This window comes from Acanthochromis polyacanthus, chromosome 17 (genome assembly GCF_021347895.1).
Source record: "Acanthochromis polyacanthus isolate Apoly-LR-REF ecotype Palm Island chromosome 17, KAUST_Apoly_ChrSc, whole genome shotgun sequence".
Classification (NCBI taxonomy): Eukaryota; Metazoa; Chordata; class Actinopteri; family Pomacentridae; genus Acanthochromis; species Acanthochromis polyacanthus.
The window spans coordinates 10,972,896-11,094,345 of record NC_067129.1 but is presented as its reverse complement, the minus strand read 5'-3'; the positions used below and the strand labels follow the sequence as shown (position 1 = coordinate 11,094,345).

General features: G+C 41.9%; 1 protein-coding gene across 1 annotated transcript; it reads left to right on the top strand.

Annotated features, from left to right (window-relative positions):
- Positions 1-27,039: 27,039 nt before the first annotated feature.
- On the top strand, positions 27,040-115,934 carry LOC110962029 (protocadherin-16-like). Its single transcript, XM_022209879.2, has 29 exons — positions 27,040-27,612; positions 41,262-42,107; positions 42,211-42,408; positions 43,356-44,129; positions 93,619-93,807; positions 95,476-95,707; positions 96,533-96,769; positions 97,520-98,575; positions 98,814-99,001; positions 99,467-99,563; positions 99,682-99,839; positions 101,840-102,280; positions 102,808-103,103; positions 103,277-103,392; positions 105,347-105,586; positions 106,170-106,295; positions 106,409-106,618; positions 107,122-107,378; positions 107,474-107,680; positions 107,807-108,203; positions 108,326-108,439; positions 108,577-108,788; positions 108,924-109,075; positions 109,558-109,688; positions 109,861-110,147; positions 110,793-110,934; positions 111,077-111,248; positions 111,332-111,741; positions 111,854-115,934. Exons 2-29 carry the CDS (start codon positions 41,280-41,282, stop codon positions 113,899-113,901), a joined length of 9,915 nt encoding a protein of 3,304 aa, XP_022065571.2. The 5' UTR covers positions 27,040-27,612; positions 41,262-41,279; the 3' UTR covers positions 113,902-115,934.
- The last annotated feature ends 5,516 nt before the right edge of the window (positions 115,935-121,450 follow it).

The following is a 121,450-nucleotide window of genomic DNA, read 5'->3' as shown; positions in this document are numbered from 1 at the left end:
CATAGTGCCATGGTTTGCATTGCAAAACAAATCTTTTTTTTAGCTGGATGTAAATCAGAAAAAGTGCAATCTACATGCCAGAATTGATGCTGCCAACAAATTTCTTTTGATTAGAATGAATCAGAAAATCATTATTATTATAATTATTTTCCACCAATGCCTGATCCAAACACTTAAAATGTTAACAACATCCCTCATTTTCCCCAAAACCCCAAACTCATTTTATTAGACTTCTCTGTGCAGAATTTTCCAAAGTTCACATCTTTCATCTTTGTCCTTTACGCAGAAAGCTCATGAATTGGTACAAATGCATGTGTATGAATCAGTTTTCTTCCCTTGGCCTCTCTGTCAGATTCAAGGAAACTTCATGCAAATTGTGTGTGTCATATGGATGATAAATGGACATCAGAAATCCTGGCGGGGACCTCATCAGATTGCATGGTTGCTTAGTCACCGAACCAGTTGGTTGGTGTGGAAACAGAGAAGTGTGGAACCAATCTCAACTACCACAAAAGATGAATGAGATGTTGGATCTTTAATGCGCTTATTCTGCTTTAATCTGCGACGAATTATACCACGTAAAATCACATTACACCTTCACATGATGCATTGCAAGGAAGTGTGTGTTGAGGATGGTGAATGAGAACACAGAGAAGCTAGCTGTGAAGAAGGTTAGAAAAACACAACTTGGATATGTTTATGGGTGTATGAGGAGCAGGCTGTTTGAGTCTGAAACATGTAGCAGGCAGCCTTGCACTTAAGGAATAAAATCTTGTTGCTTTTGAAAATTGTAGAGGTAAAATGTGCCAGTGAAAGTGTGTGCAATTTCCCTTCCAACCCCCTTTATTAAAAAAAAAACTTTGGCTATGGCACATCAGTTTGAATTGGCTTCATTTGTGGAAACCCAAATGACGGCTGATCTTAATGTGCAGTTATTTGATTTCCATCCTCAAGTCTCGAGATCCGTGACTCGCAGCTTGATTGTAAGGTAATGTCGACACCGAGTTTAGTTTCAACATCGGAGGTTACGTCGGGGGATCATCTGAGGCAGGGCCTTGCTTGGCACCAAACATGAGGTTTCTGGTTAAATTAGAGACGGAGGTGTGGTGAGCAGTGATGAGAGTTTGCACGGTTTTTCCCAGGGGTAAGGAGGTCAGAGGAGGGGGAGACGGTCGTAGTGGTGGTGGCTTGTGTGTGTCTTGCATGCATGGGGTTGATGTGGATTAAAGGGAAGTTTGACAGAGTATGGTTGAGAGTGGAGGCAGGGGATCGAGGGTCTTTGGTTTCTGGTTTCCAAACTAGCTGAATCAGCGGCTCGATCATCTGCGCCACACCACATCACATCACCAATGGCCCAGCCGTCTGATGTCGATCCAGAAAGTTGCAAACAGAACTCTCTTTATCTCGACCTTCTGAGGAGATAATTCACTATAATATAAAAAAAAAGTCATTTGAGGTGGTTTGTGTGACTGAAGCTGAGGGTTGGGGGCAACAGGGAGGCTTAAATGTCTGGAGTGATTTGATCATCTGAGGACAATTTGATCACAAAAGAATCCATTTCATCATCATTTTAATGATCAATTCTTTTAGTAAAGATGCTCTGTAGCATTGTGAGTTAAAAAGACTGTGAATGAAGACATGTAAACCTCCTAATACAGAAACATTGATACAGTTTTCACTTTCTCCAGAGCAGATGCAGCTTAAATACTTGTGTGAAAGGCACCTTGACAGCAGCTGAGGTAGAGCAGAACACCACACTTAACTTTTCCCAGGCAGGTTATGAACCTTTTAGTTTCATGACTCTTTCTACGTGGTCTTAGTAAAGCCAGGGGATTACATTTTCAACCCCACAACAAGAACTGTACTAGTACTTGCATGGTCTTTTTCTTTGTATGTTTGTGCATCAAACAGTGAAAGCCAACAATCCCAGATAGACACAATATTTACTTGCTGTGTCTGTGCTTTTGATGCAGACCCATTGTTTGAGTGGATGTACAGAAAGGCTGTAGAAATGAAGCCAGCACGTCTTTACCGCCAACTAAACCATCAGTTGGAGGTCATTCATCTTTTCAGTTCTCTTCCACCCCTTTTTCCTTCCACAAAGGTCATCCTGCTGGGTTGATTTTCTCCTGCTGGCAGGCCTGCCATTAGCTGAGGAAGATTCCTGTGTGTTTTTTCTTCTTCTGATTGCTCTGATCATCCATTGCTTCCCACATGCTATCTCTCTCTCTTTCTGTGTGTGTGTGTGTGTGTGTGTGTCTGTGTTTGTGTTGTTGCATGTGCGCTTAGCTGGATGTTTGTTTGAGTTCTTTCCCACACCTGTAATTACTGCAACTCCCAGCTGTGATGTGTTTTCTCTGAAGGGTTATAATTGTTTATAGGTAAAACAATCTTCACGTCACTCTTTGGATTTTCAACTTTCTCCTCTGTCTCATCGCATCGTTGTTTATCTCCTTCGACTTATCTGCTCGCGTCACTGAGATAATCCCATTCGCCTACCTTTTTTTTAACTTCCATCTGGATTCCATGTCTTCGTGTGGTTAGCACTCCTTCCGCAGATGTCTTTCCTGTGTCTTAACTGCCAATAATGTCTATTTCCTGTATTCCCCTGCTGGTCCTATTACCTCCCTCCTTGTCATCCTCTTTATTTTTTCTGCACTGCTTCGCTTAAGGGAATTGACAGACTTTTTATATTTTTCAAATGTAGATCCCGAACCACCGTTATTGGCACACTCCCCGACCACAAACCCCTTAACTCTCCTTTTTCTTTACCATCTCCGTTCATCCTACCAACCGTGCTTCAGACTCCAGAAGTGGGTTTACAGTCAAATCCACCCTGCATATCCCCTGTTCATGTTTCCTGGCCCTTAGACAGACGCACAAACTGTACAAACACAGTCTCAGCCAAATGGTAGTATCTTCACTCAGCTGTCTCCTTGCATTTCGGTATAGTACTACACACAAATATACAATCAGGTTTGGTAAAATGTCTGAATTCTTTAATCTCCAAGTGTAATTATGAGTTTATTATTATTTTTTTGTTCGCTGCTTTTCATTCTTAAAAAGTGCAGTTTACACAATATTCAGGCAGTAATTTTAATTGTTGAAAAGCTGCAACTAAACTGATATAAAGGACCTGAAAGGATGCAGATTGATATATAGATTTTATGCTACTGTTTTATTAAGTAAAATACAGCCACTCCCACTCACAAACAGTATGAACACATTAATTTTGTATTTGATTGTGAGGTACAAGTAAAATAACCGTATATTGGTGATTGGTCTTAATGATGACAATCAATATCACCTCCTTGATGCCACACAGCTAAATAGCATAGCTCGCCTGCTTTCAAACCTTGAGATATTGCATTAAGCCATGCTCCCTTGGACATTGTGAGTGTTATTGATTATCATCCCAGGAGGATCAGGTGGAAGATTGCTGTCTGGAGGTGGGTGGTGCCACCCTGCAGGGATCACCATGATTACAATTTAGTATCTGAAACCTATGAATGTCATTTGTGCAGAGCAGTGTTTCTGCCTTTAGTCGCGTTGGCTGCTGATGAGATGGAGTCTTAAAGAATGGCAACCCCCCACATCTGTGGAACAGTGGCGCAGGAAAGGTCACAGTGACAATCAATATACTGCCTGGTTCTGCTTCAGTGCTTCACACTAATCAGCCTGTGGGATGGAGCGGGGGAGACGTCAGGACCTGATAATCAAAGAGGGACGAAAAAAAGAAGGCTTGACTAACAGTGATACACGAGGCACATTTGGTATCTGTATTTTTCAAGGGGTTACAATAAGCGTTACCGATCCTCCTGACGTCCTCCAGTTATTGTCATGATGTTTCTGTTTTGCCGTCGTCATCATCTTGTTCTCCAGTGACGAATTCAGCCACTGATTTTCCCCCTCTGGTCTCAATTTTCCTTGTGAAGGCTTTATTGTCTCTTTGGGTATATTAACAGCAACGTGTGTCTTAAGTGGGTTCACACTAATTGCATTTGGTCGGGGCGTGCTCTTAAACACACACAGACATGACACAAACTGACTGAGAGAGGCTTCTCTGGTCAAATCAGAAGCTCTCCAGTTTCACTCTAACATTACAGAAACCACTGAGCCTGTAAACCTTCTGTTTCGCCACACTGGCAAGCAGTTAGCCTGCACGCTGTGGAGTGGTGTGAGAGCGCCCAGTCACATCTGTATTTATCAGATTTTCTCCAACCCAACCCATGCTCCCGTTCAATGCACTGAGCTCCGTTTTATAGCCTTCAGTTGGCTGCGTCGGCTTTCGCTGGTCTATTAATAGGTGTTTTTCATTTCAGGTTGCATTAGCAGGGCTTTCAGAGCACCGTGGGGATTGTGGTCTGAGAGAGCAAAAAGTTCAACATCAGTCTAAGACGCATGTAATACATCAAGATATTCTCCCACAGCTATCTGGAAATTTAGTTGTCCAATGCATTTAGTCTCAGAATACATATAAAATCAATAATAAATAAAAAGGGATGGCTTCTATCTATTTGTTTTTGTCAGTGAGTAGTCCAAAATCAGCCGTACATGTCTAAATCATTTTGACTTCCCGTGACACACACACACAAAATAAAGTGGTGCTAAATATTGTATTTAATTTATTTGTAGTCCCATTTTTTTTAAATGGCTTCTTAATACATCTGAACATTGTATTTTCAGGGAATTTCAAACAGTTTCTGGATGTTTTTGTTACGGCCACATTTTTACCACCTGTTGGCTCATTTTCCTCCTGTATTATAAAATCCTTCACCTCCAAAGAAACAGCACATGCATGGCTAGAGGTAAAGAGAACTAAAAAGCGTCTTCTGTGCAGTTTAACATTATACTACATTACATGCTATGCTCTAAATCAGAAAAAAGAAAAAAGCAAAGTTGAAGTTCTTTGATTATTGTGGTCATTTAATTAAACAATAAAAAGTCAAACCTGTAGTAAACATGCATAATATTATTCCAAATGCCAGCAGATGTTACCTACACTGGAAAAAAATTGGCGACTCCATGTGCTATTGATATTTTGTTACTTATATTTTTGATTTCTTTCTATACTTGCCTAATACACAGCCTGCAGTTCAGCCAAATTTTGCGTGACTGTTTAGTTACAGCAGAGTAACTACTGAATTTATAGTTGTGCAAAGGAGAGCAGAATTTTTTATGTTTTTTACAGAATCTGCTTGCCAGAAACTGTTGATTTTTAGGAGATTTTAATGAGACATACAGAATAAAGCAGCTCTAAATAAAATATCCCAGTTTCAGGCTTAGATTTTAATTGTCTTCCCAATGGAACAATACATGGCAGATGAGTTCTTCAAAGTCCGTCCGAAAGTTGCAAATATGAAAATTCTTTTTGTTTTCACAGTTTCTACGTCTTATAAATTTTGTCGATTTTTAAAAACAATAACACATCTTTCAAATCCGATTGCAGGTTTTGGGTTGCAGAGGATTAAGTAGTGGATTAATATACGTTTGCTGCTCTTGTGAATATGTCTTACAGCACTATGGCGTGTGGGACTGGCACAAAATAGACTAAAATAGCTGTGTTATGGTATTAAAGAAACACGTCTCTCAGTGCAATTCATGACTCACTGGTGAAGACAATAACTGAGTTTTATGGCACAGATGAACAAGCACTGTCAGGTTTTGGCTACACAGAAGATACCTGTTGTAAGGGGTCATTTCAGTGTTGATTTTGTTGTTTTATGCTTGGAAAAAAATAAGAAAAACTATCCTTGAAAGATAAACACCATAAGACATCCCTGCAATTCATAAGAAAGCATGAAACCAACAATCTTTGGCCAGAAAACCCCTGTTACTGACCCTTACTGTTTTGTTTTCATCTGTCTGAATTAGCAAGTCCCTCGGTGCTCGGCATTGGAGTCAAATGATCCATCTGGACCAAGTTTTAATGAAAGCAGTTACTCGAGACGGCTTGTATTTTGTCTATCAGGCCTTTGCCGTGAACCCAAACATGAGAGAGGAAGTCTCAGTCATGTTTGGTACAGTAGTGGATGATAGCATGCGCTGGAGTTCAGATAAAGGGGATACCAGGATATAACAGTGAATTTATCGTCCATACAACCCTGAGGGCGTCTTTCCACTCTTCCTCTCCAGCAGCAAGAGATTTCTTGGAGGGAAAACTTGCAGCCGGAGAGAAATGTCCTTGAGTCTTTCTTTGTTCTGACTGTCATCCTGAGTAGGGAATAACTGGGACAGAAACCTCCTGGAGTGCGTGAAGCCTTGTAGCAAAGGCATTTGCAAAAGCAGATACTTTTCCTACGAGTCTCAGGACACAGATACAGTCCCGAGGGCTGTTTTGCCCTTATCTGCTTTTCTAAGATCTCTTCTGCCAGCTGCTATTCCAGACTTATTTGTGTCGACTGGAACACTGCTAACATCTGTCTCGTGTCTGCTAGTGATTGATGTCAGCTGTATGAGTGATATCAGCATATCACAAACACATATGTACATGGACATATGCATCTACAGAACAGAAACACATCTTCCCATATACCAGACATGTGCATATGATAATTTCACTGGCTGCCACCCAGCAGTTCAAGGATTCTTTATTTTTTTGTACAATCTGTATTTTCACGAAGTGTGATGACTAAAATGACAAGAAAAGCCAGAGGGTTTTGTTTAATACTGTAGGAGCCTGGTGAAAGGTAATGTATTTCTTAAAAAATGTTAGTTTTAGAAAGATATTTGGCTATCATCCCAAAAAACCACAGCCAAGACTCTCAAATTTCTAATTATTTCTAATTATTTTTTATTGTTTTACTTCCCCAAACAAAGCAGTAACCTTAACCCTAACCTTAAATAAAGTTGTTCAAGTTGTCTAATCAAAATCTGCCTCAAAGTTATTTTACTTGCAGAGATGTATGTATTAGCTAACCCTTGAGTGCTCTTCACACACTGCTGTCGAGACTAATCTCGGTTTAAAGTCCAAACTGTGATCTTGCAAGAGATCATGCTGGAGGTTTAGAATTCATAATATGCTATAATGTGAGACGTGTATGTAAAGACAGGGATTTCAATACTCTTAAAAGTCTCTCTTTTTGAAGATAGAAACAAAAATATGTAAACGACGATACATGAAGTAAGTATCATCAATAAAATCTCAACTTCTTTTGGTAAAATGATCATATTGCAGCCACTGCCTAACCTTCAGACCAGTCTTTTGGAGACTGTGAATGTCAGGTAAAGGTTTCAGGGGCGTCATTCAATTACTTTTGGAAAGATAACAAAAATACACATGAAAAAATGAGATTGTACGTAACAGGGAACACAGTACTCCAGTCCTAATTGAATTAGACCGGCTCGCTATTCGTGACAGAATTTAATTTAAGAGTCTTCTTGATTACTTTTACATCTCTGCACAGTCTGGCTCTATAACTTTGAGCTTTTAAACTCTTATTCTACACCTAAACCTCTCAGATCGGACAATCAGCTGCTGTTAAAAGTTCAGTGTTCCTGGCATATTCACATAATGCTTCAGTTTGAAAAGCTTTCAAAAATCCACCTGGACAGACAGACATTTGTATAATGTTTCAAAAGGTTTTTTCCAGTGTTTTATTACTGTGCTTTTTAAAGTTTGATAATATTTGTTTATGCCCCAGTGTCTTATTTTAAGCTTTTATTGATATTTTTTTATGATTAAATGCTTTGTAAAGCATCTTGAAAGTCCAGTTTTCAAAAGGTGCTATAGAAATTAAACGTGTTATTGTTATTTTAATACAAACATTTCAGAACTAAATAGTAAAATTTCCCTGCATTGCTAGGACAAAGTTGATTTTTAGTTTACCTGCATGGAAGCTCCTACCCAGTCACAATTCTGTTTTTGAGAAAGTACTTTAACAGCTAAAAGAGTAACCTGTGATACCTCAAAACATCATTAAATTTGTGCAGCAGCCGTGACAGTTCACCATAATGTTGGTTGTTGCTTCCTCTACGATATCCACATATTGGCAGTTCATTCAAGCTGTTGTAGTGCTCCAGCTTGATGTATATATAGTGTTGAGTTTGTCTAGAACATGCCAAGCAAAACAGATGACAGCTGGAATTTCACTGAGAGGAAACCGCTGGTCAAATACCGATCTATGTCCGAGTTCCAGCTCTAAGTATGGTCAGACAACAGCTTCAAGAATACTCTCTCAGACCACAGACACACACACAGAGTCTCTCACATGAACCAAGACTCACACAAACGTGTAAAAGTGCGCATGCAAACACATTCACTTCTCCACAATCTGCCTCACTCATACTTTTATAGTCATTAATGTTGTAGTTGAGGATGATATATTTCTTTTATTTCCCTACAAGCATAAATAAAATGGAACTGTGGGTGTTTTTTTGACTACTATGCACCTGGAAATGTATAAACTGTGCCAAGATGTTTCCTGGATTACAGCTGTTATATGCTAACTGCCACACTAGGGTGCAGTTAGCATGTAAACCAGATGCCTTATGCAAGACAATTTAATCCTCTTCTTCAAGCGCTTTCACTGATAAAATGGAAATGACTCTACTGGATAAAGTCATGAGACCTTAATCATAAACTATACTTGAAAAAACCAATCCTAAACATGCATATGTTCTAAACATTTTTACATATAATGACTTTTTCGTTTTAAAAAACTGCTTTGGTTTCCTCTATGAAATATATTTCCTGACAGGACGTTGGCCATGCGTCAGCTTCAGCCTTTACATGTGTTGTCATTTTAAAGGATGAACTTATGTGAACCAAATTACTTGGCTGTAGACTCCATTGTCTTACCAGTACCAGATGGAGTTCTTGTGATACAGCTTGCATGGTGCCGACTGTTAGCAAATGAGGCAGAGTAGGAAGGTTAACCTTCTTTTGACCTGACTGATGATCTCTTTATCAGCCTGTGTTACTAATATATACCATTTAGTTTTGCTTTGCAGTGGAGAGAGGTAGTACAATGCATCCTGACATTTCAGCAGAACATAAAACACATTTAAGAGGAGAAAATCAATTCAATTAAATGCCATGTGCAACACTGACTAGCATTTTTAATCATTTGACCTCTTTATCATACCAAACTCCACCCCCTACAGAAGAATGAGAAGTCAGTCCAGCAATAGAAAAGAAAAGTGTTTTATGCCATTGGTTTTTCCATTCTTAGTGCTCCACAATGGCTGCAGTTTCCTAAAATCAGCATTCCCAATCTATACAAAGAAAAGCCCATTAAATTTTTGGAGCCAAGTACTTTCTGGTCTACTATGCTATTGTTCTCTGTGATTAATGCGCAAAAAATGTCAACAGTCCTAATAAAATATTTCCTTCCACTTGGGCCTGTGTGAGCTCTCCCACTGGAATCAACTTTCTGAAATAAATGTTAAACATGTGCAGCAATACAGCGCTTTAAGGGAACATCCCTCTGCTCATTTGCCAAAACTTAGATGAGAAGAATGATACTCTGATGACTGACCTTTAACAGTTAACTAGGCTAGAGCCAGGGCACACTTAGATAAGCATAAAGATAGCAGGACCACAGGGTGACCTATATTCCAGATTTTAAGAAAAATCGATCTGCTCACAAATCTAATTTATAAACATATTATGTTTACTTCTATTATTCAGATTGGAGAGCCAAATAGGGGCTTTCCCGATTTTGCTTGAGTATATAATCTTTTCATTGAAATGCAAAGCTTAGACTTAGTTGTACTGTGACAAATCAGTAATCTGCTCAAATTTTTCTTTAAATGTCCAGTGTGTAGGATTTATTGGCGTGTTGCGGTGATGTCACAGACCATCTGACCACCCCTAGCCTCACCCTTCCCTTCCAAATGTCTCTAGATCCAATATGTTAGGTTTGTCTGTTCTGGGCAACTGTAGAAACACGGCTACGCAATGTGACAAACTCCACTGAAGAGGATTTATTCTGTTTGGAGATTTGAAGAAAGCATGATAATTCTTATTTTCAGGTGTCTGTGCTCTAATAAAAACATCATATTCCACTTCTGGAAAATAGATCTTCCTAAATCCTGCTGGACCTTTAATTCATCCATGTGCACTGGATCGCACTGTGTGTGTGTGTGTGTGTATCTCTGTGTATGTGTGTGTTTATAGAAGAGGTTTCGTGAGTGTACGTGACCTTTGAAATACTCTGGAGAGTAAGTTTAGCAGGCAGCAAGGGTTTTAAACAGTAGAGGAGCTTTGATGAGGTCTGCTACTGCCCTCTGTATTTTAGGGAGAAAAAAAACACTGTGCCAAACAGTCAAGCAGCATATGCACTGCACCAGCTCCAAGCACACATCCTAAACACAGATTTTGCAAATTACAGCCTGTAGTAAGAGCTCTTTAAAAGGCTAACACTTTCTCTGATGCACTGTAATGGATAGCAGACACACACCCTCCAATCCACAGACACACATACATATGTAGGCTATATGTGCGGTCGACGGAGGTCTACTGAGGTCATGAGTGTTGGTGCAGGATCTCCTGTTGATGTCACTCCAAGGATGAGGATGGTGTTTAAAGAGGAAGATACAGCTGGAGCAGTTCACTGCCACTTTGATCCTTGATGTGTTTGTTGGAAACCAATGGCAATAAAAAAAATATCAAAAATCACAAATGTCTCTCAGTAAATTGCTGTAATCATTGCATTGGAAAGAAATTTCGACCTCATGACACACACGTAAAGGGAGAGTGAAATTAAATGTCAGATGTCCTCACAGGTATCTGTGCTATTTTGACCAAAATGTCTCTAATTTGTTCAGATGAAAGACCCACTAAAAACTGAAAGCAAATCACACTAAATACTGGAAGGGAAGCTATGTCCAACTGTCAAACCTCAGTTTCTAGAAGAGCAATACTAGCCATGGAAGACTGAACCATCTCTTTATCCTTGCAAAGTTGTTAAGGGGGTCATGGAAGTTTGACCAACCAATCCACATAAGCTTTGTGTACTTGGTGAACAACCATGATGTCCTCTAGGATACCCGCGGGTGATGCTGCGGGATATCGTGTACCGGAACCATTGTTTTCGAGCCATTCTGTCCTTATACAAAGAAACTGACAGCTTTCTTTGTATTCTTTGCACAAGGCCAAACACGTTTCTGATGGTGGCTGACATCCTCCAAGGTTGTCCCTTGTCTCTGATCTTGTTACTTATGGACAGGATCTTAAGGCAATTTGAGGTGAGGATGGTGTTCAGTTTAGGAACCTTAGAGTCGGGTCTCTGCTTTTTGCAGATGTGGTCATCCTGTTGGCTTCATCAGGTCATGACACAAGGTGGTCTGAGGCCATGATTTCCAGCTGAAAATCGGTAGATTGCTTCCTCTATGTTAGGGGTAAGTTGTTGGCCCAAGAAAAAGACTTTAAGTATCTTGAGACTTAATTCATGAGTGATAGGAAAATGGAGCTTAAGATGAACAGAAGGACTGGGGCAGCATCAGCAGTAATGTTTGCATTCACCATCATGTTGAAGAAGCTGATCCAGAGTCAAGTTCTCCTTACTTGTTGATATGTTTTCACCTATGATACTGAACTCTGGATGGTGACCAAGAAAATGAAGATGTGGACACATGTAGCTGAAATTAGTTTCCACTGTAGGCTGGTTGAACTTGAGGCGGTTTGGACGTCTGAGTAGAATGCCTCCTGTGTGCCTTTTTTTGGGATTTTCTGGGCTTGTCCACCTCAGAGGAGACCCAGGATAGTCCCAGAACTCATTAGAGGGATTACATTTCTCCTCTGACCTGGAATCACCTTGAGATCCTCCAAGAGGACCTGGAAAGTGTTGATGGGGAGAGTGTTGTCTGGAATGCTTTGATTTGCCTGCTGCCACTATGACCCAACACTGGATAAGCAAAATAAAATGGATGGAAGGACAAAATACCCCTTAACATCTGGCTTAAAAAAATTGACTTTCATTAGGATGAGAAGTTATTTAGTCACTGACAAATAAACCTTGTCTGGCAGCTTTACAAACACGCTCCATGCTCTAATAATTCTCCTGTAAATTGGAACGACATGCAAAACAGAAAAAACAAAACCTTGTAAATTCTAGAATCTTGATTCTGTTTTTGTGTCTGGACCTGGACCAGACTGAGGTTAAAGAGAAAGAAGACAAGAGAGGCTGAGTCTGCCAACATGCAACAGTAACTATACTATGGATCAATATATCAAAACATTATTACGCTAGATAAACAAACTTTGGGGAACAAAGCTTTTAATTGCTCAGTTGTTTGAGTTCATTTTTCAGGACATGTACTCCACAATTGTCAGAACAACAGGCATAGATTTAGCAAGCTAAACTAGGATTTAGTGTACTAGCATGCAAATGTCTCACCAGTAGGGCTGTCGACGAGAAATTATAGGAGCATTCGAAATTAATGTCAAAATGATTTGTTAATGTGAAAATGCTACATTTGGCATCAATTGGGTGACAAATTTCTTCAATGTGTTTTCATTTGAAATGACTCATGACTGGCTGCTAAGGATTTCTTTCTTCTTTTAATGCAGTGACAGAGACTTGGGGGCAGAGTGAAGAAATGGAGAGAAAACAGAAGTTTGGGAAGGGTAATTGGGGACACAGGAGTTAGGTAACATAGAAAAAGAGGGCGGGTCTGAGTGGAGAGGCCAGACAGCTGAAGAGGACAAGAATCTAAAGATGATACTGTCACTAAAATGAAAACCATCTGCAAATTAAAATCACCGAAGCAAACCCAAAATCTTAACTGCAGCCTGGAACTGATCACAGGGATCACAGGGTGGGTTATATTTGCTCAGCGGACTCGGCTCCAAATTAGACTCTCTCACACTAATAGCAGACATGAGCAAATGTACCCAACTAAGACTGCTGTTAACATTCACTCGCACATAAACAAAATACAGGCACACGGAAAACAATACTGTGTTTTTCGGTGCATATCTGATCTTATCCCTTGCGGTTTTCTGGGTTGCTCACTTGCCTCCTATCGAGTACAATCTGTACTCTTTTTTGCTTGTTTCTGCCTTCCGAATATCCCAGTGCATCACAGTTAAACTCCCCCTCAGAGAACTGACACAACAGAGGGTGACAGGCCTTTAGCTTTATTCAGAACTGAACAATAGTGGCATGTTTCAGCAGTGTGACAGATGGACAGAATGAAAGAACGAACAAGAGGAGCCACAAGCCATAAGAAGGGTCTTGTAAAAATCACAGCTCCACGCCATTTTTTATTGGATTGCAATCATGACAGCATCTGAGCAAAAGACTCTGTGCTGTTCAAACTGATCAACATAATGCAAAATGAAATAGTATTGCATTATTCTAATGCTGCGAACAAGAACTCCTGTGTTCAGTGTCTTTTATGGTCACACCTGGAGCGCTCTGTGAGGCGCCCAAATAGCCATCATCAAAGTAGTTTGAGTGTGTGCCTGTAGCAGTGGATCTAATGGTGTACAAATGAGAACGCCTGCTAGGTTTCCTCTCACACCTTCAACCCCACATGGCACCCATATTTCTCTTCGCACACACTCATGCACACGCAGAAAGACTGCTTAGCAGAGCACAATAAGCTCATAACTATCAAAGCCCACCGTTTTTCAAACTCTTTCCTGTCTTTGTTGCCAACTCCCTCTGATGTTCAGGAAATTAACCATTTGGAGCGCAGGTGAGCTTTGCAAGTGATTAGAAGCCAAGCTGGTTGGAAGCTCATAGCAGCATTCGTCACATGGTCAGGATTATTAAAATGCAACTTTTATTTCAAGACAAATCTAAGTGAGGCGTAAGAAGGTGGTTGGGGAGGTTTTGCATTCAGTTTTCAGTGAATGCTGCTTTCACTGTCAGGGTTCCGCTCCAGTTTCCAAAACGCAATTAAAGAGGAATGAGCTTTGTATTCCATGTGATAGAAAAGTTTCTTTGTGAATCCTGATATTAGATCTTATTCTGGAAGCTGATCAGTAAGTAAAACAAACTCTCTGGATGACCTCATGAGAGCAACTGAAAGTATTGACTCTTTCAGCACTGACCCACTTGCTGCTGAGATGATTCATCGCACCGTGATGTTGTCCCTCCAATAATTTACACCACCGTCACTGATAGAGCCAGGACAGATTCTTTCTCTTTGGCACAATTTACATACCATCTGCATGCAAGCTTTGTGCATTAACCAGAACTCTGGATTCTTTGTCTTAAAAACGAGCTCTGACATCTCTTTATATGAAGCTGAGGGCAAAATAGCAGACTTAATGTATCCATCATGTAGTAGAATTTCATCACAACCTAAAAAAAACATTCCACGCAAAAATAGAAAAAGATGTGTGTCCTTTTCAGTTGCTATTGTTGAAATATACTGATCTGATTTGTGAGAGGGGTTATATTTTGTTGCTGTGGCGGATTGAAAGCAATTGAGAGAAGATGTGGCAATGTCAGAGAATGCATGTTGAGGTTTCCAATCCAAGTCATCACTTAGTTTATTTCGCTAGTGTGTGTAAGAACTTCTTTACAATTTATTTTCCTGGTGTTCTGAAAGATGGCCCACATGCTGTCTGTGTCTTTCTCCGCTGTGTGTTTGCATATGTGCCTGATGCATACTGTACATGAACGCCAGTCTCTCAGCAGTCTGCCAGCTGATGGGAGTCCCGTTTATTAAATGCATGATTGAGTGTTTAAGACCGGAGGGATTCTGACAAGGTTTTCATATTTTTATTCATTAAAGGAGATAATTGTTGGGTTGAGTTGACTTTCATGACAGCTGCAACCGCAAGCTCTGTAATGGCTTCAACTTTGGGAAGACTTGGGACAAGTTTGTGGGCCTCCAACACATATGTGTGAGCTTGACGGAGGATAAACATTTACGGCTATGTCAGCTTGTCATTACACCCAGCTGATTAATAGTGTATGAAGAAGAAGTCATAAGCTAGACACGCACGAACAGACCTGATTAGGTGTGACGATGAAATAAAGAAAAATGTCTTTGCTAGTTTTCTAATATAGTCTGATGTAGAAGCTCCTTGTTCCCCTTTCAGGCTTTTAATTCAATGCGTACACTTGGACACCATAGACACACACAAAAAAAACACACTTCCCCAGCTGCCACCGCTCACAGACCGTCATGTCGAATCTGAATCTTACTCTGTTTATTATTTCTTACAAGCAACTTCCACCCTCTCCATGGAAACCTCCACTATCCCTGGCAATTTGCTGTCTAATCCATAGTCAGATTGCACGAAAATAGTCCCGTGTACTGTGATTACAGAGCTCAGAAATCTGTGGTCACTGTGATGTGGACAGCCGGTGGGTATCCTAAGCAGTGTAGCAGATTTTCTGGTCGCGGTTGCGCACACACCACCTTGCTTTTCCATTTAGGGCTATCTGTGTGTGCAGAGAATGATGGGAAACACAGTGACCACTCTGTCCCCGTGCAAGTCCTGCACACAACTGCACTCTGTAGCTGGTTGTGCATGTGCATGGTGCGTTTGAACGTATGAAAGCTGCAGCAGTTAAATAATAACGGCCTAATGCGTGGAAAATTTGGAAATAAAGCAGTGGTTGCCTGGAAAAGCGACAAGCGCACCCCCTCTTACCACAACCTCAATATCCCCAAATCCCTGCACCCAGCAGCCGACACACTTCACCAACATGAAACAGACTGCCCTTGCAAGGCACAGTGATATTTCAGAAGAAAGTATTAAGCCGTGCCTTGGAGGCAAAGTCAGAAAGAAAAGCAGCAATTAGGTTAAGAAAGGAGGGGCTGAGGATGTTGAAAGAGCAAAACAAAAAGGGATGAGTGCCAGCCGAGGCCACGTGGGTTGTATAACAAATCTCAGCACCCTTGAGCATCCAGGTTTACAGATCTCTCTCTGACTTTGAAAACCAGAGAGCAGGGAGAAATGAAGTCATGATGATGTCAACATAGCGCTCAAAGATGCCTGGCACCTCACACAGTCTGCCTGATAGGAACCATTATTGCACACACAGAGAATAAGGAAATGAAGACGGCCTCATTATGTTTCACAGAAGGGACTGAGATTGGGATGAACTTCTCCCAAAGCACTTATAATAAACTAAATGTGGTAGTTTTATGGTGAAGTCAGCATTAGAGATTGCCCTCACAAAAGAAACAACCATTCTACAGAGCCTGAGAGAAGAGCATTTTGTAAAACGAGCACTTTTGAAAACTCCCCAATAACTGTACACAGCACACTCTGTGGTGATATAAACAGATAATGGACCAAAAAAATGTGGAACGAAAATCACTCCTCTTATCCTACAACACAAATTTGATCAAAGAGCTGCCCTGTCAGCATGTCAGAGTGATCTTTCAAAGCAATATTTCATGTTTGCTGAACCATGTAACCACATGTATTATATTCCAAGCTCATATGGAAGTGGGCATGCTTGGGGAAAAAAAATGAAAAATTAGCCGCCAATGTTGGCTTCTTTGGCCATCCATTGTGATCGGACTCATTTTCTGTAATCTTAAGGAAGTGTCAAAAAATAATAGCTGTTGGAAATATTCGAATAACTACAGAACAGACAGTAATTTGTTTCTCAAAAAAAATATTTTTTGAGCATTTGTCTTTGTATTCTGTTGCATGTTGGAGAGCTCAACGCTTGTGGCCTGAACTTGTGGAGGTATGCACACTTAAAAAGGAAAACAAATGTTCAATAAAAGAGAAGTACGGCTGTAAATTGGAGAATGCCTCCCTTGTGGCAGGTAATCGCTGGTAGCTCATACTGTGCTCTTTGTAAAGTCAAAGGCTTGCTTCCAAAAAACACCTCACCTTACTGCTGGCTCCAAGTGGCGTACCTGGGCCTTGAATCGTGCAAAAGCAATGTTTATGATTTCCTCAGCAGTCAGAATGGTTTACAGAGAGCATTTAAGAAATGTCATACATGCACCCAAAGGTTCTCCCCGCCTGTTTTGAATCAAAGCCACTGGGACCATACGGTTGTTGGTGGAAAATGCTCACAAGCTGGCGGGGACTTGCAGTGCTCTTTTTGTCTCTGTGAAATGAAGCATAATTGAATAAATATGTCATGTATAGAGGGTGTTTAGATGACAGACAAGGCACTGTAAATATTTGGGCCCTACAGACTGCCAAGCTGCCACAAGAGGAGAGACTTTAAACCTCTGGAGACGGACTCACTGGTCAAAACACAACATGAGCTTTGGTGCTGTTTGGCATCTGTGTCATGATATCACAACGTAATCAGCATCATCTTTTAGTGAAACTGTGTATTTCTTAAAATATGATCTATGCAAAAGTATAACAGCATTAAATGAAAGTAGATGTGGAGCCATACTGACCACTGAGTTTGCTGAAAATGTGCAATAAAAGCAATAATTATAAAATGAGGAGAAAGGACCATTTTGCGTCAAATGAAGTTTAGCATGTCAATTTTCAGGAGAAGCGCTGCAGTCACTAGAAACTCTGACATGGATCACATCATCATTGCCTCTTGTCCGTCTCCAGCTCTTATCAGTATGGCGTCTAGACTTAACCTTGTTTACCATGTTTTCTGTGCATCGTCTGCTGTAAACATGTTTACAATGTCACATTTCACTCTCTCTCTCTCTCTCTCTCTGTGCCTTTCATAAACAGTTTGCTTGAAGGAGACTGTGGAAGATGTGGAGTACACGGTTCAGGTCACATGTCGAAGGCAGCACAAAGGTCACATCGGCGTCGGTAGAGATGGACGTGATGGCGCACATATGAATAACTCTCCTGTGTGGTAGTAGACATGCCTTGAATGTTCCAGAGTAGATCTAATAGAGATGTTCTGCAGTGCTGGGGGGGGGGGGTTCAGAAAGTAAATGAGCCTCAGCTTGTTATTTAGACTCATGGAACAATTTTTGTGAATTTTATTTTGTCCTGTCCCTTTACTTTCTCACGAAAACTGTGGTAGTTAAAAGAGCAGACTGTCTTTTCTATGATAGTGGGCAAAAAGAGACAAAATATGCTTTTGAACTAGTTTTTCTAACAGTGCTGGTATACAGAACCTAACCTACTTTGGTTTGTCTTTTTATCTCTTCACTGTAGCCTTTACTTAACTCCACTGTTTCTCTCCATCTTTCTCTGGGTTTATAGTGTATAGCTTAGTCACTTTGCCAAACTAATCTCTGCGTCCTTATGAACAAATATGAACGTTGTTTGAGCCTTTCCATCCTCAGGCCCTAATCCTTCTAAAAGCTCAGACAGCCCTCAGTAATGTAAACATAATGTGGCCTGTACTGTGTGTGTGGCACTGGTTGAGAAACCAGCATTACCTTATCTTGATTATTGTCTTTTGAAAGAGAGCTCTGTATTGGAAAAGAAATCTAAACTCTTCCAAAAAACAAATAATCAAAGAAAGTTAGAGCAGTCGAAGAAGACTGAAGTGGACATAAATCACACTCCGAGAAAGACACTAAAAATGATCCAACTCCTGCCCTGGCTCCAGCAATGGACAGCTGTGAGAGCTACAGAGTCAACTGTGGAGTTTTTATTGACCATTTTCCAGACAGAGAGTGGCCTTAAGTTCCTGCCCTTTGATTCTAAGAAGATAGGGAAAGCCATGAATATAATCTGCGTGCTTCATCTTTAAGGTGAGCCTCAAGAGACTGCACTTAAGGGAGACTTTGGTGCTGTTCATGTCTGTTGTCTTTAATATTCTGTGTGAAAAATTTGAAGATCTCTTTGAATAGAACAAGAAAAAATGCTCAAATTCAAATAAGCTGTGCTCATTACTTACCAAAATAGCATATTAACATATCAAAGTGCCTCTCCAGGCACTGATTAACCTGCTAAAAACTCATCTCTGTGTTTCAAAATAGCATATTAAGACGTTTTTTCCGACAAACGTAATCTGTTCATGCAGAAAAATGGCTTAGATGTAATACTACTGTGTTGCCTTCTTTAGAATGTTTAGATCTATGAAGTCCTCACCTCTTACTCCACCCACCACTCTGTACGTCAAGTACACCAACTCACCTATGGCTCTGCTCAAACACTGTAAAACTACTCTGCGCTACAAAGTGGCAAACTGTAATATAAGATCAATACAGTTATAGATGTTAAATCTGGGAACCAATTCTGAGCACAGAAACATGCAGAAAACTCAGTATTGCACGTCAATGGGATTGGTTTTTTTTGTGTATGAAACCCTGGCTTTCTGTGCTTTTGAGACTGACATTGGTGCAGTTTTGTGGTCAGCCATGGCACTGAAGACTTATTTCAGTTATTTCAGTTCTGACAATGTGATTAATAATTGTAGAGACAATGCCACCCATTTCAAATAGAAACCGTTCAATCAAAATGCTGCACTATGATCCACTCTGACGTACAAACTGTCCAAATGTGACTGGACAGCAGGTCACCGTGGTCGTGCTGATGAGGTGTAACGAGGCAGCGAACAATATGGCTTCCACTGCAGGATGTGCTTCTGTTCCGGTGGAGTCAGAGGTCAAAGTCTTGTTATCTTCATAGGACAACACTTCGGCGTGGCAATAAACAGGAAGCAGCTGATCTAGAAGGCCAGTGTGAGCGACGACTTATCTCCCCGACGCACTTGACCTTCTCATCTTCCTCTTCCTCTGAAGTCTCTGACACACACTTTACAGGCTGAGCCAAGGTTCAGGCGTCCCACAGCACATGCACCACACACGTACGTACATAAACAAGACTGCTGTCACATAAAGCTGCATATTTAGTTATGGGGGATGATAAAACAAAGGAAGGGAGTCTGTTATTGTATGTGTATGTGTGTCATGTTTTTTCATGGGGTTGAAATCCGGTCCAGAACATTAACCTTCGCCATGCAAAGAAAGGCCGGTTAGGCTCAAACGCGCAATCCAACAAATGAGCTTCGAGCAAAATAACACCCCGTTTTCATCTCCACCTCATGGACTTGTCTGTCATTCACACTAAATATGGAATCGTGGTGGCGCATTAACAGCGAAATGTCATTACGGTGCAATGCGCCATCACATCTGGCACACAACACCCACTAAATCTGTCCCCGTCTCTGCTGTTTTATGTGTGCGGTGAGTGAGCGAGCGTGGTGTGTGGAGGTGCGACTCGCTCTTTCCCACGATGCATCAGTAGGCTCGGGTTGGGGGGAAGGAAGCAGAGGGGATGGAATGCTGAATGGCGAGCACACACACACACCTACCAACACACGCAAGCACTCAGGATGCATTCAGGAAGCTCCTGTGCCCATAGCGCAGAAACCGGCCCGTAGATGGGCTCATACAGGAAATTCTCAGCTTTGGCTGCCTCCTGTTTGCTAGACGCTTGTATTGGAAGCACATTGTGGGGTACAAGTTTTTCAGCTGCTATTCACGAAGGGTAATGAACCAGTGCGAGGGTTTTGGGAGCAAGTATTCTAGCAGCTGTAGCTGGCTGCCATCTACTTTCTGCACACATGAGAAATTTTTAGTAACACTGACATTTCAGCTCATTGTTTTCCGGTGAAATAAGTCTTGATCAACGCTGACTAAACTGTTTTGCTATGACCACACAACACTGCAGTGCAATATTGATCATATCAACACAAAAACAGTTTTGCAATGACAAAATAGGATATATTTCTGGAAAAAAAGAGTTATTTTACTTCTTATCAATAGATTAAGTCGGGGTTTCATGGTCGCCAAGGTTTTAAAGCAGGTCTGTCAGCCAGCAGCCAGATAGTTTCCTTACAGTCTAAACAATTTCAGTTCTTAGATCGAGGTCGTACTGATTTAGCGTATCTGCCTGCTTAGTGCATTTGCTTTGTAACAATAAAACATCCTGATAGAGGGAGGAAGGGAGGTGTCATGAGAGATAAATTAGCGAGAAGGGGGAGATGAGTGTGTAGAAGAGGAGGAGGAGGATGCAGTCTCCAGGTATTGCGTTAATGTGATATCCAAGTCATGTAAAGAAAGAGATGGCGATAATGATTAGAACAGAAGATAATGAGGAGGAAGGGAAAACTTATAAGTTCCTGAGAGAGATGTGGGAGACGTGAGCACAATGATCTTCCTAACACCATGAGAGAGCCTCACCTAGATTGCGACCCATAATTTTTCTTCGTTGTACAAAACCTGGAAGCTCGTCAGAGGAACTGCTCTTGATATCAGCCTGCATGTACAGATCCAGAGAGTCAAAGGGGCACTACAACTGCAGCAGAAAACTTCAGCCACTGCCTTGCTGTTTTCACTCTTTACCTCAAGATTGCTGCTTGATAAAGAAAAGTTATGACCCCCACGCTTGAAGGTATACGATAAGCTTCTTAACAAATGTTTAGCTAGTGTTGGGAGGCCTTGTTCGGGTGCTTGCCAAGTGGAAATAGGCCAGTCTCTGAAGTTAGAGCAGTTCAGTCAGAGAAAGACAAGTTTTAACATTTCTTTCAACTCTAAGCACATTTTGGAGATGACGTAATCCAAGATAAGGCTGAAATATGAAGCTTAGAATTAGCAGAAACTTTACTGGGTGAAAAGAGGATTTAATGATGGATTTGGGAAAGTACTGTACCATATAAAGCAGGTATTTTAGGGGCAAATAGCTGCTGCGATGGTATCTACAAGTCGAAACATTTTATTTCAGACATAATTTCCTTTTGGATGTGAAACATAATATGTGATTTCATTCTGCGAAGCTCTGGGGAAGTGCTATCTCTCCAAGCTCTTAATAACAATGCCCTCTTCCTGCTCTGTCAATCATCGGGCCATTTACCCGCAAAGTCTCTCCCCAAAATAATCTCAAAGCTGCACACGTCCATACGGAAAACTCCCATAAACAATGCACTGGTAAAATCACAGAAACAGCTAAAAAGGTTTAGAGGAAACCACACATAACCAACAGGAAATGTGGTGCCAACACCCAAAAAAATGGGGGGAAAAGTCTTTTTTCTGTTGGCAGAACAAATCCCATCTCTCACAGATTTACATTCAATGCAGCCTACTTAACTGTCGGTCCGGTTTTAGTGACATCTGCAGAAATGCACAATGCAGTAACTTTGAAAGAAGAGCCAAAGTCACTGGGCCGGTGTGTGGTTGCGTGGTACGGAGACTGGCCTCAGAGCAAAGTAAGCTATAAAAATCTCTCCAAGAATACCATACCCTGCAGGCACACATGAGGACAAATACAATTTTATTTGTTTCCAGCGACAATGGAAGCTACGAGAGAGGGAAAGAGAAAAAAAAAGTTAGTAAAATTGCCCCTGGTGTTACTGTGCTAAGAGATGAACAAAGCGCACCGCTTCAGTGTGATTTTGTAATGTCCAGGATTTTAAAAGTGTTCCTAAATCTTGCTTTCTTGAAGTTGACAGTAAACTAAATATTTTGACTGGCATTGGTCATCCAGTCAACAAATACCAGAAATAAGGCACCAAAACCACACCATGTGTTAGTTCATGTCCCAATACTTCACCACTCCTTGTTCCAAATCTTTTAAAATCAATTATAAATGCATGAATTCACTTGTACATAATAAAGGCTCAGTAATTCCCTAAAATTTAGTAAATATTGCAGAAATGAGACGAGGTGTGTATTTGTTTCTTCCTGGAAGTTACTGATATTGTGGCACTGAGATCTAAATATAGCTTGAAAACACATCAAGCGACCCTGTGTCATCAGGAAACACCACCACATAAAGCTGTGTGTCATCAGCAAAGCTATAAAAAGACATGCTATGTCTCCTGACGATATCTTTGTCAATGATGTGTGTGTGGATCTGTTCTTCGCTTTTCTCAACCACAAGTTGTCTGATAAAATTCAGGCTTGATGGGTGTATTACTAAGAAGTCAAGGAAGCGTAGTGTAGAGTTTGAAGTTGTTTGGACGAGCAGTTCTTGAGAAACAGGAATTACAAAGAAGCATGGATTCCCCCAGAGAACAAGCTGCAGCTAAAAAGCCTCCATGACAATGATCTAAAGTGTTGGAGTATTTTCAACAGAGATTAGAGTTAACCTTCCCTCTCATTAGTGCTGGTTATATCTAACAAGGCATAAGCTAATTTGAGTTTTATTGTTAATGTTTTGACAGATCTAGATGATCAGTGTGAAGTAGTTTGGATGAGCGGTTGATCAATGATGTTGAGAAAGCTGCAGGCGGCAACACAGGAGGCCGGCAAGCGACTTGAAATACAAAGAATAAATCTCTGTCAGAAAAATAAAGAAACATTTCATAATAGCTGTATTTTCATCAAATGTGTTGCCAATGATTAAAAAAAAATGAAGTAACAAGTTTTCTTTGCCTGCAAAACTTTTTGACGAAGAGCATGCAGTGATATTTTGGCCATGGGAAAGGAAGGTCTGACTAAATCACTGCTTTCCTCTTTTGGCACTGAGTCACACAGAGAAGCTGTGACCTCATCTCATCCTGCTGCACAGGAAAGGTGGCTCAGATAGCTGAGGCCGACACCTGCATAGAGTGGAACTGGAAGTTAAGAGCATCGGAGAGAGTCAAGTGACAAAAATGAGAGAGTGAACATATGCACAGGACTGCAGATATGAAATTGAGTGCCAGGGAAAAGTCTGAAATGATAACAGCTGAATGAAAAAAAAATTAAGATAAGGTGGAAATAGACTTTTGTTTTCCCCTTAAGCAGCTTTAAGGTTGTTAAAGTCATTTTATTCCTCACTCAGTGACAGTATCAGCTTGTCCAAACTCTCCATTAAATCATATTAAGATCATTCCAAGAGAAACTGCTCAGGGTTTGGACGCACAGTCTAAGTTTTTAACCACCGGTGGGACATTGCTTGTTATGAGTAGTAGCTTACAGCATGTATAGAAATAAGATATTGCACTGCTTGCCAGACAAGGCGTTGCTTCGTGTACATTTTCCAGAAGATTTTGCTGCAGTGTTGGCTATTTTCTTTAAAGTGATGAAATTTAAAAATTAGTTGCAGTCCACTGAACATGCAAACATTGCCAATTTGGCAAATTTACTGCTTTGATTCACATCAGAGGCATCGCAGTGCAGCAGTCAGCTGCGTGAGAGTGTTTGTATAGGAGAGAGAGACCCGGCCAACAAGTCCAATTGTACAGCCAATATAGACAGGACCCTTCATTAGCTCCTAACGATGCATTTCCAAATGACCTCACAGCTACTAGCTGTCATGGCACACTTCTTTCTATATTGTGTTGATGGTTGTCATGAGATGGGTCAAATCCCAGGTTAGTGAAAATGCTGTTGAATAATATGTGGAGCTCTGGAGGCCAGATTAATTCATTTCTAAAGGGTTTCTGGTAATTGCTAGGTCTGCTGGTTTAATCAGTTTTGTTATGAAGGCAAGGAGTTTGAATAAATACAAGGCTTATCTAAGAGGCAACACGGCATAAATCTAGAGGATTTGAAATGTGGACCTGGGTTATCACGGCCAGACTGTCGATTTTGAGGCTAGAGGGAGGAACTGACAAACAGGATAGACACAGGAGCCAAATAAATCCTTTCATGGTCCTCCACGTTAATGATATATGTGTGTAAGTGCACACGCGAGTGTCTGTGTATATCTGCATTTGACAGGGAAGCAGAGAGAGATTTTAACATTTATGAATGCGTGTGGCACTGGTATAAATCTCATACTGGTCTCTTCCATCGTGGGGAGCCCCACCAAAAGTGTCACTCCTCAGGCATCTGCTCTCGGTTAAAGCTGTGTAATTGCAACTCTGTGGCAAGTATTCACACAACGAGATCGATGCTGAGTAAAGTCAGTCACAAACACATGCAATACATTTACACACCCGCACGTGCACAAAAACCCACTCTGCAAGGACAGGGACTTGGATGGAAATGGAGACTGGGAATCTTGCAGGGACTCTGAGGGCATGAAAACAAAGATAGTGACCAAATTCTAAAAGAGGTGTGTTGATTTTCCATTTGTAAAGCACTTACGAGGTCCAAACTAATCAGGACTGTGCACCTTTTCAACTGTAAGGTCTTTCCTGCCGAGCAATCCTCTTCTAGTAAAACAACTATTTCCAACAGCATGGAAAGAACTGTCCTCATAACTCACCACTAACACGGGCAAGTTACTGTCAACTGGTGGATCATCATCTATCTTATCTATAAACTGGAACTTTTCATGTTAACCCTTTGGTATGTTAAAAATGCACATTTGTTTGAGTCAGGATGTCATAGTTCAAAGGGCGGGAAAAGGAGGAATACTTTGAATCCAAAAGTTCAACTTAAAACCAGCAATATAATAAATTCAGCTGACTGCTGATGAGATGCTGAATGCTGAAGGAACATACTTATCCCAGAAAATGCAAAGATAACCACTGGTGTTTTCATGTCTTTAAATAGCTTAAAATGAAGGTGGAGTTCTCAAAATAAAGTGCAAAAACAAACTGAGCTCAGACTGCTAGTCTCTGCTCTGATTGTGACTGTGAATGATTCCACAGTCGCTCAGTTTATGACCAAAAGGAGCAGGTTTTGTACTCAGTGATGAAAAAGATTTAAACGTCTGAAGTAGTGAAGTATTTTACAGACTATGCAGAGCAATTTGTAGAATTACAGGGTGAATAATTCTTTATTGGATGATGTATTTTCACCCTTTAAATTTGAGGAAAAAACCGTCATTTCAAAGAGTAATAGAAGTAAAAGTTGCAACATGACAAATGTACAAACGATCACATTTTTTTTTTTAGAATGAAAACACACTGAAAGTGCCTAAAAGGTCAAAGTAAAAGTAATCATTATGTAAAATTGTGCATTGTGTGGACCATCATTAATGATACATCACTTTAATGTTGTAGCTAGGTCAGATGAGTCGAACAAAGTGCGCAACATTCATCTTAGGATTGAATTATAAAGTAGCAGAAAGTGGAGTGCAAACTTAACTAAATGTACAAAGTTGCTTTCCACTAGTGCCTTTACAATTACATCTACTTCCTTGTTGCTCCACTGGGGCATAATTTTGTACTTTAACGCTACAAAGCTCCACTAACGCTGCCATGACTGATGGTCCAACCCTCTAGTGACCACTGTCACAATATGAGGAAACAGCAACATCATGTTTGTTTGTGTTTCATACATCACTGCTGACTGCATCAGCCACTAACTAAACAGTTTTTGGCTGTAAAATGGGTCTCCTGTAGAGCTAAACGAGCCGAGTCCACGGTGTCTGGCCATCATGTCAGGCTCAATGTGGATAAATATAAACACTCGGTAGTAAAAGTGCAAATGTTCCGTTTCCTCCTCACTGGCTGCAGTGTACACGCTCATCCGATACTCCCAGAGGAAGAGGGGATGGATTGATTGCTGTCCTTGTCCACTGCCTCCGACACCCACCGCAGACCCCCTCCCCGTGTTCACACATCCCACCTCCACAGCACATCACCCTCCTCCACATCCACTCCCTCACTCGGCTTCAGTGATGCAGGTGGAGGCTTGACCTAAAATCTGGGGTGATGAATGACTCCCATCTTGCTGATGCTTGCAGACCAAAGGGTGTGTGTGTGTGTGTGTGTGTGTGTGTGTGTGTGTGTGTGTGTGTGAACCTCAGCCCTGCCTTATATGCTGCTTCCTCTCTTAGGTTATTGTCTTAAGCTTTTATATTTGGATATATAAACCATTATCCAAACCAGATACCTTGAACACAACTTTTTTCTATATTGTAAAATGTGCAAATGAAAATGTTTTTGCATAGATGCACATATCTATATCTATACATATAAATTATAATTTGCATAAATTTGCATGCAACATTTGAGTCATATGCTGTAATCTTAGAGCCAATTTAACTTAAAATTTGAATGCCAGCAGCTACAAATCTCTGCAAATAACATTTATCATTAAGAATTCCACTTATCTAAAGCATAATTTTAATTTTTAGGATTCTTCTCTCGTAAAATTAAGGCGTAGTCTGCAATATAAAACTCCTAAATATGTTAAATGACTTGCATTATGTCTCCTTTGATGGTGCATGCTCCTTTGTCTCAAAGACTACTTCCACTGAGCGGAGCTGGGGGGCACCAAAGTCTGCTCTCCACTTTCTCCCTACTGTATTCCACAGCTCTCTTCCCCCCCCCCTTTTGTGTAGCTCCCCCGAATAAATTAGCAATCCAAGTCGGCGGAGGGAGGGGAGGAAGAGGCGGAGGAGGGGATGGAGAGGAGTAGGGGGCTGGGCCTTGTGGCGGAGGAGTCGGCTTTCAGTTGGTGAGGTGCACGGTGCCCTGGAGTGTCTCTGTCTCAGCCGCACACGCCGTATCTGAGTGACTGGATGCTGAGGGAAGGAGAGGGAGAGAGAGAGAGGAGAGGAAAAACGTGTCAGATCAGCCGGACGGACCACCACAGGCGGCTCCTTTTTCCTGCTGCAGACAGCGAAGAAGCCGCGCCGCTTCCCAGCTGATCCAAACGCGCTCACCTGACTGCCACAGGGACGCCAGGAGACCCTTTACCGGTGGAGTAAAACCGGTCAACCGGACTGGAAAATCTGTGGAATCGGGCTAAACTGTCATTTTTATTTTTGTGTGGATATTATGTAAAAGCCAAAAGAGGAAAAAAAAAAAAGAGCTCAGTCCAGCTGGCCAGCACGGCTCCATTCAAGATTTCGGTCCTGGCGGCTTGTCTGTCGTTTGGGAGGGATTGGAAACCCGTTTGCATACTAATCAGGTTTTGGAGGGGATATCCAGAGCGCACATCCAGAGCAGCAGAGAGGATCCGATGAATGTAAGTGACATTAATTCTCAGCTTCATGATCACTTGTACATTTGATTAGGGGGAAAAGGGGATGAAGGTGGGAGAAATGATTGGGTGGAGGCTTCTGGGGGTGCACCCTGCATCTGCACCTTGCATGCATGAACCGGATGGCTGGTCAGGCTGCTGTGATGTGTGAGACTAGACTAGAGGGACTAAAAAAAGAAAAAAAAAAAGTAGAGCAGTGGTTCCTAGTGATGCAGCAATAGCTTTATGCTTATTATTGATCCCCATTCAGAGCAGAGCCAGGAAACAGACAGCCAGGTTGGAAGCAGATTTTTTTTTTTTTAAAATAAAGAAAAGAATGATTCCCTCATTATAATTCGAAACATCAAAAAGAGGTCATTCTAGTAGGTTACCACATGATTTTATTATGGCTTCTGGAACTGTTTAATAACAGTAAGTCAGTGGTTTCTTCCACACGGTTGGCAACTTGGAGACACTACACTTTTTGTCTTGGAGCGAGGACAGAACCGCTTAATGGGAAACACCATGAAGTGCTCAAAGTGGGTTCAAGTATTTCCTGGCGAGACCAGCTGAAGTGACAACGTATAGCTTCAGGCAAGGCATCACCAGTGGAGGGAGTATGATGTAGTGTCTTTGAGCAAGGCACTTACAGAAACTGGGCCTGCTCTGCTGGTGTTGGTCTCCAGTTTTTGGCATGATTTTGAAAACAGAACCAAAGATCGCAGAGGGAATATCACCATAAATTGCTTAACACCTCAAACATGCAAAACTAAGCAGGTTATCCAGCCAATAGATTTTGACACAATTGTATTGTTTTTCCTAACATAGAGTGTATTTATAGCAGCCACTTCTGTCTGTATATGTTGACATGGCCAATAGCTAAAAATGGTAAAGCCAGGGGCATATTTAAGCACCTAACCACAATAGATATTTTAGTCTTATCTGGTGTCTAGTGGCATCCACAGCTCCTGCTTTTCTGCTGTATAGAGGGATACAGATCTTTGCATTATTACACTATCCTCTTACACAGCCCCGTTTGCTCCAGCTCTGCAGCGTACTGCCCTCAGCCTCAGCTTCTGGTTTGCACAAAACCAGTTAGAGTTTGGTTTCTTGCGGAGTGATGAGGCGTGCAGCAAGACATTTTCTAACAGGAACCATATGGATATCTAGTTGGTGTGGCTACAACCGAGTAGAGCCTAAGTTATACAAACAACTTATAATTACTTACATCAGCTGCTAAGAGGTGGAGATTCTACTTTTATCAGGGGAGAGATCCCACCAAATATGGAGTATTTTCACATTTCACATTCCCTTCCCTGATTTGACTGAATTTGGGTACTTATGACAGATTGTGAGAAAAATGAATCATGAAAAGCAGAATATCTTTGAGCCTAGATGTCTGCTGCCGTGTCCACCTTGACCCCTGACCCCAACTTCCATCCTTGTAAAGGATGGTTTTATTCATCTTCATTTAGTCCCTGTCAGGAAAGCGACAGTGATAGCACCTGTGTTTTTAATGCTGTCTGTAACAAGCTTGTCAAGGCAGAGATGTCTATTCGTTCGGCTCCGTGTCAAGAATTTTTGCTGAGCTTATCAGCAGAGTAAACAGTGCTGTTTACTTTGCACTCCATGTAACTAAATGGCTGAGGAAAGATACAGACTCTGACTGGGTCAAGGATTCTCACCGAAGCTGTGCTCGACAATACACACACACACACACACACACACACACACACACACACACACACACACACACACACACACACACACACACACACACACACACACACACACGCATCTTAGAAAACAGCATCTGCTGAATGACTTAATAGTACAGTCTGGGGGAGGTGACTGTGTGGTACCCACTAACCTCCAACCCCCACTCCCTTTGTTGTATATCACATTATTTGGGGTGTATGTTGGCAGCAAACTGACTTAAATCTTGAAACCTTAAACCCAAATCATGCAAATATTGCTGCATTTCTCTTTTAAGCTGTCATCAATTTTGCCGCTTGCTTCAAGATGAAATCTCAAACCAGCATCCACAGTGATGCTTTCTTTGTTTATTCTAATGGTCTTACTTTAGGGAATGTCCAAGCTGAGGCTTTATTCTTTTGCAAATCTCAAGCAATCTTGAGAGTTTACTTAAAAGATACACAGTGTAATCAAATTGCGCATTTGCCACCCACATAGACACTGAAAATCCTGCTAGTACTGTATACACCGTTGTCCTGTTTGTGGCTTCCACCAAACCCACATAAGAAGAAAAATATGTCTTTTACAGTCACGTGCAAGATTCTCTCCTTTCTCACGAAGTCCGCTGACTGAACTGTTAATTAAGAATACAAAGATGCTCCATGTAGAATATTGCAGTGTGAGTGAAAGCTTTTGTGTATTATCAGTTTCAGCTCATCGTCTCATATCACAGAGTGATGCCAACTAGAGAAATTGAGCGAGGGAGAGTAAAAACACAGAGCATCTTCCCACCCAAATGTTGCAGCTCAAACAAAAGTCTGTCTAATTGTGTCCCAGAACTGTTGTTTCCTGGGTTTTGTTTTTTAAAGCATGGGAAATCAGACTCTGGGTACAAATATCGGAAAGTGACTCAGAGGCTCCCTCTCCATCTCTTTCACTCACGCACAAGTATACACGCTGCATATTCACAACATTACCTCACTCAGTTATCCTGGACTTGTTGACCCTTCCTCAAGTCACCTACAAATGCTAAATTTGCACCTTAAAACACAGTCATCTACTCTTTGCACTGTTGAATGGGAAGCAGATGACAGCCAACATAAAAAGACAAACATAAACCAAAAAAAGGATTGTTTTCCTCCGCCTTGGCTCCACAAGTAGCTAGTGGAAATATTTACCTTCCATCTTTCACTAACTACGTGCTGCTGATGCCTGAGGTCTGTGTTGGTGTTTTTATTTACCTCCCAGACCACCATCTTCTACATAACATAAACCAAATTCTCAATACCGAGCAGATTTAATGCCATTTTAATTCATTATGTAGCCTGTGTGTTGAGCTGCAGCGCTGTGTGAGGGGAAGGAGAAGCTTTGGTTTCCTGGAAAGTCACTCTTTTGTTTGCATCATCTGTTCACAGGAAGGCCAGACAGTTATAATTAGCTTTCCTATTAGTTAAAAAGTATGATTCCCATTGATAAGGAATCCCCTTTGCTGATTGCTCCACATTTTTGTAACGCTACCCTCGGGGGCCTCTGGGTTGCCATGGCAGCTACAATCACCAAGTCTGCCATCTTTGCTTTGATTATACTCGTGAAATTTAATTACACCATTGCAAAATCTGAGTCTTGTGTGTGTGTGTGCTCACATTCAGGAGAAGCGGTACCCGAAATCATACTAGAAATAAAATGCTGTTGCACCACGCGGTTCGTAGTTTATGTAGCACAACTTCAGGTATATCGGTGCATTGATGGAGTTTATTTTTAATAAATATCAAAAAAAGAAACAAAGTTAAAAGCATTAGGTTGTCATTTCATAACTGAATTTCGTCTGATCATACTACAAAAGGAATTTTTGGGTGCTACAACTTTGGAAGATGTTTAAATCAGGAGGTAGAAGATCACACCTCTGTAATTGATCACAGAAAAGTTAAATAAATGTTATCAGACCTAATCAAACCCTGATATTTTAACTTCCAAAGGCATACCTCATCATTTAGCCTCATCGAAGATTACTTTCTGAATGTGCGTTGTCGTCTTCCCCTTTGGGAAACTCTGATTTTACCTTCCTACATATGATATAAGAACCCATTTATCTGTGGCTCTGGAGAAGATATTACTGTTTGACTGACTCGACTAATCAAAGGAAATGACTGGACTAGCCTGTCGGACGCAGAGTGATTGACTAGCTGGAGCTTGGAGACGGTGCAATTCCTTCTTGGTTTGTTCTGAGTCCCATTTCTGATGTAACTGCCGTCATCATTATTTATGGTCTTTGTCCAGGTAGCAGGGATTCTTTTAGTATAATGATGCCGAATGGGATGCATTACAGATGCAGGACAGTAGGTGATGTCGACAGGGAAATAGGCAAAGTGCTTTTGGACTGGTTCCACTGTTACTCCAAAACACCACGTTTCAACTTGCTGCAGCGTCATCTGAACTGGACAACATGTACTGATCCAAAACTGGTCATTGTAGCTGCAGACCAAACCTTCAGCTGGCTCGTGATTAGGATCGAGACAAATGACTGCTGGAAATGAGTTGTTCAACTACTGGGTGAAGCTGCAGATGGAAGTTCTCTAAAGCCTGCTGCTGTCTCGAGTTTCCCCACCGTGTGTTTCTCCATTGTGGGTTGGACCTGTGACACTAGCTTCTGAGTACAAATGTGTGGCGAGATCATTGAATTTAGGGTTTTTTGTTTTTGCAGTAGATGAATGGAACAAGTATGTCCATTACTGCACAGGCATGTGTGCACGCAAGTGTGTGGCCTTAATTGATGGTGATGTCTCATTAGTGGTGAAATTAATGACTATTTCCATCAAAGTTCATCCTCCATTGACATTTTTAAGAAAAATCTGAAGGTGTTTATCTTTTCAGTGGCTTTTGGTAGTATTTAATGGTCTCAATTTTAAATATTTTCTCTCTATTTTATCTACCTAACCTGTTTTGCCTCATTTTAATATTTTATACAAACTGTTTTTTTCTTTTTCATTCACATTTTTTTGCAAGCTGATTGCCCTTATTTTTATTGCTGCCTGACAGTTAATATGTGCAGCACCTTGGTCCACTCAGGAAAAACGTGGTTAGATTTTTTTTCTTGACTAATCAGTAACCATTTAATCTACACAAAATTGCTTGTTCTTCCTTTTACTATTCTCTCACCGTCTGTTCAGACGTGTTCCAACTGTACCAGTAAATCGGTTGGCATTTTTTGCTGTCTAAATGTCTTCATTGTTGCTGAATAATTTTCCATCTATCCATTAATCGATTTACCGATTAGCTTCCTCGGCTCCCTATTCTCGTCTGCTCCTCCACATACCAGCAGAGAGATTTCTGCTTGGACCTTCTTATTGATTCTCCCCCAGTGAGGAGACGTCCACTACAGGCATGTGTGCCGTTTACGCTCACATGAATCTGAATGAAGTGATGTATTAATTTCATTACTCACATGACGAGATAAATGTGGGAATGGCTCTGAATTGAGATGAATGAAACGTAGTAACCGCTGCCCATCTGGCTGCTTGATGGATGAGAGGTGTCTAAGCTCTGAGGCGAACTAGCCGAGCGCAGGGAGAAGCCTGTCTGTGTAGTATCTCATGTGTTTTAATGAAGTAAGTGAGATGATCTGAGCCTCTGGTAACTTCAAACACTTGGGCTCCAGTTGAGAGCTGTGTAAGGCACCGCGGCTCAGGTGAGGCAACGTGTTATGCAAGTTAAGGGATTCAGAGACTGCGCATGTGTGTGGGTGGTGTGGAACAAAAAGAGGGAGGAAAAAAAAGTTGGCTGGAAGAAAAGTTTTTGGGTTCCTAACTTGGAGTTTGAAAGCAGTGACCTTTCGGAGAATCTAAAATGTTCTCCTGTACTGTTTGCTGGCGATTCTTCTTTTCTAGAATGAAGCGCTATTGCTCAGTTGGGAAATATATTTTAAATTTGAAGCTTCAAGCATGTCAAACACACGCCTGCCTTTTTATTATAGGTTAATTGTGTCATTCTGTCCAAACAACTGTGTAAAGCGATTTAAAACAAAGACAGTCAGACTTAATTCCGACACTTGCCACAAGAAATATAATGGAGTAACATGATACAAAGGCATTTTCTTTGAGAACAGCTGTTGGCGCGCCACTAACTCAAGAGTTGATGGAGAATTTAATAACTAATAAGCCAAGTCACTGTCCCGTGTTCAGAGCTAGAATTGAATAATTGCAGATTTTGATAGTTTTCCAGATATCTCAGCCAGAGAAGAACTAAAATCACCATCTTTGCCAGTGAAATAAAGCCTGCAGCATTTGTCTGAGGAAGATTCCGACCTCTTTTCACCTCCCTAAAAATTGTTCTGTTAGCTGGCAAAGTCTTCAACAAAACATCTTATCACTTTTATTAATATTTATGTGTTTTCAGGAACAATAACCGGACCTGATACAACTTTGTGCCTGGTTTGCTGTCGGGCCATGTCACTGATTATTTTACTGGATGGAATGCAGAAAGGGATTAAAGTGTGTGGTTTCTTGTGTGTGTAAATGTCACAAGATGGATCTATGGTTTGCCTACTTCTGAGTCTATTTTGGCCACCACCTGAGTGTTTTCTCTTTGAACTTTTCCTCTTTAGTTCATTTACTAATGCTGTAAATCCTCTGATATAACACTGTCTGTGTGTGTTTTAATGTATATATCACATGTGAGAACAGCAGTCTGTTCGCAGTGCCACATATGGGGACTCAACTGCCCTTTTGGAACAAAAATCCAGTCCTCACAAGGTGAAATGTTTATTTTACAGGTTTAAATTTAAAATTCTATTTGGTATGAGAGTGGGGTTAAACCTGTAAAATTAAGATAAAAGTCTAGGGAATGAAATGCACATAAATCTAACGAGTAATTTGCTAAAAACAAAACATGTAATTGCAGTGTAATGAACTCGAAGACAACTGGTGATTGCTTTTGTTAGATTTTCATCACTTTTACCTCCAAATGCAAAGACTCTAAAGTTCTACACGTGAACACATTCAAACATGAACATTGTCTTCTAATTGCTAATACCAAAACACTAAGATAATTGTGCCACGTGTTTTACAACAATATGGAACCAATGGAGTCATTAAGTAGTTGTTTGTACACTTTAATGTCTTCCACATTCACCACTAAGAATATTTCCTGATGTTTAATTGCTTCCAGTCAATGTTTTGCTTTTTACTGCAGAGGACAGAATTGGCGTTCTCCTTGCAGACAGAACTCAAAATGAAGATCACAAAAAGAGAAACCATTCGCTTGATGCACTATAAGGGTATTTATCTCCGTTTCAGCAGTGATGTAATAATGTTTGACAGAGTCATGGATATGGTTCAAGTCGACAGCTTGCCCTTGTGGGATATTAAACATGCTCTGATGGGGAGGGGCGTTGAGTGATGGTAGATGGCAGCTGCTGCTTCATCTTCATGGACGTCTCGCCATGCCATCCTTTTTCTTTTGTTTCATTTTCAACGATTTTACCTTTTGACTTTTTTTTATTACATCAGTGTGTCTTAGCCTCGATCCATTTTTCTCTCAAAAGCAAACGATCATGCACACAAACATGTGCATCAGAGGTGCAAAACTCACCGCGCATTCACTTGGCAGTCTGGCCTTGAAGGTTAAGAGGCTAGTGAAGCACCTCCGGCTGTGTTTTCACTTGCTCCATTGCCTCATGGATGGTCCACAGGGTTCATTATTTATGTCTGTGCATGTGAGTCTGCATTCATGCACTTACTCAGGCAAAGTTTAACTGTCACAGTGGCAGTATTTCTTCAAGAAACCTTATTCAGAAACAAACTTTTCCTCTGCATCTCTAGTTGCAGTTCTTCCTCTGCTCCTTCTTTCTTAACTGTATCATTCTCTTTTCCTTCTGGCCTGTCGACCAGTAAAATCTAGGACGTTTTGTCGCAGGGGACCCAATGCAGTTTGTAACTGTGTGTATCTGTGTTCCTGCTTGACAGCCTCTGTGAGAGTAAATAAACAAATCTGAGTCATCACACCAGCTTTGAGTTGTCATGCTGCTGCTGCAGTTGTTTTTTGTCCCTGGCTAATATCCCAATGGAATCAAGAAAGACTTTTGGTGGAGAGATGCAAAAATGACAGCGTCACATCACTATTGTTCAGCAGTACAGTGAACTGATTTAGTAACTTCATCCAATAAGTCCTTGTCTTGTGCAGTTTGTCAAATATAGTCCATGTAGCTCAATACTCAGATGAATTAAGACACACAATAGCTGCCAAGCAGAACTAATTTGTGGTTTTCTTGCATGCGAAGAAAAGGATGGAACATAGAATGATCTTATTGAACAGTATCTTAAATACCATTAACCCCAAACTGAGGACACATAATCTACAACCAAGGCTGATCTTTCATGGTTGAGAATAAAACAAAATTTAAACAACAAGTCAGCACTTCAACCTCATTTTCATCGCCTGATTTCACATCCAAATGAGAGTGTAGAGCCAAACCATGAAAACATATTTCACTCTCCAAGTACCTTTGGATTGGATCAAGAATTGTTCACACGCAACTTGCATTCACTTCGTAAATGAAAGGATTGAAATAGTGTCATCTGCTTCATTCTGGTCTGCAAAACAAAAACTGAAATATGAAAACACAGTTTGGACTTCAGCCTCAAACATTCAATCTCTGTAGGTTTCTGGCACAGAGGGTCCCACTGTGAACTGACTGGTCTCATGATCCCCCACCCCCAGCCTCACTGATGTCACCGACATGGACATTTATGAAGGAAATAAGTAATAAAATAAAACCCTAGGGCAACATTTCATGGACAGAATTAAAAACAAGAGCTTCCACAGAGTTGATGTAAAGTCGGAGAAATGTGACAATCACTTCCTTGGTACCAGTTTTAACAATCACTGGCATAGTTAGGAAAGATAGTAGCAGTTTGGTAGCAAGAAAATTTAAGAAGTAAGTTAGTAAACCAAATGATGATCGTATTTGAAAAACAAAGTAATATGTAATGATAGATCAACTAGAGAAGGAGAACTTCTCTTTACTTTCTCATTTACTGGATGGCTTAGTTCACACTTGATGCCATATCTACAGCTGTAGGGAGAACTGCCAAGTAATCAGTTCTCACTTCATCATAATTAATTCATACATTCCTATTTAGACTCCACTGGTCTCCACAAACCAGAGAGGTTGCATTTCATAGGTTGTGAGAGCTTTTACGGCCATGTGCTTCCCTTGGGGTGAAGCAGCCCAGTTATATACACAGTCATGAATTCTCACTATGAGTAGTAGTATTAATATTGATTGCGCTTTGGTGCAGCACATGCATGTATATTTCAGTGTAGCTGTCCAGACAGTGGCCGTCTGGCTGTCTGAGTGGCTGTAATACTTTGGAATCATTGGTTTGGGGGTTGACTCTGTCGTGGAAATAAATCAAAACTGAAATCCAGCTTTAGTGTGGATTGTTTAAATGGAGAAAAAGATAAAGGGGAACTGAGGAAATCCATGTATATGTACATAGATAGGGCCTCAAACATACACACAGACGGCACACACTTACACACATGCTCACAGTGCTGGTGACAGCTGGCATTAGAAGTGGGGACGTCTATATCCAGACATCCAGGGAAAAGTAACTCAAGGGGAGACAGGGTCATAGTTGTCGTCCCCCTAAACACACACACAACCCGAACGACATGAAAACTGAGATGCAAAGCATTAATCTGTCCTATGCCCCCCCACCAGACTCAGCCCTCCCTCTTCTTCTAACAAAGCTCTTTTACCGCCGCAGACTGCTGCAGCCTCTTTAACCACAACCTGACCTACCCTTTCATTCTTAGCCATTTAACTGTAATTGTACACTTGCTGAGAAACTGTTTTTTTTTCACTTTTAAATGGCACTAAAACTATAACAATCTCATATCTCAACACCGTACGCAGCACATCGCACGGCATGGATTGTAAGGAAGTTGTTGCAAGATGTGAAAATTCCAACATAAATCAACTTTCGACATGAGAAGCCTTTCCCTTTATTCTTTTCCCCCCGTCTGTCTTGACTGTCAATCACAAGGTCTGGCCAATGTTTGTTCTGGGTGACACAGAAGCCGTTGCAGGACTAAATGAGCGGCTGCCAAGTATCTCCAGGCAATGCCAGACCTCTCAACCACTGAGGAACGAGTTGAATGCAACTTTGTGTTGTTCCATCAAAGCACAAGAAACATGGCAGAGATAGAGGTGGAATGGCCATTTCTTTGCTCGGAACTTCGTGACTTTGGGTCCTGTTTAGCTTGGCTGTGGCTTGCGATGGCGTGCCCAACAGGATCTGCTAAATCCATTAGAGAGCAATGGACAGAGGGAAGGAGGAGGAGTGAATGTGTGAGGGATAGGGAGATGGCACTGCGTGAGGAAAAGCTAACTGAGATTCAATAGCATGAACATCCTCGTACACAGACTGTACTGCTTTCGATGGCCACGTATAGAAAACACTATGGTATTCTATTATTTGGTAACAGCACTTAAGAGTGGAGGATCGTGTATTTGAGGCTTTGAGGCTTGCATACAGCAGAGGCAGATTATGGGGGTGCAATGCCAGATATAATGTGGCTGAGACTGCATGGAGCCCTCCGGGTCTGCCCTGTCCGTCAATGTGGTCGCACAGAGATGATGTCACTGTTTGCGTGCACGTGCCATGAAAATCCATGTAACCACACAGACAGGTTGAAACTTGTTGTTTCTTGGATATGTTTTTACATACAGAACTGGTTTTAAAACACCTAAAACCACTAAAGTCATAATTTGTCACAATTAGCAGGCTGCTTTGAAGAGCCACTAGAGGGAGTGAATCAGGTGGATATCCTTTTACTCCACTGTGTTAAAGCCAGTATACTTTCAGCATGAGCTATATTTTAGCCCTTGCCCTCTTTATTCCTCATCATCTTGTGTTTTCCAGGGTAAACACAAGTGTATTACAGCACATGTCAAAGGAAAGGATGATGTCATCGGCCCACTGCTCATTGACAGTGACAGATTGCAGCCATGCGATCTGTTCATCAATATAACCTTTCACTGACACTCGACTTAAGCAATGAGGGAGAGGGGACATGAAAAAGACTTTGGAATACACCCTTTCTGACTTTCTTTCTCACTCCAAACGTTTTGTCTCCACTGCTCTGCGCTCCCTGAAGACAAAAAGGCTTTCAAGCCAAAGCAAACTGTAATCCATCCATTCATCCATCAGCTATACCAGATCCTGGAGAGGGTCGCAGGGGGCTGGAGCCTTTCCCAGCTGACGTTAGGCGAGAGGTGGGGTACACCCTGCACAGGTTGCCAGTCCATCGCAGGGCTAAAACAAAGAGACAGACCCAAGTGCAATCACTCGGCAGAAAAAAACTTTTTCTATTGTGTCCCAAATCCACTCTTTCCATTTTCCCCGCTTTGTTCTTTTTTTGTTCTCAATGGCTGCATTATAGTGCCGTGGCTTAATTTCATCAGAGTGAGTCTCCAAAGGCCCAAGCTCTGACTCTGAGTTTCCCCTCTCAGCTGTAGAAAGGCTTCTTTTCATCATCACACCCCTAATTGTCTCTCTCAGACCTCTCCTTTCAACTTCTATCTCTTCTCTCTTTTCCTCCCACTCTTTGCTCAAGACAGACAATCCAGCAGACACAAACACTGACTTGGACTACACAGCAAACACAGCAAAAGCAGGGTGTGTGTATGTTTGTGTGTGCAGACATGTGCTCAGTCTTAGCTCTGCTCTCCCTCTTTGTGTAGGAGTGCAGCAACTGTCCAGAGCAGCCGTCTGGACCAGATGTAGAGGTCAGTGACCGTATCAGAGGGGCCAATATCAGTGTCCCTCTCGCTTTCCCTGTGGAGCCATAGCCTTTATTAATCTCTCCTCCTCGGAGGCCTCATAAACTACCGCAGGAGGTCAGGGTCAGCAGAAAGACTGGCGACGTGGACGAAAGCAGGAGGATTCATGAAAAACTAAATAGTGTTTGCATAGTTTTTTGTGTGCTATGTATACTCAAATAAGACTTAAAGGGCCTGCTACATCTCCAATTAATGGCAGTGGTATCATCTCAATGAAAAAATAAAGTGTTGTATGTTTAAAAAAATGCTAAATTAGTAAATCTGAATTATATTCAGCTGAGATGACAAATTCAGTGATTATGCTTCCACTGCCTCACTCTGATGAACTATTGTCTGTTAGAAATATGCTGTTTTTCTAACTTCTCTGGAATAGTAGTCAGTCTTTCCATTGACTTGCAAGACGGTCAGTCTATGGTCTTTTGTATGTGTATGAATGCTTCAGTTGAACGTATGTGCAAATACTGCAGCCGGCAGCAGGCTGGCTTTTCCTCTAGAGGTGGAAGACATTCCTAAAGTTAACTGTCCAGATTATACATGCACTTTGGGAGTGATTGTCTGGGTGAATATGGCTGGCCAGCAAGGGCCAACACCCGCCACTGACTTGCCTCCTGTCTGCTACTGGTCTTTTGCCTGTTTTACACATTAATCGTTTTGATAATTTGCACCAAGCATTAGCTAGCAGAGGCAGGACTCATTCACCTTCCAGAAAGTTTAGATATTAATGTTCAGGTCAATGCCGAAGACTCTCGGGTCTCAAAGTGTGACGAATGTCTTGCGTCAGGGCTGGATGGCTCTCCTCATCGCAGGATGTTTTGAAGAGTTATTCGCTCGATAAATCTTTCCCCATAAATACTAGAGGAACACACATAAACAACTGGTCTCATTTTGAAAGTAATCTAAATATTTGTCAACCTCATCAAGAGGTAAAATGAGCATCTATCTCGTGAGAGTTCAGCTAAACTCGGCCGAACAGTTGTGAGTGTATTTTCAGAATTTTATGGTCGTGTGCTAAAGTATGTGAGTCACAGCCGGGTCAATTGACATTTTGAAATAATTATTGGTGTTTGTTTTAACTTGCTGGAAGTTCCAGATGGTGGCTTTACTGCAGGGTAACTCAGACAGTGTCAGGTGAGTTTTAGATAGGCTTTTAAACTATTGTGATTAACTTTCTTGCAGTCAATGTGCCATAAAATGAGGCATATCCAACCTTCTAGCGCACCAGGCAAACCATAATAAACACTTTTTGGCAAGAAGTGTCGACTCTGATGGAGGACTTTGTGGAAAGTTGCAGGATCTGTTCACAATTAGATACAGAATATGACTGATAAGATTGATTTAGCATTAGCATGAGGAGGATATTATCTTTATGGATATCTGCATGATTTAGAGTTTGGGAACATAAAGGCTTACTAAGCTTACGGTCTTAAATGACTGCTTTTCCCCATAAAGGTTCTGCTGAAGCAGCTATAGGCTTACTTTCCCATGCATTCCATGTGTTTGCGCATGTGTGCGTGTGTAGGCATTTGCTATTGGGATCTGTGTTGGATAAAAAAGAAACTTACAAAAGGTCTTAATGCCCATTCCAGTGTCTTTAATGTGCTTTTCCTCGTGATTATAGTGTGTGATGCTCTGGACACTTTAAGATGTTCTCACCCAGTGAATAAAAATTGTTATCCTTGAGATAAATATAGTTTATGAGTCTGTTCTCAACGTGGTTCAAGCCAGTGTGGATCCTGGACAGACTTAGACTTCAATTTTCATGCTTTTTCAAAGCTTCCTGATCCAGCTGAAGAGTTCTTTCCAAAATGTTAGATGTATCCATTTTATGGGATAAAAAGCTAAAATTCATCAGGCAGTGTCTTCAATATAGGTTCTGGACTTTAAAAGTGTTAACACGTTGTCATGCAAGGATTTACACATTCCACTTTGAAAAAACGTTTTGTTTTCATTTTGCGCTAAGAGAACTAAGTGAATTTTCAAGATGTTTTCAAACAGAGAATGACAAAGGCTGTTCAGTTGCTCAATTCACATATCATAAAATACATCTGTACTTCGAGGGAGTCTTTACTCTGGCTGAAATTTTTCTTTTTCTCTCTCTCTCATTTTTTCCTTCTAGGCGTAGCAGAACCCAGCCATGCCGATAACAAGTAAAGGGTCAAGACGGAGGGCCTGGGTCAGTGGACCCTGCGTGTACTCAGCTCTTTGGCAACATAAGCCACTCTTTTATTTCTATGTGATCCTTGTCCTAGTTCAGTCAACAACTGTTCTCGGTGCACTGGAGCTCCAGCTCGATGAGGAGCAGCCGGCAGGGACCATTGTTGGTGACATTAGCGCCGGGTTACCGCCTGGCGAAACTGCAAGTCTTTACTTCATCTCAGACCATGAAGGCACAGGTGTTGGTAGCGACCTCAATATTGATGAGACCACAGGCATTATTACCACCGCACGCCGTCTGGATCGGGAGGAGAGGGACCACTACAACTTCATCGCTGTGACAATGACAGGCACCACCATTGAGGTATCAATCATTGTCAATGATATTAATGACCATGCACCTGCGTTCCCCAAAAAGAAAGCTGTTCTCAAGATCCCTGAGCACACAGCAGTGGGAACAAAATTTTCCCTGGAACCTGCGACTGATGCGGACAAGGACCAGCTGACCACCCAAGGCTACGCTATTCGGGAGGGCAACGTGGGCCAGACGTTCACACTTGAGACTAAGAGAGCTGCTAACAAGGTTCTTTATCTCGACCTAGTGGTCAGTGGACTGCTGGACAGGGAGAAACGCTCTTCCTATACCCTGGTCATAGAGGCCTTTGATGGAGGCTCACCTAGAAGGATGGGATCTATGACCCTGGAAGTGACAGTGACGGACATCAATGATCACGCACCGGCCTTTAATCAGAGCAGATACCACGCTATTATCTCTGAAAGTCTCCCACAAGGAAGCAGTATCCTACAGGTTAGCTCCAGTCTTGCCATTATTTTGGTTTTTACTAAAATGATAGTTCTTTGCTCTAGATTCAGAATTTTATTTTGGTATTTGACTCGTCTTTTCTTTGCAGGTCTTTGCGACAGATGAGGATGAAGGTGATAATGGTCTGGTGCTTTATGAAATCAACCGTCGTCAGAGTGACCCTGACCGCTACTTTGTCATCGATTTAAAGTCAGGGGTCATCACCCTGAATAGACCCCTGGACTATGAGCTGAAGAGAGTCCATGAACTGGTGGTCCAGGCCAGGGACAATGCCAGCCACCCTGAGGTAATTCCATTATGGCTTTTCATTAAAGTGCATCAAGTACAAGGCACAATTCTTTTGTAATAATTCATAGCATATGGAAACATATAGTTTGGTGTTTAAACCTTTGGTTCAAAATGTAGGCACAGTGGTGTGCTATAGAATGTTTGTAGTGAATTTATGGTCAGTGTGACCCACACGCTTTGTGCGTGTGCCGATATACAGACAAAAAGAAACAGATTTTATTCTGTTGCCTGGTTGTTATTGACTCATCATGGTGAAATTACACATTAGTTGTTTCTTTCAAGCTTGCACGTTGTATTACATACAACTTTTATACATTATTCTTGGTGATGTTAGTGATATATATATATATCAGTGGGGGTGCCACTGTGGTGCAGACTTTAAAATATCTAAAACTGTGAGATAAAAATGAATTTAGCTCAAATATTCATGGTTACAGAGGATGGACTTGTTTATCCACTGACTATCTGCCACCCTTAGGTTTGCATTTTTTCCTTTAAGTCAAATGTCTTGACAGCTAATTGATGAACTGCCATGCCAACACGTGGTACATATGTTTACGTTGCCATGAGGATCAATCTTAATGACTTTGGTGATGTCTTGATATTTTCCTCTCTGGTAAGAGGAACCAGGGCATTCACAATTTTATTCATTGTGGACTAAACCATCTAAGTGGTGGATTGCTTACTGGTTTAAATGAATCTCATGGTTCCCAGATAATAGATCCTTATGATTTTAGAGAGTTTTCCTTTAGTGCCACTGTGATGTTCGCATTTGTAGTTTTGAGAGAATATTTCAGTGTTTTGCAGACCCTTTGACTCTCCGCTTTTAATTTGTCTGTTATTCGAGTACATGAACAGATCTCTGCAATAGCTGTGGTCTTGTACTCTTCTGTGACACAAATTGATTATAGCATTGGATAACATGGATCTTGAACTGTTTTCCAGGTGACCAACGCATTTGTGACTATTCATGTCCGTGACTACAATGACAATCAGCCCACCATGACCATCATCTTCCTCAGTGAGGATGGCTCTCCAAGAATCTCAGAAGGAGCCCAACCAGGCCAGTATGTGGCTCGGATATCTGTCACTGATCCGGACTATGGAGAGTATGCCAACGTTAACGTGTCCCTTGAAGGAGGTGATGGGAAGTTTGCTCTTACAACCAAGGACAGCATCATTTACCTGATATATGTCGACCAGGTCTTGGACAGAGAGGAGAGAGATTCGTATGACCTCAGAGTTATGGCTACTGACTCTGGCACGCCTCCCCTAAGGGCAGAGTCCTCGTTCACCATCCAGGTGATTGATGTCAATGACAACCCGCCTCTGTTTGACCAGCAGGCCTATAGACAGACCATACCTGAGGTTGTATATCCTGGATCCTTTGTTCTTCAAGTTACTGCCAGGGACAAAGACCAGGGCCCCAATGGGGATGTGCGATACAGCCTACTAAAGGGCAAAAACTCCCACTCTGACTGGTTTTCGATCGACCCAGTTACAGGAATCATTACCACTGCAACCGCTCTGGATTTTGAATCAGAGCCGGCACCGAGTGTGACTGTCATTGCAATAGATGGCGGCCGTCCACCTTTGTCATCCACAGCAAAGGTGGACATTGTGCTACAAGATGTTAATGATAACACGCCTGTGTTCTCCAGCAGCTTCTATAATACTTCCATCAAAGAAAACACCCCTGCTGGGACCTGCTTCTTAGAGGTAAGAGAAGCTCTGACAAAGAAAGTTTCCTCTCTTCCTCTCTTCTCTCTCTTGCTGCCCCTTTTCCGACTTAGTCGTCTTGTGTCTTTCTCTTTTTCTCTGTTTTCACTCTATCCATCTTTGTTTTGTAAGGAAACTGCCATTGTTAATTCTCATGGTGCTCAATCTTGCTGCGCATTGGCCACAACACTACTGTCCTACTTATGCAGCCAAAACCAAGTTTTCACTGTCTGCCTTGTCCTCTCATCTCTTTATTCACTCTCTCTTTTCACTCACACCCTCCCCTTAAGCCCTCTCTGATTACTCCCCTGGCAAAAACCTGATTTATACATCAATATAAAGTGGTCTGGAAATCAAAGTCATGTCTGAAATGAAAAGCGGTCTTAAAGTTGTATTTCAGAAATAGATGGCGCATTTGGAAGCACTGACACATTGTGATGTGATTCATAAAGTCTGGGCTATGAGAGCAGTTCAACCATTCAATGTGTTCATTTAGAGGGAAAATATTTCTAAAGGTAAGAAAAAAAAAAGATACAGAGGGAGAAAGGCAGGGAGTCAAACTTCACCTGAATTCCTGAAGTTACTGTGAGTAGATTTGCTCCGTTATGCTGTCCTCTCTCTCACCTCATAGGGTTGCCATGGTAACCAAGCCAGCAGCATAGGGTGAGCCCTCGGTACCGGCACACTGCCTTGCTGCAGCTCGGGTGTCTTACTTTTATCTTGATTCCAGCAGCTCTGCTAGAAAGGAGGTCCTCTCCTGAGAAATGAAAAAGCATGACTGACTGTTTGTCTTCCAGCAAGGTCTTAACTTGGCATCATGCACCGTTTAGACCAACTGTTTTTACAGGCTGGGTTTACCGCCTCTGATGTGATGTGAAAATAGTGTAAAAAATAAAAGAAGGATTTCTCTCTCAGTATTTTTATTTTTTATTTTTATTTATATGAAATCCTGCTACTAGAACTAAAACTTGTAGTGTCGCCCCCATAAAAGGATCCGGACCCCTAATTATACCAGCCAAACTGGAAGCAGATAAATAGTTGAATTTCACATTCTTCCAGGCTCACAAAACGTGTATTTGGAAGAGGTGGCTGCTTGGTATTCTGTGGAAACTGGCATATGGGTGTGCTCCTTAGGGAAGACGCAGGGAAGTGAAGGAAGGCAGTAGTAGGAGTAGTGATGAGATGCAAATGAAATAAGATCGAGAAAGAAAACGGATTGGCCCGTGGAAGGATTGAGAAAAGACACGATGCAAACCTTCAGTGTGTTTATAATCAGAAATTGTATGTGGTATTGTCTGTCTGAACCCTGTAATTTACTCCCAGTTAGCCTGCTCTGTTGAATTATTACATCCCTCAACCAACCAAATGAACCCTCTGGACCTCCATTCCAGTTGTTGCTACAGTTGTAATCAACTGTTAGTCGTTTTTCTAATCCTAGCCGGCAGTTATTCTGGCACTAGGTACAGCAGTAATCCCATGCCAGGCATCACGGGTGGTTTTCCAGTATGCCAGAGTGAGTGAATAAGGCTTGATTTGCTCATTCCGGCACGTTCCTCAAGGCCTGCTCCGACCGAGCCAAGATTCTCCAGGCGAGAGTCTCCCCACAAAGGTTGTGATTTGCAGTATAATGGTAGTTGGTGTAAAACTTTTTTATTCGTCAACGGAATATGTGGCCACTCGGATAGGACACACACATAAATGATGTTAGACCTGACATTACGGCTTAATGGATCGTGTTCCATTATTTGTTCTGTGTCCTCAATTTGACTGCCAAACAACTATGGGGATTGTGGAGCATTTGGTGTTTGTCTCTGTCAGTTAATGACAAATTTAAGAATTGGGTCATTTCTTCCAGCAGGACTCAGTTTACATTTTTGTGTGATGTTATTTGGCACCGATGAACCGGTTGTGAGATTTTGTCACGTTCCTGACAGAGTCGAGACGCCGGCAGAATGTTCTCAGAATTGTACCAATATTTACAATAGATAACAATCACTATTTGGATTTTAGAATTATTACACTGGCCTGGCTGGCTCGGGTTAGAGTTTAGACACTCGTTTAACTAAATGGAGGGAAATCAGCCAATGTTTAATATCTAAACAAGGAAATATGTTATCAGACGACATGTATGTAGGACATGTATGCATTTTCTATTCTCCAGATTTTGTGTTTTTCATTACTCTGTTCTCTTTTTACTCATTTCCCGATGTCTGTTTTCTTCTGTGCTCCGTTTTTGTTTCTTTCTCTATATCTTTCTCAATAAGTCTCTTGCTTTCTCTCACTCTTCACTTACACATACACACACTTACACATGCAGTGTGTAGGAAGCGTCTTATCAGTTTGGCCACTGTGGTAATCTGTAATGTGCTGCACTGTTTATGTAGCCACGACACAAAGGGGTTATTTATTTCTTAGTTTCCCTGCTTTCCTCTTCCCCCGCTTCCTTAAAGTATTTCCCAGGCATGAGAGGTTATAGTGCCTGTCGGTATGAATGTGTGTGCGGCCATGTAAGGCCTGCACATCCATCGGAATCGGGGTTATGACCTGAGAAGGTAAAGGTCATGAGAAAGGCATGAATTGTGGCCAGTGGCATATTTAGAGTGGCGCCTCTTCGTTGCTTAAAAGCTCTTATTTGCATGTGAAAATCACAGAAATCACCTGCCATTGTTAGAGTTAATATGGTTACCTTCAAATCTCCTGCTTCTTTTCTTGGTGATAATCTCTACTTTTCAGAGTCTAAGCATTTGTTTCTATCCTGTGTGGGTTGTGCTTTGCAGAGTCTCTGTCAAATCCAATGACATGCTGACTTTCAGCATAACCTGGATTCTGGAAAAGCACTGCTAATCTCACCAGCAGTGACACGCACGCTCTGGTCAAGCTAGAAGCTGCACGCAAGAAGAAACTCTGATTAGCGAATACAGCAGTCCAGATCTAATAAAAGTCAAAATTAATACACTATGAAAAGACCTTGACAAAAGGGGCCATTAGTTGAGGTAGTGAGAGAAATATTTGCGTGCCTATCTGTACATGTGCATGTCTGACTGCCATACATCTGTGTGTGTACTTGTGTACACTATTGAAGCCAAGACCTCACTTTCAGCAGGTGATGCATCTCCCCTGTGATGTTCAGCATGTGGTTTCCTGGTCAAGCCTGTTAAACAACACTCAATCATCTAGACAGACACGCAGATGTGCACTTCTGGGAGACGTACAAAGAGATGGGGAATAGCTTATTGACACTGCAGCAGAACGGTGCAACAGTGCTGCAATGTCTCTAGCTGGACTATAGTAATAGTGCTTTAAAAGTGAGTAATTTTCAAGAATTGACGAAAGTAAGGAAGGGAAAGAAGCTGAAGCAGGAGTGCAACCTGTAAGCTGCACATAGAAGATGCTAGTTTCTTTATCCCACACAGTAGAAAATACGGGACAGAAAGAGAAACATACTCATGATTTTGCTAAGTATCAGGGTTTCCATCAATGTATTGCAGGACCGGTGACCTGCTGGGTTTAAGTTGAGCCCCCTGCAGGATCTAAGCATCGGGGAAGATGTTTTTTTAAACTACAGTCACAATGGGGCGGCTCAGTTGGAAGCAGGTATAATAGTTGCAAAGCTCAACAGTGACATTTAGCATTCATGGCTCCACCGAGTCAATAAGATTAGGCCAGCAGACAGTGAACACCTCTTCCTTAGGATCAGCTAAGTACCTCATCTGTGGTAAGTTATCACAGAATATATATAGGACTATACCTCCGGCTGGACCTCTGTCAAAGAAGGCCACAGTGGTGTTGGCCTACTGTGGACCTTAAAAGAGTTATCACTGGCCCTATTTGTGTCTTTACTTGTCCTCTCCATATCATTTAGATGCACCCGAGAGCATGGATTGGCATGTTCTAGGACTGAGCCCCCTTAGGACACTGTCAGCTGCTGGATCTAACAACTTTGATCATGAAAATCCTGTACATCCTCACTTTGGCTAAGGATGAAATAGTTTTTGATGAGGATGGTGCTATTAAATAGGAGCTGCAGGAGGTTTATCCAACAATATCATGAATGGGCTGTAGATTATGATATAACTCCCAAATAGAGATGTCCTGACACGTGAAAGAATATTTCAAGGAAAATGCATCCAAAAAAACAAATGGTTCATCCTCTGGGGAGCACAGATGTGTTCAATTCAGGACGCTGTTTATAAAATCAGAGTTCCCCATTTGAAGGCCATATATTTTTTGAGAAAGTCTGTCATGCACCAAATTGCTGGTCATGGAAAAGTTTTTACCAGATGGTGGTGATTTAATTTCCCAGTCACATGTGCCGATATCTTGCTCTGCACCACATTTTTTGACTGACAGACTATCTCACCTACTGAGCAAGCCTTGCTGGTAGGAAAGTCACGTAAGAGCATGTGAGCATGGTGTGAAGGTGACTGAAACAGAGAACGAGCATATAGGAAGGAGCCGGGTTTTCTTTTGACAGGTGGAGTTGGTCCGTCTGAACCTCCTTCAAAACCACTTAGGCAAACACAGCACGTCTGTCTGTCAGAGCAATCAGCCCTTTGAGTTTGAAGTTCAAAATCGGGGACCCCGTGGCTGAAGTCTATACGGCCTCTATAAGGAAATACTAATCACATTTAAAACATACACACTCGTGCACTCTGAGACTAATCGTATTTGTTAAACCAATAGCAATAGAGCTGGAGACATATGGTGACGCACTGGAAGCAGGAAGGTCTTCAGCTTGAGCTTCCTGTAATACCGAACCAGCCTTCTGCTGGTGTCGTGCTGAACCTGGCCCCCGTAGAAACCAGAGCCAGAACAAACCACAGCTTCCACTTGGATCTCACACACTTCTCTCCAGCCCAGATTCACAACACACACACTCTAGTTTTTATTAAGCTTGAAACAGTGGGAGGAGAATGAAATTTATTGTCCACTTGATGTCTTCCCTCCTTCTTGTTCTCGTACCGTGGCAGCTGTGCCTTAGCGCGGCCCTCGTCTGTTGAAACTTTATTTTGTGTGTTTTAATTAATCTGTCACAGGGTTTAATTTGCTTGAATCAATAGCTGAGTGAGGGTCGGCTATAAGTTGCTGCAATCACTGTCACCACATGCCTTAGCTGCATGCAACAGGTGAAAACCGACGGGTGGGTTCACACACCGACACCAGTGTGATTGAAAATTTGGTGAATCGTTTCACGCTGTTAACAGCTGGCCTCTGTTCAGACACGCTTACTCTCTGCTGCAGTATTTCTGTCTCTTTCTCCTTCTCTCTCTCACCAACTCGTACGTCTCTCAGCTGCTGGCGATGCTGACAGGATGTGTGTGACGAGGGATCAGGATGGGGTGTCTGCTATGTGAACTATTCTCATAACATCCATCAACACTCGCTGTGAATTCATCACCTGTTAGCTACTGGAGGATTAGGTGCCATGAAGATAATCCATTTTGGTTTTGTGCTTGCGCCCATAAACTTTATACATAATAAGGTGGGCTTTGTTTGTTAACATTATGGTGGTAATGTGTTTTTAGGTCTAAAAATGGGTATATTTGTGTATTTTATACATTTTAGGGTTAATTCTTTGGATTTTCTCATAAACACAGCTGCTATCATCGCCGTGTGGATGGCAGTGTTGCTCTGTTGAATGTCTGTGTCCATCCACCAGTTTGGCGTTGACAAAATATGCACATATTGGATGGATTGCCTTGAAGTTTTCTACAGACATTCAGCATGCCTATGGGCCCAACAAGTGTCCCAAAAAGCATTTTCCCATCTGAAGACGTCACCTTCACAAGGCTGATTTTTATTCTTACTTTTATGAATTTTTAATCCATGAAGGATTTTATTAAACCTCCACAGATCCCAGAAAAGACTTTTATTTACATGATGCCATTGAAATGGAGAGTCTATGGGGTGGGAACATACGGGCGGACCCAACAGGGGAACCACTAATGCACTGGGGTTGAACTGGGATTTGTGATGAAGGGGAGCCCTTGAGGTCTGCAGACTTTACTGCAGACAGTTTCCATAGGAACTGTTTCCTCAGTAGACAGTACTTTCATTGAAAGCCATGGGCCACACATTGGGTCAGGTGGTGTTGAATTTCTAAAAAAATTTTTTTAACATTGTGATGATGCCGCAAAGTAAATTCCATTCAGCTTCATAGCAAATGTCTCAACTTAAATCCAAATATCTAGCAGACAGATGTCAACAGGGAGAAGAATTCTCATTTTTATCTTATTTTATTTGTGTACTTCATGTATGTTTTTGTTGGAGCAACCCTTTAAATGAATATTGAGAAAAAACTGTGATTATTCATTGCATTATTTGAGGTTTACTTTGGGAAACAATGACATCCCTGCTACATAAGAAAAGACACATCAGACCCAACTATCAACAGCAACTTATCGACTAAGTAAAGTAAAATATGTTTTCATTATTAGGGTTATTATCCATTACCTGTGTAAACTGCCCACAGCTGAAACTTTCTAAAGTCAGAGACCGCATCAATCCTGCTGTGTGAAGGCCACAACTGTTTTATAAAGGCAAAGAAAAGCAGCTAGCATTCTGCAGTTCTTTTCTTCAGCACAAGACAGTGACAATACTGAAAGTAAACAGTACTGTGATACTAAGAGATCACTTTTGCCTGATGCTCCAGGCAAGCAGCCTGATGGGGTAGATGATTTATTAGAAGGAACCATCTAAGAAGTGCTCTATGGAATCTGGGAAAGAACACTTTCAGTACTTGGCAGGTGACTGGATGAACTATCTGCTCCTCACCATCTATTATAAGCTAAAACAACCAGGACATGCCCCATAGCTGCCAGTTGTTCTTCAACAAGTCTGCTGATTGGTCTGACAGACTGTGGATCAGCCACAATTGCATAGCCTGGAAAGATTGATTCTCACATGATCTCGCGGTTCATGAAATCTTGTAAGAATCCAGCTGCCCTGTCAGGTAACCAAGCAGGAGCTTTTCATTCAGTTCAGTAGAAGCTATTCTTGGATCAGGTATCCAGTTCTCAGAATTTCTGTATCAGTTGGAACAAAACTTATAAAACATATTTGCCCCAGTAATCACAGGTGCTGAAAATCTACCAAGACTGGAACGATGTAACCCAATAGTTCAAACCTGGTCTTTTTTTTTTCGAGGCACCAGTTGACAGCGGGGCCTTGCTGCCAATATTTCTTTCTGTTAGAGTATTTTCAGTGATAATCAGCTTCACAATGTTTAGCCGCTGGAACATTTTTCATCTCTTTGGTGGAATTCTTTTTTTTTCTTTTCAAAAGCAGTAGTTTGGTCCAAAAGCACAAGTTGCTGGCATATGCTGTGTTTTTAACCTATCAGAGTATTCATTCATGTGTGATCTAACTGGCTGATGCCTCTGTGGAGGGGATGGCCTCATGCCTCATTAAGCCCAATACTCTGTACCATATGGCAGTGAGGGCTTTTCTTCTTGCACTCCCGTCTCTCTCTAGTCCAACTGCTTTCTCTTCCATTTCTTCATTTCATCTGGTAGTGAGTATCTCACTTTCCATTCTTTTCCTTTTTTTTTTTGTTGTTTTCTACCTCATGTCTCATGGGCTTTTACCCTCATGGCTGCTCCATCAAGTATGGAAAATAATTCCTTCTTTGTGCTGTGCTGCTTGTTGTTGTTGCTCAGCATGACACCAGAGCAAGAAGCCCCAAAACAGGCATTTTATTCTCTTTCCCTCGAGCAGTGACACCCAAGGGGTTATAAAAGCAGTCCTAAGAAAAACAAAATCAAACAAAGACAAGTCAAAATGTGATAAAATGTCCCCTCAATTCAATTTATGCACCATTGACTTTTTGAAAAATAACAACCATGTGTATATTATCTAAGTGCTCTCATGCGTCACCCCACTTTTTCTTCTTAAGGAATAACTGGGTTGAAACCGACAGTTATTTTTATTATTCATCAAGCAGTTGAAGATGACGGCTGCATTTTTTTTGTTGTTTTTCTCTGCAATTTAAAGCAGAATGAAGCAGCAAATCTTGGAAAAATCTAATGTTGGACATTTTGGATCTATGAAATCTTAATTGACTAATCACTCACCCAAACTGTGGAAGAGTTGTGGGACTAATTGCTTAATTTTCAGACCACACTATTATATTTTTGCACTTCTGAGGCAAGAATTCATCAATATTTACAGATTTATCTTGTCTGCAATGGAAACACTAGTAAAATGCAAAGTTTGAGAGTTTCTCTCACCAGTCAGAAACTCACAAGTTGGACGTCTTCAGCTTGAGGATGAAAACAGTCGAGATAGCTCCTCTAGTCTGTGGAATACACCGATATCAAACAGCTGCAGGCACAGGATCCTCCATACAGAACACAGACAGAACCACATGCATGCACACTTTTTCTGTCCCTTTCTTTTCCCGCCTATCTCACTGTTCCAGCTCTCCTGTGCTGCCTCTGCTTTGTGCTTCGTATCAAACGTATCTGCCGTCCAGACGTCCTCCCCGTATCTCCGTCTGAGCATCCATTTTGTCGCCGTCTCATCTCTTCTTGCCTCAGCCCTCCATTTCTCTCCCACGCTTTGACTTTAAAAGTGGAAGGAACAAACTCAGCCGCATGCAAAGTCGCTGTAGCACGTACGCTCTGCAGGCGGCAGGTGATCCTGAGCTTCTCCACAGTTCATTAGGTCACACTAATCTAATTTCATGACACATTGAGTTAAGTTGGTGTAAATTAACATGCTTCCTGTGTTTCTCTACCTCGTATTTGCTTTGGGAGGGGTCCTGCAGTTTGGGACAGCAGGTGGTCAATAAGTTAGGGGTGAAGGGCGGTGTGAGGGCTTGTTTCCCAGTGTATCAGTTTCTGTCATTTCGGATTTACAGAGGAATAGATTTTAGATTTGAAGTCGCAGTTGGGTGTGACTAAGATTTTCCACTCTGACCGACCGAGTTTATGTCTGAGTGTGGTGAAAGATATGAGTGATCCTAGCGGCGTACTTCAGAGTGCTTTGTTGTCTTTTCTTTTTTGCAGTCCTGTGGCTTGACTTTTAGTTGTTGTTTGTGTGTGCATGTGTGAGCGCTGTAGCAGCAGCCTCGGAGCTGTTATCTGGCTGACTCTGCTCCTCTGGTGTTGTGTCTGCGTCCCAGCTCACTCCACACTATTTATTTTCCTCTTTGGGGGTCAAAGACAGTGCGGCTACAGATATTTGTTTTCTCAAATGAATCATCCATTTAATCATCTCGCTCGTCCTCTTCCACTTCCTTCGCACCTCAGGAACTCAAACGTGAAGAGATGCTGAGGGCAGCAGAGAGGGGAACATTAGTATTCCAGATCTGGTGTCGCGTTAATGGTGCCAAAAGACACAGTATTAAACAACTGATTTCGCTTTGTCTGTGTGATATCACAGCCACGGCACCGACCAGTAAAAGGTATTTTATATTCAATATGGTCCACATCACGTCTCTCTCTTTCTTTACGTCTCCCAGATGCATTTCTGTCATGCGTGCACCTCATATTGTCTTTTCTTTGGACTTGAGCTTTTATAAGGATAGTTCTCACCATGAGATGTCTATTGAAGGTTAGAGCAACATCAGAAAGAGTGAAAGAAAGTTTCCACTCCCCTATAGTGGAATCTTTTACAAGAGATCTTTTACTACTTCTCACCTGCCCACACTAACCTCCACTACTGCTTTTTCTTTACTTTTTTTTACTTTTTTTTTGCTTTTCTGTGTGGTGTCCCTGAGCTGTGCAAGTACTGAAGTTGGGCTCTTCACTATACATTTACAGTGTTTATATGTATATGCATATTTGTAATGAGATAATAGCAGATACGGATGTTTAAATTTAAATAAAAGCATGTGGAGAGAGGAGCTGAAGCACAGGATAAAACCATGGAGCGTTGGGTTTAAGGATAGAAACCACAGTAAGTAGCAGACTTATTTCCACTGTGGGCCTCCGTACACGAGCGCATGCATGTGTGTTTGTGGTTGCTGGCTGCGGTCTGTCAGACAAGGTTGGAAGGACTACAGGAGTGGAAATAACTTTACTGTTTGCATGGGCAACTGCTACGATTTGTCTCGATGAACTGTACAAATCTTCGACTGCGAGGGCGAAGTGAACGATTGAGCGATGACAACTAATGGGGAGCTGGTCAGAGAAGGAGTCAAAAAGCTGGAACAGAAAGTCAATAAACACAAGGGATTTTGATTTATAGGGTTTGATTATTGCATTTTTCGAAGAAGTCCCATCTTTAGGCTCGGTCTTGAAGTTCCACTGCGCTGCAGCCTTTTGGACTCGGTGAACCCATCAACGCAGGACAAGCACAAAAGTAATTTAAAAAGCAGCCTTGAGATGTGGAATAAAGCTCGGTGGGTTTTTTTCCTCCTAAATTAACAGAGTGCAGTGTGGATTGGACTGTTTGAAAGCTGTGACTGTGCGTTGGCGTTTAGTATATCCTCTAAATGTATACTTATATCAATAATTTCACCACATATAGCCTTGATATTGATGATGATGAATGGACCAACACTCGCTGTATTATTTCAAAAGCTTCAGCACTCATAATAAACCTATAAATTCAGACACCTCAGTTCGCCATTCATCAATAATGGTTTTGATTATTTCTTTCCAAACCTGAATGTAAACATTCCCTACAAGGTGTAATTAAATATTTAGCCTCAAGCCATGTTTCAGCTGTTTCAGGGTGGTCGGCCCTTTACCATACCGCAACTCGTCATTAAGGTAAAAGGGATTCTTCATCTCTTCTGTCACTCTGCCTTCCTCTATTCCCATCCTGCAATTTATACAAAACCTATAGCTCTTACAACATCCATGTCAGATCACGTGAAAGGTGTTTGTGTTGGAGTTGTGTAAGGACTCCCAAGATGGATCTTTCTGACATGAAACAGTAGTCGCTATGTGATGTTTTAAATTCACTCTGAGTACATTTACAGACGCTTGGCCTGAGTGATAGGTGTTGGCTGAGGTTAGGTGAGTCCTCTGATTTGGCCTGTGTTCTCTCCTGCTGCTGTAAGTGATTTAACTTTGAGAGTAAGGATGTGTCAGATTTAATGTCAATTTAGGAGAACCAACTTTTCTGTTGCATGTGGCCCAAATTCAGTTCTGTGGTTTTGGATCTGATTCACTGCGGCCTAACACACCCTGGTGTGCACTGCGCAGTTTAGGAAGTTCTTTATACCACTTGGAATAAATCTCTCGGTTTTGAAATAACATGTCCGTTGCGCAGAATGGATGAGTGCTCAAGTGAAAAAAGGTAGCGAAGGTGTACATGACCATAAACAGAAGAACCCTCTACTCACATTAGTGACAGATATATATTTCTGAAATAAAGAAAAGCACACGAGCTGTCAGTGTTTGAATTTGTTGCTCTGCTCCTATGAAAGGGATCAAAGGAATTGACAACAGGAAGAATAGTAGGGAGCTGCAGCAGCCATCGTTAAATGTCAACATCTGGTGTCCTAGCTGCTGTCACTCAGCACAGCTTAATGTTTTCACATCACGGATCAGCAGAGCGGGACTGTTGTGGCAAGAGGGAGCAGTTGGTTGCTTGGAAGATGAAAAAGGGGATGGGTTTTTTATTAAATCTGATATCCCACTCATTCATTTTCACCCAGAAAGGAAGAAAAATGACTTTAGTTCCGAGTCATGAAAGCTCCAGATGAGCAAGATGTAGAAAAATAGTGTTCATCTGGGAGCTTCTGGAGCCCTTCTTTAACATTATCTTGAATGCTTTGGTGTTGTTTTTTTTTATTTTAAATTTATGTGTCAAAAACATTTGTAGAAGACCCAGACACAAGAAAAGGCATTTAAAACTGTACACATTTACACCAACCATTTCTTCAGGGAGGGATGTCTCTCTGTTGATGATGCAGTCTCTCTCTCTGTATCTCTAGTAGGTGCAGACATTGGTTTCTTGGCCAACAACTCGATCTCTGTAGGGGAATATCAATTTAGAAAGCTGGAAGTAATTTCTGACGCTGTCAAGTGGTGTTCAGACACACACATTCTACACACAGACACACACACATTTCTGTATACCCATGCATGCTTCCCCATCAGCACTCAGCAGACGCGTGCGTACTAGTAAACACCCACACCGCTGGCAGGCTATATAGAGTATTTTGTGCCCTGCTCCAGGGGACGATTACAGAGGAGCTGCTTGATTGCAAGAATCTTTGAGTGCCAGATCTGCCGCTCTAATACCGGATACAAGGGCTAATGTGAATCCATCGAAGGATATTTTCCTGCTCTCCAGCCTTTGTTTCTTATCTAAAGAAAGGTTCTTTCAAGTCGTGCAGATGGAGAGAGCTAAGATCACAGGAAGTGCAGAACAGATGATACTGCTTATTTTGTGAATAACATGTAATGCACAATAAACTTTACACTGTACTGAAGTGTGCAGTGCCGGCAATAAACTGCAAGACTCTGATCTTGACTGATCAAAATCGAAGCGATTTTGTATCTTTCCACTGAACATAATGATATAAATGGCATGTAATGATAAGATGAACCATGTGGAGGAAACAACATTAGATTAGTAAACCGAAAACATTTCTACAAAACATATTTAAAATTGAATGCTAAGTTACTGTTATTTCACTGCCAAGGAGCACGGCGGAGTTATGTGACGATCGGCGTACATTTGTCCTTCTGTCTGTCTGTCTGTGCGCAACATTACTCAAAAACGGAATGACGGATTTGGGTGAAATTTTCAGGGAAGGTCAGAAATGACACAAGGACCGCCTGATTAGATTTTAGCAGTGATGCGACTAATAGTGTTGATCCACGGCTTTGTTAAAAATGTCTGTATCATTGCGAGATGGCAGCATGCCGTCACTCTCAATATGATAGAAAGTGAACGTTACGTGAGCTTCCTGCTGACAATCACATGATTGTGATCCTACTACAAATCCATCGCTGCGGACTTACCAGCAGGACTTATCCGTCAGAAATCATACAATGACTGAGCAGCCTTGGTAGAATACTGTGTTCTGAGTGCTTTTCTTGTTACAAGTAAAACTGTATTCCTGACACGTTTTTTACTATATGTCTGCATTCCGAATATTTTTATAAAACCCAAATAAATCAAATCAACTTTATTTATATGGCACTTTTCATACAGTACAGTAACACAAAGTGCCTCACAGAGGATAAAAACAAGAACAACACAATATAAAACACTATGAGAAACCCGAAACCTCCCACCCCCCACAAATATACACACAGATATACATTCACACACATACGTAGACATACGAACAGACATACATACCCACACACACACAAACATACCAACATACACACACCCACATACACCATCTGTCGGTAAGAGATATAGAGGAGACATGGCTGGGCATCGAAATCCGAGGTGAGGAAGAAGCTACCTTTGGGGGCCACGCACACCGAGAGGAGTCATGGACCATGACTGAAATACTTCATAATCCGTCCACAACTTCTTAAATAGTTTTAATTAAGCAAGGCTAAAGTGCTATACATTGAAGTTCACCAGCACTGTGGCCCTGAGAGTCTTTGACTGCATGGTTTGCAATGTGATTGTCAAATTAGGGACTAGCAGGCCTATCAGGTCATATTGCAATTACAGTTCATTCATACTAAATGCTGACCGATGGTGCAGGAGAAGGAACGCTGCTTATCTAGGTTTCCTGAGGGGTTTCTTCTATCACACAGACCTAGTTACTCCAAATACATGCACTAATACTCAAACCGAGCTGTTTTACACGCAAGAGATCTATTGCTATTGTGTGAACACCTTAATATTTCATAGTGAAGAGCTGAACGGGCTGACTATATGTCAGATTCATAGCAAGGAAATGAAGACCTCTGGAAAGGCCACAGCTCAGCAGATTACAGACAGCGAGCGAGGGTACAAGAAGGACTGATGAAAAGGATGGCTGGTGTGAAAGCATGAATGCAGGATGCGGCGGAGGTGCTGATGGTTACCATGACAATGAGAGATGTAGAAGGAGGACAGAGGAGGTGGGGCCAGGCCAATTCATCACTATTACTGGTGTGTGCAAGTGCCTGACTGTTTGTGTACGTGACTTCACCTCTATCTGTCTGAGGATGCCCTTGAAATGGGCTATTTCCCTCCTGCATACCTTGCTCGCACATACGCTTGAGCACATATTTATTTAAAAAAAAATGTAGAGCAGTGCAGCGGAGGATTGGTTGTGGAGGTTGTTTAACATGGCATTTTGCAGAAAGAGAGTAAGAGAAGATAAACATTTCCTCCTTATTCTTGTTCACTTCCAAGCAGCCTGTGACTCTCTCCATTGTTTACAAGACATTATCTCCTACAATGCGCTGCCTGAGAATGGTATCACAAAATGCCACGAGGCTGCACTGGATGCTATTGATTAGATGATAATAGCTGCAATAAGGGGACTCTATCTGTCTTTGCAAATTAGAGCAAGCAGATGCGAATGAGTGCAGATTGGACTGTGTGTGTGCGTACAGGGAGGACTCTTCCACCCAAAGGTATTTTTCATGACTGTCAAGGGAAGAGTGGGGTCATGTTATTGCAACTGGGCACAGAGAGGAGCAGGCAGACAGTCTTCATATGAACACTCACCCACGTGAAGGATGATCGCCATTACTTCATACAGATAGCATGTGCATGTGTGTGGTGGGGGGAAGCGTGATGGTTTTCAAAAGGGCTGGAGCCATCGTTCAGCAGTAACCATGGTAACAGGACTCTCAGGACCACAGGGAAGAGGGAGCGGGAGGAGGATGGGGGAGACAGGGGGAGATAGAAGGAATTATGGGGAGTTGGGTTGGCGTCTGTATCTTGTGATAAGCAGTGATGGAAATTTGGGCCTCAACGAACCCAAAATGCGAAAAAAAACAATGGAAGGGAATTCAAAATCAAAATTGGAGTTCACTTCAGTTCACAGTCTATCAAAATGAGAGAAATTGCAGAATGAAAAATTATACAGAAAAGCAAACAGTTTGAATTGAAGCTGGTCGGGTCACACGTATCGCGCATAAAGATAAGACTAATCACTCCAGATTAGCTTGCACTTCTTCACACCCTTGAGTTTGCAAAAACACGTGCCTAAAGCTGCCTTTTTTTTTTTTTTACAGCTCCCTTAGTTCCTTATAAGTGGGTTACACAACTAGATGCTTTAGGCCAGAAAAGCTATAAACTCCTTTATTTACCTCTTAGGAAACAGGCTTTAATCCTGCACAGCTTCCCTCCTGCAGGAAGTATGCAGTGTTTTGTGTGCATGTGTGTGCAATTTTCTGTAGCAGAATTTCATGCACACTTGCAAAACAGATAACGTGTGTGTGTGTGTGTGTGTGTGTGTGTGTGTGTGTGTGTGTGTGTGTGTGTGTGTGTGTGTGTGTGTGTGTGTGTGTGTGTGTGTGTGTGTGTGTGTGTGTGTGTGTGTGTGTGTGTGTGTGTGTGTGTGTGTGTGTGTGTGTGTGTGTGTGTGTGTGTAAAAGTTCTCGGTTTGCTTTTCCAACACCTGAAGTGTGACAGAAAGTGAGGTTAACAATTCTCAGCCGGCTAAGAAGAAACACGGCGCGTTTATTTGCATCACCTTTAAATCCCTGCGGCCTGCTGCTGCTGCTTTGAGGTAAACTGAGGTAATGCGTACCTTTTGCTTTCCACAACTGTAAATACTCCACGCCTGAGCCAGATAGACTGGCACAGCAGTAGTTCGGGCCTAGTGGTTTGAATTAGCAGGAAAGTAAATTCACATTTAGGTTCATTCTGTTCTTGCACGCTTCTACTCAAGGCTCCTTTTCTCTCCTCGCTTATCGAAACTGGCAGCTCAGGTTTACTCCAGATTTTTAGGCTTCTGCATCCACAATACTTCCCCTTCTGTCTTTTTCAATTGAGCGAAGAATTTTGATAAGCACACACACATGCAGTATACACAGCCTCCAACTGTGGCTCTAAATGGAGTCCTTTGTTTTCTTAATTGTCAAATTAAACATGTCACTCTACTTGAATGGGACACACATATGCCAGCTGCCAGCTCATCCAATGGAAAAAGTGGGGGTTTAGCTCTCATTCATTAAAAGGCACGCGCCCCCTTCCCCCCAAAAACTACTCAAACATGCTTGAAGAATCTCTCTTTCTCACTCACACACACACAATGAGGAGAAGATGAGGAAAAGTCAGTGCAATCTTTTGTCTGTCACAGAGTGAGGCTGGATGGACGACCCCCCTCATCTGGTAACGATCACCTCACAGACTGCCTCAATATCTCGCTTGGGTGTGTGTGTGTTAGCATGTGCTTGTGAACATGTAGATGTTAGGACAAGCATGTGCGTCTGTATGTGTTTATGTGTGCGTTTCTGATCCCAGAGTGTCACTAGAAAGCCTCATCCTTCCCAGCCGTGTGTGCAAAATATGAAGGACGGAAGGGAGGGAGCGGCTTCCGAGGTGGAAAACTCCAACGTGGAATAGACTGGACTCTTTCTCTGCTTTCTTTTTGTCTTTGGCGATCGTTCTTTTATATTTATTTGCCCAGCAGACGTCCTGTTCTTGGTCCAATCACGCATTCTCCAATTTTACACATTAGTCTGGCCCTTTTCTTCCAGCTGCCTCCCTTTCATAGCCGAGTGGATGTGAACCCTGTAGCGTTGTCTGGGCTGCCCACGGCTCCATACAATGCACACCTATATTTCACTCGGCGGGAGCAGTTCTCCTGCTTGTTCCTTGATGAATGCTGCAAAATGTTTTGTGGAGGAAGGATCATTTAGCTTAATTAATGTCCCCCTGCTGCACCGGCCCTAAAGACGCATAATTAAGGCTCCGAATTCAAAGCCGTCTTTAGTGGTTTAGGAATCAAAAGAGCGAGGACTTGAACCTTGGCTTCATGTCCAATCAGTGGCTCATTTAGTATTCCTGAAACAGGTGTAGGCTCTCAAAGATTTTGCAGGGAGCTAAAGACAAGCTTGGGTTAGAATAGACAAAATAAATCATGGACTCTGGCAAAGTGACTTTGCCAGTTAACTCCATATCCTTCAGTTAGATCTGTATTTATTCTGAAAACAAAACACGTTCTACTATTTTTGGAGGAAAGTTTTCTATTTTCTTAACTTGCCCCCTTTTTTTAACGGCATCTCTTTTTGGTTTAAGCCATGGCTCCAGTGCTACTCAGCCTTTGCACTGTGTGATAAAGTGATCTGGCTTCTTCTTCCCACTGCCGTTTCACCCCTGTGATTTAGAGGACTACACTCAGGTCTTCATTTTCACGAGGTCAGGTTTGATGAATAAGACTTCTTCTGGCGCTGCTCTCAGGATGACTGAGAGTACATGTATGTGTGCGCTTTGCTTCTCTCTCTTTCGACTTACATCACTGAGGCATGATATACACCAGACAGCATTTGGCTCAAGCCCTAAATGAGATACAGTAAGTCGCCAGGGTAACAGATAAAATAATGCCTCAGTCTCTTCGGTAGGAGTATGAAAGGAAGATACCGAATAGAGGCAGGAAACTTAATCTCCCTCAAGTAGAGATTCTAACTTCAAATATGCCACCAGGATACAAATCCTGCACAAAAAATGCGAGGACTGCGAGACGAAAATGGGATGGACAGGCGTGCAGGTGGCCTTGCAACCAGGCTCATATTCAGCTATACACACAATTTCATGGCTTTTCTGTCCCAATATCTTGGTATACGAGGTTAATGCAATGCTGGTGGTCTGCGTCGAGTTAGCGTGCTGAGTGTTCCATTAATCCTGCTCGGCTCCACGTTGCCCACTCCCAACACACACACGAGCGCACACACAAACTGGACATCCAGCAGAGATCTACAGCCAAGATAGAGGAGAGCTGTGGCAATTATACACCTAATAAATCAGTCATTCACTCATTTTTGTGTGTATGCTCTCACTGTGCACCCACTTTCCTACCCGGGCGCCGTTGACCTTTGCATTCGTGCACTCACAGACGCACATAATGCGCATGCAGGCTCACAAATGTATAGGCTTGTATAATCACGTTCATTCGGAGGTCACCTTGGCAGGAGCGTGTGCACATAAAATAAACACACACGCTTATTTCATGGCTGACAGCTGGCTTATGAAGTGACTTAACTATGTCACCAAAGTTCTGACTCCTTCTTCTGTCTGGTTTGTCCCCAGCCAGAACCAGATTCCTCTGGATTCCACCGTTGGGTGGAGCGATGGAGGGCCAGGTATCTGAGGGCTGGATCAGAGGAGTAAACATAGTGCCTGGTTTTGCCATCAGTCTCTCTCCTTTTGGAAACGTACAGTAGAATAGGGGTGCGGTCCTCCCTGTGTCCTACGCTAAGCCAGTTGGGTTGGGCTCAGTCGGGCAAAACAGGATGACTGTGTCAGATGTACTCGGGTTTCTCAGGTGGGAGACAAAGGTACATTTACATCTCAACACCTGTGACAGAATTACAGCTGACAGTTCCATCCTCGGGGCTTAGCTGCACTTCCACCCGAATTCATATTCATGTCGGACAAACAGGGACTTTCTCCAGTAAATGTGAAAAGAAATATGTGAAAGAATGCAGAGCAAAGTTTTGAATGACAAGCAGGAGTTGCCAGGTCAACTCAAATGAGCACAAAACTGGCCGTGTCTTGGTTTAGGACATAAGATATCGTATGTATCAAACAGATGCAAAGTTTGCTTGAAACATTTTCAGATATTGAAGACAGTGGAGACCTTTGTTTTTGGCACCATGTCGATTCATTGCCAGTATTTTCCAATGGAGACAAATTAATTTTTATATTTCATTAGACATTTTTACATAGTAGCTTTTCATTTCACAAGTGGATCTAGTGTTAATGTTTGGTAAAACTGGTGTAGGGAGCTTTTAGTTGTGTATTTGTTTCCAGTTTTTTTTTTTTTTGTTGCAGTCCTTGGCTACATCTTATATATAGTTTTCCAAGAATTGGTTTTCCAGCACATGAAAGTGGTTTAATAAATGCACAGCCAGAAACAATTTTCCAGCCCATTGTACATGGACACTGAATGAGGAAGCTTAGGAATCATGTAAAAGGGAAACAGCAGGTAAACTGAAACCATAATTAAGATGGAAAGAAAATCCATTTTTTTAAACCTTGTTAACATGCGCATATGTTGGTTTTTGCATTATGGGAGACACGTCGTGAGTAAAATAAACAGTCAACGGCACGATTGAACATTCCCACATGGATTTAAACTTCCCACATAACCAACCTAAGGAACCAATCCGGTCTACTTGCAGGGTGGCACTTTCTATATTCTTCTTCTTCTTTTGAATCAGTTTCTGGGTTAGACTTGTATGACTCACTCTAAAATTACTGTGCAGTGTGGAGTAGTTTGAGTGTTTGAGCAGAGTTGTAGGTGAGCTGGCATACTTGCTTGACCATTGAAGCGGTGCAGAGTTACGTCTAATACTAATTCAAGGCATGAAGGGATTATTTTCATGTAATACACTTATTCAATAATTCTTTCATTATTCTGATTTCCAGCCTGTTTGACTGACAGACTGTTTTTGTTTGATTTTAGACCCCTTGGTGGCGCCTCCAGCTGGTATCTGGTCCCAAGTTTGGGAACCAGAGCTCTAGGCTTAATGGCACCTGAGAGAGACAGGAGTCAGGTTTAGAGTTAGGAGTCAGGGTTGGTTAGCCAGCAGCCCACAGAGTCAGGACAGAGGTAATGTGAGATGCAGGCTATAGAAGGCCCATGGAAACAGAGAGACGTCCGTTTATAGTCCAGCTATAGAGATTTAATCTGTGCTGTTAAGCTGGCCAGCAGTGTCCCTCTGTTGGTCCTCTCTTATGGGAATTTTCAAAGAGAACTATTACTGTGATTTATGGTGGACAGCTCTCAAAGAGTCCACCTTCTCCGTCTGCATCTCTGGATCTGTTCTTTTTCCTCTTTTTTTTTTTTTTTTTTTTTTTTTTTTGCTCTTCCTCACTTTGTCCTTTTGTACCTGTGCACCGAGCCAGACGTACACACGAGTTCAGTAGTGGAACCACCATAATACAATACAGAAAGTGGTGTGTTTATACATGCAGTAAACTTATGAGTCTGTGCGTACAGACACGAGTCTTTGAGGTTAAGGTCAGATTCTCATCTAACCCAACCCTCTTTCTTTTTAACTTCAGTCCCCTTTTCATTCTCTCTCCACTGTCACAATCACCCCCCTCTTATTCAACCCCCTCACGCTCGCTTCTCACTTCATCTACTAAAACCGTTTCGGTCATGGTAAAGTTGGCAGTAGCACAGTTGCTTGCCTCATTTCCCTGTGATGAAGGCCCTGGACAGAAGTGTAGCTGAACATTGGCTGCATATCAAATAAGGGTTCTGCATATCTGCTGCGGCACTGGTGTTGTAGTGCTGGTATTTCACTATTCTGCTCATTGTTTCCATACATGACATCCATTTTTCCACTCATCACAGGGTTAAATTATAATCTTCTTCTCTGCATCAGTGGCTTATTTTTCGGGGAGAATTGTTTTCCTTTTACATTTAAAACTAATTTGCGATTTTTTTTTTTTGCCGTCTCTTCCTCATTTTCTCTTATGCTTTTTCATTCTCGCACTTGGAAGCAATCACAGGCAGCTTTCGAACACTCCCACATGTTCCATCGGCCTGTGTTAAACTGCTCGTGTATTGAATGGTGGGAAAAAGTGAATTATCAACAATGATCTCAGCACTGTAGCACCGTATTCTCCATCTGGCGTACAGTTTAATACTGACCGCCTCCAGGGTGAGTCAGCTGTGAGGAAATTAGTCTAATCGCCGGTCTGAATTTGCAGCAACTTGCTGCCGCAGCGACCTGGAGGGAAGAAGAAGAGATAGTCGGAGGCAGAAAAGAGAAGAGGGGCTTTGATCAGGTTTACGGATGGTGAAAAACTTGAGCCAGAGAGTGCGTATAAATTAATATTCTCCTGGTTTCTTTGGTCTTTGTTACACCCCTCATGTCAGTTTGTTTGTCTGTCTGTCTCATCCTCTCAATCTTCTCTCCCTCTAAGGGATACATTTAGCAGATGAATGTAAATATCCACATGTGTGAGTCTGGTTTATCCATCTGTCTGATTGGGTTAAGGCCTGGGCCCGGGGCAGGGAGTGGGGTAGGAGCTGGGTCTGAGGCCCGCTACTCACGCAAGGTGGCGAGTTGGGACCTTAAGCCATCTGTCAGGCCTGTCTGTCTAACATAATATATGCAGAAGCAAAGCAAAGGTAACTCAAGACTTGAGACAAAGCTCCCGTTGAATAACGTTGCAAAAAAATAAAATCTTGAGGTTGTTATATTTCTTGGATTGAAACATTACACTGCAATTTATGTACTGATTAGGTTTCGTGGCCGTAATGCCTGTGTAAACTCATTTTGTGGAGAATGTCAGGCATTGAGATCAATTGTGGAGCTTTTACTCTCTCAGGTTCGTGACTTGTTGAAGCATAATGAATCCTTGGCTGGTGAGTTGTTAACAGAGTAAAGAGTGGAGTGCAGATTTGACCAAGTAGGGCTTTTGTCACTTTCAATAAAGCGTCTCACATGCTTTGAGGAGATGAACATGTGCTTGTGTTTCTGTGTCCCTGCTGGAGGTCGTCACAGGGTCGCGCAGGTTAAGAGGGTTCTTGCCAAAGTCTAAAGATCGGGAAATGTGGAATGTGGGCTTTCAGATGAGCAGCAGAAGGTGCTGTACACTCCCACTTGTCCAGTCATTCACTAATTTTTGCCAAAACTCTGCAGGTTAAAGGGGAATTCTGCAGCATGGTCATTGTGTTTGCCATTACATTGCTAGCCTTAAGCTAACTGCACGCACATTTTTACTCTTGTACTACATTTGTGTTACCATGTTCACAAGAAATGCTGTAATGGAAATGATGACTGCAAAAAAAGCACGATGCAGATTGCAATGAACAAATCAAACTTTAACCTGCTTAACTCTCTCTGCCCAAACCTCCTGCTGAGCAGAGGTCAGCTTCTTTTGCCACAAATGCAGCCTATCATGTTACTCCTGTCATAAAATTCTACATGCGTGCAGGCCCAGCTTCCACTCTCTCATGCCCCGCTGTCATTTAACACCCATAGTAACCTGAGGTCGGCTCTGCTTCTGCACAACTGGTTGCATTTCACATTACCTGATGTATACAGACGTGGCGTTCACACAGAGCGCATATGAGCGGGCATGTTTGGGTTTGACTTCATTTAGTGTATATACATTCTAGTAAATCATGTGGAGACTGAGGTGAGTGGAGTGTTTGTAAGTGTGCGGGAGACTGGAACAGGAGTGGTTTAAAGGTAATCTCTCATGTCAGCAGTAGTCGAATGAGAATCCAAGAGTTTGAGCTGTGTAATGGGTTATATGTAAACAAATTATATCAAATCTCCTTCAGTCTGTTTATGTGTGTTTCTCCTGTGAGGACAGAAAGCTTAACCAATGATTGCCTGTGACAGAGAGGAGTGTTATTGATGAGCTGGTAGAAAATGAAACACAGTTAATCCTCTTATCAGATAATCAATCGCTTGCCGAATTACAGATCAGGGTAACCGCTGAGAAACAGTTTCAGGTTGTCTCTTCTGTCTGTCTTTCTGTCATCACACGAACGCTGGTGTAGAGTGACTGGCAGTACATAACGCTGACTGGCTCTCCGGCGTTTCACCCCCTCCCCTTCCTCCTCCAACACACACTCATACAACAATCCCTCCTTTATCCCATAAGGTTGTGTTTCGCTGTGTCGCTTCAATATTTTATGCCCCTTGTAGCGCCACTGCTAAAACATTTATAGGTCTATTGATCATGTGGCAGTATGAAGGCGCTGTTTAGAAGACCACCCTCCCAAAACCAAACAGGAGGCATCAAAGCGCCGGCCCTGGATGTTTATACTACATCTCCACTTGCTGTAGGATCCGTCTGTGCCATTCAGAGTTCACGTACATCACAGGGTGCATAAGTGGAGCCCTAACCTTGGCAAGTCAACTACCAGGATTATTCACCATCTGTCTGAACTGAACCACTCTGGAAATCATTACCTGGAATTGCCCTTCCTTCAAAAGACTTTCCTCTCTCCTAAACTCTGACGACAAGTAAACCCGTTCACTTCTTGTGTTGCCAGAGCTGACAGGAGGAAATATACTTAAGATGTTTTCTGTCAAAAAAGTTGAGCATCCTTGCTGTGCACTGAGAGATTGATGGCACAGAAACGGGGCACACAAAGTCTTTACCTGGACCAGAGTGTTTGTTCCAAAATCCCGAATCATCTGATGAAATCAAAGATGTGTGTTCCACTTCTGTTGTGTGTCTCAGTCTTTCCCTTGTAAACCCCCCCATGCTGATCAAGGAGGCTCTTTGATTTGAAAGTTTCAAAGCTGAGGAGGATCAGTCGTCAAGCAGCCTTGTAGTAGTGTTCCTTTGAATAAATAACTGAGGAGCCCAGTAATATTACATGCAGTGATAAGCTGTTGTATTTTTTTTTGCCTTATCAACGGAGAATTCTCATTATTTTTGAGATGGGGATATGGAACTCATAGAGAGCGAGGGATGCAAGCAAACATCAGGTTTAGTTTGTATTATCTACTGCCTCCTCTGTTTCTTAGGATGACAAGACCAAGAGAGATAAAATGGAATAAAAAACAGCTGCATTGATCAGGCTGGAAAGATTTATTCATGCACTGGGAAGAGGGTGCACATTTGCTGCTAAAAATACTGAAAATGTATGTTTTGATGTAGTGCAAGATTCAGAGTTTAAATTGTGTCAGCTGTAATCCATTTAAACATCATCAAAACATATTTTTTAACCGCGTGAAATTATGACACTAACTACAAACAAGATGCACCCTGAAGCATACATGCAAACACTCATGCTGACATGTATTAACCCGATGGTCTCCCTCTGAACACGTACTTGCTGTTTGATTAAGCCTGTATGCGTAATCCAGATGTGTCCTCCTGTGAGTCTGCTCCCATAATGAACCAATGAAAGGTCCATTTCATCTCAGCCTCTGTCTGCAAAGCTTTTCTTCTTTATTATTCTACAGGGCTTTGGTCATGGCTAGTCGGTATTGGTTTACATACTTAATCCCTGACGCCTCATACAGTCTGGCTGTCACTGTTGGACACTCGGTTATATACGTGCATTTATAGATTCGCACGCACATGTGCACACGCAGTTTGCCTCATGCTGTGCTAGCATGCAGAAATCCCATTTAGCCATCATGTTCTGATTGACAAGTATCCTTTTGTCCTTCTTCATAATGAGGTTTGCAAGCCGAATAGAAACGGCAGCTCCGTTAGAGCAAAGGAGAGCCAAGGAGAAAGACACAGCTCAACATCAGCTTGCTTGAAGTCATTTGAAAGCTCTGTGCTCTGCATGCCAGTTCTATTTTCTACCTGTCTGTTTCTCTGTCTGTGTGAAAGAATTTGGGATGTTGATAAGGACTTTAAGCATAGCTCTGATGTGCAAATCAATTCTGTGCTACGGAGAGACATGGACGTTGAAAAAAAAAAAAACTGTCACCAATCGTTTTATGTGTGTAACAGGAGGGATGAGGGGAGGAGGGCTGTGCTGAAATCAGAGTAGAGGGATGCACATGTTTCTCCTGGGGCAATACTGTAAAAAGGTTTAATTGAATCTGTGAAGGAGAGGTGTGAAATGCATGTCAGCAAACTGCAATTGTTGAGTCAGACCAAAATAACTGCCGGGGTTATCAGGTTAAATCTGGAGTTGTTGTTTTTTTAAAAAGCAAACAATGCCCTGCGTGTCTGTGTACTTCTGAGAATTATCCAATTTGGCAACACTCTTACCCTTTTAAGAAAGTCTAAAAGCATCCCCTGATGTCCATTTAACATTCACAGCAACAGTTAATTTCACTCTAAGTGTTTAAAAAGTACCCAGACAAAGATAATTAAGAAGCAACAAATAGTTTTGTGGGTTTGAGCTCAGCCAGAAATCACAGTTTTCACAGGGAGACTTGAACTTGGGACTTGATTTATTACACATAAGATCATCTTATTGTATTTGTCATATAATTAATAATTTGTCTGCATGACAAATGTCAATTAAGCATGTGAACGCCAAGCAGTTTCTGAGTGTTTCTTGTTGCCGTTACATTTTTACTCACTGTGGGCTCCTTTTTCACTACAATATAAAATCCTGCACCACTATGGAAACAGCACAACTATGGCAGAAGTAGACAGAACTCAAAAATATCTTCTGTGCAGCATAATAAAATTCTATTGCTATAAATCAGACAGAACAAAAAAATGGAATCAACATGCACAGCGTTTTTCCAAGTGCCCACAACATGTGTTACCAATACTGGAAAGAAATATGACTCTACACACTGTCGATGTTTTACCACTTAGATTTTCTATTTGTTTCCATGCTTGTCTCCTGTCTACTCTGTGTAAACACAACCTGCAGTTCAGCCCAATCCAACCACGGTATCCCTGAATTTTTTTGTCACATCAGTGCTGGTGTCAGCTGAGTCCCTAATTTTGTCACAGTTGCCATAAGGAGCACACATTTTTCTCATTTTTTTTTTTTTTTTAAAGAATCAGGTTAGTGCAAACCGTTTTTTTTTCTTCAAATTTTTAAATGAGTCATGTAGAATGAAGTGATTTTAATGAAATATCCATTTTTTTTAATTAGATTTAAGCTTTCTCAAGGAATGAAAGACCACAGAAGAGTACTTCAAGGACTTTTGGAAAGTTGACAGTCTGATGATTCTTTCATTTTTACAGTTTCTGGCTCAGATAAATTATCTTACTTTGGCAAATTTTTAAAGACAGAAAGGCCTTCAACCCCGTCATTACGTTTAGGAGTTCAGAGGGTTTACAGCTATGTGGTAGCGGATCTGTTCACTACTTCAGTAGTCAAATGTAGACATCTGCTCAAATCAAAATATGCAGTTCAAATTCCTGGGCAACTTTTTCGAGGAAACACTGTTAATGTGCTTTGCATTATCTTCTGAATGAGCATGTGAAAGTGTGCATGTGTTCTTTTTCATGTGGCGTCTCCACGTGCTTTCTTGTGAGATCTCTGCATAGACGTCCAGTTCTTGACCATATCATCCGGAGCAGAGCTTCCGTTTTCGGTCCTAACAATAGTGGCAGCTTCCTGGTTTATCGCATCATTTCCTGTCTCAGTTCTAATACAGTCTCACACCGCAGTGTCCGGTCCAAGAGACTGGAAATCCACTCTTAACGCAGCCTGTAATCAAGGGCAGGGTAAAGAGTTGAAGGATCCCGCGAAGGTGATTTGATTTTATAAAAAATTGTGACTTTACACACCATAAAACATCTCACTTTACCTCAATGAACAGAAGGAAAACATGAATTCATGTTCTTGTTCTTGTTGTATTCAAAGCTAGAAACATATCAGGTCATCTCCATGATGGTAGCTTAGCCTAAAATTCAAATGTTACACCTATTCTGCAACAGTTTCGCCCGTATATCACATTTAAATGGAATGCAGCAAGGTCAAACTGCTGTAAATCAGTTATTTAGGTCAGCTATTTATGCTAACCAGATAGATAGGAAGCTTTCCTTTTTAAAGCCTATTATTTATATGGCAGGTACTGTGATATTTGATTTGATATGTCACTTATTCAGTTGTCCTTTAAGTGCATTAAAATGAAAGAATAAAATGTCAGCATTAGCATCACTTATCAAGCTCACTAGCCCCTGCAAACTATAAAATCAGTGCTGGTCACTCTGTATACCTAAATACCTAAACTTCAAATCAAAGCTGAGGCGCAGTAAAGAGGTTCTTAATGACACACATTGCTCTTGCTTTTGTTCCATATGTCTGTATATATTTCTGTGTGTTTGTGTGGGCGGTGGTCTAGAGTGTCTCATCTGTCTGCAGTTTTACTTTAAAGCCCATGTAAGGCAAATATTCAAGAATATGAGACAATGATCAAACTGTGCTGCTCTGCTTCGCTGTGTTTCATCATCCCTGAATGAAGTCACACCAGTCGGGATGAATCCCTCTGTAAGTTTGGACTGGAGAGTCAGCTGATACACCTGGCTCAGAGCCTTGTTTACAGCAGCTGCAGACCGTGATGAAGGCTGCGAAGACGGTGCCGCGGGACACAATGCAGGCGGGTCAGAATAGGACTGGCCTGACTAACACGCCGCTGACAAGTTAATCTAGTCCTCCTCCTCATCCAACACTCGCTCCCATGCCAAGGATATGGAGCAAACTGAACCCAAGAGTAATGACAAAGACTTTCATGTTAAAATGGAAAGGCTTGTTGCTGTGCCAAGTGTTCTTTTTGTGGTACATTTCATCTAGCCGAGGGAACCTATCGATTGGAAACATTCTTGTAGTGCCATGCAGCAATGATGCACTGATTGAGTGCAATCCTCCTGGCGTGTTTTAGCTCCCATCATATGCAATCATACAGTCCGGCTTAAGATATATGTGGAGTTACTGCACTTTTATTTCGAATGTTTGGCTTGACCTTGAATGGGCTCATCAGAATCAAGATCAAGTGAAAGACCTGATACCAAAATGGTTCATACCATAGTGCGAAAAAATGAATAGGAATTAAATAATATTTGATTTAGGTGTTTCTGTAGTTAGGACAGTTTAGCAAGAAAATAACTTAAGACCAACTTGACATTTTCAGATTTACAACACTAGGCTTGGATTTAAACGTACAATTCAGCCAAAAACAGGATTTACTTTCTGTGCTTGCAATGATTGCAGACAGAGAAGTTAATATCTGCAGCAGCTGTGTGCCAAAGAGCAAATCAGTGTATCAAATTTTGAATGAAAGATGTCATAAAGTGACACTTTGTGTCCACTGACACTGAAATAGTGACTCACGGTGTGCTCATGGATTCTGTTTCAGAGAAAATGCTTTTTGCTTTAAGCTGCTGTAAAATTCTGCTCATATTCTAGTCAAAGAGCCCGTCAGATCACCCATTATTCACAATATTATTCATAAATTTGTGAGAACGGGTATCGTATATTTCAAATGCTTCATATCTCATCTTGTAATAGAACTTTTAAAGTTTTTTTTTTTTTGCATTTTCGTTGAGTGCAGGAGTTCCAGGAGGACAAAAGTCGACTTTTCTGTGTCAACATTTTTTGTATATGCTTCGTTATAAGATAGTCAGAGACAATGATGATGAGATGAGTAACTTTAAGCGAGCTAATCAGCTGTACCCACTCAGCCTTTCTTCATTCTTTGTTTTCTGAACCTGACACTGCTCAGTCTGCTGTTCCGGTGAAACAGTTTCTAATGATGGAGCCAGTTTGAGGGAAAGCGCATTGCAGCTGGTGTTCTGCTGTTCTAAGCCTAAATATGACTTCTCATTCTGCATTATGCCAGTAGAAAGATCAGATTTTGCTTTATTGTTTTGCACAGAAATTGCTCTGATGTAGTTTTGCAGATGGCCATTTTAGAACTCTGCGTATGCGTTGTGTTTGCTCCTACTGTACTTACTGTAGCCTAAATCCGCTTGTATCCTTTGTTCAGTTGTTCGCAGGTCTGTGTGCATGTGCCACAGTCACAGCCTGTGCAACTCCGTGCCAGTATGTGCCACACTGAGTGTCGGAGATTAGTGAGAGCATCAAAGCAGCGAAATCAGTGAAGCGGTGTTCGAGCAATGCCTGAGTTTACTGCCCCCTAGCCTTCTGTCATCGGCCACACCTTGTGGAGAACAAAGGAGCGGAGGCTGGCACTGACTGGAGTATGGGGAGAGTGAGGAGGAGGAGGCGAGTGGGAAGCAAAATACAAAAGAGGAAAAGCAAAAATTAAAAACGTTGGGGGATAGAGAGACCTGGCAGGGATAGGATTGAGAAAAGGAATGAGAGTTTTAATGGGTTTTTCCTGCTCAAAAGGGGTATTTTGGCAGTTCGTTTGGCCTTTAGGGCCGGATGATGTCACATGCAAATATTCATATTAGTGTTGGCATCGGCTGTTCCATATTCGGTTTTGTGCTTCATAAAGCCGAATCTGACACATTTCACTGCCTAGTTAATGTTAAATAGATCGAAGCATAACACCACTGTCAAAATGAGAATGAAATACGAGGCTTGAATAATTTTTCGGTCTTTAGCCCCAAGCTATTAACAGCTGTAGTAACTGTAATGCTACTGTAGAAATATGTGAAGTGAAGAAGACATCAAATAAAACTGAAATATGTGGAAAATACCAAACATTTCCATCTGTTCCTTGCTAGCATTCACTATTTATAGTGTGTGTGTGTGGGGTTCCTGTGTGTTGTGTCTTTTCTCTTTTGGGAACAGCAGAAGTTGGAGTCAATTTTAGCCTGTGGTCCATTTACAAACCACATCACAATCCCGTTTCCACTTTCAGAGCTTGTTGCATTTCAGAAATATAACAAGTTTAAATGTTTATTAAGATTCAAGTTCACAAAATAACAAAAATGATCTGCCAGACAATGACACTGAAGGTGATGATGTTATCTGTCAGATTTTCTCACAGCTCTGCTTACTTTTTTGTCAGTGCGGTGTCACCACTGCTGAATGAATGTACTGCAGAGGAAACGCAGCGCACCCTTGAAATAAAATAAAAATCAACCAGAAATATTTTGGGTTCTCTTTCTCGGTCAAAACCAAAATGAGAGTGGACTGTAGCAAAAACCATCCAGAAATGAATGCGACACACCCTGTGTGTAAAATGACGGACAGTAAACGGTGACCAAAACCGAAATAAATTGAAAAAAAATTACACATTAAAAAATGTACATACCTGAAATGCAGAAGCAGGTATGAAGGTGGAGTTGGGCAGAAGGTGTAAAGTTCCAGAGCAGATATTGCAGTCAAATTACATTTAAAAAGATTATTAAAAAGGGGGGAAAGGAAAGCAAATCATTGTAGTTAAATGGGCAATTACCCCAAGCTTTTCTAGGTTTTGCTCTCAGCAAAGAATATTGCACACGTTGCCTTTAAAGCTCAGATATTGGGACAAATAGTCAATACAACTGAGTCAGGAGACGGCAGTGGTGGAGACAGAGAGAGGCCATGAAGATGAGATTAGGGTGACAAGGATCGAAAAGAGGACTCCAAGAGGAGGGGGAGGATGCGATAAGAAGAAAATGGAGGTATTTAAGGCAAGCAGGTTTAAAGGGAAATACCCTGTCAGTGCTGCCAACAAGGGGGGAACCTGGGAGAAGTTTTGTTTGGCCCCCACACACAAGGCACCATTGTGCATCTATAGCTGCTTGCTAACTGGGTTTGACAGGCCTGTTTTTACTGGGCCCTTGGGGAGCAATGTGTTTGAGATAGAAATTTGCAGGGGCACGTTGTTTCGACATCGTTCAAATGGCAGCTGACGTTTCCGTCACTGAAATCGTCCCCTTTCATGCTTCACTCGTACTGTAAGAGACAGCGTTTTGTCACACAGAGACGTCTGGATGCTGGAGGTTGAATATCCTGTCCACGGTGATGTTGCCATTTTACATTAAACAGATGCTAAATCACTGTCTATCACTATACGCCTGCACATATACCGTCATGCATGTTTGACTACGAACATGAGTTAGTGCTTCCTTGTGAGTAAAGGTATTGTAGTGAATCCACAGGGGCATGCAGTGTGCAGAGTCAACACGGTGTAATAAAAGAGAAAACCAATAAGAGTTAAAGACATCTGGGATCTCCTTTTCCCTCCCCTTAGCTTCGTGCACCTCTATTCTTACATCCCTCTATCTCTTCTCCATTTCCTCCGCTGCTGTATCTTATCCCACTCCCACCATAGTCTCTTTCTTCTGCAGTTATATCGGTTGTCCCTCTGTCATTCCCCCTTTGTAAGTGCTGAGCTGAGCTAAATGTGACCCCGGCGAGGGTGAGCTTTGCTGGCTAAGGTATGATACTGCCATCTGAGCTGCGGTGGGGAGATTTAGGGGTGAGAAAAATATCATCATGTGGATGCCTTTTGGAGGTCAAGTAAATACGTTAAAGGGTAAGCAAACGGAGAGGCGGCATGGGCAGAAGCTGTTTCTGGCAGCCGTATAGTAAAGCGGGGGTTGGGCGGTTGGGGATGCAAATCTGTCATAGCAGGTGCACATTGGAAGAAATGGTGGATGCTGTGTGTCAAGAGGTGCATTTAAAGATGGGAAAGTGGCCTATGCAAAACTATTTTTGCTTTTCAGGTGAGTGAATGACTGCAGGCAACTGGAAAATAAGATTTGGGTTGTGATTTAACAAGGCCCCTTTAACCTCTTTAAAAAGCTGTATCTTCAGATCTCCACCCTTCCTTTATCTCACAGTCTGCCCCCGTTCTCCTCCCATTTCTAAAATCCAAATCTACTCTAAACGTGGCTTTGATCTGGGTAATAATCAGCACCCCCTCTCATCCCACTCCCAGGCAGCCTTGGTGTGACCAGCCATGTGATAGCTGGGACCCCATCATTTCCCATTACTGTGTGGCTTAGTGCGTCTTAGTCGGCGCCTCCTACCTTGAACCCCTTTGGCTTACTGTGTTGGAGGTCTGTTTACCCCGTGACTTCCAGCTAATCTCCCCTCTAACTCTCGGCTAAACCTCTCAGCCTTCATCGCCTGTCCTCCCCTCCTTTATGGGCGAACAAGATGTATATATATATCAAAAGACAAAGGACTAGCAAAAATAGTCTTCCCCGTTTCCTATGCATACTTCAAACACAACAAAAAACTGCTGTCATCATCTTTATTAGACAAAGTGTTCTCTTCACTTTCCTTTGACTTTCCCTGCCCCCTCTGCTTTGTCTTTCTTAACTCCCTGTTTCATATCTTCTAAACACCACATTAGTTCAGCTCCCTCCCCTGCTATGCACCTTTCCTCACGCACGCTTATTCTAACACTTTCCACTCCTCGCAACACGTACTGTACCCGACACTTTCTCTGCACGTCATCACCTCATCTCTCAGTGTCGTACACATTAGTGTAATCTCTCTCTCATCCCTTTAACTCCTGACTTCTGTTTACACCTCCTTCTCTCTCCCCATCTTGGACCGCAGCGATGGGTGCATTATGATTTACACAGCGGAGTGCAGCTGGTCCCGTCCAACAGTTTCTTGCTGGACTCAAATGTTGGCATGTAGCATCTTCTCCTGCTGCTCCCTTGCAGAGACACTCTATCCAACTGTTACCACATTTCTTCATTTCTTTTGGAGTGTGAAGAAACCGTTTTCTGTCTCCAGCGAGAGTCAATTTGCTAAAACTTTCTGCACGAGAGATGAGGTAATCAGTTTCGTGCTCATTTTTTCTTTTCTTTTTTTTTGAAAAATGACGTCAGAAACGCTTTAGAATTGATTCAGCCCAGCAGAGATACAAATAGCTGAAAGATGTAATGATGAAGATATAAAAGGCCCTTCAGTTAATCAGTCACTGGAGTCTCATTATTTCTTTGTTTGAAGCCTAAATCTCTCTATATGGAGACTATTCAGCTTTAAATTAATCTTCACTCCAGCTTATCTCTGCCTCTGTTCAAGCAATTAAGATTTTCAGTTTCCCAACATTCAGATAAAGCAACTGTCTAAGGATTTAGAAATCTTTTGAATACCTGTGGTGTGCTTTTAAAGCTTTTTATTGGAGACAATGGAGAAATCTGTGGCTGAGGCTCTGGCTGCCCAGTTCATGTCTGCAGTATTTGTGTTTAAAGCTGCTGCATTGCTGTGCAGTGCTTCAAGTTGGTCTTTGTGTTCAGAAAGTCATTTCCCAGTGTGCTAGCTGATGAAGTGCGGACATGCAGCTGATTTAAGTCTCCTTTCCACACGTCTGTAGGTGTGCACTGCTAACACCCTTCATCCTATGCTCTTTTGTTGCTCACATTCTCTCTCTTTCCCCTTTTCTTTATCCCTTCCTGATTCGCTCCCTGCAGGAGTTGGCTGTATCGCTGACCCCAGGGCTGCATCATGCACAGCCAACCTGTTTTTCTTGGAAATTCCTGTTGGCTGAGTTAGCCCGTGGAGGATGGGATGATAGTGGTGGGGAAGAGTGCGCACATGTGTGCTTGTGTACCTCTGCGCGTATGCATGTGTCTCTAATAGATGCTCTACATCACTGACAACCTGGTTTACCAAGTGTGTTTTGGGTTTTATGATGCCTCTGGTGTTTGCTTTAATCTGCTAACTTCCCTGCTGTTTGGCTGCGGCACCGATTGTCTTCTGTTAGTGCCGAAATCAGAGGGACAGAGAAACAAATGAGAGAAAGTTGACGACCCAATGGAACAATTAACTTTAGTCCTCTCTCTCTCTCTCTCTCTCTCTCTCTCTCTCTCTCTCGAGAGAGAGAGAGAGAGAGAGAGAGAGAGAGAAACTGATGATAGTAGATGAAAAGCGTGAGGACCGAGTAAAGGGAAAAACAACAGAGGAAGATAAAGATGATTTAAGCTGCTAAAGCACTTTTAGACAGAACAGTTTATCCCGAGAATAACTTGGCAGCCTCTTCTAAGCACGGTCAAAATTCTGGGGATCCGGCTTTGGTCCTGCACGAACTGTGATTTAACAGGTGCTTTAGGAATGAGGGCTGTGTTTCTCACCACTTCCTCATATTCACCTCACATGTGCAGAGTCAGGACATTAATTTAACGAGGATGAGCTAGTTTTTCACCCCCTCAGGCTGTGTATGAATATGTAATCGCAGCGTCTAATATCCTCCTTTCGCCCATACATACTGTATGGAGGCTTCTTGTGTCTCTGCTGGTCAGTTAAACAAAACTTAGTTATACTGTGTGTGTGTGTGCATTTGTGTGAGTGTGTGCAGACAAGGATTCGGCTCCTGAACCTTCAGTGCAATGAAGTTAATCAATAGAATTCATTAAGATGTAATAGCTTCGACTGCAAGCACCCATTCAGCAGTTTGTGTGTCAGTAAGGGTGTATCATGTGCATGAGTGTGTTTCTGTGTGTGCAGGGTAATGGGGACTATATGCTCCAACAGTGTCTATCAGTTTTTAAATGGCCAAACACACACCACCTGTATTAGTTGGAGTTCGTGACCTTCCAGGTCATGCATGGGTCCCAAACAGTTTAACCTTCTCAACATTAGATTTACTAACTGCGTTTAGTTTCATCTTGTCGTCGACCCCTAGATGCTAAAGAGCATTAACACAGACAGAAGAATCTCTTTAAGATTCTTTCACCAGTCACCTATGGGTGACTCTAGCTGTGGTTCAGGCCCAGGTCAATGAGACGCTAATCCGGTTATCATAGCAGCCTGTTCCCCCTAACCGCACAATCAACTTAGCTCTATTGTCCGTCTGAGGTCCACTATTAGCAGCCGTTGAGCTTTGCTGCATGTTGTTTCATCCTAATGACACACATGACTGCAGAAACTACACAAGGTCAAAGCCAAGTGTAGCAAAAGAACAAATCAGATAAGCATGAATGTACTGGAGTTTTGGTTGTACAATTTTACTGCTAACTGGTGAACACGTTTTTACATAGAAGACATGGCTTCTATAAATACCACCTGATTAGAAACAGATGTCTGCATTAATTCACAACACAAACATCTGTAGAGAAGCAACAACAAAGTGGGGTTTTCTGTTTAAAGGCTGAGGAGCAATGATGAGTTGTAGTCATGTTGAGCTGTAGGTATAAAGCCCCTGTGGCCTGAAGACTGAATTAGCCAAAAATGTTTTTTGAAACAAGGACATCTTCCAAAGACACCCATGTTTTTCCTGTGTAGTTAAACATTTGGCTAATATTGTCAGCTACAGCACACCTGGTTATATCCCACAGCATTTCCCCAAAGGCTGATTGCACTTTGCTTGTGGTTTCCAAAATCGCCTTTATGAGAGCTGAGAACATTGGTTTTATTGTAGTACTGTGTGGCAACTTGCTGTTTTTCATTTTATCCAGTCAGATGTTTTGTAAGGGCTTTATACATAGCTGTCAAAGCTTTTCATATAAAAAGTATTCATGCCTTCATTTTAATGTGGACATGAACACAATACATATGTGTGCTGCACAAGTTACCAACATGCCGATCAATTTAATTGGCTTATTTAATAGTCTGAACCCCCTAGTGTGCTGGCAGGTTTGAAAGGAAAATTAATATTTGAAAAATGGTCCAAATTATGCAATTTATTAAAAACAGAAACAGTAAAAACAATAAGAAACATTGAGTGTTCAACTTTCCAGTGGCCCCTGGACTAATCATCTGTGACATGCCGTTCCATCAGAAAACCAAATCTAAGCTTAAGGTCCGGATATTTAATCAAAATCGCTTTGTTGTACGTGTCTCATTTAAAAATTGTGTCCAAAATGAAGTAACTACATTCTGTAAAAGTCAAAAAATTATATGCTTCTCTGTGAAACCGTGACGCCATTACTGACACACCTGCGACCGATGGAAAAAAAAACTGAGGAACTTTTCAGCTACACTGTAGGCTGCTTTACACAAACTATGGCGGAGACAAGTATGGAAACAAATTTCACTAGTTGAATATCTACATCTATCTCTTTCTATATCTATATGTAGAGTTGCCTTTTTTTTCCAGTATTGGTAACAGCTGTGGCAATTGGAAAAAACGTGGTGCATGTTGATTCATGGTTTCTCTTTTTTCATTCTATTTTTTTTTTGTAAAATAAATAATGAGAAAAATGCAACTTTTTATGATTTATGGCTGCCCAGAAGATATTTTTCAGTACTTCTGATCATGTTTGTGCTGTTTCCATGAGGTGCGGAGCTTGATTATTGTGGTGGAAAAATGATTCCACGCAAGAAAACACCCAGAAACTGTTTGGGAATCAGAGGATCAAACATCAATTGGGTGTAAATACGCATTTTTTTCTTCATTTTCAAAGCCCCTCAATTTCCCTGACAGTCATTGTATTTGGGTTCAAATCAGCCTGTCGTTGCATATGATATCTATTCAGCATGTGTTTGTGTGTGTATGTGTGTAGAAATGAAACGAGAGCAAAGAAAGAGTGAGCTGTTACATACAGGCGTGTGAGTCGATGTCCTCTATCCTGGTGTGGGTTTCACCTTTGTTTGAAAGAGTTACTTTTCTGATGCTACATACAGTGTAGTTTCTTACCAGAGATATGACTCTACATTGATGCACACACACTTTTGCAAACCCACACTGTTCAATTTTCTGCTTTAACATTTGAGGTGTGCAGGTTTGGGTCAAAACCGTGCACAAATACACGCACAAACCCACATGAAGCCTCTGGGTCCGTGTGTCTCTGCGGTCAACAACTATCAGAGTAACTCAACACCAGATGTAAGCTCAAAGCTCAGAGGGTGCTCCTGCTATCTTTTACTATTATCACCTCCCTGAGGTGGAGGTCGCTAACTGCCTGACCCCTGGAAGAACAAGGGAAAGAAGGAGCGACGTGGAGAAACTGCAGACGTAGACGAGGGATTCAGGGAAAGAAAACACACAGCTGGTCGTGTCTCTTTTGTGTGTGGATCTGTCATTCTTTCAAAAGAACAATAAAAGCAGAGCTGAAAAGTTGAGATTAATCCTGATGCTTGCTGCAGTTTTACATCACACAGGATTTTGATCACAGAGCCTCTGATTCTCTATAATCAAAGCTGCATGTTTTTTTTTTAAACAAAGATAACAGGTGTTGCTTTCCCCTCTTTTATCAGTGACTCATTCATGTTCCATCATGGGCGACCTGTGACACACACATGCACAGATGCACACACACAAGCACAAACCCAATCTGATCTCTTGGGGTCAAGGAAAGAGAGGTGCAGCTGGAAGTTTTGCTCACCTTTGACCCCTCAGACTCACATTGATGTGATCATACACAGACATGCACGCCACACACATCTTCACACACACACACAGCTTGTAATGATCCCTGAAACTAATATTGTCAAATGACTTTTGGGTCTTTGTATGACCATTTGTGAAGGGCAAACAAAGGTAGTTTAGTCTGTCTCCAATAAAGCCCAGCATGCTTATGATGATAAACACACTCGGCCTTATTAGTGTGAGCCTCCCACGTGGCTCCGTGTTGGTTTACAGATTGAGAAATAAAATGACACAGAAACATAAATGTTTACATGAAGAAAATCGGGCTTCGGCTAGAATGCGAGCCTGCTGCTCCACAGAGGGGGAATTGGTTTCAATCAGATTTACTTTATAGACCCGTGATTTAGTTTGAATTGGAAACATGTCAATATAGACTCCTTTAACTCAAGTTTGGCAAGATTTATTGTATGCTCAGCCCTTGGGCAGAGATAGTAATAGATAAATAACGTAATAAGTCTTTCAGTTAAAGGCTTCCATCTGGCAACACATGACAATGCCCCTAACTGAAAGCAGGGCCGTGGGCGTAAGATACAAGGAATCATTGTGGCAGTGACAAATGATTTTTGGAGTTTACCTCCGTGTTTGTACGAGGACAGACATTTTTATCTGCCTTGTTTTGAGCTCTTGGTAGAAGTAGTGGAGAAACTTTTGTGGCTCTGCAATGAGTCATGTGTGGCTTCTTGTGTTCAAACAAGTGTGCACGAGACAATGCTTTGTCTAGAGGCAACGGCCAGCTGCTACAACCCAAAAACTTCCCAAGTGGTTTTACCAGGCAGTGAAATTTTCAAATTAAATAAGTGTAAGAGCTGTTCAATATGCATGAAAAATCACAATATTATCATTTTAGAACTTTGGCATGCTGTGTTTGAAAATCGCGTACCGTTGACTGCAACACAAAAACTGTTTCCCATCAGATTAAACTATTTAAATATGTAAAACAAAACTTTCAGCAACTCCTTTTGACCATCATTAGTGTTGTCAGCAGAATTCTGTAAAAATAAAACACAATATGATATTCCGACAATATTATAATCGTAAAAATTGAGCGATTGAATTGATGCCCAACCCTATAAAAGACAGTAATGTACTATTGTAACCAAAAATGTGCGTTATTTGTTCTTAATTAGCTTACCTCCATTGTCCTTAGTGTTGCAGCACACTGTTGACACGGTGACTGATGAGGTCATGATGAAACTGTCCCGTGGCCTCAGGGATCGCGTCCAGAAAGCATGACTAAATGGGCGGAGGGCTGCAGAGGCTTAGAGACACTATTCTGGTTTAGTGAAGCGAAGCTGCACAATCAAGAGGGATCAGCCAGAACCTTTGTGCAGCATGTATAGAAACTATTGTGTGTATCTATTTGTGAATCAACTTTGAACCGTGCTATCGAGCGAATTTATCTTGTTTTATGGCTCTTATCCAGGTTGTTTTCTCCTGACTAGATCCTTGCTTGTGTTGTATCTACTCTCAGATGTACGTCGCTTTGGATAAAAGCGTCTCCTAAATGAAATTGTAGCATTGTTGAATTGTAGAGTGGGAGTTTTCCCACCGGACCTGTATTCACAAAGTTTGTCTAAACATCTTAGACTGAGAAAATGATTGTGGTGATAATATTTATTTTAAAATGGTAGAAAACATGAGCCTTATCAGGAATAACTGACCAACAGAATGTAAACTTGAAGATAACAGAAGGTCTGGGCAGGACATGCCTGATTTACGACCAGCTCTAACTTCTAAGCTAACATTTTACTTGGAGAAGTTCTGCTGATGACAGAATCTTCTTTAGAATATTTTAGATCTCTGGGGGAAGTTGACATTGACTTTCTCTACTCCCTCAGCAGCTGTCCGCAAGACAAATTGTTCAAATCACACCTATCGATCTCCTCTTTTCTGTGTCTCACAGATGGGCTAATCAATACCCATAAACAGGACTGCTCACTGTGTCTGCCCGCAACACACACACACATACATATATGCAGAGATCGGGTGTCATAACACAACATCTCCTAATTTGCAAAGCCCACAAACTGAAATAAATGACTAACATAATATGTGATGGAGTTTATTCTTTTGCTTCTCAATAAACAATCTTCTTCTGTCTCATCCTCTTCTTCTCTCCATTTCTAGGGGAGTTGTGGTGAGGGAGGAGTGGAAAAAGATATCAGGAGCCAACGTAGTGGAGGGCCTTCACAAAGCCGGGAATTAAAACATTGTTTTAGTCTGTAATTTTACAGGAACCCTCTGAACCCCGGGGCATCTTCTTACATTTTCACCCACTGTGGGCTAATTTTTCACTGCAATATAAAATCCTGTACCTCTCAGGAACCAACACGACCATGGCAAAGTTCTCAAAATCTCTTCTGTCCTGTATATCACTGTCATAATGCTAGAATTTTTTTTAAAGAAGAAAAAAGTTTAATTTGATTACTTATTTTTCAAAAGAATAATTAAAAAAAAGTTCAACGTGTACAGCATATTTCCAAGAGCCCACAATTGTAAGCAATACTGGAAAAAAAGCTGACCCTACCTACTGTAAACATTTTACTGTTTACATTTTGAATTTGTTTACATATTTGTCTCCTATTTGCTCCATATAAACACTGCCTGCAGCGAAGCCCAATTCAGCCTTCACTGTTGAGACAAGGAGTGCGAAATGTTTCATTCTTTTTTTGTTTTTTACAAAACACAAAGGTTTATTTTTTTAGAGTTTAGAAAAGACAGACATTTAGAATAAAGAGATTTTGATAAAGTACCACAATTTCAAGCTAACATATTGTTTCTTAACTGAATAGCACGTCTCGGATAAGTAGTGAGGGACTGCCTGAAAGTTCAAAATCCTGTTATCCTTGGTTTTTATACTTTCTGGGTCTGATAAATAGTGTAATTTTGGTGATTTTATAACAACATGCCTTTCACGCCCGCTGGCAGATTAATTGCATAATAAAATTAACACTTGACATGACAATAGAAGTCGTCAAAGGCTAAGTGGTGCAAACTGGGAGTACTTTTGTGCAGGGCCCAGATTTTTATGTTACCCCATTGCAGTCCATTCCTTTCCTTCGTTGCAGACATGCTTTGAATGTAAAATACAAATTACAAGCAATAACCAGCAACAAGATGCTAACCCTCAAATTCCAAGCAGCCGCTTCATATAGTCTTTAACAGTGGTCTGAGAGTCCTACACACTCGTCAGAGAGAAAATAAAATCCTGTGGTGTGCCAGTTGAGGGAAAACAAAACAGATTCCACAATCTCTCTGTCTCGTTGTCATGTTTTATTGCATAAACCACTGAAATGCCCAAAATTTATATATACACACACGTCTGCTCCCATTCTGGGAGAAACGCTGCAGCTGAAACACAGATGCATCCTCTTAAACACATACTGCACTTTTAGCTAGTTAGAGGACTTGAAATTACCCAGAGTGGTGTCCCTGAGGCAACTGTGGGCTGCTCAGTCTCAATCATTCATCCCCTCATTCATCCAAAAACCCAACACCTCAGACACCAGCCCTCTGTCTGGGGTCCAACGACAGTCCGTCTTTGTGCTCTCTCTCCTTAATTACTGTTTTCTCGTCATCTCTGGAGCGAAATTACGAGCAGAAGACAATAAGCGATAATCATTGCTCACTTTATATTACAGACCTCACGGTGTAAATCAAAGATGATGACCTAGAGAATGCTTTACTTTCATGCGCTGTTTTTCCTCCATTTTTACTTTTGCAGTTTTTTGAGAACCCATGAAACGGAGCAGTTGCAGTGCTCATCGACAACGCTGAGCCTCATTACGCTCGCAAATGTCTGAGTTTGATTACTGACCAAGGATCATTTACAAGGGCGCAGTGTTGATTTCGCTAATTATGCTTCAAAAAGCAACTCTGACGTTGAAGAGTTTTCATAATTGTGGGCCGTAGTGTCTGTTGTGTGCAGAAGACCATTTAATTACCACAACTGTACAATTTAAAGTCTCTCTGGGTGTTGAATGTGCACATCCTCCCCCTCGGTGTCACCAACTGACCTCAGGCTCCTCATTAGCTTGCAGCTTCCATTAGCAAACAGTGACAATAAAATCCCTGGTATCTCGCAGGTATGCAGATCTGTTGCTTGCAGCTGCTGTATCAGCCAGAGTGGGCCTTGCTGAGGCCTCGGGCACAGACAGCGAGATGGGGTTTAAACAGCTATAAATATTTAACAAGAAGTAAAAAATAGGGCTGATTTCTTCTCTGATTAGGCCACCTGTCAGTCAGGGCCCAGAGGATTCACTTTACAGGGGGGACAGTCTGGCACTGACGCACACATACGCAAAATTGCACAAGAGTGGCCACATTGTAGGGCTTTGCACAAGATAGGATCACTACCATCTAAATCTCCTTATCGCTCCTCAGAGTCCAGGAAAGTGATGTCATCCCTCATTGTACTCCTCTATCTCTCCGTCTATCGCTGTAACCAGCTTTTTTGATCTCCTTCTGACCTCGCGTTTAACCTCCAGTTGAATTTTCTACCTGTTTTTAGAAAAGAGATGAGAGCTTGTTCTTTATCTGCTCAGCTAATGGCGACAGACTCGGTCTAATTGCTGGATCATACATAAAATGTGTGGAAAATTCTACTAGTTACGGCACTGAAATGTCAATTGATCAGTCGGCTGACAACTGAACTGTCAATACATTTGATAATGAATGGTGTTAGGCTAAATACTCACTGGTTCCAGCTGCTCAAATGACAGACATGACTGCTTTTAAGTGGAAAAAAAGTATGTTGCTACACAACTAAGGTGCATTTTCATTTCCGTTTTGAGAGAAATGTATGTCCTAGCAGATCAACTCAGCTTTGTCATTTATTTACTAAATGGCTTCACTGTTGCTTCTTTTCAGTAAACTAATTATATAGGGTGGAGCAATCACTGTGGCAAACTAAAAAAAAAAATTGGAGGAGAAGCTTCAAACATGTCGTGAAAAGGTCATATTTGAACCCAAACCATGATATTTTCACAAACCTAGCCCTAATTACTTGGTTTAGGTACCAAGCAATTTCGGTACCTAAACTTAACCATGGCTCTAACAAGTAGTTGTTGCTGTGAACGTGTCAACCAAATCGTTGTATCTGTCTAAACCTAGCCACATAGTTTTGGTAGCTAAACCTAACAGGAAAACCAATGAAAAACCAAAGTACCACAGTCTCTTATGTTAGAATCTGACTTCTTCCTCAAGCCTCCTTACCTGGACGTTGTGGCTCTTTCAAAATAAAGGCCTTTCTTATGATGTGAGAGTGTCGTCTTTTGTGGAGAAGATACATTTCTTTCAAGACATCAGTGGGAATGCAGTTTAGTTGTATTGGAACATGAAGATTTTTGGGAGACAGTGTTGGAGAATGCACGCAGTTAATGCTTTTTAATGGGAAACCAAACCACAAAGCTTTTGTTGATCTTGATTCTCGTTTATTCAGATTTGCTATCGACGTCATCTGTTTTGATGTTGACTTCAATACAACATGATAAAACCAGAATCCTACTGTAGTGTTGCCCTGGCCCCATTAATTATTAGTTATGTTTGATTCCCGTTCTACAGCAGCAGCAACATGCCCTCTTGTATCACTGTTCTACTTACCACTAGGAAACTGCAGAAACCAGTTGCCTAATCTGACTATCAGATTCCTGCTTCTTTTTTGTTTGTTGCTTAGCTTCAAGTGAATCGTGCCTCGTATCCTTTAGCATGAGATGCAGCCTCAAAGATAAACGTCCTAACACACACCACATGTCGGCACGTTAAACTCCACAAGCTGAAGCTGTAACACCACAGTATAGTTTACTTTAAGTATGGGACATCTACAAATGCCTTCAGCTGTGGATGTATGTGTGTGTAAACAAGTATAGGGGGACAAAAAAAGAGGCAATGAGAGTTTTTGGTGACCATCATCCCTTATTATGTTCATTATTAATATTAACATTCTTTCTTCCAAATATAGAAATCAATCTCTCTCGCTCCGTCTCTTTCACCTCCCTCCCCTTCTCTTCCCTTCGGTGGTTTGATGTTCCTAATCATTTCCAGCCGTGAACTCCACATGAAAGACAACAAGCACTTGCCGTAATAGGGTGCTGAAAGAACGAGTGAAAGAGAGGACAGAAAAGAGGCAAGACACCAGAAAAAGAAAAGGGGAGGTCAAGGGAGGAATGGAGATTAAACGAGAATGGGAGATGAAGCCTCGGTCCTCCTCATTCCCATTTCAAGGTCTCATGTTATCATTAGCCCTGCCTTTTGTTCCTTTGCCAAGCTATTTCCCCCTCCTCTTCATTCCTTCTCCCACCTTCCCCTCCCTTCCCTCCATCCCTGCCATATATCTTAATTGTACCCATAGTGCCTCAGCTCATTGGCAATAGCGAGGCAGAAATTGATTTGGAGACTTGAGAATGCCTAATATGAGGAATGCGGCTCACTGGAGAGTGAAGGAATGTGTCAGTGGAAAAAGAGCAACAAAGTTAAATGAACGCTTTAGCTCAATCCGGCACTGCATCACCAGCTATTACTTTTAAATCCAGGCTTCTATTTCAGTTTGTTGTAAATAACTCCAGCTTCTATGCAATTATCCAACAATAATGCATTACTCTAGATCCACAATGCTCATTTATGGTCATTGCTGCTACTTTAGAGAATAATTTAGGCTTATTACAGCATGATTTTTATTATTCTTTTTGTCATTATTTGTATTGGCAATAATATGCTTGTGGTATTTTTTAAGTGCTGGGTTTGCAGTGGCACACCTGAAGTATGTCATGTGGCACTCATTGTAAATAGTTAACCAGTTTTTTTTAAAAAAAATCAAACTCTTGGATTTGTCAAAAGAAAAGCATAGAGTCTAAAATTACTAAAGTTATGATTTAATTGAGGACATATCAGATAAATACCAAATGGTAGTGTTATTGTAACCAGTATAAATCATGGCCACAACTACAAAGTAAGACCCACATTGTAATAAACTGGAATCATCTTTTAATTCTACATGTAGTGGGACAAGTTTCCATTAATATCAGGCTTCCTCTTGGCCTGCTTGACTTGAGAGATGATTATGGCTTTATAAACATTCAGGCTTGGCACCAGTCAGAAAGAAGAAGTAGATTAGATCGGGACGACTCTGTGTTTTACAGGTTTTACTATGAAGGCCTATAGGAACTCTCTCTCCCTCTCTTTCATGCTATAAAAACTATAAAAGTCCTGAGCCGCAGCAGAACTGCAGCTGTGTCCGAGGAGCCGTGCGCAGACTCCTTCTGACACTAACTGATGTTTTACAGAGACAAACTGCAGAGAACAGCAGGATCCATTTGGACCAGCGCCCACATCTGGAGAAGATGAGAATAGAAGAGTGGAAAAGAGAGCAGAGATAGAGTATGGCAGAAGGGATAAAGCCGTGAGCACAATGAAAGAGAGGAGAACAGAAATGAAAAGGGGTGAGAAGAGGAAAAACGTAATCCAGCGTCGAAGTAAGAGCAAATAAAACCTGGAATATGTCTACTGATGTAATGCCTGTCCCGCTGGATGTTTGATATGATGTGTGCAGTACAAAGGAAAAGGTTTTGGCCCACTGCAACAATTAAACTACCTGCTAATCTGCACAACATTCCAAGCAGGAGACTACGTGTTCCTGCATCAAGACTAAAGACTGACAGATGAATCTGGTTGATGTGTGTTGAGTGGCGGACAGGAAAGTTTGAGATGTGGGTCTGGACGTTTGGTTCGACATTCAATCTGTCTGTAAGAGCATGAGGGTGACAGTTGGGGCAGAAAAGACAAGCTAAGTGGAAAATTAGGGGGACAAAGAAAGAGAGGTTTGTGGAGAGGAGTGAGGCAAATGAATAACGAGGTCTGGATCTTTGCTAATACTCCAATGACTGATTGCTCTTCTACTGTCCCAGTCAGGGATGAATGGTTCTCTATGGACAAAAAGCTGCAGGCCTGAGTCCTGGCTGAATTTGATACTCGGCACGCTCTTCCCAACTGTTTCTCATGTAGTCCTCAATAGGGTGACTTGTATTATGTGAGACTTAGCCTGTGTTTTTTTACAGCGACAAAGCAGTCAATCAGTACTCAAAACTGCATGATAGGCAAATCAAAGTAGTAGTTATGCTTTGTGTATTACAAATTCAGATGTTTGGCAGATGCTTAAGCAAAGTCAGTTTGTGTTTTGAGGATTTTTCCAATGCTTAATGCTGTAGAAGTCTAGTACATAACATCAGACTCTCGAAGAAAACTGCACAGCTGATACCTCATAAAACATGCAAGACAGACACTTTCAAGCCTTGCTTTCTGTGTTATAAGTCTGATTGTAGTCATACAAAAAGCTGAAGAAACAGGTTGACATTTCCTTTACTGATAAGATAGCCCTCTGCATGTTTTACTTGAATACACAGATTCAGTACATTTTTATTACAAGCTGAGCATGGATATGTTTTTGTTATTTTTTCACAGTACTATTTGATTACACTCATTGACTGTATGTAAAGATGGATGAACTCTCTGTGACATCAACCACGAGTTTCTAAGGTATTCGAACCTCAGTGTCGTGACTCCATCTTTCACCGTATTGGCATTACCTGACTCATACTAAATTATGCCTAACTTTGAGCCTAAGTGCAATGTAAATAGGTGAATTAACTTCACGCCCTGTACAGCTAGCATGAATGGGGAAATAGCCTTAAACCAGGCTGTGAACATGTTCATGTCTGCTGTAAAGTTGAGAATTTTAACATAGGAACCTTTGGGGATGGACTTCTGCTGTCATATATGAGTTCTCTGCCTTGTTTATCAAATGTTTTCTCTGCAAACTTCTGTCTTCTATGTCAGAGCTCCCGAAGAAAAAAGGCAAAACAAAACAAAGCACATTGCCAGTTTCGCATCAACTGCAAATTATGTAGATTTTGCATTGCCGCTTTCCAAAGTGAACCAAAGTCCAGGCATTTACTATCTTCAGTGCAGGCACTAGATTTACTTTGAACCAACATAAAAATCTGCTTACAAAACCACCATCATTATCATTCAATGTAAAAATGTCAAATGCAGGACATGTTTTTGCCCTAACTACATTCAATATCTGCAAATGCTGCATTGTGCTAAGTAAAAAGCGACATTGACCATAGTATCTGGCTTTAAAACATCCCATAAAAAAGGAGAAAAAGCTTTGACCTTTAAATTATAGAACAAGCCCTGTTAGAGCTAGACCACCCTGCCATGGACACTATTCACCCCCAACCTAAAGTCTGTATAAATGTGGAAGATTCATATGGCAGCAGAAGCAAAAACATTACAGAGGCAAGAACTCTGCAGACATGTACTGTACTTAACAACGAGAGAGATTTAGAAGTTGAAAGGTATGGGGTGGTGTGTGTATTTGTGTTGCTATGTAGTTTTATGTTTATCACAGCAGGATACCTCCGGAGAGGAGGGTGAAGAATAGTGGTGCAGAGCCGAGACTTGCTGGCTGGTCATGGATCAGAGCGCAGGCTCCGGTGAGGGAGGAATTCCACCTTGGCAAGGAAACCAGTCTAGCCTACCAGATCTCTTGATTTAAGAAGACACATCGAGTTTGTGTGTTTACTCGATTACCTTATTGGCTTTAAAACCGTGCTGCATTTTTAAGCTGAGATAAGTGCTGTAAGTGCAGAATGCAGCTACATATTGGAAGAGGAGTTTATCTATTCTGATGCAACCTGCTGGCCTATGTAGTGTAAACTGAACAGTGTTGCTGGGCCGTCAAATGGATTGACAGGAGAAAAATGTACTGATGACGGAGCCAGTCCTTCTAAGCTCCTGTTTTTTCCATGAGGATTGATGTGATTTTCTTCTGCTACGCATTTCAAAATGTTGTGCATCGACACTATTTCTGTGTATGCCAACCTCGGAGTTTTGTATCTGTCTTTGTTTTGCTTTTCCTATGTTCTGCTTCAGCATTTCAAGTCTGGAACCACATAACCACAGTATGTAACAGCAGAAAACCCCAAATCTCTATCTCTTTTATTTTATAGCTCCCATGGTTTCCATGAAAGTGTGCTTGCATAGCCCTTTTTCTAGTACAACCTGTATTTGTCTTGCATACTTTTTCCAGCATGAAGAATCTGTACCATACTGCTTGGGGTTTTTAAATTTTAGAGTGTGTGGAGAATCAATGTCCTGCTCCTCTTCTTGTTCCCAGCCTCTATGCAAGACCTTTGTGGTCCAAGACTCCATTTAAATAATTGTTTCCAAGTGTATTCATGTACACTGTGCCTTACCCCTCTATTTCACATAATGCTAACAAACACAGTCATGCCTCTTCTGCTGTTTTATCCAGGGTGGAACACCCTTTCCCTTGTGTTTGTTGAGGACGGGCTTTATGGGGTAAAGATAGAGGTGACGATGAAGTCACCCCGAGACCAGGTGGGCGGTCATGGGTGTTTAAATCTCTTTAATTAGATTTAGTGAAAAGGATGGGGTCATCATATATGCATGAGTCTATGTGTGAGAGCATGTACATAATCATCCAGTTCTCATCTCCACAGGTGGCTAATCCATCACAGACAACCAGGAAGATACGATGAACACTCAGACATGAGCCTAGATCCCAAAGATAGCGTTAGTCTCAACACTGTACTCTATAGGAAGTCCCAGGCAATGATCTAAAACCCCCAGGTGTAAACTCTGACCAAAGAAATAAGTACAGTATGACCGCTCTGAAACCACAACTGTCTGGCCATGGTAATGTAGCGACTAAAAGCCCTGAAGCAGGGCTGCTCTAATATTCCCGTGTTTTACTTTCCTATAGGAGCAACAATATGAGTCAAGGTGGATATGTTTCTGTCTGTCTTTAGCCAGTAGGTAAGGTAATGCTGAAGACATGTGTTGGTGGAATGAAAGGAAGGACGTTACCAAGCGGATGTCTGTTATGTTGGCCCTGTCCTCTGTGGGGTTCAGGGCCGGGGCAAGTTCAAGTGTAGGATTCAAATGTGAAATGAAGTCATTAAACAACAAGCACAGACATATTAATTGTGTGTTTTTCTGTTTTAAAGCCTTTTTAAGAACTTAGTTGGGGTAGAAAACAATACCAGTGTGTATGGATCTAGAGAGAAGCAGAACATTATATACAATAGAATGATGTTACTGGAGAATACTGGAGTCACCATTGATGAAGATATTCTGATGTCTTCATCAGTGGTGAAGGGTCTGAGATTGAATTACCAGCTGTCATCCTATTAGTCATTGACTCAAAGGTGGCTCTGTCAAATCCCATTGGGATAAAGGAATGCTGCTTTAGTTGATCCTGACTTGTCTTAAATAAGTGAGCTCTGATCAGAGGCCATTAAATACCACTTTGTCATGGTGACCCATTGCTAGCAAAACTGCTCTCTGTTTGCTTACACAGAACTGCTCAGGGTAGTACTGTGATACATTTAACAATAAGCGCTGTACCTGGTGTTACTTGAAGTGTGTATTATCTATGAAGTTGGTATCAAAAAAAATAAAACTTGACCAGGACATCCCTAAATATTACTGCTTAACTCTTGATTTTTTTCGAAGCACTTCAGGGCTGTATTTGTGTCATATTATTTACAGAAATAAAGCTGTGTTTGCAATCATCTTCATATTGCATTGTGTCTTTTACATGCTTTCAGTAATCCAAAGTTTCTGGAAAATCAAACCGTTCAGACACTTCACTGTAGACTTATGAGAGGAGACTGTACGACAGAGAGTGAGCGATGTCATCAGGCCTCCTGGATCTTGGCTTGCCTTCAAGGCTCGAACATCTGAGCAAGAATGCTGCTTTTAACAAGCACCATAAACGCCACCAAACAATGTTATGGACCAGTGTACAACTTCAGTCAGCGGCAGGACCCCAGAGCACACAGGACATTTCCCTTTTGTGTTTTGTGAGGAAATCTTTGTTGTATTATGGGATTTTGGGGTGTTTTAATAGATTTTGTTGGAACGTACAATGTATATTTGTGTAGGAGTGTTTTTGTATTTGTCTAGCGGAAAGAAGGATGTTAGGTAAATGAGACCAAACGGGTCAAAGGTTGGGTCCAGACCATCCTTTGTAGGAGGAAAATGGAGGAAGGATTAATGTCTGAGGTGTGTGTTTAAGGGGCTCCCCCATTGTGATGTGTGTGTCGGTCTGTATCATATTTAAATGTCAGTTGAAAACCAGTTTGTGCCACTTGACCTTCCAACATCCATTAAAGTGCCTTTGTTGACCTCTGAACCTGAAACAAAACCCCTGTCAACACTTCTCTTCTCTTCTCTTCTCTTCTCTTCTCTTCTCTTCTCTTCTCTTCTCTTCTCTTCTCTTCTCTTCTCTTCTCTTCTCTTCTCTTCTCTTCTCTTCTCTTCTCTTCTCTTCTCTAAAGGTTACCTGTCAGTTTCCTCCCTCTGTATCCATGGTTACCAAGCACCACCCGTCCCTTTGCCAGTTTTTCAAATACGCCATGGGGGAGATCTGTCTTTTTCTTTCTTTTTTTCTCATACCACATATCTGCGGATTATAAAAGTGAATTACTCTCACAGATGCTCGTTTTTATAGTACTCTGGAAATCATAACAAGTAGTGCTATGGTGTGTGATATTTGGACCAGAACAGATGTATGGAGCATGAGGTGTCTGTATTATGGGACATTATTGTGATAACAGAAAGGCCCTCAGCTCGTATATAATAATCCTGACACTTGTAGGGTTTCTTTCATGCAGATTCGGGGACCTGCTGGGTGTTATGGTGTGGTGCTTTTTGAAACCCGAATGTCTCACGGGCTGTTTGGCCTTGCTGGAGCGTCTGTGCTGACTTTACTCATGTCTCTTTTCCCTCAGGTGTCGGCCACAGATGAGGACCGTGGTTCCTTTGGAGCGATAGCCTACACCCTGGGTTCAGCCTCTGGAAGCACAGCGCCCACCCGCTTCACCATAGACAAGGAGACTGGCCAGCTTTGCACCAGCACGACACTGGACAGGGATGAGGGATTGGAAAAGTTTGACCTGACTGTCACCGCAACAGATGGAGTAAGAATACATTTACCCAAACCCATAAGAGACATAGTGATTCATAGTTCTAATCTCTGTAACTTCTAAATGGTATCGAGAAAATGCTTTAAAGGATTATTTTGAGGTTTTGGGAAATAAACACACTTTCTTGTGGAGTTGCATGAAAATCAATACCACTACATGTCTGTATAATGAATATGAAGCACCATTAATCCAGCTTAGCTTAGCAAAAAGACTGAAAACATGGGAAACAAATAGCTCAAGCAGAGTTGCAAAACTGAAATTTGCATTTAGAGTTTTGCATGGATTAAACAAATGACATACTTTATGAAGTGGTACTGCACTTTAGAGGTTCTGCTTAATGAGTTTTGTAACTTTTAGATAGAGCCAGGCTGCTTAGATATTAAACTACTTCTTTATGCTTTTCATCTTCTTTTGCAATTAAAGCCTAATTAATTATATTTGACATAAACTTCTGAAGGATATCAAAAAGTTAAGATCGACTGAAGTCAAACCACTTCTTCTATAGCTATAGGAGGAATACTTGTGCTGCTTCGTGACCAAACACGTTGCCTGCTGCATATGTAATATTCCTTCTGATCAAAGCTGCAGATTGAAATCGAATTAATGATGTGTACAGCTGCACTCAGATAAATCTGATCAAACTGACATTCAGGACATGCTTTAAGAAGACGGCATCCTGTTCCTTACCTAGTGTCTTTAAAAATCAAGGGGAGCCTCAACAGCATGGCAAAGCAATCAGAGGAAAACAGGGAATGCAAGGGACAGAAGTAGGAAAACAGATCGAGTTATACAGTCTATTTAAATAACTTTTACAACAGGATGATTCCATTTAAGTTAAATACGATGCTACTTGACCAGATTTACACATTCTTTGTTCTAGGATCATCCCAGTAGTCCCATGCACATTTAGAGTATCAATTAATCACAACGGATGTAGTTAAAAACAAATAGAAGCTCCAAATAAGGTGCAATAAAGCATGCATTCTCTTGTGTATAGTTAGTTCACCCAAAGAAGTAGATACACAGCCGTACTTATAGATGTGTTATTATTAGTGGTAGTGTTCCCCATATATTCCCAGCTCATTCCAGCTGGTGTCTGTTCCCCTTTGTCTGGACTGTGCCTGTTTTTAATGGTCTCGTAAAACAAAACCCGCAGATACAGTGTAATGAGTGCAAACCCTTCTCCTCACTGACAAATGCATACATGGGCTGATTGGCTCCATATTTCAGAGATATTCAACAGAGAACTTGTCTTTTTGTCTTCCTTTACAGCCGCTCATCTTTACAGTGTGACATAAATCTTTTGTTGCAGTTTAATACCATGAAAGTCCTGAACTGCCATTTTTCAGCAAGGGATAGAAAACAAATTGAAAGTTGTCCTCGGGGATATATTGTGCATTGGACTCCTAAGCCTCTCGGGAGCCTGTAAATAGATCAACGGAACAGATAGTATCATTCCTGACCTCGGGGGATAGCCACGACAACTAAGGCAGCTTTTCTTGTAATGTACCATCCATTCATCTCCATGTTTTAGTCAACAATGGTCTTTTATGTCATTGAAGCTTTTGTGTCTGCTCATGTGACCTTGTCCGCTCTGCCATTGCACAAAATCTTCAATGAAGCCTAAATCAAATTAATTTTTACATTGGTTTTATTTTACAGGGTGGTCTGAGCTCAGTAGCTCGTGTGAGGGTCTCAGTGGTGGACATTAATGACAATCGACCCACATTCTACCCAGTCCTGTACACAGTCAGTCTCAGTACCCATAGTGCCCCAGGTACCTCTGTCGTCAAGGTAACAGCCAATGACCCAGACGCCGGAGAAAACGGCAGGGTGACCTACCGCACAGTGCCTGGAGGAGGCTCCACTTTTTTCACCCTCAACAAGGACACAGGTATGTGTTTGTGTGTGTGCAGCACATTAGTATAGCATGTAAAAGAATGTGATGCAATTATGTGTACATACCATAGATGGCAACGTGTATTTTGATCACTAAGTTAACGATTTTGCCCCCCAAAGCCAAAATGCAACAGCATTAACTATACATTTGGTCAAAGTTGAGTCACAACTGCCATCTCTTTTTTTAGATGTAATTATCACCCTATCATACACATATATCATGAGATTATGTCGTTTTTTGTGATAAGAACTGTATATAATAAGTGGCCCTGAGTGCAGTCAATTAGTGAAGGGTATTTGGTGATTGAGCTGTCTAATATGTTAAACCCAGTCTACCCATTTTTGTTCCAGGACGCTGAAAAAGCAGTTTTGATGCTCTGCTATGATGCTGCAAATGAGTTTGTTGTGCATAAATAATAAGAAATAAGGAAAAATGGTTATAGCTTCTGACTGGTGGAATTAATGTTGTTTCCAGTGGTTAAGCATACTTTAAATCACAGTTTTTTATGTTAATGTTTCACAAGTAATGTAATGAACAAGCTTTTTAGTGAAAATGGACTAGAGAGCTGAAGAAACAAGAACACAGTTTGCAGATTCTGTGTTTTTACCGCAATCATGAGCTGATCTGAACATAAAGTGCAGTATCTTAGTTGAATATTCTTTGTATCTTGTCTGTATGGTCTGTGACAGCGATAAAGAAAAGTCCAAAAATATCGTAAATGAAGCAAAACGGTGTTATTATGAATTTGTGTGTCAAATCAAAGAATGTTGAGTAACTCGTCTTCTCCATTTTTCTGTTTTCCTTTGCATTCCTCTGCAGGTGTGATTTCTCTCTCCCGCTCGCTCCACGGAAAAGCCAACACTGTAATCTCCATGGTCATATCAGCCGAGGACGGGGGAGGTCTCACGGCACCAGTCAATGCCAGAGTGAATGTTAGCGTGGTGGGAGGCTCGGTGGCGTCGCCGGTGTTCGAGCAGGCTCAGTATTTTTTCACCGTGTCTGAGGACGTTCTCAGGGGGACAGCAGTGGGAGTGGTCCGTGCTGCTACCAAGACAGGTGAGGTTGTCTGTACTCTGGTTTCCTCCATTTCCATATTTTCTATGTCTTTTCAGGTTTGTTTTTACCACTTGCATGCCTGCTTCCATCTTTCTGATAAGCACAAGGACAGAAATGCACTAATGGAATGGAGAGTACATGATGCCTTACAAATATGCAAGCAATAAGAGCACACACACCATTAAGAAATCGCATCCATCACACAGCTTGAGCGCCGCAGATGAGTTTTTGCACTGTGGCCAGACTTTTAATTTTCTGCACTGTTAATGATGGAGAAAAGGGTTTGAATGAGGCTGTAATTCTGAGTGGAGTGGTGTAGTGGACAGATGCACACTTACTGCTGTCTGCATTAATGGACAAGTCTTTGATGAATTAAGACCTTTACCACTGGGTGAATCCAGTGCTTCATTAACACTGAGATGAGAAATGGGCTGAAGTAAACAGACCACATCCCTGTCCCCTAAAAATTGCATGGCTCTGTTATTTCATTTTTTTTGGAATATGTAATACATATATACTCTTTCAGTCGCTTTTAGTGGTGTGGTTTTAGCTGAAAAGTAACTGTTTGCTGTTTTTCTCTGTTTTATATCATTGCAAGTTGAAAGCTTTCTGGAGACATCATCCTTGACTCATGAGGATTATTGCTTTCTTCACTTTTCTGACATTTTACAGCCCTAATCCCTTGTTACTGTCTGTTATCCCACCCTTTCCCTCTCTGACTTTTGCTCTCTCTCTCTGTGTATCATTCAGGTTTTTCGAAGGGTATCTTCTACTCCATCTCTTCTGGGGACCCTGATGGTTACTTCACAGTGGACAGCGCCTCTGGAACCATTCGCACTGCTCTTCCTCTGGACCACGAGACCTGCTCCAGTCTCGACCTGGAGATCCAGGCACGCTCCGGCTCTCCACCAGCGTATGGGACTAGTCGCGTTCGCATAACCATTTCAGACGTCAATGACAATGCCCCTACCTTCCTCCCCTCCTCGTCAGAATCCCTGCTTTTGCCTGAGATCACCAAAATGGGGACTGTCATCTACCGTATCCAGGCAACTGACAAGGACTCTGGTCATAACGGTCAGCTCAGCTTCGACCTCGTCTCTGCTGGGGCAGCAGGCAGCAGTGGCCAGAGGACGTTTGGTGTGGACCGGGGCAGCGGGGAGGTGCGTCTGATTGGGAGTTTGTCGTATGAAACTGTCCCACGGTACGATCTTCAGGTGGTCGCGAAGGATGGTGGAGCACCTCAGCTTAGCTCCACCTTCACCCTTGTGGTCCACATCCAAGCCCAAGACGCACAAGGCCCCAACTTTGACACCCTGACGTATCGCGTGGAGCTCAGAGAAAACACCCCACTCAACACACGTTTCCTCCAGGTTCGGGCGCTCAACAGAGAGGCTTCTGGGAATGGTGGGAGCTCCTCCTCATCCTCTGCCTCTATTTCGTACCGCCTCAGGCCTGACGGTGATGCTGCTGGTTTTGGAATCATGCCAGATAGCGGCTGGCTATTTGTTCGGAGTTCTCTGGACAGAGAGGTCAAAGACATGTACCTGCTAACCGTCCTGGCCACGTCAGGCCCGGGAGGGATAGGGAGAACTGGCAGCGCTACCGTAAGGGTCACGGTAACTGACGAGAATGACAATTCGCCACGACTGAGCCAGGAGAGGGTGTTCCTGGCTGTCAGGGAGAATCTGCTGGCGGGGACAGGCTTTGGCAGGGTGTCTGCGACGGACAGAGATGCAGGACTAAATGCTCGACTCACCTACAGGCTGCTGCACACTGACAGGCACTTTCAGATCAACTCCCAGACAGGTGAAGCCCACGATTCCAAACTTAGCTACTCAATTTTAATTTAATGGCGCGCTTGAAGCAGTTTATTTTAATTGTGTTACACTGGATGGAAATGTAGTTACTTCATAATCAGCAATAATACCAGCATATTTTCCCTGGAGAAATGAATGATTTGCTCTTTGTAAATTAAAGCAACATGGTAATTACTCACTAACTTCCCTTGTCTTCCTATTTGTCCTCCTTTTTTTATTTCCTCTAGGTGAGATTAGCACCCGCCTTGCCCTGGACAGAGAGCAACAGTCCAGCTATCAGGTTGTTGTGGTGGTACAGGACGGGGGAACGCCTCCTCGCAGCGCCACCGGTACCGCTCACATCACCGTGCTGGACGAAAACGACAATGCTCCCAGTTTCACTCATGCCAGGCCCGACAGGGAGTTGCTTCTTCAGGTGAGAATGGAAGAAGAATTGGTGGATCATGAAGCTGCTTTCTGAGATAAACATTGTATATAAAAATTATTTGTGTTTCTGTAAGTTTCGGAGTGACTTTTGTGCATGTTTTGTTAACCTACTGGGAGAGATGCTATCACAGCAATTTGCCATAACAGCTAGGATTTCAGCAGCAACATATTTCATTGCCTTTATTACCAAGCAATTAAATATACTGTGTGATTTCTTTGATTAATATTTTAAATATGATAACAATTGCACAGTCATGTTTCGTTTTTGAAAGGTATTTAGTCTAATAAAAGGACTTATGAGCAACATTAGCCATTCTTTCTTTTATATCATAGAAATTATAGTGTTGGAAAGGAAATAAAGATAATAAGATAAGGAACGGGAATAAGGAATACACTGTGTGCTTGCTTAGTGTGGGGAAAAGACATTAATATGAATAATAATTCTTCTTTTTAGGTGATGGAGAGTCTCCCATCTGGGACAGTTTTAGGGACAGTGACGGCTAAAGACCCAGATGAGGGAGAGAATGGCACCATCTTCTACTCTCTATCTGGTGAGTGACTTCAGTGATCTTAAATCTACATACTTACAGGTTTGTCTTCTTTTGTCTCATTCACTTTGCTTCATTGTCCTATCTTGACCTTGAGTTGATCTTTTCTCATCCTCGTAAGGCTCGAGAGCAGAGCGTTTCTCCCTCAACCCAACCAACGGCGAGATTCGAACCGCTTCCCCTCTTAGATGGACGGAGCGAGCCGAGTACGCCTTCACTGTGACTGCTGCTGACCACGGCACTCCAGGCCTCAGCTCCACCTGCCAGCTACGGATACAGGTAAACCTAATTTGTGCATTTGTACATCCTCATCCATATTGACAAACACTTTTACATCTAAAATGTTTCTAAAGCAGCAGGCGGTTGGACACAAAGGCCAGACTGGTGAGCAAATCTAAAACTGCCTCGTGCACACATGACCTCAGTGCTTTTGCATTACTTACTGGAAGTAATCTCCTCAATCTGTGCACAAAGTGAATAGCGTAACTGTCAAAGGAATTGAAAAAGGAGGTAAATATGAGAAGGAGAGAAACTGAACCTGTGCCTTTATAAACAAAATCATCCATCCAGTTTAGTGTGTGTTTCCTGATCCAAAGGTGAGTGTGGTAACCAAAGCCCGTTTGAGAAACCCCGAGCTGTCGGAGGGTGCTGCTCTGAACTTTCTGCGGGAGGGTCAGTCCTGCATATCAACACACACTATCAGGAATTCGGCAGCAGGAAAAAATGTCTGCCACTGCGGCATTTAGCCAGAGAAGGGTGGTGGTTTGCTTTGACTGTGGAGCTCTGAGCTCAGTGTTTTTTTGTGTGATGTGATTTCAGAGAGGAAAAGGATGCTAATTACGGTTGGAGTGCTTGCCTTAGATTTCGCCTGTGCGCTGCTTGTGTGACACTGAGATTAGACAGAGGGGAAGCAGGCACCTTGGAATCAAATGCTCCCAGATGAGATTTGATGAGAGCCAGCTGCATCAAATCACAGAGAGAGAAAGGGAATACACCACTATACAGTAGCAGGCAGGCGGCGGTACATACAGTACAGACACACTCGCTGTAATGACAGATTCAAACACTTGCATGAGGTAACATTTCCAGATAATGATTTTGAGATAGCATTTCACATAGCTGTAGGTAAAATCAGATTCAGGGATATTGTTGTACACCGCCAGTACTACAGTACACATAGCTACATTATATAGAAAGTCACTGGCAAAAACATGCAACACAATACAGGTGATGGTACTGCATGGCAGCTAAAAACGATATCTGAGCAAAAAAAAATCAAGAGTTTCTTCACCTGTGGTAAACATCTGTAGCTTAAAGCATTCAATTATTGCTTGTTTGAATATTGCAATGAAATGCAAAGGAAAAAATAAAAAAACACACAGTCAAAAGATGCCATTAAACGGTGACGCCTTGACATGTGGTTAGTTGAACTTTTTTTCCTGCAAATATCTACACATTGGGTCAGGTTCATCTACATCATCTCTTTTGTCTTCTGGGTTTGTCCTTGTCATTCATGTTCAATAAAGAAAAATGCAATTTGTTGCAACAGATCTTGGTAACAACACTGAGACATGGGGTGTTCTCTGGATTTTTTTGATGATGAAACCAGAGCTTGTTAAAATCTGCGCATGTTTGGTGTCTTCAAAGCTCTTTGATCTGTCCCGGAACAGTACCAAACCCCTGAGGCGGTTCAAAGTGTCAAAGCCCCTCTGGCGTGTATTTGTTTCCTATTAGACCCGACCGTAGCATATGGAGGTTGCTTATTGCTCTGGATTATTTGAACTGGAATATTTACAGTTTTCCACACAATCACACCCTTCATTATTTTGTCACAGGTCAGAAACCCTGACTCTCATGTTGAAGCCAGAACGCCGCAGTGTCAACATATTTACTGGAAGGATTTCATATAATATCTTCATGCACATTGAGAATGCCTGTGAGGCTTATTACAGTAATAACAAAACAGAAACAGACTACAACCCAAGGCTGTGTGCAGGGATGGGTCGGGGTGGGAGTAACAAAAACTGTACTGTCTGCAGAATATCAAAAGAAATGAGATACAGGAACACACAAGGCACCGCACTAGCAGATGTTTAATTGAAATTATACGTTCTTTCATTTCTGCATTTTGTTGTGCTCTGTTATGGCACAGATCCACTGATGATGAAAGAAAAGAATTGCAATGTGATTGTGATCGGAAATACTATTATTTAGTGAAGAAAATTACAACAAATACTCAGAAAATTAGTCTATTTGACATTTGAATTCTTTACTTTCAGGTCCTCAGTTCCTCCAGGTCTGCCCCCAAGCCCAACGTTCTCTCTATGACCCTGAACACAATCGAAGGAGCTCCTCCCGGATCCATAATTGGTTCCATCCGCCCGCCTGACCATCATGAATCTGCCGTGCTGGAAGGCCAGGTGACCTACCTGGTAGTGGGAGGGACAGACCGGGATGGGACGTTCATGGTGGACCGTTTGAAGGGCGACGTGTACCTGGTACGTGAGCTGGACTATGAGAAGGGATCGAGGTACACGCTGCACATCGAGGTGTCTGACTTCTCGCAGGCATTTCCCAGCAGCCACCTGGTGAAGCTGGATATCGACGTGCAGGACAGCAACGACCATGCCCCTCAGTTCACAGAGGACCCTGTTACCATTGTGGTCCCCGAGAACATCGAGCCAGGAGCTTCCATATTTACGTTTCAGGCTGTAGATCAGGTGAGAAGTGAAATTATTTTCCAGTATAGTACAGTTATAGTAATAACCAGTGACTGATACTTGTTGTCTTTGTACAAACTGGTTGTATTTTCAACTAGCACTTTAAATGTAGATGCATTTTTAGTCCTGCAGCATATTTCTTTTTGTCTGTTAGATATTATTCTGCCATGAAATGCTAGAAAATTGAGGAAGCCCCATTGCCACAATGGGGCTTCCTCAATTTTCTAGCACTTAATGGCTAGAAGGTGGATCCTTCAGTTATATATTCAATTTACAATGATATCTACCAGAAACAAGCTAAGCATCCCATTAAGAACTGCAAACCTTAAAATGTTTGATGTTTTTGCTTGCTATATAAAAGGTAAAACAAAAGTGAAACGATGACCAAAATTCTTAAGAATGCATTTTAATGGATTGAGAAGATGAATCATCATTTAGCATTTTAGCAAAAACAATTTAATATAAACCGGAAAGGAAGGCATCAATTGACCTATCCCGGACAAATCCATCTCTTCTCTTTTTTATAGGATGGCAGTGGACCTAACAGTGAGCTACATTACTCCATCGAGCACCACTGGCCTGACTCCCCTGACCTGCTGACCCTCGATCCCTCCACTGGGGTCCTGACCCTGGGGCAGAAGCTAGATCGCGAGTCCACCCCTTCCCTCTACCTTGTGGTGCGAGCCACAGACCAGGCAGTAGATCCTTCTCAGAGGCGCTGGGGTTCGGTCACTGCTCGGGTATTTGTGACCGATGAAAATGACAACGCTCCAGTTTTCAGCTCTCCGTCTGCGGTCAGCGTCATGGAGGATCAACCTGTAGGGTGAGAGTCACGTCAGAGCTCTGTTTTTGATACCTTCAGGTGCATCTCAGTCATGATCCAGGCCACAAAGAAGAGAAACATGCGAAATATAATGAAGTTCATTTGCTTTCTTAGCTCCAAGTTGCTGCCATTTTTGTTTGCGTATAACATTTTGTTTGTGCCGTCTTTGACAGGTTTGTGATTTTGTACGTGATGGCTCGAGATGAAGATGAAGGCGAAAACGGCCGAGTATCATACAGAATCCAGGCCGGCAACAGTGCTGGTCGCTTCAGTCTGAACCCCAACACTGGTAAGCTCAATTCAAGGGTGAAACATAACATCTAAAAATGTTGAAATGATATATCATGACACAGGGAATTCCCTATAAATGTACAATTTACACTCAATTTAGGGATAATTAGTGTACAGTTCGGCATATAATTTTTTGTGTTTACAGTTCTGCTTTGAATGATTTAACACAGCAGAACTGTTATGCGGCCTTTTTCTGTGGGATCTTATGATTGATGGATAATCAGGATCCCACCCAGAGAAACCGCCTGGATGAGCAAAACTTTCCACAAGATCATAATTATGCGCTAAAGTGCTACGTCTACAGGGTCTCCAACTGCTTAAACACTCATAGCCCTCATAACCATCTTTACTAGAAGATCTTTCAATGCCTCGGAGCCATATTTCTCTTGAATAATGCTTTGGTGTTCTTCTCTTGATGGATTTGTTCATGGGAACCGATCTTTATTTGGGCTAGGGACACGGTCGGCCCTTGATATCTTATATATCTTGATGTGTAATCTCTCTATCTTTGGAGCTGGGCGGTGTAGGCGTGCTCAGCTCCGGCTAGGATGGGATTAAGAGCCAGAAGACAGACACTTAATGCAGCTTCCAGATGGAAGAAAGTCTTTTCGTCATTACTGTCAAGCGTCTGGTGCATTAAGCGAGATGGATTTCATTTCTGGTTTGTTTCTGACACTGTGTAGTGTTAAGCTTGTGGCTAATATTGGCTTTAATAGCAGATTAACATGTATTGTGAAGACAGTTTCAAAACTGCCTGACTAATGTGGGAGGTGTCATTAGACCGTGATTACAGCTTATAAATTGAATGTCTGATCTGCCAGCTTTCTATTTCACAATTCTTTAGCTTTACTGCTACTTTTATGAACAAGTTGAAGGAAAATTCATATAAGTTCTTTCATTCATTCTCAAGCAGCTTCAAAAGTGGGTTTTCATTTCATTCCTTGTCTAATATATTCTATATCTGCATGCTTGGGGCACCATTTCAGCTGCCTTCATCCTAGTTAGTGTTTTTATGGCTGCACTGACTTATGCACATTTTCTTGCGCTTCGGTATGGCATGTAGTGATAAAATGCAACAACACATTTATCTTGCAGTTGGAGCCATATCAGTTAAAACCACATTGGCTCAAGGAGACGATGAAATAGTGCGGCGAATGTTTTGCATCTGTCCGCTTTTAGCTGAAAAGACCTCACAGAATCGGCTTCACGAAACAGGCAACACACGATGTATGTTTGCCGTGCTGTGGCATTTATAATTTAACTCGTGTCTACTAGCCACTGCATACCAGTCAACTTATACACTGTTGTGAAAAGCACACACACATTTCGTATTTCCTCTCACTCTGGCTGAACCTCTCCGTTGTCAGGGCGATGACAGGACTGTGGGATGTATACATAAAAGGTAGGAGAGTAACTAAAGCCTGTCTGAGCAGTGGAGACCTGATTCACAGACTCCATGTGAAGTAGGGTGATTTACACACACATAGCAGCTAATGTCTTACAGATTTAAAGTCAAACAGATACCATAGTGAAGGGAGACAACTATAACTGAAGCTCAGGTTGATCTGAGTTGGCAGCTTCGTAGTTCAACACAGTAGTGTGGCTTCTGTGTGTGTGTTTACCTGCTTTGCTGTGTGTTCACTGATACAGCCCTGCAGTATACAAATCCACTTCGAATGCATGTTTAATGTGGCGCAGTTCACCTGGTATGAAGCAACTGTGGTCACTGTGGAAAATCTCATAAAGCAAAGCTGTAAAGGTTTTTGTTTTTCCTGGTCCTCTAGGCATACAAACACTGCCTCTCTCAGGTACAGAAAATTATGTGTTCAAAAAAACGCACACACAAACACATGTACACACAGTTAATAAATGTAAATCTAAATTTTAAGTGAACTAATCTGAAAAAGTTCTTATTTTCTGCTCACTGTTTTTTTGTTTTTTCTCTGTTGTAGGCTCTCTCTCCATCCTGAAAGCTTTAGACCGGGAGGAGCAAGAAGTCTTCAATCTCACCATCGTAGCAGAGGATCATGGGATACCTCAGCTTTCCACCTCTCAGGTGCTGTGCGTGCAAGTGATTGATGTGAATGATGAAGCTCCAGTGTTCCAGCGAGCAGAGTTTGAGACCCAGGTGATGGAAAACCAGGGACCAGGAACAACGGTGTTGACAGTAACAGCCACAGACCGGGACCAAGGTTTGTTCAAATCTTTTATTTGAATATATATTGAAATAGTGCAATCAGTGAGCAGAAAATGTCAATAAAATATTGGTATCACAAGAACCCAAGAGGGTCTGTGGAGATATACTCTTAGTTAGAAAAACACTCTTTTAGTGCTAGCAAATAGTGTACACATTTAGCACAGTTTGTCTGCTTGATAATGCCACAAAATAAAAACGTAATATCTCCTTTAATGAAGGATGCCAAAAGAGATGAATGTTGGGCAAAATCAAGATTCCAGTGCAGGAAGAATAAGCACAATGGTAGAGCAGGGCAGGCAGCCATAGAACTGAACAATAGAAAGACATAAATGGTTTTGAGAAACCAAATCTCTTTAAACCAAACCACAAGCATATGCTAATGAAAACGTGTGGTTACAGTCATCATCCAGAGACCAATATTTCTGGAGCCTTCATTAGGATGTTCTTCCACACAATGTACTTTTGTGTTCATTAATAACACAGCCTTGTTACTTTTAATGTAGCCCCTTTGCTTTATTTATCTTCTGGCAGTTTCATGATGTAACATACCTTTTATTTGTAATTTTGCTCCAATGCAGGATCTAATGGCCAAATAACATATGGAGGTGTGACAGAGGAAGGCTTCATCATCAACCCTGTCACAGGAGTCATCACCACCACAAAGGAGCTGGACACAGAGCTGCAGGATCACTACACACTCACTGGTACTAGAATATACAAATACTTATGCGATATTATGTGCTAAGTCTCGCATTTCAGTGAAACCTTTGTGTGAGATTCAACCATCTTCAGCTTAATACTTTCCATCTGTCACCAGTGTATGCCAGGGATGGAGGGCTGCCTCCTAACTTTGCTAAAGCCGTAGTCCGTGTGGAGGTGCAGGATGTGAACGACAACGCTCCGGTCTTTGCTAAGCCGTGGTATGGACTCGAGGTGCCGGAGAACCAGACCCCTGTGGAGCTTTGCTTCCTGAAGGCCACAGACCCTGACTCAGGTCCTGGTGGAGAGCTGGAGTACAGAATCACTGGTGAGAAACAGCGCTGTGTGTCCAATCCAAGCATTTTATTTGGATTAGATTTAAAGGGTGATTAAATCCACCACAACTGCTGTAATTGCTGTTTCGGGGAGTGTCTACTGTGAAATTAACAATATCGTGGGAGAAACATTGGATTTTTGTCATTTTTGTTGTTTTTCAGGCTGACATGGTGAAGTTTAAATTTAGAGATTGTTGACATATTGTGGACACTTGACACCTTGGACATTTTTATTGATATCTGAAGTTGAAGTGACAGCATATGGGATTTAGTCTTAGCTAGTGGAGTTGGGCTACTTGCAGTGTTTGGATAACCCTTCGTTCCTTCCGTATCACAAACAAAATCTGGACACAGTTACAGTAAACCTGCTCTTGATATTGTCCATCTACCTCTCTGGATCACATTCAGACTTTGTACAGATTTTGCCCTTTTTCTTCTTTCAGCACTTGATTCACAGAAAATGCTTGATTTTTTCCCCCCATCTCTTTCCATCTAGCGGGGGACCCTGATGGAGATTTCCAGCTCCAGGTCACCACAGGAGCTCTGTCTACCTTGCGTGGGCTTGACAGGGAGACAAAAGCAGAATATACTCTGGAGGTGGTGGCCACAGACCGAGGCAGCCCTGCTCTCAGTGCTACTGTCACAGTCGAAGTCAGGGTGCTGGATGTCAATGATAACAGCCCTGCCTTTAGCAAAAATAGTTACTCAGTGGAAGTGTCAGAAGATGCTCCAGAGGGATCTCAAGTCCTGGAGGTAAGTAGCAATTAAGATGATTGGAGATTCAAATTCACGCCTTTATATAACATCTCATTGACGTCCTCATTTTTTCTGTTTTGTCTCACTTCCAGGTGTCAGCAGTGGATCCTGATGATGGCCTGAATGGAAAGGTTCTGTATTTCCTCAGCCGAGAGGCACATGGAGCGTTCAACGTGGATGAGACCACTGGTCGGATCACCACTTCAGCTCCTCTGGATCGTGAAAAATCTGCGTCATACAGCTTCCAGGTGTTTGCTGTTGACCTTTCTCCTGCTGCACCCAGGAACTCCTCTGCCCAGGTAAATGATGGCTTAGGTGTCCATGTGTTGAGTTAAATAATTGAACTGGATTGAGGAGCACATTGTTTTTTAAGTTTGTAATGTTCAACACCTTTCCACATGACCCACATGACCTTTATTTTATAGGTGACAGTCACCATCCTCGACGTAAACGACAACACTCCCTTCTTCATTCAAGATCCGTTGGTCATCGAAGTGTCCAGCAGGCGTTCGCAGCGGGTTTTAGCCACCATGAAGGCTGAAGACAAGGACTTTGGAGCCAACGGTTCAGTGTTTTATCGTTTTGCCGCCCCAGTGAAGGGCTTCAGCATCAACTCCCTCACTGGGGAGATCCAGGCCACGGAGCCACTTGGTGATCTGACCCAGGCTCAGAGGACCCTGATAGTGGAGGCCATGGACCAAGGCAGCCCAGCTCAGTCTGCACAGGGGGTGGTGGTGATTTATGTGAAGGAGGTGGAGTACAGCGGCATCCGTTTCTCTAAGAATGCTAGAGATGTCAGCATACAGGAGAATGCTGCAAAAGGTTAGACAATATTGTCAGGATTTAGAGGAATTGGAGCAGCTCTTTTGTTTTTGTGTATTCTTTGGCAGTTTCGTGTTGTCACACTTATGGAATATTTTCTCGGCTCTACTTCAAAAACTCAGGCACAACTGTGGCTCAGGCTCAGGCTCAACATCCAGATGGCACACGGATAGGTATCAACTATAGCCTCTTCAGTGGGAACAGAAAACAGGCTTTTAGCATCAGCTCCTCAACAGGTGAAACTCACACTGAAATTGATATTGTATTAATTCAATTTGATTATCAGATGTGGATTTAAAAATGTTGTATATACAAAAATATTAATATGATGATCAGTTTTATCTAATTTTTCAATCACATCTTCCCTCATCAGGTGAAATCCGGGTGCAGAGCTCCAAGGGACTCGACTTTGAAGACACCCCGAGACTCCGTCTAGTTGTGAAGGCTGAAACCATGTCCTCCACATCTTTCATGGCTTTTAACTTGATCCTGCAGGATGTCAATGACAACCTTCCTCGCTTCCAGCTGCAGAATTATGTGGCCTACATGAAAGAAGCACAAGGATATGAAATGCCAATCATACAGGTGCTGACAAATATAGAAAAATTGTGCAATAAAACAAAGTTATGGGGATATTTCATCTGCTATAGTTCTGCTGAGAGTTAAAATAAATTCTCATTGTTCTCCCTTCTTCCTCCCTCTCCTCCCTTCTTTTCCCAGGTGGTCGCTGAGGATGTGGATCAGGGCCAGAACGGTCAGGTGACCTACTCCATCCAGTCATCAAGCATGAGCGGCCTGTTCAAGATCGACCCTGTGACAGGAAGCATCACCACGGCAGCGATCATGGACCGGGAGATCTTCACCCAAACCAAGTGAGGACAGATGTGTGGTTGAATAAACCTTCATAAGAACCACTCTGTATGCATTTATTGTGGAAGAAGATTTAGTGTACATGTGAAAGTATTGCAACAAGGTGCTATGCAGAAAAAATTGGTACGCTTACACACAGGCAACCATGAACAGTAGATCATGACTTGTTTTCACTCTGCTAGATTGATTGTGTTTAGATATCTGAAATAGTCTGCTGAAGACGTAAGCATCACTGCAAACTGATATCTCCATGCCAGACGTATCACAGCTACTCCTGTTCACTGAAACATTTTCTTAAATTTTTGCATGTTGCTTTTATTAGAAAATGAGATTTTGTAGCCAAATGTAAAAAAGAAAAAGCATTTGAATGAGTAGATGCATATCACTTCATCAAGCTCTCTTTCTATAAATACAGTACAATTAAACTTTTCAAACTAGAAAGAGCAAAACTGTTTAAACAACCATTTTTTCTGCCCACTCACAGGCTTGTAGTTACAGCAACTGATAGAGGAAGCCCACGACTGGCTGGTTCAGCGACCCTGACAGTGATGATTGTTGACCAAAATGACAACAGTCCCACTATTCCATTGCCCAAGGAAGTCCGCATCCCAGAGAGTAAATATTTTAATTTAAAGCAATTGTTGCACTTTCTCATTATGTTTCTTTATATGTGACACTTCACAGCAAACGGAATACATCTACAAAACAAAAACTAAGCAGGTAGGAGGATGTTTATGAAATGTTGAATGCAGCTAACAGGTTTTTGTTCAACTTCTGTCTCTTCCAGATACTTTGATAGGAACAGAGATCACTCTTGTGACCGGTAACGATGTCGACTCCAGCCCCGCCCTCTCCTACTCCTTGCAGTTAGACCCAACATCTTTAGGCAAGTTTGGGATTCACCGCTACAGTGGAGGAGTGTCGCTCACCGCCCCTCTAGACTTTGAGGAGAAGACGTGGTACACCCTGACTGTCAGAGCCACAGACAGTCAGCACCAAACTGAGGCTAACATTACGATACTGGTGGAGGATATTAATGACAATGCACCTGCCTTCACCCATGATCTCTATCAGGTGTGTAAAATCAAGACAATGTGTTGTTTATTCTCAGTAAATGACATATGCACCTCAAAAACAGCTGCTATACCTCCATTTCTGTCCCTAGCATTTGTTTTAATGTACTCAATAAATACAGTACAGGAATAAATCTTGTACTTTTATTGCATACATTTGAGGGAATGTGCAGAATGTGTGTCTAAATTTTTGATGTATTCACACCTAATGAAGTTTGATTGCAAAATTAATTTACTTCATAAACTGTTTCTCTCCAGCAGACTGCTTTAAAATTGCACTCTTGGGCTTGACACGCACTGTAAAGAGAAAAAAAAATACACATACACACATGTATACATTCCCAGCTTTCACACAGTGGAGGTGATAAAAGTTTACTGCCCGATATTGACTGGGGAAAGGTTGGAGAGATGAGCCTTATAATATTTACTACTATGTCTCAGGAAATGACCTCAACATTAGCACACACTTAGGAAAAAATAGGAATACATTATAAAATGCAATAAAAAAATTCCCCTCTGTGGGTGTTGTGTAGTTGACCTCTTGGCCATGTGTTTTACCCCAGTATTTATGTGGTCAGTTTATAGCTTATTTGTTTCTTTTTTTCCCTCATGCTTAAAAGATGTTATTTATATTTTTGTACTCCAGATCACTCTGCCTGAGCACACACCACCAGGAAGTGCAGTTATCACCGTAACAGCAACTGACAGGGACTCAGGAGAGAATGGAAAGATCACCTACAGAGTAATGTCAGCGACTCAGGAGGGTTTCTACATTGACCCCAGCAATGGTGAGATAACCTTGGCTCTTTCCTGATGCATTCTACCTCAGTGCATCACTTCCAGTTTTAACCGAAAGTAAGATTTATTGCATTTTGGGAGTAACTCTTTCAACACAATGACTGAATCCATTTTATTGTCTTCCGTCATCAGGAACCCTGTTCATCAATCACAGAGCTGAGTTTGACCCTGAGCGTCCGTCAGTCAGTATTGTCATTGAAGCTCGTGATGGAGGCTCGCCTTCACTGTCCTCACTCACTACAGTCCAAGTTCAGATCTCTGACGTCAATGACAACGCTCCTGTGTTTCACCAATCAGACTACAGGTTCGTCTACTTTCATCCGAATTTGAATGTATTCTAGTGTAACCTCAAAAGTTGTCCTTATATTTGTAATGTTCTGCTTGCAGGGCTACAGTCTCTGAGGACACCATCCCGGGTTCCACAGTTCTGACTTTTGAAGCCTTTGACAGTGACCTCTCTCGAGAAAACTGCGGGTTTGACTTTGCTATCGCCAGTGGGAATGAAGGAAATGCATTCCAGATCGAAAGCAGTGTGCGGTTCCTGGAGGGACGTGGCTTTCAGACAGTTGGGACCTTACTGTTAGCTGAGGGGCTCGACTTTGAAACAAAGCCACTTTACAACCTCACAGTAGTGGTGTCGGACCGAGGTGTTCCCCAGAGGAGCTCTAGTGTTGCTGCAGTGATAACCATTGGTGATGTGAATGATAACCCTCCAGTGTTCAGTAGAGCAGAATATACTGTGTCACTGAGTGAGGGAGCTGCCGCTGGGACTGAGATCATTCGCCTGACTGCTACAGGTGAGCAAATATCTCTCGTTTTTATCAACTTCTCTGTAATTGTCTCCCATTTCTTGTACTTCCCTTCCTATGTTGCTCTGAGTTCATTTATTCTACCCTTTCTTTTTGCTAGATCCAGACTCAACTCCCAATGCAGAAGTCCAGTATATCATCAGCTCCGGTGATGAGGTGAATTTATTTACCATGGACCAGTGGACTGGAGCCTTGAGGCTTCAGCGAGCACTTGATCGTGAGCATCAGTCCACGCATGTTGTCATCATTCAAGCCACAGATGGACAGGGTCACTTTGCACTAGCTCCAGTCATCATTGAAGTCAAAGATATAAATGACAATCATCCATTCTTCCCTGTGGAAGTCCTGACTGCCAGCATCAGAGAAAACCAACCAGCAAACTCAGCTGTGACTGTTCTACATGCCATAGACCATGACACAGGGGTTTTTGGCCAAGTGAAGTACTACATGGTGGAGCGGTCCGGGGCAGGAAAAGACAGTTTCGCTGTGGACCAGAACTCAGGAGAAATCAAAAGCAAAATTCCATTTGACTTTGAGAAGATCAACTCCTTTAATTTTGTGGCAATAGCAGTAGATTCAGGCAACCACTCTGCCACTGTGACTGTTCAGGTGTTTGTCACAGGTGAGGATGAGTATGACCCACTCTTCACAGCCTCTGATTTTTCATTTGAAGTGCCAGAGGGAGCCAAGAAAGGCCAGAGCATCGGCCAGGTCCAAGCTAATGATGAAGATGGTGGGGTTGATGGTATTGTTCTCTATTCTTTCACCTCCAGCTCTCCATATTTTGATGTAAACAAAACCACTGGGGTGATTTTTCTCAAGTTGGACAGCTCAGGCAGCAGCAGTAGCAGTGGGTCAGGCCGGAGTAAACGGGAAACCAGGGTGATGACCCTGGATGTGAAAGCTCACAGTCCTCTAGACACATCTCGCACTACTACAGCCCAGGTCTCCATTGATGTCACAAACACCAACTTTGGCCTGGCTGCGGATGTCAACATCCTGCTTATCAGCATAATAGCTGTGTCTCTTGGTTTTATCATACTGCTTGTGGTCATGGCCGTGGTGGTGTTCCTGGTCAAGTCACGCAGGAGAAAGAAAGGCCAAGATACAGGAAATAGAACTGTTGCTTCAGGAACTGCCTTGCAGAAACTGGATGATTGCAACTCAGGACCGGGAGGGGAAAGGATCTATCATCAGACCTTGCCAGGCTATGCTGGAGATCAGGGTGGGGCAGGTGGTGGTCCTTACACTAGAGGGGGCTCTTTGGATCCTTCTCATTCCAGTGGAAGAGGATCTGCCGAAGCCGCAGAGGATGATGAGATCAGGATGATAAACGAGTACCCCCGCGTCGCCTCCATCACCTCGTCTATGCAGGAGCACATCTCAGCCAGAGGACCAGACTCTGGAATCCAGCAGGACGCTGACCAGCTCTCTGATATCTCCTGTGAGCCTGCAGCTTTGGAGGGCAGCACCTGGTTCAAGGGAAAGAAACTGGGAGGCAGTCTCAGCGGGACCTTGCTCTCTGGCCAGCTCCCAGTCTATCGGGACGAGGGAGGTGGTTACTTGGGAGTCGGCCGGGGTCTCAACATTTCCCTCCCCAAGGATTACGCCTTCCCTGAAGACGGTAAACCATCGGTGGATGGCTCCCTCACAGCTATTGTTGCCAGTGATGAGGAGCTTCGTGGGAGCTATAACTGGGATTACTTACTCAACTGGTGCCCTCAGTTCCAACCTCTCGCAAATGTCTTCACAGAGATTGCTAGGCTGAAAGATGAAACTGCTCAGCAGAGTCAGAATCCCCGCCAACCTTTCCAACCTAAGCCCAAAATGGACCCTAAACCTAGAATTGACCCCCCACCACTCATCACGTCAGTGGCCCATCCAGGGGCCATGTCAGTTCCACCCAAAGTTCCTGTGATTGGGCGGACATTCCCCCACTTGGCGTCACTCCGTAGGTCCCCTATCAGTCATGAGGGATCCATTTCATCAGCAGCAATGTCACCAAGCTTCTCCCCTTCTCTGTCCCCTCTGGCAGCTCGATCACCAGCTGTCTCTCCATTTGGAGTCACCCAAGGGCCGTCAGCGTCCATGATCAGCACCAGGGAGCCCTCACTGGACCAGAGTCCTGATCATGAGATGAGAATATGATTGAAAAATCACAAGCCAACTAAAGGAGGGACAGACAACATGAACAGAGAATAATAGACCCTTCTTTTGGATGTTCTTTTGCATGGCTCAAAAGAAAGCAAGCGGTGGTGTTGAGTGTACTGTCATTCTCAGAAATCATTGTTTTCATCACAAGAATGAAGGTTTCACAAATGCCCAGATAGAGACATTTGTGTAAAGTGTCTGACCACTTGATTTTTGGGCAATAAACACAACTACAAAAAACATACTGAACCTTCTCTAGGTAGAATATGTGGATTACTGCATCCGTTGGCCGGCAGCGTTGCAGGAATACACAAAAGTGGAACATGTGCGTGGTTTGACAGGAACGTCCCACCCCTCCATTTTCACAGTGACGCAGGTCTCCATGAACTGATCTGGGTTAGGAGGTAAACTGACCTCTTCGTGGGAACGTGCACTCGCCACGCCCTGCAGTCAGAGATCCCTTAGTGTGTAGATAGATAAATGTGTAGTTCTCATGTTACCTCGCTGGCTGGCCAGAGAGCAAAGGACCTTGTCCCTCTCTTTGTGTCTGTGGACATTTTCACACTTCAGTATTAAACTCATCTTGTGGCTGCTTTTGAAATGGCCTTTGGACGTGTCTGTGAACCCCATGGACGGACAAATAGTGTGTATTCACAAAGACACAGATTCATGGAATTGCCAATGCATCACACAGTGGAAGAGCAATGGAGATTATTGTTTCTCTCACCAATTCAGATGTCACTTCTTTTGATTTTACTTTTATTTTTATATTTTTATATGAATTTATGATTTCAGATCATTATTCCACATTGAGAGGTTATTGTTTTTGTGTATGTGCATATATGTATATTTGTATGTATGCAGGCTATGTACTGTATGTGTCTCCTAGGTTTTTAGAGACGCTTGTGACAGTTCTGGTGTGAGTGTGAGGGAGATATTTGTGTTTTTTGCATTATTTATATGAAAAGAGGACTTTCTGTCACTGTTTGACAGTAGGAAACTAAGCACAGCTCACTCTTTGCTGTGTTGTTACCTTATGAATTTTTCTTTTTTTTTTTGTCAAATTGTTGATCATCCCGAATCCAAAACAGCAACTGGATAAAAACCTGTGATCAATTTAAATGCCCGCTTCTCCAGTTCAGCACTTGTGCACAACAGCACATTCCCTTTGTTATTCAGGGACGATTCAATTTGCTGATCACCTCTGTGTCTTTGAAAAAAAAGTGCTTCCTACAGACAATTGCATCAGTCATTAACGTAAGATTTTACACGAAGATATTACTGTGAAATTGTTCATCTCAGCACAATGGAAATAACATGCAATGGCCCAGCTAAGATTCTCATAGGAAAGTGGCAAAACTTGGAGAAATGTAGCACATTAACCAGACAAATGGGAACTAAAAGCCTGAATGCATGAGGCCTGATGAATGTACAAGGATTTAGCAACCAGTGCAGTATTTATGGTTCATATTAACTCTCAGTTCTGTGCATTTTGTTTCTGTGATTCATACACCGAGACTGTCGGCGACATGATGAGGTGTTTTAACGTTCCATATGTGTAACTCATCTGCACCTTCTTTCTTTTATTGTTCAGCTTCAGTTGTAGCAATCCATTAGTGCAGCAAGAGCCAACAGGCTTTAAGAGTGTCCTTGTTATTCTTCCATATGTATACATCATTCTGGCCTGTTTTTGATCTTTTGGGGTAATTGCAGTGATTGGATGTCCTCTTGCTTTCAAGAAAAAAGGCTTCTACCTCTGTTCTTTGTTCAGAATACCCCTACAAAGCGCCTCATGCGGAGCTGGCACAGCATCAGCTAGAGGTTACTCATGCCATGAGCCTAACCCCAGCACAACAATCTCTTGACTCATAGTTGTGCTGTCTCAGAAACATTTTGTGTTAGAAAACCTCCGTTTGGAGTTCAGTTTGAGATGACTGCCAGTAACTGATCAGTGGAGCGACGGCAGGAGGAAAGGAGCTGTACTTGTATTTAAAGCAAATAATAAATTCCTACTGATCTCTTTTGACAAACTGGAGTCAGAGTTCATCTTTTTCAGAATTCATTACAAGACTTTGAGAGAACATCTGAGAGTTAATTAAAGTTTAACAGTGTTTCAGGTGTGTGAACTGAACTTTGAAGAGGGGAAGTTATATTCAGTAAGTTATGAGAAGGTTATTACTGAAGGGAAAGAGTAGGCTTTGGGAAAAACTGCCACCTGAAGGTAAGAGTTTAATGTGGTAGCCTCAGATGCAGTCTATGCTTGTACAATATGAATTAGTTTTGTTCATTTATAAATCTAGCAAATGCATCCGTGCAGCTTTTCTTTCACAACATACAGAATAGGTCCCAGACAAATTATCGCTCCATCGCACAATCTGGAACTCCAGTCAAATTCCAGTTTATATATAGGCATATGATGTTTATGTAACTGATTAATTACAAGATGTTTATTTCATATGGAGCATAGACATGTTTGCATAGCTGCTGTGAATTTTTTGTTTCATTTGGTGATCGCGGACACAGCCGTGCAGTGTTTCTCTGTTATTGTTATGTACAGAAGGAGCTGCACATGGAATTTAACAAGAGAAAGAACCTGAGACAGAAGCTCCTGGAGAGAAAGTTTGAAACAAAAGACATCTTGTAAAATGAGGGGTAATGATGATAAATTGCACAAATAGTCGTCAGTCAGTAGAGGATCAGTTGCACAATTCACAGGTATGATTACACATGGATGCATGTATATATTCTATATTACATAGACAACTGTAGTTCATGTCGGTAATTTACAGTAAAAACATATTACCTAAACTATATTCTTGCTTAGGGGGAAAAAAAAGCTTGCTGCCCTGGCTTTTACATTCACCTCCACACACAGCTGTGTTTACAGCCTGCTGTCCCAGGGCGACTTTTGCAGCCTACTCCTTCACTAACCCCACACAACTTCAAATAATCACAAGCACACGCACACACATACTTAAAGGCTACTACAGAGTGACACACATGGCCCACAACAATCTCCCCCAGCTGATACTGGCCCTGATCCAGCTCCTACAGGCACATACTTGGCAGGTATTTTAGCTGCAGAATCTGGGAGAAATCTGTCTGGAGGAGAAGTCTATCCCCTGGAGAAGATGTTAGCCAAATATGAAATCTTTGGTGCAGTACGATATTTGTGTCTGCGTTTTGTTACAAAGCATTGTAATAACCTGAAAGGCAGGGGTGATTCTCGAAAGGCAAAAAGTCCCATATAGCTACTTCATTTTTGAAGTAACATGCAATTCTACACTTGCAAAAACAATGCAACCAGTATTAATGAACATCCATGTCCACCTTTACATTCACTCTTGCATAGTTGTTTTCGCATCAGTTAAAGGCCCTCAAAACCTATTTTTACAGGTTTACAATGAGAGCTGAAACAAATTAGTTACATTTTAAATAGTCGATAGAGACTAATTTAACTTTACATGGCAAACTAGAGATCCAACACATAAAGAAAATTATGAAAAACAGCTTTCACCTTCCAACAGCAGGAGTAAACCTTGAGTTGTATTTCAGTTTATTGCTGTTTCCACTTTCACATTGGAATATAAATCAGGATTTTTAATGTAACAGTCAATTGTTGAGAAGGTATCATTTTCCCTGACAGCTTTTGGAATTTAGTAGTAATTTAGAGAAAAGGCACCCCGAGTGTTTGGAACAGAAGTGAAGACTTTGGTGAACAGGCACTTTTGATAAATCTTGTTCTCTGTAAAAGTTGCATTCCAGAAACGCACACTCTGTTATAGGCTGTTTTCTTTCCAGTAGATCTGGTTGATCTGCAGCTGTACTCTCTGGGAATCAAGCCTATAAACATCAAATTAGACTTGGCCCACACTGCAGTTAGCATCCAGGTGCTCTTTCATTCTGACTTTGATCTGTTCAGTTTTGTTAAATGACGGCTCAGGACACGAACATGAATGTACAGCTACGAAAGAGCGAAACATTCATGTAGCTGCTAAGTGTGAAGCATTGCACGCTTTATATCACAGAAAAATATTAATGCGCTCCACCAGTTGATGGAGTATTCATGAATGTAGGTCAGCGCAGAGAGAAAGGGAGAGCAAAAGGGGGGAAAAAATGGAACAGAAATAGGAGCTCTGGAAGTAAGAATCTTTATTGCAACTTTTAACTGAGCTTGAGGTCCTGCAGGAATTTTTGAACTGCTATTTGTCAGAGGCAGAGTAACGTTTCCACTAAGACATACTCATGAAAAATAAGACCCAAATGTGGTGTCTGCTGTGCTAGTGTAGCGATATACTGTGCGCTGTTGTGAAAAAGACTGAAAGCATCTGAAAGATATGAATAATTACGCCTTGCATTGAATTCCTCCTAACTTGAGCTTTTCACCTTACTTATTTTTCTTTCTTGCCCATGGACTTCCTTATTCACATATTTTAGCAGAAACTGAATAAATGTGGTACGCTTGAGGACATGGCCAGCACTAACACTGTCAGTATTTTCTTATTTTCTCATGACAGTCAAGCCACATATTTGGTGACCAAATATTTTAAGGAGCAAAGCATCGATTTTTCACCTAAAGTTCCGTATACCTGTCAAAAGGAGAATGTGAAAACATTTGTATAGGCATGGCTTCTTCTTCTTTCAATGGTGTGCTATGTAATGTCAAATATTTTTTTTATCTCTGCTTGGATAGTACAGTACAATATTACATTTTAAAATGTGAGTTTGCAAACTGGAGGCGTGCGGTTTGAAAAAGGCAAACATCACACCTTCAGGGTTCATTTAAGAGGTGCATTATGGAAAATGTTAGTGCTCCTTAATCCAAACAAGTGAGTAAAAGTCACAGTATCTGCGCTGCACACTATTTAATGAAATGAAAGTGTCAGTTGGAAGTAGACTGGCTGTGTTCACATTCACAGTAATATCACACGACTGTTCATCGGTTTGTGTTCTTTTTTCCTGGAGCCAGCAACAGGACATTGTCTGTTAGATAAGAATAACTCCATTCAAAAATCTATTGATAGTGTCCAATTCACTCGGAAGTCTCTTTGAACAGATTCCCAGAGCTACAAAGAAGACTTGTGGAAGTTGGCTAAATCCACTTTTGCTCCGAGGTCAGGCGGACCCCAATGAATCTGCTCCCCCACGGCTGGCATCTCCCTCCCCAGGAAATTACCATGAACACATGCGTTTCTACATTCCATGACATCTAAAAGTTCTCAGGAGAACCTCTGGTGCCAAGATCCAGTTTCATTGCTGTTTATCAGTTGTTATCTCTGCTGGTGGAGGGAGAACTTGTCACTGCCATGTGGGAGCTGCGTGTTTTCTGCACATATGTAAGGCTGAACATTAGCGGACAAGCTGTGTATCCTCCGGTTCGTCGTCTGTTTAGGCTTTGATACTGTCATGCGGGTCAAATATCAACTTTTGCGAAACAGTCTTAATTTCTTTTGCCACAAAGAGCTGCAGAATTTGCTCAACCCAAAGGTAAACTGTCAAATTTCAATTTACTTCCAATGTCAACACGGAGTTAACTTCTCCCTCCCTTTTGTGCCGTGCCACTCGTATGTCTAACAGGATTCACGGAGGAAAAACAGTCGCTGAGGGTATTTGGCTCCTGGCCTCTGTGTTGCTATTTTTAGTGAGTTTCCACCTTTTTTTTTTCTGTGGCGTCAAGCAGGGGAAAAATGACAGGAGAAAGGAGCCAGCTGAGTCAGTGTGAGCCTGTTTCTCATTTGTGCTGACCTTGTGTTACAGGACTCCCTCACTAGTGTCACTCACACTTCACGCTGCAGGAGAGAGCAGCGAGATGGAGGGGTGGAAATGGAGCAGTAGACATGACAAGGAAGCCCATCAAGACAAGAACAAAACACCACTGTACCCGTCTGCACTTACAAACCAGTTGAAGTAATCACTTTTTGCATTACAGAATCAAAATAGTCCAGTGAACTCTGCTTAATTAGTGAGAAATTACAGGAATTGAAGGGAATAATCCCAGAGAGAATTTGGTGCAGTTCTAGACTTTCGCTTTGGATGATTGTTTAATGCACTTTGTTTGTACGTTGTTAAAAATAGCACCATTAATCAATTTCTTAAATGCTAGAACAATAAACTGTTCTTTGGATTGCAGCGTGGAGCAATCAGTCAGGAAGGCAAAGTACGAGTGTTAAAAATATGCAATGTGCTTCTAAAAGAAAAAAAAATCATTTCACCACAACTCCTGAATGTTTCCTTGTGAGAGTGTGCAGGTGTCAAACATTCTGGGGCCCAAACATTTCGGTTTATGGTCAGTCAGTCAGTGTGCTGGCTTTAGGCTGAAAGCACCTTGGGCATAGAAATATGAACTATGTCAAGTTGTTCCAAGAGTTCTTTGCAAATGTCTGTTCGATTTAAGGCTGATGGAAACTTTGTAGCACCTAGCATTTTGTTATTTTCTGTATCTTGTGTACCGTGAGAGACAGACCGTACAGAAATCAGAATACAAAAATGCTTTTTGAATCCACACACTGAACAACTAAGCAATATATCAGCAACAAATGGAACTCAATGATGTAATGAAGAGATTTTAAAATATGAATTGTGACATATAAATTGGCCTTCATTTCCCAACATTCTCTTGAGGCAAAATGACCAAGAGCAAAACCACAAAGTGACAGCAACAAACTTTTCTCCTGGTGTGATATGATGCATTTACCTCAACGTTTACATTTATTACTTTTAAGAGAAAAGTATTAGCATGTTTCTTCTTCGTGTGGCACCATAGAGAATAGTCATAAAGTCATCAAATTAAGCATTTTTCCTTTATAAGAATAAAGTTGCATTATTTATTCGTCTACCAATTACAAGGTACATTTGAAATCAAGGTATCTTGACCACAAACTTGATCTAATCCATCAGATAAACTGTGCTAAAATGATTACACTCTAATTAAAGTTACTTATTTTGTGTCATATTCCCAAGATAAGCAGTGATTTTGTGCAGCCTTTATTTATTTTTAGCTGTTCACTCTGGGGAATATCCTCTTATCTTTAGATAACAAATGGCGAACATACTGGCATCATTATAGGTAATAACATGCATGTACCCTTTCACATATTTGTTCTGGATGAATGTCCTTATGGAAAAGAAAAGTCTTGAGCGAGCAACGAGTTGATTAAAATAAATCTGAGCACCATTTCTTATACGAGATGACAAGATAATTATGTGGCGATCTTGAGATAATGAACCACAATAAGTTATTGGCCTCTCGGCTTCCATGGTCTGCTGATAATCTGACTTTTCATTACTTTTCTTGATTGGTAGCCCTATAAATAATCCAGAGCTATCAATCCTGTTGTTTCTTTAAGCAACTTTAGTTATTTTACTGGTTGAGTTTTCCCACCTTATGTGTGATGTAAAATGAAGAGGGTCACAGATTTAAGGTCAGTGATATCCCCTTACCAGACAGTAGAACTTGAGATATATTCATCTTTTGACATTGCAATGTGCTGCAGCCATCTACTGCTTTTACTGATTGTGAAGAATGAAGCCCAGTGACCCATTTATT

Bases quoted from the DNA above. Each gene is read 5' to 3' on its own strand.
- LOC110962029 (XM_022209879.2), top strand. From the start codon at position 41,280: ATGCCGATAACAAGTAAAGGGTCAAGACGGAGGGCCTGGGTCAGTGGA. The intron at 99,002-99,466 runs GTGAGAATGGAA...TCTTCTTTTTAG, and splicing joins ACAGGGAGTTGCTTCTTCAG to GTGATGGAGAGTCTCCCATC. The intron at 106,296-106,408 runs GTACTAGAATAT...ATCTGTCACCAG, and splicing joins GGATCACTACACACTCACTG to TGTATGCCAGGGATGGAGGG.